Source organism: Chironomus tepperi, unplaced genomic scaffold, assembly GCF_022539635.2.
Source record: "Chironomus tepperi strain 1889 unplaced genomic scaffold, CSIRO-AGI_Ctep_v1 contig_74, whole genome shotgun sequence".
Classification (NCBI taxonomy): Eukaryota; Metazoa; Arthropoda; class Insecta; order Diptera; family Chironomidae; genus Chironomus; species Chironomus tepperi.
In genome coordinates, this window is record NW_027226196.1 from 1,156,463 (window position 1) to 1,258,174 (window position 101,712).

The 101,712-nt window shown below is 31.9% G+C and overlaps 6 protein-coding genes across 10 annotated transcripts; 4 read left to right on the forward strand and 2 right to left on the reverse strand.

Moving 5' to 3' along the window:
• Positions 1–4,819: 4,819 nt before the first annotated feature.
• On the forward strand, positions 4,820–5,968 carry LOC139085572 (leucine-rich repeat-containing protein 15-like). The gene is made up of 2 exons (XM_070633656.1): positions 4,820–4,912; positions 4,967–5,968. Exons 1-2 carry the CDS (start codon positions 4,908–4,910, stop codon positions 5,865–5,867), a joined length of 906 nt encoding a protein of 301 aa, XP_070489757.1. The 5' UTR covers positions 4,820–4,907; the 3' UTR covers positions 5,868–5,968.
• Positions 5,969–9,969: 4,001 nt separating this feature from the next.
• l(2)efl (lethal (2) essential for life) lies at positions 9,970–12,341 on the reverse strand. The gene is made up of 2 exons (XM_070633659.1): positions 11,899–12,341; positions 9,970–10,372 (listed from the first exon to the last, which is right to left on the reverse strand). Exons 1-2 carry the CDS (start codon positions 12,233–12,235, stop codon positions 10,113–10,115), a joined length of 597 nt encoding a protein of 198 aa, XP_070489760.1. The 5' UTR covers positions 12,236–12,341; the 3' UTR covers positions 9,970–10,112.
• A 2,948-nt stretch (positions 12,342–15,289) lies between these two features.
• LOC139101102 (G-protein coupled receptor dmsr-1) lies at positions 15,290–73,742 on the forward strand. 3 transcript variants are annotated; one of them, XM_070653978.1, is made up of 12 exons: positions 15,290–15,605; positions 27,737–28,105; positions 57,193–57,223; positions 61,968–62,026; positions 62,116–62,445; positions 64,635–64,728; positions 64,792–64,866; positions 69,123–69,249; positions 69,389–69,571; positions 71,337–71,507; positions 72,212–72,337; positions 72,403–73,742. In XM_070653978.1, the coding sequence occupies exons 5-12, from the start codon at positions 62,203–62,205 to the stop codon at positions 72,602–72,604; spliced, it is 1,221 nt and encodes a 406-aa protein (XP_070510079.1). In that variant the 5' UTR covers positions 15,290–15,605; positions 27,737–28,105; positions 57,193–57,223; positions 61,968–62,026; positions 62,116–62,202; the 3' UTR covers positions 72,605–73,742. The 3 variants fall into 3 exon arrangements, with proteins under 3 accessions (XP_070510079.1, XP_070510080.1, XP_070510081.1); XM_070653979.1 differs by having other exon boundaries at positions 15,290–15,586; positions 27,590–28,105; XM_070653980.1 differs by having other exon boundaries at positions 15,290–15,586.
• Positions 49,124–56,330, reverse strand: LOC139085628 (transcription factor Adf-1-like). 2 transcript variants are annotated; one of them, XM_070633721.1, is made up of 4 exons: positions 56,115–56,330; positions 55,659–55,802; positions 54,896–55,058; positions 49,124–53,122 (listed from the first exon to the last, which is right to left on the reverse strand). In XM_070633721.1, the coding sequence occupies exons 2-4, from the start codon at positions 55,792–55,794 to the stop codon at positions 52,597–52,599; spliced, it is 825 nt and encodes a 274-aa protein (XP_070489822.1). In that variant the 5' UTR covers positions 55,795–55,802; positions 56,115–56,330; the 3' UTR covers positions 49,124–52,596. The 2 variants fall into 2 exon arrangements, with proteins under 2 accessions (XP_070489822.1, XP_070489821.1); XM_070633720.1 differs by having other exon boundaries at positions 56,111–56,329.
• Positions 57,398–59,995, forward strand: LOC139101096 (uncharacterized). The gene has a single exon (XM_070653972.1). It carries the CDS (start codon positions 57,636–57,638, stop codon positions 59,301–59,303), a length of 1,668 nt encoding a protein of 555 aa, XP_070510073.1. The 5' UTR covers positions 57,398–57,635; the 3' UTR covers positions 59,304–59,995.
• Positions 73,743–82,779: 9,037 nt separating the features above from the next.
• LOC139101089 (protein hobbit-like) lies at positions 82,780–92,336 on the forward strand. Of its 2 annotated transcripts, XM_070653964.1 has the most exons (6): positions 82,780–82,887; positions 82,982–83,108; positions 85,071–85,355; positions 85,485–85,646; positions 85,712–85,840; positions 89,616–92,336. In XM_070653964.1, the coding sequence occupies exons 1-6, from the start codon at positions 82,832–82,834 to the stop codon at positions 91,311–91,313; spliced, it is 2,457 nt and encodes an 818-aa protein (XP_070510065.1). In that variant the 5' UTR covers positions 82,780–82,831; the 3' UTR covers positions 91,314–92,336. The 2 variants fall into 2 exon arrangements, with proteins under 2 accessions (XP_070510065.1, XP_070510066.1); XM_070653965.1 differs by lacking the exons at positions 82,780–82,887; positions 82,982–83,108 and adding an exon at positions 83,296–84,798.
• Positions 92,337–101,712: the final 9,376 nt, after the last annotated feature.

Below are 101,712 nucleotides of genomic sequence, written 5' to 3' on the forward strand. Positions count from 1 at the left end.
GTTTCTATCGCCAGCTATATATGCCATTTATAGCCAATTGATCTGTATCATCAGTGAAATAATTAAGCAGCCCGAGTGTCAAAATGCTGCGAACTCAATTTTCGTCATAAAAGTTCGTTGAAATCCATAGTTTTGTTGTCGTCAGAGCAATTTCGAGACTGAGCGTTAATATGGTGACGTATCGGTACTCAAGCAAATATGGTTGGGCGAAAACTGTTCGGAAATGATTTTCTGAAATTTTGGATCATTTTTTCATTGCATCAAAGTTAAAAAATGATTTTCGTAAAAAACAGATACGTCGGCCCTAAACCAGCTTGATTGTGGCATTAAGTCAGATTCGATAAAATCCAGCATCAGGCTAGATTTTTGGTCACTTCTACGATGTATGCTTTCCGGCTCAATGAGCAAAATTGCTGGATAACTTCATATTAGCTTTAATCCATTTAAAAAGATCATCTTTACGAGCAAAAATCTTTGACCCAATTTTTACAAGACATAAAATTATACCGCTTAAGACAATACGCCCAGAGTTGGCAGAACTCCATAGTGAAGCCGCCTCAACTGGAGTTCAAACTCCCGCGGAGATTCCTTTTTAGACTTTTAGAGTACGGACTTCAAAAGTTCTACGAACTATGAACGCCTTCGTGAGCTTAAACAAGCAAATAGCATCAAAAAGGGACCAATAAAGCCCACACTTAAATTATCATCCGAAAATCCTCTTCTCCTACAAATAAAAAGTATATTCTCACAATTACAGCACAGGATAAGACTAAAGAGCACAGAATTTAAAATAATCACATTGAGGGAGAATGAGGAGCAAAAAAGTTATTTAACGTTGTTATAGAGACCACCATGAGATCTCAACAAAGCGAGTGAGGAAAATTCTTTTATGGAAATTTTTAGTTTTTTTGATGTGGTTTAATTTTGTGTTGCTTACTCAAAAACTACGACAGGATATTGTATTATCCATCCTTTTATATCAGAACTTTGTTATGATATAAGATGTGAAACAAACTTCCTTTTCTAGCAATAATTTTAATGAGAAAGATAGTTGCATTAAACCACATTAAACATTTTTCTCAATTTTCTGTTATGGACATTTTCGTCTTTGTTATTTAATCCCGAGCAGCACACCCAAGAAAAGGCTGAAAATCTGGCCTCAGGTGTTCGTGACACTGGCTAAAGGTTGTATTTAATGAGATTCGGCCTTAATTTACTTACTTTAACCATGCTCCGACTTTGAGCCTAGATTATTATAAAAAGCCTTCCATCTGACACTGTTCCTGGCCACATCACAAAGCTTGTACAATTAGGCCTTTAGCCCAGAGTCAAATTGGACTAGAGCCTAATTTTTGGGTCTTTCTATGGCGTGTGCTGTTCGGGACAAGGCGGTTAATCGATCAAAAATCTGACCCTAATCGACGCGGATCTGACTTGGTCCAGAATTCGGTTTAAAACAGTATTACTTGTGCATGGTTTATATCCGGCTTCATCCCAGAATCACGCCAGCCTAGTGCCTCAATTTAGATCAATTAACAGATTTATGCTGTTTGGGTATCAATTTTTACATCAACAATCTACACCCAAGCTTTAAGGTTACTCATATATTTTCATAATATTGTAGGTAGAATAAGGAATAATATTCAACATAAACATTTTCGTTATGCTGTTTTTTCAGCATAAAACCACATACAAAGTGTTGGTTCAACGACCAACGAAAAACAAAAATCGATTCCGTACATGAACATGTCTAATCAGAAATGCACAACTCTCTATCATTGCTTAGAATGAGTTCTGCTGTAGTCAATCGTTAGCGTGAAATTGGTATTGTATGCTTTTAATATAAGAAATTGTCGGGAATAAACGAGGAAAAAGATTCTAAGAGAGTAATGAGTTTCCATTGGAAGTGAATTTTTTCTCATTCTTTCCAGTATAAAAGTTTGGCTCCTTATGGAATAAATTCATTAGAATTCACGTGAGAATTTCTAAACTCAGGGGATGTTCAGAAGTTACGTAACGTTAAAAAATTGCTGTTTTAGACCCATTTTCCACCACCATAATGCTTTATTATCAGGAACCTAAACTTCTACACCTTACTTCCTTCTCATAAACGTCACGTAACTTCCGCATCGTCCCCCACTGACTGAGAAAATGTTTTATAATAATTTTCACATTAATTCTTATTATTTTTATTCTCTTCTAATAAAATTTAATGTGATTATGTCGAGTATCGTCGGAGATACCTTCGGTTCCTGAACTTTAGTAAGCAAGAACTCATTAGTATGAGCGATACATGGATAGAGTACATGAACCCATAATTTAGAGTTAGTTCGTAATCAAATACGATTCATGTTCATCATGTAGATAATAAATTGATGATTTACATAAGAATGAATGGTGAGGATGAGACACTTAATGTGTAATTCATTTGGGTATATGGGATATTGGATATGGATAAGGGTGTATGGGTATGAAGTGTGTCAAAAGAGATGCTGAGCATTTTGGAAGCTCTGTACACTTTAAGGACATAACACGAGTATTTCATAAGACCTGATGTACCCTGCAATGTAATTAGATGCAATTCATGTACGCAAGATTGAGGCAAGAAAATCATTCAGAGCAGTGTTTTACACTGTTGTCCACAACATGCGGTTTATGGCATTTTAAATGAAATTTGGGAACACACTTGCTTGCCATGGCATACACTGATCTAGATGCTAGAATATCCTTGTGAATGGAGCAAGCAATGCAGACAAATTGTGTGTCAAAGTCTCCAAAACTACATCCCGCACACTTACTGAGCATGTTAACTAAAACACTGAAATTTCTACAATTTACCTCAAATCTGCCAATTCCTTATGAACCAAAACTTATGTTCAACCCCTAAACTATTATCCAAGCTTCTAATCCTTAAACAATTTATGCATTAAATCATTATCTTTTAATGATTGATTTAAAAACATACAATACTCCTTCATCCATAAATACTAATGTAATATCAAGTTTCAATATTTAATTAATGAAGTTCCCGAACCCCAATAACAATTTCTGTAAAGAAATACTGAACTTCCTCAAGCGCTCATTCCTTAAATGAACTTAATATAAAATTGTTTATTTTCATCATTGTTAAATAAAAGAAAAAAAAACTTTATGAGCGTCAAGATTGTTGAATGATTTCAAGTGAATCATTGCTTGCGTCAAGTGGAAACAATGATAAATTTATTATTATATTTTTAAAGTATAATGAAAACTGCTTCTGTTAGTGCTGTCAACTTTAACTTTCAATAATAATAAACATGAGAAAATGATGTACAAATAAAAATTGTAATCGCGACAGTCAGAAAGAAATTGAACTTTATTTTCATCTAGTGACTAAGTTTTATTAAAAAGAGTTCTTTATGCTTCTCATTTACAATGAATAAAATTTGTGTTGATTATTTTTCTTATTTCTATCTTTTTTTTTTGTTAGGGTCATAAATTTAAATAAATTGTCTTTTAGTATCGCGATACATATCTAGATCGATGTGAGAATAAAGGAAAGCAAATGGAAATATCTGAATAATGAGGACATTGTCTGGAAAGTTTTCAATAAGATGAATAAGTTATTGCATTTAAATATGCTATTTCTGTATTTTGCCAATTGAAAAGTCATTTTATTGGAGTTTAATTTGATTAATTTTGATAATCTAGGAACGTATAAATCCAAAGACGGAACAGGTTTGTAGTTGAATCTTCTACAATAAGATCATATGAATCTGCCAATCTATTCTCTCCCTAGCAGACTAAAAAATGTCCGCGAACAAGCTAAACTTGTATATTTATACAGAATAAGCGCTTTAAAGCCTATACACCCATTTGGCACAACGAATGATCCCTAACTAATAAATATACGTTAAATTTGTTTAATGACAATCCAATGTCCAGTTCAAGTCTAGTTCTAGCGTATTATTGTCCCATCGGGTACAATTTAATGAGCTTCTGCTCTCAATTGTTGATCGACCACATACTTCAAATAAAATATTAGCTAATAGAACGACCTAATTGAAGCTTTATAAAATCATATTACTTGTGATTCGGTGGTCCACACCAAGGCGTTGACACACGTTTCATCCGGATGAAAGGATTTTTCATCTCTATACAAAAATTATATCCGTATGGATCGAATGAAAGCAGATGAAAGATTTGTATGGGCCGGATGAAAGCGGATGAAGAGTGTCAATGCCTTGGTCCACATAAACTTGTGGATCATTCAAAAAAAAATGCATGACTGAACAAAGTTTTGCAGCCTCCTTTTAATTTATTAAGGTTTTTGGAAACAAAACTCTTAAACGTGTACGCCCCCCCTTTTATAATTTGCATCTTTTGATAACAGCCCCTAACCCATTCCTCTTCTCTATCTTACCTCTATATTTCCCCCTTGAGAAAATGTCTGACTACGCACCTGACTCAAGAACATCTTCATTTATGACTAGAAAACATTTCATATGTTAGGGGACACAACTACATCAGATATAAACTTTTCTTAAACTTACAGCTTTATTCTGTATCAACTCATACTCTCATTATTTATAAATATTCCTCTATCTTCAAATGAGCTCATTATTCTCAGAACAACAATCATATCAATTTTGTAATAACGACCTTTTTTTCTTACGTAAAATAAACTTCAGTTGCATATCGCACAAATATAAAAAAAAAACGTGAAGAATGTTACCTTAATAATAAATTGTACCCTATAAAGATACAATCAATACAATGTAGATATTGAACTTCCATTAGCGACATCAATTTAATTGTCTATTGTTCAAAAAAAGTGAGTAGCAATATCAGTTATTTTTGAGATTTACAGGCGTTCGTTTGTCGAAAGAAATTGAAAATAATAGTTGAAAAAAAGAGAGAATTGAAGAATGAGGTTTGTTAAATGAAATTAAACGAATTATTGTTGATTAACCTGAATAATTTTTAGATTCAAAATCATCTTCATTATACTCTGTATAATCTTCAAGCATTCACAATCCGACAATGCCTTACAATGCTCACAAGAAGCTTTTAATTTAAACAATTATCCTGAATGTCTGCCAGAAAACTCATGCATTCTTAGAAATTTAAATACCAGCAATGTATATGCCATTGACCGTGCAATTCATGAGTTCAAGTGTCTAATATTTGTCGAATCATTTGTTCCGGAAATTCCAAGTAATATTTTTATGACGTTGAAAAGTAACATAAGCCATTTATATGCAAATAACGTGAGCATCAACGAACTCCGTCGAATATCATTTCCATTTGCACAAAAGTTAAGTTGTGTCGATTTATCATGGAATTTAATACCAAATTTAAATGAAATGATTTTTTATGACGCACCAAATTTAGTGAGTTTAAAATTATCACACAATTCAATCAGCGCCTTTTCATCAAATGTCTTTGATAAGTTAGACAGTTTACAGGTACTCGACATGAGCTATAATCAAATTACAACAATACCATTTGACTTGTTTTTACCATTGAACAATCTTGTTGAATTAAATTTGAGATATAATCGACTTCAACTTAAATTTGGCATTTTTCCCGAGAATTTGCATTCACTTGACTTATCGTACAATAATTTGGAAATTCAACAGAAATTTAAAATTTTTTCATTACTTAAAAATTTGACGATGTTGTTATTGCATGGTAACAGAATTGAAAGCGTACATCAAAGCATTTATAATTCGCATTTACGTTATTTGGGATTGTCTGAAAATCTCTTTTCATGCAATATTCTTGCAGACATCGTTTTAGCAATGCAAGTTCATAATATCGTTCCATTAGTTGAGAATTCTGTTAAGCATACGTCTAACATTTATGGAATTAAATGCATTGAGTAAACATATTTGAGAAAAAAATAAATAAATTGAAATTTAAGCTGAATACTTTTGTATGTCATGAATACCAACTGTGAAATAAAATAAATTGAAAAATCAGAAAATTCATATTTTATTGTAAAAGGTATTAAGTTTTAGTTTATGCTTCTTGCTTATTTTCTCTCTTCGCTTTCATGTAAATTTGGAAATTAAAGTCAGTTTGAGATGAGACTAGTGACATCTGTTGAGGAATATTAGCAAGTATTTAAGATTTGAAATATTCAAAATTTTCAAATACGTTAATGTAATTAGACTCAATCAAATGTTTTGATCCTTGACAATGTTATCATCACTCAAAATTGTATTAGAATATTAAGACGTTAACAATCGCTATGGCTAATAATCATTGAACAAGCCAATCTTTTTCTTGGATGTTCTGAACGTATAACATTGTTATTCCTTAGAAACGTTAATGTAATACTCACATATGGAACATATGGAACTGTACTGCTTTATGGTGGCGAGACCTGGCTCATAACAACAGACATACAACATAAACTACCGGTTTTTCTGAGACGGATTCTCAGAATTTGATGGACTGGTGATCCAGTTGATTAGCCGTCAAACCAAGTATTGCTAAATAGAGCTGGTCAAGAAGACATTAATCGGGAACAATCCTCAAACGAAAGTAATGCTGGATAGGTCGCGCTTCGAAAGCGAAATACTTGAAAAAGTGTCGTAAATGGGATGGAAACACAAACTTGTTGTCCAGCCACTTGATATAAGCAGTCATCGATTGAACCAGTTTTAGACTCCAACTGAGAGAGGCCATAGATCACAGCTGATCTGTACGTCCAGCGAAGTAAGTAAATAAGTCCTATCTTTTAATTCTTAAGTAAATAAGAATCAGTTGGGAATCAAAGACAAAATGCATATATACATAATTTTTTTTTATTTTCGTGAAAGCCCGAGAAAGCCTAGACGAAGTCTGAAAAACTGACGTAGTATTTACTTCTTTTTATTGAAGGGCATCTTAATCAACAGAAATTTCAAGAGTTTTATTTTGACGGATTGAAGAAATGTTGATTAAATGTAGACGGAAATTAAGTATTATATGTTATCATTATTGTTCGGACCTTGATTGATCCTTTAGTTCACCTTTAGTTCATCCTCCACAGTGATATACATTTCTTAGCATGGAATGAAAGTCACTTTTATTTGCCTGCCATTTAGCTTCCGCTTAAAATGAATAAATTTCACGCATGGAATGCTACGAGATGACACATTTTTCCTTTTGACGAGTAAAAAGTTATATAATATACTTTTAAACATTTTATTTATTCAGCATTTTATATATTATTAAAAAATTGTATATCCAGAATAAGGAATTATAGTAAAAATTGATTATTACAGATATTTTCATCGTAATTTCGATGATTTTTTGATACAAAAATGGTAGAAATCGTAATTTTTAACGATTTTAAATTGGAAAAATTAAAATAGAGTCTTATATTTGTTGCATTGATTATTATATAATTTTAACATTTCGATGATCTACAGCTTAAAGTCAATGAGACCTTTAAAATGAATTAAGTTGATTCAAAATTCTAGTCGACTTCAAGCTCTACAATAATTTAAAGTAAAATATTATAAAACTTAATCTTAAGAAATAAATGGGCCAGTGAACTCTAGTAAAATCTAGAAATTTTGATACAAAATTTTAGCTGTGCAGCCGAAAATTTTGTGATTAAATGTTGTGGTTATCAATTGTTTATAAAAAAATATTAAGCGTGTTTACAATAATTATAATAATAGATTTCATTGGTAGAAATAAAGTTGATTTTTCTGAAAAATTTGATGTCTTAATGACCTAGGTGTTCCATAAGAAATCTTATACGCAGTTCTGGAAAGAGAATAGGATTTTATTTTGATTAATAAGTGTTGATCCACTTTATTTGCAGTATATCGATTGAATTCCAGGCGACACAAATGAAGAAGCTTCTCCAAAGTTCTATTTGGAGGTCTTGCGAGGGTCATAAGGAGTCGGCTTCCATTTAATGTCAAAACAAGAACATTGGTTATGCCTCCTTAGTCATTACATTCCAATATAGCCCGCAATCAACTTAGTTAAGACAAAAGTATTGAAAAACACCCACAAACTGCTCTTTTAGCATTCAATAACTTCATAACTACCTTTTTGAATCCATTCGTGAACTTCCCTTTCCGCATGCAATTCATCACCTTTACAACACTTGACAATTTCATATAAAACTCTCATTATGTCATTTCTTTTATCCAAATAAAACTTTTGCACCAAAGTTGTTGTGTTGTTTTGTTGGGTTTTAATTATTTCATTAAATTCATTACACAATTGTGTTTCACTTTTCCTGCTTCTCCTTCGTTTCCTTTGAATTAGTTTTTTTGACCGACGCAATGCTATGGAAAGTTTCAAAGTTAATTGTAGGTTTCTGGTTATATTACACTGTTGACATGGACAGTGTTTAAAAGTGCAAATTTTATGGTTTTTCTTTGAAACAGTTAAGCAATGGTTAGCACAAAATGAACAATTGTAGTTTCGTTGCTTCATTTTAATTTAATTTGCTTTACTTAATTTTTTTTTTGTGACAATTACTGTACGAATGGTAAGATGAGAATGAACAAAGATTTTTATAGTACGTTTGTATTATAATTAGAACTTCTTATCATCGAAAAATTTCTGTTGCGTGAAGAAATAAGCTTCATGCAATTGCTACATCAACACTTTTCTCAGTAATCTGCTCTATCTCTCAAATTTAAGTTACTCAATTTTAATAATTATATACTTGAAATTTTCTATAAATAAGTTTAATAAATGTAAAATTTGATTAGCGTTTTTAGCACACAGATGAAAATTGTAAGTATGTAAATTTAATACTTACTTACTTATTTACTTCGCTTGTTATATAGATCCATGACCTCCTCCAGGAGTCGCCTGAATCTGGCTCTATTGCGCTGACTTCCACTTGCCAATTTCCAATATCAAGCACAATACTATCTAATTTGTAATCCTATCTAAGTATGAAGGATATGAACAATATCCTCAAAAAGTCCCGATCAACGAAAATGAATAAGGCTTCGCCACTGAGCTTTTAATGCTCCGCTATAATCCCTTTATTAACACCATATAGAATGCACATTTGACAGTCAATGTATGCCAAAAAATAGGCGGAGCTTAATACCTTTTTGATTTAAGTCGCTTGACTATTGATTTCTCAAATTTTTTTAATCTTAACGAAATTTCCTTCATGAATCATCCGATTAAATTTAAATCATATTTATATTACATTTTATTATAATCCGTGGAGGCGGAAAACTCAGATGACTAGTGACAAAAGAGTCAAAAATGTGACAAAAATATTTCAAAAGTGACAAAAGTAGTCTTCCTGCATTTTAATGATCATAAACAATTTTTGCACGTACTTCCTGGCAATTATTTTGTTAATAATTTATTCTGACTAAGTGTCTAAAGTACATAATTTAAGAATTCCCAATTCTGAGATTCCGGACGAAATATAAAGTTTTAATTAGCATAAGATGGCATAATGGAAATATCTAATAAACATTACTTTATAAAGAATATTTAATTAGATTGTTACTTGTTGGGCCAAGGGGATGGACAACTCAGGTGAAATAATTTGTCATCAATTTGTCAAATTTTGACTCTTTTGCTCCATTTTGAGTCATTTGTCATCTGAGTTGTTAGAAGCAAAAACCGATAATTTGCTCAAACCTTGTGATCAGGCCAGCAATAGAGGCAGATGGAAAGTCATTTGTAGCAATCTAAGCGCCACATCCAAGCATGATTCCAGGAAGTAATTAACTTAAGTTTTCCATCCCCCTTGTCTCTAGCAAGTTTGTCTAAGCTAATTAAAACTGGCACCACCTGTAAAGAAGAATCAGTCCTTATAAAAGTCTATTAAATGAATGACTTACTAACAAGTGACTGACTTTCTACGATAAATAAACTTCCATGATCACGTGTCGCCTTTTATACAACAAAGTTAAGAAGCAGATTTAATTTTCCTCAAAATAGACTAAACACGATGTTGTTGACGTATTTTGTCATCAAAGTAAAAAAGTCATTAAATTTTATGTGAAAATAAAAAAATTGTATAACGAAATTTTTTACTTTATTAATTTAATTTTGGAAAAAAAAATAATACATTTCACGAAATTGGAGTCAGTTATTTGGTTCAATTGGATGCAAATTCATATCAGTAGATTTCAAATTTAATTGACTTGCTCAATCTTTGGTTGTGAATCTTGTGATCCTGTATTTTCAACACGTGATGGTCCAACGTGAGTAATTGGTACAGATCGTTCTTGATTGACTGGTTGAGCTTCGGGTGTTGCGGCATTGATCGTTAAAATGCCATCTGATGAAAGAGTTGATGACACTGTCTCGGGTTTGTAATTTGGTGGAAGGAGGTATTTTCTCGTAAAATGTCTAGAGACGTAGCCGTGTTCGTCTTGCTTTTCTTCGTGCTTGCCTAGAAATAAAATGAAATAATTAATTTGTTGAAATTTTAAGTATTTTAATTTGAATGGAATTTGGTTTCTGGTTTGTTTTATAATTTTTCAATTAAAATAATTTAGAATTTATAAAAATTGCGAAAAAGCTCACAAATATTTCGAGAATTTAGATGTAGTTAGATTCATAAATATTATATATTATGAGGATTCAATCCCGACTGACATAAATGAAGAAGACTCCGCCATTCAGCTTTAAACAGCATCCAAATGGAAGCTAAACTGAGGCGGTTTCAATTTTGTGTTGATAAAAGAATTTTTGCAGAGCCTTAAAAGCTTTGTGATGGAGCCTTCTTCACTTGTATCGCTAAAGCACACTAGTTTTCATTAAATTACAGCAGTATTTTATTATGAGCATCCGAAGCCATTTAAATGCTTCCAGAAATTACAAAGAATAAGCTCGGAAGAATCAATTTTGAGGAAACAATCCGATTTTCATTTAGATTCCCAAGATTTTTGTTTATTTCATTTGCATTTCTTTCATTCGTCATGGATTCTGACTTAACGTTCATGAATAACTTGTTGAATAATTTTATTATAAAATATTTATTTTTAGACTATTTACATATGTTTGAAATTTACGCTTTAATTTGTATAATCTGAATTGCAACAGGATAAATATACGAAAAGTATTTTTATGAATTCAACTGTGAAATTTATTGGGGTTTTGAATTATTCTTGTAGGAATCGCATAGTAAAGATTTTTTATTGCAAAAAGGAGGGTAATGGGTTGAACATGTAGCATATACAGCAGCTGCTTACGTTTTAGGCGACTTCTAATGCTACAAATAATCCTCTGATCAGACACTATCGTGAAAAATAGTAAGTTTTACAATTTTATGAATTTTTAAATTCGAAGAAGTTGAAAAGCTTGAAAATTTTTAATGAAAAGATTCAATATTTTTAGGATATATTCTGACTATTAACGTTCCATCAGAGCTCGAAGTCGACTCGAATTTGGTATGGAGTCGAGTAGGCTAAAGTCGACCTTTCAAAGCAAAATATGAGTTGACTTGACTTGACTTGAGACTTCAAAGTCTATATAGTTTAAATCAAGTTTAAATTGTATACATTTTAGAATGTTATGTGTTTGACATATGTATTTAATGACCAAACATTTGAAACATCTGCAATATCTGTCATAATATTTCAATAATTGTATAAATCCTATATCAACAAATCTTGAATTTTCTGACTTAATCTGACATTATTTGATTCATAATCCATCTTTTGGAAATTCATAAAATTTCACCATCAAATTATTATTTTTTTGATTACTATGTTATACTTCTCACATCATTCTCACTCTCATAAATCTTGCACCCACTCATTTCACTTGCTTCACATAATAGTTCCATTTAAATTCCATTTTCTAGTAAATTCTCTCATCTCGACTTTTTTTTTTCATCTGAATTGTTCTAACTTTTTGCATGACTAGCATAGTTGAAAAATCATTGAATTCAATAATAATTCAATAAGCACTTACCCTCAACGATGACAAACTTGTCTGATGTTTTAACAGTAATTTCTTCAGGTGTAAATTGTTGAACATCAAGTATAATTTGGAATTTATCCTTTTCAACATTGATTGTCGATCCAGAATCAGCTTTAGTCAATGTAGTACCCCATGGACGATAGTATGGCGTCGTTCTAGAGCCACTTGATATTTGTGTGTTTGCCAACGAACTCAATAAATCATTTTTTCTTAATGCAGTTCCAAAATGTTGATCAATCAAACGTGATGTACGGGGACGACGCATTGAATCGAAATCCCAGTCATATTCATCCCACCAGTCACGGAACATCATTGGAACTCTTGACATTGTTTTAAATTTCAAATCAATTTACTTGAAAATTTAATTAAAAAATATTCTATTTTGCACACTTTAAGATCTTTTGCACTCGACAATTCCCGTTTTACTGAATAATTTTTCCAATTTTTCCCCTTTATTATATTTGTAATACATCCTACGAAGCAGCACAGTGAAAAATTAAGAAAACTTCTTGGCTCCGAGTCAAAATGAAATGTTTATAGAGAAAATTGTATGAAGCATTTTTGTTACAATCACACATATAGCATGAAGATGAAGCATCATCAAATATAAACACTTTTCACACTAAAGAATTCAAAACGTGAGAAGATCGCGTACCTTTTTATAAATGATGATTAATCCACATGTATGTGTATGAATTCTATTAATAGATTTATGTATAATATTTTGATGAGAGGTAAAATTCTAAAATTGAAAGAAAATGAGAAATGGATGTAATGAAATATTAATCATCGTTTAGGAATGGAATGCGATACTCAGTTGGAAAATAAATATTTTTTTTTGTTTAAAATGTTAAGATAACTGATATGTAGACTTCAATATTAATTTAATGGAAAATAAATAGTGTGGAAAATTCTGGAAATTTCTGTTCAATCAACTAGGAAAAGCATCGAATGTCTATGGCATGGATGAATTAAAATTTGCAATTTTTTAACGAATTTTTTGCATTTTTAAATGGAAGATTTTTTTTAACTTTCCCACATCGAAAATTCTTTAAATTAACACAATTCTATGCAACTTGTGTGCAGCAGCACTCGTAGATTCAGGTGTAGACCTAACTTGCAAACAGACTGATTTTCAGTATCGTAGTGCTGTTTATGTACATGCTGTGCTCTTTGCCATAGCCAGCAAGATGAGCCACAAAGATAAAAGGTTGTCCATCACTGGATTAACATAAAGTCGGTTTCCTCAGGGATATCCTTACCACACTAGCAACACTAGATTAATTACAAAGTTAAATTGAAACAGTACTTTTTGTAAATCTCGTCCCAAGCGACACCAATGAAAAGGAATCCTTCACGACTTCGTCATTGCTACGTCAGAGAGTCAGCCGTACGAATAGGGAGTAAAAATGGCTGACTGATGGCATCAGAGTTGATGTTATTTAAATGTTATTTTTATTTGTGTATTTCATGATTTAACAATTTTAATAGACTTAGCCAGAGGCTATTACAACTTAAATTTAGATTGTATTTATACATTATTGATATTGGTATGATAGACATCATGAAGTTTGTTTTTGCTTTACGTTGAATTTTGAAGATGATTGATTCCAAACTCTGCACATTGCATGATCCAGGGTACATCAATGCAATTTAACCAATCATCATTTGGGTATCTCGAGTCACATAAACCGAGATGACTATGCCAGAACAGCGACAAAAGTAAACAAATTCAACTTGACTTTCTGAGGCTGAACCCGAGTCGTTAGCATCGCTTTGACGACACATGAAGGTTAAATCAAAATTTTGTCAAAAGTTATTAGAAGGGGTTTTTATGTCGCTAAATAAAAAGTTCTTAGATCAATAGCCATCATTTATAAATAACCCTAAATAAACATTTGAAAAGTCTCCTAGCAAAATAATTTTATAATTACACCATTTAAGATAAATTGTTAAAAGATTTGCATAAGATGGCTTCAGGCACTCGTTATGCGCGTCAATCTGCCCACGTACCGCTTAATAAAATAAGCATGATGCATAATTTGGCTGTTACATCAAGTTCACCGAAATTTCTGAAATATATATAACAAGTCCTTAATCTTTCAATGTTATTCGAGATTTTTGCTAACTGTTCTCAGATTTTAGAAAAAAAAATAAAATTAAATGCAAAAAGCAGATTAATTATTTTATAAAAATGATAAACATCTGAATTTTAAGCCCTAAAAATTAGTTTGCTGAATAAAATGAGAAGCCTTTGTGTGCCTTTTCTATTATTAATGAATGAAATTTGATTGTTTCAATACTTAACATGTTATTCAAGACTCTGAAGAGTTAATATAATTTGATAAAACTAATGCACTTCTCCATGTTTGAGTACCGTATCAATCTCATATTCAAGGATTGTCCGACAGTGAGGCTAAGGTTAGTAAGGTTTACCACGAACCAAATGCATGTGATATCAACAAGTACAAAGAAATCAACATAAGGTTTCTGTGGCTAGCTCAGTTTCTAAGTAGAGGTAGTTTGTTTTACCATCGTCATTGCCATATCCGAGTGACTTGAATCAAAAAAGTTTCGTCATCAGAGACACGCTTATTAACACGGAATTCCCGAGCAACATAATTAATTGAGAGAATTGAATGCGACGACATGGATTAATTTATTAAAACTTAATGGAAGCTGCCTCCGGGATCGGTCAGAGGCGTAATCAGAAATTTGTGTTATGGGAGCCTAGCTAATCCAACTCTTTGAAAAGAGCCCGGTCCCCAAAGCACCACCTCTCCTCCCCTACCTGACTTTACCCCTAAGTTTGGTATTCGTTAGTCTATTCGTGTATTTTCCGATGCCATTTTCATTTTTCATGCTCCTCGGCATAATCTTATAAAACGTTAATGAAATTAAATTTATCGTTGACATTCCATCAAAACTTAAATAATCTCTTATGAAAAGATTGTCATCATTTTGTACACAAGCATCATTTTATACACGAGCATTTTCGAGTGACGGAAACTCAAAAGTTTGTCAACAATCCCTGAAGGAAATTAAAGTTTTGTCTTTTATAGAAAATCACAAGAAAATCATAAACGTGGCTTAAAAAGCCTATAAAATGTGAAAATAACTTTTTCACAGTCAACAACTTGTTGATTCAAGTAAATGAGAAGAAAAGACCACGAGAGGAATGAAGAGAATTTTATGTCTGTAAACATTGAATTCCACGTGCTTTTGCTGACTCTCAAATTACACCAAAGAGACTCTTTTGACTGACTACGTCATTAATTTTTATTTCTTTTTCGAAAATCTCTTTTTTTATAACATTAAAAAGATGAAAATTTTGCAAACTTATCAGTCGTTTTTCTCGCGCTGTTGAAGATAAATCGAATATTTTACTCTCAAATAGAACTAATTTCATTTTTACGTGAAAAATTAAGCTTTCCATACGAGTCGTGAATCCATTAATAAATTGAGAAAAATTGTTTTAATTTTATTTATTTATGTGACACTAAAGTTTTACTTCGCATCCATCGCAGGACTTAATTAACTTTTTAAAAAAGAAAAAAAAACGAGTTACGAAGTAAAATATGATGGATAATTAAATGCATGGTGCTATGTGGATAACAAAATAAAAATATATGACTAGTATGACATGCAACATTTTATGACAAAAAGGAGAATATGTTGTGTAATGTGCAATAATAGTGGTAAATTCCTTCAGTTTTTTATAGTCATGAGTTTAAATGCGAGAGGAAAATAATTGCTTTTTTTATTTTTCGTTCCCGAGGGAATGGTGGAATTGTAAAGGATGATCCTAATTATCATTCAAGTGCTTTTAATGAGAAGATTTTTAATTATTTCTGTGGAATTTACTGTGAAACGAATCTTCAACTGCCAATTATATCCAATATCAATTAATAATTTATAATCCATAATTTACAATTCAATCTTCAATCTCTGGATCTCGTTTATAAAGTACATCTGGTGGCATGGGATGCTAACAGGCAATGAGCATGTCTTCAAGAGGTACTAGTTAAGAATGTCCCCGAGCGTGCTCTCAGCTCACTGTGCTCATAAAAGTATGTTCTTCGCCTGATGGATGTGTATTCGGAAAATTGTTGATTTTTTGTGATCCCTCTTTATTTACAAGGCTCAGACACTCAACAAAAAATTGTAAAAATTGTAAAAAAAATTACAATTTTGGTTGAGTGTCTGAGTCTTACACATTTACTCCCCAAATTGATTTTTCTTGCGTGGATTCCAAACCTTTGTAAATTGAAGTATTAAATTTTGATATTTATCTTGACCCCCTAAACTCCCCCTTATCCCCTGAAAAAGCTCCTGTCTAACAAAACAGAAACTGCTTTCTGATTTATCCGTAATATGCAAAATATAAAATTCTTTTCCAATACTGCTGATGACACTCGCATAAATTGAATTATTTGAGATTCTCTCTCATTACCGATAAGGGGTCGTGCACTTATTATGTCCCGAAATCTCACTATTCTCAGAAGAGTAAATCTGCTTCAAACAATTAAAATTCCAAGAATCTCATTGAACATTTATGACAAAAAGTTCGTTATTCTGTAATGTAATAAGTAAACGGTCCATAAAATAATTTTTCAATTTTTTCCACGAATTTATTCCATCTGAATTTAATTTTGAAATGCGGTCATTTGATCATTTATTTCAACCTACAGTATTCTTCATTCAACATCCCACTCACGTAAAAAAGTCATTGCTATTAATTTTTTTTTAAAAAAAAAGGAAAATTAAAAGAGTAATGGAGCTAATTGGGCGACTTTAACGCATTTTTTGTGTCGATTGTCAGGAATTGAAATTGAAATTGAAAATTTTCTAACGGTTTTGAAAATTTTGAATTTTTTGAACAAAATTGTGTTTGTGTTTTGTACTGAAATCAACTTTTTATCTATCAAGATGTGCAATCATTAAGGTTCCATCACGGATTCATTTATTAGAACCAATTAGCTTCCATTTGTTGATAATGAATCATTTGGGTCGTTCGGGTCTTGAACATGAATTCGAAATAAATTGAGAAAATGTTTGATTTTTTCAAGGCTACCGCTGATTATAATCTTCATCTTGTTGTACAACTTTAAAGCCATTTCTTATGAAGAATTTTACAGCATGCGGAAGCCTAAGCTTTAACTTAAAACAACCACACAACTAATAAGAATTACAGTTTTTGTTTATTTATTCAAATGAGAAAAGATTGTATTGCTTTAAGTAGAGATAGAAATGTTGATCTTTAAACAGCAACAGAATATAAGCATAATGGATATAAACATTATTGTATTTGATTTTGAGGGTGGAAAAATGCAGCTTTTCTAAAGTTCCACGCTAAAGGATTACTAGGAATAATTTATTTAAATTTATATCTCATTTCAATTGTTTTATAAATGTCAAATAAATGTATTTTAATATGTTTCATTGATTTACTTTGTTGCTGAACATTTATTGCATTATTATTGTAGGGGTTAAGGTTGTCAGTTGAATCATTCGCTAATTAGGAAGGTGAGGTTCGTAATTGCAATATGTAATATGTTTTCGACCAATTCCGTTCAATATATTGTGTAGTACAACTAGTGATAGAGCCTTGCATGGAGTTGACTTGGATGCTCGTCACTTAAGACATCCAAGAAGGAGAGGGAATATAGGGAACGAGGAAAGCTACCCAAATTTAGGAACCCGAGTGACACAAATGAAAAAGGAGCTTTTAAAGATATTTTTGGCAGCCATATGAATGCCAAACCAAGGCGGCTTATTGGAGCATTAAATGCTCGGTGGTTGAGTCTTCTTCATTTGCATCGCTAGGGGAGAATCATCATTAAATGTACAAATTTATGGTCAACCACCAAATTAGTAGCAAAAAATTTACTCTACGAAATAATCAAAAATGCATTCATGGCAAATTCACAAAATGCTAGCCTTAATAAACTGTAAAACAAACTCTAGAATTTAATGAAAATCTTCTTATCAAAAAACAAAAAAATGGCAGCAAAACAATTCCCAAAAGTAATTCAAATACTTCAAACTTAATCAAAAAGCATTTAAAATATGAATTTTTATTTAAATTTCAAAAGTTGATAAAACGAAAAAAAATAATCGCATTACCCCGAGCAGAAGTGGCAAACATCATTCATTTTTCTGAGCCATAAAGCAGAAACATGTGAAAATTTTTAAAGACGCTTGACAGCATGTTCATATTTTGCTTCAAGATAGTAAAAAACATGATATTTGAGACAAAAAAAAAATAATTCTAAGGATTTAAAATGAAAGTGTGTCTTTTATGTCTGCAGGTTATATTAAATTGACATAATGAAATAAAACATAAAATAAGAGCTTTACGTCACAAGACTTCTCATGTGAATGTGATACTTGGAATTAATTTAATTGTTTAAGATACTCTCAGGGGTTATTCAAGTTCAAATAGGGATGGAGTTAGGATGATTGTGAAGGATTTAGTGATAATATACTCGAGTGGTACTAATGAAGTGCTTGTGTGGCTTCCAAATGACAACTCGAGTGACATAAATGGAGAATGCTGAGCCATGGAGATTTTAAGGCTCCGCTATAGGACTAAATGGAAGCTGACTCCGTTTAGCATCCATATAGCTGTCATTTGGCATCCACATCGAGTGCATCTTCCAAATGGCTGCTATTTTAGCTCCACATTGAAGCAGCTTCTAGTTGGAGTTAATTAAAGATTAGTGAAGCCCTAAACGCTCTATGACAGAACCTTCTTCATTTGAAGGTCATAAACTCAAAAAAGTCCATATTCTGATTAAAAATCTGTAAATACGCAATTTCATCATCAAAGTTGACAGGATGGACTCCAAGAAGACCACAACCCACAAGTTCCAAGAACCCACCTCCACAGTGGAGTCTTCCCAACTCCTCTTATCATTTAAACATTCTTCAGAAATTTTCATCTCTCCGGATATTTTTCTTCATTAAATCTGAAATAATAAATAAGCAGAAGTCATGAGCAAATTGACGGTGCTTCGAGTTTCCGCAATGATATCAAATTTTATTCTCTTATAATTCATGTTATTATTATTTCTTAATAATGCAGTCCCTAATGAGCATTTCTCAGTTCCGTATAAACTTTTTCTACAAATTTTAACTTCTTATTGCTTAAAAATTAATGATTGCTGTACATCGGCGATAAATAAATTAGTTTCATTACATATTCCTTTTCATACTCATAACAATCAGCTTTACTGCTGCATGATTTTTCACAAAATCACATTTATAAAGTGTTGAAAATATCGATTAATGACTATGCACTTGGTAAATCCTACATTAAAATATTCATACAGGAATTCATGAAAGTCATGCAAACTCGTTTAATGATTAAGAAACAGTTTATCGTACACACGAGCTCACACATCAGTGGATAAACATACAATGTTATTATTATAAATTCTTTAAACAAACGAAATTTGATGAGCACAGGCATAAATTGCTTTCACGTTTTGTCCGTTGAATATTTTAAGTTTATTTATTTGTTGGTTGCTTTTATCATCTCACTTGCGTACTGTTTTCATTGTATGTGAATGCCATTCGCAGTTTAATGATCGGAAATCTGCTATGACATCAAAGACATTTGTTGAATTTTGAATGTAAAGTATTTATGATCTGGAAATCATTAAGATGTTCATCTGCATGATTTATAGTGAGGTATTTGCAATTAGGAAAATAACATGCAGCATGAAATATTCATCATTTCAAAAATTTACTATGGGACATCCCAATGAGAATAGAATCAAGAATATCAAACATCACATTAGGAAATGGGATACTGAAACAGAAAGTTCATTGAAGTTGAATGGATAGGCGACAGATGAGATATCATTTATTTTTTTTTGGATGTATAAATACTGGGAAAAGGAATTAAAGTTTGGATGTTTGGTGTATTCATAGTTCATAGCAATTGTTTAAATCTTCCTTTATGTATGGAGATTGTGCAGCATGCACGCAGCCAGAAATTGGTTTTTTTTTGGTTAGGAAGGCAGTAAATTTGGACAATAAAGGAGAATGGGAGGTGAAAACGCTTTTAATGTACTTGGTATAAGCGACCCCCTTCCTGAACGTAATAAATGAACGACTCCTAAGTATATACACATCCCCGGAAAGCACATGGCATAGATATGGCCGTAAATCCGGCACCAGACCGACTTGACTCTTGGCTCAGGCCAGATTCGATGAAATCCAGTCTCAGGTCAGAGTCAAGCCAGCCTCAAGTCAGCCTCAAGTCGTTTTTTTGATCATTTCTACTCCATATGCCTTCCAGATTCCATTCTTGTTCATTTATAATCTTCTTAATTTGCCTCTCTCTAAAATAAGCAGCTACAGCTTCAGAAACTCTCATGTCAAATGTTACAAATTGAATTACACAAAGATTAGATTAAAATTGAGACAGGATGTAACATTCTTATTACCTGTAATATCTCATCATACAGAGTACGGAAACCTTATTTCAAAAACATGCCATCAATTAGTGCCATTTTTATTAAATTTTCCAGCAATTTATATCACAACGTTAAATGTTAAAGAATTTTTATCATATCCAAATTTCATCAGCTGGCATTGAATGCAGCACTAATTACTGTATATATTGCTAAAATTTTCCGCATTTTCCCTAAAATAAAATGCGCCATTTTCTTCATTTCATGTGTCATTCATCACTGTGCATATATATTTTTATGAAAACTAAAGCTAGAAACATGAATCAGATATATGTTGGAAAAGCATCAGGGACATATAAACTTTTCGAAATGGAAGGATGAGTAGAAAAGCTGAACACTTTATTCTGGTCGTGATGTGAGCATTGAATTATTGGATTTTTTTTCTTTCATTCTGTTTTCTTCTCAAAAGTTCTTTTCTTTCTCGCAAGTTCCTTGTTAGGTGGATAATCAGGGGGATGGGGTGGAGTTAGGGGTCAAAACCTCTTGTCCCCATTTTGGAAAAGTATTCTTCAATTTGCTAGGATTCTCTGCATTTTTACAATATAAACCAAAATACCAAACAGGGGTGAAGTGCCCTCTGTTTCACAAAATTGGACGCTACACAAGCTGACTACCCCCCTGTTCCCAGTAGAACGAACAATGAACAAAAAGAACAACTTCTTCAAATTGAGTTTACAAATTGGAAATGTATTAGGCACTTTTCTTTTTATCATCTAAATGATTAAGACGTTTTTCATCATCACAAGGTGGGGAATAAATTGATTATTGGGACATTATGGACCGTTATCGATGAAAATCTAATCAATCTTATGACAATAGCTTGATGATATTATTTCGATTACAGCAAATTCTTCTCATTTCTTGCGTGCTGCTTTTCTCCTTGAAAATGAAAAAGTTTTCGTTATTCAGTCATGCAGAAAGTATAAAAATTATTATTATTGACATTGAAAAACGACGACTAAGCACAATTTTGAATGGATTTTGCTTAGAATTGATTTCCACGTGGATGAAAATCATGAATTTATGTTATTTTAAGACCTGTCTGGATTAGTTTGCAAATTTATATTAATTCCCACGATTGCTTCCAATTATAAAATTTCCTATCAATTATAATGCCAGAAATGTTCAGATTTACATTTTTTAAAAATCATACAAAACTTCACATCGTCAATTTTTTTAATACAAAAGTTATTTCAATGAAACTTTTACATGCCTTACTCATCATGACTTCAACAAAATATGTAAACACAAGTTCATTTATCATTTAACCATCCCATCTGTCAGTCAACCGTGTAAAATTACTCCAGCACTTGATTCGCTTTGCGGTGGAAAAATTGTGCGAATGTAAAAAGTAGTTAAGAATAATAGAAAAAGTTTCATGTCGCATTTCATCCATAACTTGCAATGTATAGCTGAACCGAGTGAAATATGTGATGAAGGATCCACTATGGAGTTGTTAAGGCTTTTTTACTACTACTTACTGCCATCATGTTCCTATGTGAAGCTTAGGTTTCAACAAAAGGCTTTCTAGTTGGTTCTGTGGCCTCTTGTGTCCTCTTGTTGGTACAAATTCTCTGTCCGCACGATGAGCTGACATTTTTTCATTACTGTTTTGCATTAAATAACTTTTAGAGCTCCTTAAGGTTCTGTAGAAGCCCCTTTATAAGCCACAAATGAAAGCTACCTCAATTTAAATGCTAAATAGGAGCCTCACTGATGAGACTTATATTTGATGTAAATAAAAGAGGTTTACTGATCCCTTAGATGCTTAAATGGAAACTGGTTCCGTGTGGTATCAAAATGGCTTATAGATGTAACTTTCACATGGACGAGGTTTCTTTCTGGTGTTAATAAAAGAGCATTACCGGAGCTTTAGAAGCTCAGATGGTAGACAGCTCTGTATGACATTCAAATATCTCCAATTTAACATAAAACATGGAGGCAGTCTCCACTTAGTGTTGATAAAATAGCAATAGCGGAGCTTTAGTAACTTTAATAGAAACCGACTCCATGTGACATACTAATGGCTTCAATTTAGCATAGAACATGGAGCCGAATTCCGCTTGGTGTTAATAATAGAGTATTAACGAAGCTCAAATGGAAGTTGTTTCCATGTTACATCCAAATTGCTGCCTTTTGGTCTTCACATTTGGTGATAATAAATGAGTTCCATCACAGAGCCTTCTTCATCTATGTCGCTCGGCAGCTGCTCCCATTTTCATTTTACATTACTTTTATGAAATTTTTCCTTTTAACAAAGTGAATTTTTCCTTAAATCACAAATGATATGAAGCTTTTGTCAGATGTTCAATAGAATAATAAAGAGTATTGGTTTACGTGAGAAAAAAAATATCGATTCGCTATATTTTATTAAATTTCCGTGAGCATGGGAAAAAAGTGACAAAAAAGAATGATCAATTTGATTGAATTATGAATTCATCGAACATGAAGTGTGAATTGATTTACCGAAAAAAATAATATTTTTCTATGCAAAAAGTTTTTGTTGAAAAGATGTGCTTTCAAATAATAATTCATAACCTTTTGAAAGTTTAAAAAGGCAAGCATTTCCGAGAAAATTATTATTTTGTGTTCATCACTCGAGGATATGTTTATAAATATTGAAAATAGGGCAGAAGCATGATTGAATAATTTATTTAAAGAAGACAACAACAAATTACGATAAAGAAAAGGTTATGAGAATTTTTAGGAAATAGAAATTTACCTCGAGGAATTATTTATACATCGGAAATTTAGAAAAAGTTTATTATTGCCTGATTTATCCATAATTGACTTGATTTTTAAATGTTTTCTATTTAAAACATTTGCAATTATTTTAATGTAGAGCTTTAAGTAGACTCTAATTTTATATGCAAGAGCCGACAACTCGACATGATTTTTAGTGAGTATTTAACTAGACTTACGGTCAGACTAATGACATTTTCTTCGACCTTAGGTCTTGTTATTAACTAGATACTATGTCAAGTTGTCCACTAGGGATGTAATCGAGTCGATTTGAGTCGACTTTTCTATTCAAAATCTGGAGTCGACATCGAGAGTTTTGCTCTGTTTTAAAGGAATTTGAATTTTCAAATAAATTGTTCCCCTTCTAGCTTTAGGATTCATTGGTGTAATATCTTAATAATTGTGTTAATTCTAGTGACCAGATCCTTGTTATGTCGACGGCAGTATTTATAGAGCAATCGGTCTCAGGTGGGAATCGAATCCAAAGAAGATTAATACAGTTATCCGTCCTGTTCCCTAACCACTCGACCACATAGGCCTTACCTGCACATTGGCAAAATCCCCTAAATATATATCTCAAAAATCCCAGATTCAATTCGACCCAGAAACCACAAAAGTCATAAACTCACTAAAATCTTACTAAAGACAATCAAAACCACAAAGAATATTAAACCCTTAGATACATTCAAAATATTTTTAAATGATTAAGTTTTAATCTCGTTATTCTAAAAATATTGTGTTTATCTATATGCTTACCATGCCTGTTTAATATTGCTACAATATATTTTCAGAACTAATCCTGTTTTATATATTTTATGCAGTGTTTACTCAAAATAAATGAGTTGACTGTCACATAATTTAGAAGCGTATGTTTAACGCATGAAGCTTTAAAAATTAATTGAAATATCAGTTGCTGTACAGAACAAATATTTTCCCAACTATTTCATTTCCTTCTGTATTTGCTCAATATTATTTTAGCGGCTTTTTGCTGATTTTTTTTTGTGCACGCAAAGTTCTTTTTATTCTGAGTGACACGCATGAATGAAGGTCTAACAGACAAAGAGCATACTCTGAGTATATTCACTTTTGTGAGCATGCTATTCGTATGTTATGGAAGGATCTGGCACAGAGCTTTTTAGGTTCCGTTAAATCATTTTAATTAACGTCAAATGGAAGCCGCCACTAAATGGTATTCATATGAATTTATCAAGGCCTTTATCGTGGTTTTTGATGAAATGTAAAATAATTTTTTAGAATTTTGTTACATTCCCGAGCGACACAAATACAGAGGAGCTCCATTGGGCTTTTAGGACTTCACTTAATCTTATTATTAATACAAATAAGACCCGCCTATTTTTGACAGCTATATTAACGAAAAAGCTTCGTGACGGAGTCTTATTCATTTGTGTCACTCGGGCTAACACATCAATCACGTACCTTTCAGTCATTTTCATCCTTTTTTCTCTCTTAATCCATATATAGTTTTTTATTCATATATTTAGGTATCTAAAATGACTACAAATTATTATATCCATTCTATCCTTAAGAAACAATTAATTCTTCACTCTTATCTCGAAATGAATTTATTATCCATACCTATACGATGATGAGAAAAAGTCGGAAGATATGTCCATGGGTGATTCATGATCATGACCTTTAACTTTTAATAGTTTCATACTGTTTTAAATGTCCAATTGTGATATTTCATTTTTGAATTTTCCTCAATTAAATTTTAGTATTCTAAATGGATATTCTATTTTATATGCTGCATGTGCTTCGTTAGAATGAGATGAAACCATGCAGATGCCATTAACATGACCATTTTTAAATGTTTGAACATTTTACATGTCTTTTGTTATGCTTATCTTACATCTAATATTGAAATATACACTCAATTTCACAAATATTATTGTGAAAAGCTTTTTTGTTTTAGAATGTTTTCTCAACTGCACATCCACGAGACATTTTTTTATCATTTTAATCTCCTTCAGAGGTGGCTTTTGTCATCATTTTCTTCTGTCTTTTTGTTTACAATTCACTTGACATTCTTCTTGACTTTGCATACTTTTTTTTTTTTTTTTTTAATTTTCTATGTCTTTCATAAATAATTGCTTTTTTAGACAATAAAGGATGTCAAGAACTGTGATAAATTATTCTTTTGAGATCATGAGTCTTTTAGTAAGAAGAATTTTGACTTTTTTGCGAATGCAAGGCTTTTTATGAGTTTTTTAAGGAGTAATTTATAACACCTAAGAGATTTTAGCTAAAGGCCGAGTGGCACATATGAAGAAGGCTTTGCCTAGGAGCTTTAGAGGCTCCGATAAATCAATTTCACGTCAAAAGGAAGCCATTTGTATCGCTCGGGAGTCAATGTCAAATTCAATAATTTTCTTGTGAACTTTGCAATGTTCGGCCTTCTAATGCAGTGGTGGGCAACTTTTGTGCCGTCAAAAATGGTAGAAAATGTCATGAATCATAAGTCCCGGATGCTTTTGGTCGATATTTTGGCAAGGTTTGTCTTGCAAAATAAAAGATTCCCCGTTACTGTTTTTGATTGATTTACTAGCCATAGAATTGAAATTCACATCACATGACCCTCGAATCTTCCTCCATCAGCTCCCTGAGTACCCCCTCTGCATCGCTTTTCTTTAAGTTTTTCATTTAAAACTGAAGAAAAACTTCATTTGTCACAAAATTGTAAAATTTCTGAACGCTTTTTTTCATGTTTTACAATTTGTTTGCAAGCAAGTAACAATCGAAAGTTTTCTTGTAAAATCTTCAATTTATCCCAAAGAATGCTTTAAACTAAAGTAATAATTCTTTTGTATCGGAACAACTAGAGCGTATTAAAGACTTTTAAATTGAGAAGTTGCTTGTATAAAAAAAAGAATAAACTTAGTTACAGTCGTATGAATGCTGTTACGATATTTCTCAAAGTTGATAAATTTCTATTCAATGACTATTACTAGGCAATATATATGTATGTAGGAACAGTTGCTTTACAATAGAGAATAAAAAAAAATTCCTACATATTCAATGGAAATCTATAATTTAAAGTACAAAAGAGAATTTATTTCAAAAGATTGAATTTTTAGCTTATTTTTGAACATAAAGTTGTGCTTAATAATACTCTTGAGTAGCTCGTTTTGTCGCTGTCTGGTCTGCAAAAGAGAATTTTTAAAGCAGAAGTTTGAAAAGTAGGATTTGTCGAACTCCCGAGCGACACAAATGAAGAGGGCTTCGGTAAAGCTCTTTTACTTACTCACTTCGCTGATCGTAAAGATCAATTGTGATCCATAATTTCATATAAGTGTCGCCTGAAGCTGGCTTTTTCCATTGCTTCTAATGTCAAATGCAAAATTATCTCTATTAAAAGCTTCTTGGTCGTCTACGTAATCCTTAGCTGAGTTTAAGCTCTTTTATCAACACTAAATGGATGGCGCTTCTATTTGGAATCCACATGACTGTCAAATTTAAAAGGCTTCCATTTTGTGGTAATAAAAGAGCTTTAACTAAGGCGGCCATCTGTTGTATTTTTGCCGGGGCACTTTTTTGCAACTTTCTAACGTAATTTAAATAGTTCTTTGAATATTAAGACTCAAAATAGTCAAAAATAACCCAAGTAGTGCCTAACTTGGAAGTGTCCCAATTTTGCGAAAATTCTCTGCCAGTATAGCTTTATCTGAGCTAGGAATTTTCAATCCCGAAATTAGAATGTACTGAATCACTAAATGTATCCCAAAATTCCATAAAACTCAATCTGAGAAAAATTAAAATCCCTAAGCAGAGCCTTAAAATACCTTGGTATATTCTTCCTCATTTCCACATGTCACTCGGGTCAAGCTATAAGCTTAGCATTCATCAAAATTGTCATAAAAGCTTGACACTTGAAATATCAAGTTTAAAACCAGACAACCAGTCGTCTAAATATGAATTCTTGCTACATATTTAATAATTCACATATTATCCATACTCAAACACTCATACGCTTGAATCAGCTTCAAGTAAAGCTCTTTAAACTCGTCAAAGCTTGCTGCAAACAAAATCTGTCCTGTCTGCTCTTGACTTCAATAGAGATCAATTTCGCGCATCCTGAATAACAAATAAAATATTGTTTTTAAAAAAAAGTACAAATGATAAGTTAAACAAAGGCCAATCCTGTTCAATACTGATGATAAATGTAGATTCTGTATTCCTTTTGTCGGATACAGCAGCATTGTCATTATCGCATTACACAGAAAGAAAAGACAAAAGCTCAATACATTAGCAGTAAAAACAAAAGATGTAAATATTATCATGCAGTCCTCAAAACAATACGAGAGCTTATTCCCTTGACTCTCATTCTCATTTTTGTGCTCTCTTTTTTGGTGACGTCACGTGGAAAAATTTATACTTTTTCGAACTCTCTTTCTCATTTTCGGCAACATAAAAAATAATTTTTTGTATATTTTTTGAAGACATTCAGTAATCAACAAAAGCTGGATGTGTGTGCCGTGGATGAGTCAGTTGTTTATGAAAAGCTCGACTGTTAAGATTGAAGGAACAAAATAATAAAATAAAATAAAAAATTCGAAAATATTTTGAATTTTCTAAAAATAATGTAGGTGGACAGTTAAGAGTTGTGTTAATAAAATTCAAAGTTTTAAGCACCTAATTTACCTCAGAATTGGTTGTATAAACAAATAACAAAAAATAACTTTTTAAAACAGGCAAAAAAAAAAAATACCATGTGCAACTGGATATGTATAAACAAACTTTGTGTATTTGAAAATGAACTGAACTTAAACTTGCTAATGATTAAATTATCAACAGAACATAAATTTTAAGTGAAAATTTGAGTTTGGTGTAAATAAAATTTAATTTGATTTAAAATTAAAATACCTAATTATTAAGATCCAGTTTCAAACGTAATTGGCTGACTAAACCTCAATAATCTAGTTCTCCATATGGATTAAAAAGCAATTTGTAATCAGGTAAATAGCTATAAATTATTTAATTATTTATACATGTCAATTTGGTTTTTATCTAATTTTCGCTGATTCAACATTTCCTTTATTTGCATAACATTTTTATGCCCACAAATGTGCAACATTATTTATTTATTATTTACATACGTCAATTGTGCTTCATATTGCAGATACAAATAATTAGAAAATCATTTTTACACCCAAAAAAAAATAAGTTTAATTAAAAAAGTTTATTTTGTGCGAAAATTTTCATTCATATTTAAATAATCTATCATTCAAAGCCTTGGTGTTTGCAGACATGACATAAATCGAGTACAAAAAAATAAGCCATGCGAGAAATTACATTGAAATTTGAGGGATTTGTGTATATTTGTGGTATTTCTTGACAATTGCTGACCGTGAAAATATGAAAAAATTAGTGAATGATTGAGTGAAAATTAAAGACATTTAAAGGATTGGAGCATAGTTAGCAAGATGTAGTTAGTGGATAAAAATTACTTTATAACTAGTTGATGTCAAGTCGCAGACTAGTTCTAACGTATTTTTGTCCAATTGGGGTAATTGAATAAATGTCTCGAAAAGTACAAACTTGTTAATCGAGCAAAAAACCGGTCGCATGCCGATGTGACTCTGACTTGGTATTGGATTATGTTTAAATCTGGGAAAATTACGCGAAACTGGTGCTGGAATTTGGATTGATTGAACGATTTGTGTTTTCACTTAATGATGAAATTTAAGGTTTTTATCAGAGCTCAAAGTCGACTCGAATTTTACATGGAATTTCGATTTAAGTCGATTCGACTTTGTTTTCTATGGACTCGACTAAAGTTTTCTTTGTGGCTGTCAAAATCAGAATTTTCTTCACTATTTACAGCAGAGCTCGAAGTCGACTTCGAGTCGACTCGGATAAAAAAACACTCGGCTCGAATCAACTTGAAGTCGAGTACATTTGAGTCGAGTCGAGTCGACTTCAACCATATCGACTTCGAGCTCAGATTTACAGAATCTACACTTCCTTAGTTTGTCAACAGTTCATGACTTTTTGGAATCGCTTCTTATTCCTCCCTAGTTTCAAATTTTCCATCCAAATATTTTCCTATTATAAAGCTGCTCATGGCATTCACTTCCATCCACTCACCCCCAAAAAGCGAACGCAATAAGTGAATGACCCCTTAGTGATTTTATGACATTTTTTCAATTGCCACCCGAAATTCTGTTTCTGTCATCAATTTAACATCATCATCATCTGAGTCTTATCAGCTTCTTTGTCATTTCAAGATTCAAATTCTAACCCTCAAAGTTATTTTGAGACTTTGAAAAAAGAACATTTGATGGTTGATTAAGGTTAATTATTAAAATCTTCAGAACATTCGAGACAGAATTCACAAAAAAGTAAATTATTTGTTGTAAATTTTCCATGGAACTTGGTATAAAAAAGTAGAAGAAACTTCACGAATGTTAGGCATTTGTCAAAAAAAGGAACGAAGAAAATAAAAATTCATCAGAAGCCTTACAACCATAAAACGAAATTAGACTTTTATTAAAACAAAATGTGTATGAATTTTTTGACGTATGTATATTGTTGTATCCTAAAATGGAGAATTGTCAACATCATAAATAGAAAAGTTTACGAGCAACACAAATCGCGCTACGGAGCAAGGCACAGACAGTTATCTGAAAAATTTAGCAATTTTTGCTCAAGCATTCAGATAAGTATCTGAGCCTGACTACAGAGCTTCTTAGTCTCCATCACATGGAAGCCAAACGACCGACAAATTGCAAAAACTTCTTAATTTACGTCACTCGGGGTTTCACTTAGTTCCTTACGTAAGTCAAGATATTGTGGAAATCTTTTTTTAAATCTTACATCAATTCTCAAAATTTAATCGAGCGGAACTGTAATGATGTAAAAGGTAGATCATAATCAAATCTACAGCAGATATTTATAGAATGTAAATTTCATTTCGTAGGCTTTTTTTTATTAATTCTTGAATGAATTCAGCAGATTAAATTTATTGAAAATATTCCATAAAGCTGCAGGATTTCACAAATAATTTTAAAGTCGATGAGATAAATTTACATAAAAAGCCTGCAAAATTGCAATTTTCATTTCCAATTTCTGCTTGACAAACAATATCCAACATCCAGAGGAACACAATGTGTTCGCTTGACTCAACTATGCCGTACTAACGGAAGGGTGGCCAGAGGATTTTCGCAAGAAATCGGGACATTTTTGGAGAAAAAAAATCGGAACATTTCTTATTATTCAAAGAACTTGTGAAATTACGATAGAAACTTGCAAAGAAATGCAGAAAATAATTGAAATTCCGAAAAAAATATTTTCAGTTCTGAAATTAAATTCGGACCTTAAGAAGGAAAATGTTAAAAATTGGTCAAAAATTCCAATATTTGTAAGCAGTTTTCGACTTATTGAAAAATCGGGACATTTTGAGGCGTTGTCGGGACTTAGAAGCGTCCCGGAAAAAATACAGCAGATGGCCGCCCTTACTAACGAAAAGACGCAAAACTGCCTTAACGACTACGTGATGACTGATTTCGACCAATTTGTCGCAATGTTCCGCTCAGGAAGGAACCAAAACTTCCGTCACTTTTCTTTCATTGCATCAATCAAAAAATATCAAATGCTATTCATTAACAATGTCAAATAAGTATGAGAGAAGTTTCATAGATGAATATTGAATTTGCCGTAAGGGATCAGCTTTAAATTTAATTCTTAAGGCTTTAAATATCCCGAAATTAATAAAAGAAGAGTTCTTTGATAACAAATAGTTCAAAGAACAAAGCAGAAACTGAATTTTGTTGAAAATTAATAAAATCTTCCCGATCGACACAAGTTGTTCATGGCAGTCAGTTGGTTGCCAAGTATATGGAGTCTAGGCTATTTTTATGAGAGTTAACATGCCAAATTTCATGTCAATTGTCTAACAAATTGTCACATGGATGGCACTTAGATGGCCGTCATTTGGCTTCCATGAAAAACTTGTGCTGATCGGGTTTATACAGACAATTCCACCAGAATTTTATCCCCGCTTCCCCTTCCAGTTATTTTTTATTCATCCTTCATAACACATTAAATATTGATGCTTTATGCCTGAATCCCATTGATTTACAATGAGGTTTATCAATATGTCGGCAGACAATTGAGTAACTTATACAGCATCAATGAACCTTTCAGATGCTCAACAAAACTTTGTATAAACAATTCAACAAGTAAACATGTCAAACAGTGATCCAATCATTTCTAACCGAAACCAAAGTGCACACTTCATCAAACAATGTTCATACATGTAAGCATACATACAGCAATAATGGAAATAACATCATATTCCTTGTATAATTCTAGTCATGCACTTTATAGGTCGCCGATCGAGGATGTATTAAAATTGATGCAATTTTTTTTTTTATTATTGGCATTTCCGATTGTACCTGTAAATAAATAATATCCTATGGAATAAATATCAATTTTATTTATGTGTAAAGTATGACGTGAGCACATAAAAGTGACAAATGTTTACATAAAGAAGATGAAAATGCATTGAAAAGTTCTTTTATGCAATCATTGTTGAAATGTTTATTGAAAATTGATATAAAATATTGAAGTACATCGATCAGAGTTGATTACAGTTAGCCTTCACTACAATGAATGCCTTAAAATAACAAAAAAATTTAAATTTCCTGGTAACTAAAATTACATAATTGCAAATTAAAATTATCATAACTTAATATTCATGAAAATTTCCCAGCCTTTTTAATCATGAAATTAATTCTTAATCATAAAATATTAAACAAAATAAGAACTTGGAATCCTTATCAGCAGGAATAAATTTTCTCTTATAAAATTTGTAATAAAATGTTTCTTGGAAGGAGTTAAAATGTGCTGTAAAGTCTTTGATCTTTACATCAAAAATGAAGGAATATTAATAACAAATGTAATTTAACAGCTCAGTAACCAAATATGCTTTCAAAGGCAAGCTGATTGTCCATTTTTTTAATTTTGATGAAAATGGCCAAAAATGCATCCCCACGCTAAGTTGAAGCTGGATTACAATGAATCTTACCTTGAACCAATTGACAAGCGGAAGCCAGCGATAGAACCAGCTTTAGGCGAGATCTGAAGGAGGCCATGGATCACAGTTGATCTGTACGGCCAGTGAAGTTGCCTTGAACCAGATTCACGCTGCCCTGAAGACGGACTTTATGACATTTTTAAGCTATACCTTCCTTCAGTTGCAATCCATGTTCTCCGTTTGCTGCCTCTATTGATGGCAACCCTTTGTCAATTTCCAATCTCAAATGCAATTGTGTCTACATCAATGGATACGTCTGTTTAATAAAGATATGTATACTTAGTTGCAGTGCTTGATGTTGACTAGAATGGTGGATGAAGTTGAGACGATTTTTCCATACAAACTTCATGTCGATTTCGAGCTTTGCATGGATGTATGCAACAAAATATGATATGCGCTCCTTATTCCACGCGGAAGTTAATAATTTTATTTTCGAAACTTAACCCTCAATTTTGTGAGCTCAATTTTGTGAGTATCATTGTCTGTTAGGGTAAATACCGAAGGTAAAAGGTAGGATTCCCTGAAATCTCGGTTTTGGTCACTTCTCAAGATTCCGAGGGCTTGACTTGGGAACCGGGACCGAGTGTTAAACCTGGACCAAAACCAAGGCAATTTCTCAAAATCCTAGTCTAAAAAAGCAATAAACAATCTATTGACTGCGGACAAATTTCGTTGGAAATGCCATGAACCGTTTGCGATTTCAGTCGAGGATTGTTACCAAGGTCTGCCGGGAAATATTAAAGACTACCCACCACTGATTTAAACGAAATCTTGATTCCGATACCGAAAATTCTTTATGTCGATATCGAGAATCCTTAATCAAAAGCCTACATACTTTGGATATTGTCAATTTCAGTCTGTTACTGTCTTTCCAGATGTTTTTAACAGATTTAACTTTCTACAGTTACATTCAATAAAGTGTTCGTAGAATTAAATATGATAATGTCATAACAATAAGCAAACTTCATATCCAAGGAATTCCTACCGCTTATTTCAATAAGCAACCCTTGAAAATTGATACATTTTTTTTGTCAATCATATGCTATTGAATTCAATTATTCATTGATGTGCATGCGTTGCTTCATTGTGGCATCAATTTCAATTTCTCTTTATAGATAAAAAAAAAAATCATATTCAAAACTGACATAAACTGTGGAAAAAATAGGAACCTGTAAAACATATAAATTGAATGCGCAATGAAATGTTTGCTCTATGAAAAAAATTTCAACAAGCTTGTTTATTTACATAACTTTTTTTTTTGTTCGTTTTCATATCAATCGACTGGAGATCTTGAATGAAAAATAAATAGATCACAATGGGAGGGAGGAACGAAATTTTATCAGCAAAACAAAATTTTTCAGATTGCTCATCGTTAGGAGTTGAATGGAAATGCAAATACAAAATTTTTTATTCATCACTTTGCAAAGATGAGATCATGCTTGCAAAAGGTCATCTTGGTAATGTTTGGTTCTTGAAAATATTCATGCAACAGAAATTTTTGTTAAAAGAAGAGAAATTTGAATTTTTATCAAAATAATCAATAAAATTAAAGTTTTTAACTTGAGGACATTCAATAATGATGTAGATGAACACTATATGGAAAGGCGTTTGTAAAACCATCAGTTAACCTCCAATTAATCTCTTGAGCTGAATATAGTCTATAGAATCGTTATTTACTTGCTTGACTGGCAATACAGATCAACTGTGATCCATGGTCTCTCTGAATTGCGTATGAAGCTGAATCTATCGCTAGGTTCATTCTGCCAATTTCCAATACTTACCTACTTACTTACTTACTTACTTACTTTGCTGGTGGTACAGATCAGTTGTGATCCAAGACCTCCCACAAGAATCGTCTGAAGCTAGCTCAACCGCTGACTTCCACTTGCCAATTTTCGATACCAAGCTCAATACTAACTCTATCGACAGCCAATTTTCAATACCAAGTTAAAATCTCTGTCTCTATAAACTGTTTCCTTCAAAGGAGGGTTCTTTGATCACTTTCGTCATCTGTGCAGACCTAAAAAGTAGAATTTAAAGAGTTTATTTGACTTAACCTCTGCAAGTCTTCTAATTACATCTCCAGACAATTAAAGCTTCTTAACTTCTCCGAGCGGTACAAATGAATAAGGATCCGCAACAGAGCTTTTAAAGCTACGCGAAGATATCTTTTATTAACATCAAAATGCGTCCAAATGGCTTCATTTGAGTCACTCAGGTTTCTAACCTCGTCTTTTGATGCAACTCGAGATGGTTATGATAATATGCTTAATATCTTGTACCAGACCAGCATGAGTCTGCTCTTTTCCATACCATGTAACTTCTAGCATTGTCGTTCAATTTAAGTGAAAGGATGAATAAAATAATGGTAGCCATAACCCTATCTGTCCCATTTAATTTTATTACCAGTTAAAAGAAGCAATTAAAATAGAAGAAAACAAGTTTTTAAAACTTTATCGAGTTCAATGAACTTCTCGTTATTATAATTTCAATACCGCAATAAAATGAAAATCCTATTAAAACTGGAAAATGAAAGTTTCAATTAAAGGGAACAGCTTGAAGCACAAAAACAAATTTTATATATTATTCAATAATGCAACCCACTTAATTTTAAAGTTTTATGAAAAACTTTTATTTTTTATGTAAATAAGTTCTTATCTTTTTATTAATGAAACTTATTGAAAGTTGTGTTAATTTAAGCAGAGAAATATAATGAGCAAGGCAAAACTGAAGGAAAGTAGTTGCAAATTATGATTTTAATTGCTTTTAATTATTTAACTTTAATTATAAAATTCGTTGAAATTGATTCGAGTTGAATGAAATTTGAGAGAGAGTCACGTAAACCTGGGGGTGGACTTTTGAATTGATTGACCTAGTGATGGTCAGCCTGTGTACTTAATTCCTTACTTCTCTGGCTGTACATATCAGCTGTGATCCATGGCCTCTCTTAGATGACGCTTAATGTTGGCACTAGCGTTGATTTCCGTCTGACAATTACCAATACCAAGTGCAATACTGTCTCTATCGACAGCTTCCTTCCCGGAGTTCTTTGGGCAGTCTTTAGGTAGTCTGTGTGCTCTGGCAAATTAAAGTGCCGTCATAAGTACTTAGAATTGCCATAAAGCTTACCACCAAGGTGTGCCGGATGAATAAAAGATTGTACAGCGCTGGATTAACCGATTTGTGGTATTCAGCATATTCTGCTAGTAGCTTAAATTGTTAAAAATTTACCCCTGATTGAATAAGCGTCGCAAATTTACCTCAGATGTGACCAGCTTACTAACAAAATCGAGTTGTCTGTACTTTCCTTTTCTGTCTCAATCAAATTCAAAATTCTGTCTCAATGACTCACGATTGAATCGCGAGTTTATTTGTCATAAATTATGCCGGTACAGAGTATGTCTCGATTCATTCTGAGTCTGATTACATTAATATCGCAGATATCATTCAATTTTGAAAATCTAAATAAATTTGAACTTGAAATCAGAACGTGACTTTTGGCATTTTTGACAAAACCAAATGTTACATAAGGAATTAAACATGCACTGCTTATGAATCATGTTTTCTTCAGGAAATACAATGAGTAAATTTCATCAACAAGCATTTAAAAATAGATTTCTGTTTACGAATGCAACCGCTTGATATGCTTGAAAAAATATGAATATTTTTATTCATTTTAAAACCCAAAATGTCCTTGGAAATATTTTTATTTATTATTCTCTGTGTCCTACTTTTCATTCCAACAATAATTGTATAAACGTACTTTTGATAGCTTCCTTGGTCACATATTTATTATTTACTCATCTCTTCTGTCTGCATGATTTTTATGATTGAACTTTTATGATGAAAGCAGAAATAAAATTTAAAGATGTTTCGAGCAGAGATTAAGTGACTCTTTAGAAGGCTAGACATTTCGAAGGAATAGTGTTAATAGTTTCTGGGAAGGATGTTTTGCTTGTACAACCCAATATTTAAGAATGAAGAAGATTTGAAGCTGTTCAATAGTTCTTAGTAGTGTTGTCTAGTGAAATTCATGAAAGAAAAGTTTGAAGCAGTGCTTATTGAACTATGATTGTGACATACTGGTTGAGTTTCCTGAATTCTGGATCTTGGCAATGTCCTAGAATATCCTAGAAGTAGCCTGAAGTCTCAGTCTCGACAAATTCTCGGAATCAGGAACCCTTACACACTAACATGCCTCCAAAAACATCACAAAACGCAACAAAATTTGAATTTTTTGCTGGAAAATGTTTAACAATCACTGGTTTTACTTCCTTGGCAAGGTGCAGATGGACCTGTTGCTGTGTAAAGAGCCTAAGCGATATAAATAAAGAATACTTCGATAAGCAGCTTTTATAGATCAGTCAAAGCTTCTATTAACACTAGAATTAATAGCAAAGCCTTATAAGCTCCGTTGCTGATCCTTCTTTTGTGTCGTATAAAAAGAATGATTAAATGCGCTTATTTTATTCGAAATCTATTTTCAATTCATTCTTTCAACATAGAAAATCCTATTAAATGCACTTGATACATAAACAAACCCAAACAACATCCAATAAATTTATTTTAATGTTTATTTATTAAAAAAAATCTTGTTTGTTTAAATCACACAATTTTCAAAAAGCTATCATAACAAAATTCGAAGGTTTTATGATTTTATGAGATTTTTCGTCTTAGCATAACACATTAAAATAACATAAATTGGAAAAGATGAATGTTACGCCACAGATCAAAACAACTTCATTTCCGAATCCACAATTTTAGTGTTTTTACTAAACTCTAATAGCTTCTTAAAATAATTCAACAAGATTTTGTACTTTAAAATCGATTTAATCTTGAAGGAAATTGAACTTTTCTTTTAATTTTCATTTAATGGCTTTCTTATACCAACATTTTGGTGCACCATTTGGAGATTTAAATGATCTTTATTTTCTCAAGTTTGTTATGCTGAAAATGTACAAAAAACTGAAATTCAGCAAGATTATTTCACCAGAAGTAATGACAAATGTAATCATCATCATCATCATTGTTTTCATGTCCTTTTGTTCCATGTCCAAATGTTTTTTATTGAATGGATTTTTTCGTCAAAATAATGAAAATGTCAAATGAAAGAATCAATCGAATTGTAGCTGAGAATTAAAGAGACATGATTTGTATTCTGAACGGACTTTAAAAGCATGTAGGATGAAAAGGTCGTACAGAAGAATTTTATTTAATTCCGGTATAATAAGGTTGAAGATCTTTGTTAATCTTATTTAATCAAAATATTTCTAAAGAACTGCCAAATAGCATTTTTCTCTTTTACAAAGGATGGTCTTGCCATTATTCTCAAATTTTATAAATTTATTTTACGTCTTTCAACAATACCTAATAAAATAATCAACAATTCTAATACCTTGATACCAATATTTTCATTATTTGGCTTCGTGATGAATACTTAATGAGGATGGTGAAATTCTGAATTCTCAATAAAATTGTAATAGCCTTGAATAAATATAATAATCAATAGATTTCAATTACTTTTCGTATTTTCATTTACTTTGGAAGCTTTAATTATAGCTTTAGACTCGGATGTTGCCAATTTGAAAAATTTTAACCAAAAACGAGGAGGTTTAGACCTCAAACATCATCCTTCGCCAATTACAAATTCATATCTGAGCTGCAGACCTACAGTCTTATTTACTTGGAGCCATGCTCCCATGTAGAGCCTAGATTTCTTCAAAACTCCTTCAATCTGACTCTATTGCTGGCTCTATCTCAAAGTTTGTACAAATTATCCGTATTTGCATCTAACTGACATTCTTGTAAAACCGTCACATGCCTTTTTGCTCTTTTTAGCAAACCTACAGTCTTAGACAAACCATATTATGCAACAATCGTTGATATGCGATAACAAGAAGCCATTTAAATGTTGTCAAAGTACTTACATATTATCACTAACTTGAATATTGTAAGAACTCACATTTGCATTGTTAGCATTTTCTTACATCAGAATCCATATTAAATCAAGAAAACAAAGCAATATCTTCCAAATCATAAGAAAATCAGAATTATTCAGCCTTTCTATAAAGCTTTATTTTTCTCGAAAAGTAAAATATTTTAGTGATTTCACTCAAAAAAGTTTTCTGGTTAATTTGCTAATTATTTGCTCCCTAATGAAACGAGGAAAACACAAAAACTTTTACGTCATTTAATAAAAGCTTCTCCCGAGCGACACAAACGATGAATTCGACAGCTTCCTTCCAAGAGCTCTTGGGTCATCCATGAGCACCTTTACCATTCATCCATTCATCCATTCTGCTACCAAATATTGGCAAAAATAATCGAGCTTTGGCCAATCATTAAAAGCTCAGTAGCGGATCTGTGTCGCTCAGGCTTCAAACCACAATATTGTTGTTCTCATAGAGACACACAGTGTGTGGGTGTCAAGAAAATAAAAAGTTTAGATTCTCGGAACACTTCATAATATTTAAAGCACTCAATATTTTTGTGAGACTTGTTGTTGTGTTAAGTAAATTTTAATTCCTTCGAAAAGCAATTATGTCACAATAATCAATTTAAAAAAAGTTTAATGAGTATTAATTTTGAATTTGTAATAAACAAAGACGACGGGTGGTTGATGATGCAATGTAATAGCCTCCTTAAGCTTCGTCTGATCAATGAGTAGTGTTTTTTCCTTGAAAATAAGAGATTTTGGGGGTCGTTCAATTATTTCGTAACGCTCTTAAGAGGGGTAGAGGGGAAGAGGGGAAGAGGGTGTAAAAGGGGTTGAAGGGGTAGAAGGGGTAGAAGGAGTAAAAGGGGTAGAAGGGGTAGAAGGGGTAGAAGGGGTAGAAGGGGTAGAAGGGTTTGAAGGGTTTTAAGGAGTAGAAGGGGTAGAAGGGGTAGAAGAGGTAGAAGGAGTAAAAGGGGTAGAATGGGTAGAAGGAGTAGAAGGGGTAGAAGTAGGGTTTCTGAAAGCGGTTTTCAAAAAACCGCAAAACCGCACTTTTTGACCTATAAATGCGGTTTTTAAAAAACCGCGGTTTTGAATGAAAAAACCGCAGTTCTAGAAAAAATTCATTTAAATCCACAAAATGTAAATTTTTGAAGATAAATTCGAAAATTAATAAAAAATTTCTATTCACTTGAAAAGCTGGACTAAAATCTTGCAAAAATTTTAAGAAAAACTTTAATTTTAAAAGTTTTTACAACAAATAATTTTTTTGACTATTTTACCAACCAATTTGAAACTGAATCTAAATAAAATGGAGGAAAATAGAAAGATTCAATACTTTTATGCATAAAACTCCAAATTTCAATTTTTTCAAAAAATTTCATACATTTGTATGAAAATTGAAAACCGCTAAAAACCGCAAAACCGCGGTTTTTGAAATTGTGAAAAACCGCAAAACCGCGGTTTTGGAAAAACGCGGTTTTTCAGAAACCCTAGGTAGAAGGAGTAGATGGGGTAGAAGGGATAGAGGGGATAGAGGAGTTAGAGGGGATAGAGGGGGTAGAGGAGATGAGGGGTTAGAAGAGGTAGAAGGTCTAGAAGGAGTAGAAGAGGTTGAGAGGGTATGGGGGAGTGGAGAGGGTAGAGAGAGAGAGGGCTAGTGAAGTAGATGGGTAGAAGGGTATGTGATAGAGGTGGATTCCTGATTTGGTTACGAAAGGGGGAGGGAGGAGGTATCAAAAAGTCACTATATCTCTAACGTAATAACTGAACCTCCCCTTAACAAATTTTGTCAATTAATCACGACAATAATCTCTTAAATATTCATGCAACGTCGTCAACAAAAATCTATAAATAAATTTAAATTTGATGATATAATTTTGTCACTCCAATTACATAATCTGCAATCATTATAAGGAGTCATACATTAGCTATAGCAAACAATTTTCAATAGACTTGCCATAAATTTATACGTCTATAATATGTATATGCTCTATTTGGTAAACAAATATGTATATCAAGCAAAATTGAGCTTTCTTGTAAGTACTCCGAAAATTTTATTGCTTTTTTTTGTGTGTATGTTTACATCGAATGATTGACAAGCAAACTCAGCCTTGCAACGTACGGTTACTTTTTTTCTCAATGCCATTTTTGGTGCGTCATAATGTATTCATGACTGTTTTTTGGGAAACAAAAGTGTGGCACATCAAAGCTTGTTTTGCACAAAAATAGAGACTTTATCACTTTATGTGGACCAAACAAAAATTAATTTGCAAAACTGCTTACATTCAATAATTCACGTACAGGCTACTCGCCAATAATTTGTGGAAAACATATAAAGACCAAAAAAATTTACTATATGATGGGATTGTAAATGTCAGAATTAATTTAAAATTTCATATTTTCAAACATGACCAAACATCAAAGGAAACTTGAAGCGGCGAAGGATTCACAAAAATAATATTTGCATGTGGTTCAGTTTGTCATGGTGAATGATTTACAAATTTACAAATCGCGGTGAATGATTAAAATGTCACTTAAATATTTAAAATATAATCATTTCCTATCGAGTTAAACAGCATCGTCTCTTAAACTGCTCAGTTAGATACTTCTCTCCAATGTGTTATTGAATTTATGGTGTGGTCCAAAACGATGATAACAGCTGTAAATTGAGCAACGTATAGAGAAGAAGGTTTAAGTGCGTTTTGTGCCACGTTTTGTTACAACCTCGGGTAGCTCAGTACGTAAGATCTCTTGATATGCAATTAGGAGGGTTCGGTTTGAGTCCCACTCGGATTATGATGTATCTTTATCTCTAGAATCCTAGGATAGAGAGCGTTTGATGAGTTAACTCACCTACCTTGTGTATGATTCCTTTCCCCACTATGCCTCATTTGAAGCTACACTGAACCCAATTTATAAATCATTGCATCTCAAATTCTTAAAATTTTTGACTCTAAAATCATTGATAGAATAACTGTGAAAGGTTGTTCCAACCCTGCCCTAGACCTAGATTATAATATAACCTCGAACCTGCAATACAATGAAATAATCATAATTGATTTAAAAGCTCTGTCATTAGCATGAAAATAATTGACACAGTTGCTACATTTTTGCACAAAAGAATTCAATGTAGGTGTTAACAATTGCATCTCAATCAATCACGCTGAACTGTCATCAAGAAATCGCAAATATTTCTCGGAATAACAGAGTAAATTACTATGCTATGCTGTGTAAACGCCTTGAGCTACAACAAACACATTCAGATCTCAATCATCGATTTCTTGAGAAAGATTGTCATTGTCATTTAGTTTTATTTGATCTGGGTCGGATAGAAACAGCTCGACTCGTCTGAAATGCGCTTTTGTGATTCCATTGCAAATACTTTTATGCTCGTTTCAGACTATCCGTTTACAAGATGTAAGAATTTCTTAATGTCTATCAAATGTTGTGGTTGTAAAGTTTGATTTATTACATTCCAAAATCTTTTATGGATCAAATATTTCTGCTTACATGAAAAATTTCCATTTCCTTTACTTGGATTTCCATAATCGTAAAGAAGGCTATAAGTCATAAAGAATGTGATTCAGAAACCGCTTAAAGTTTGAGAAGTGAAAAAGCGTTGAATTTTTGATATAAGTTGGCTGGCCATTTAGTCTTTATTCTGAAATGGTATCAGTAGCATAAGTAGTAGAACGTTGAACTTACGTGCTAAAGATACTGGGTTTAGTTCCAAGTCATTTTTAATTTTCGAAAATCTCTTTCTATTTAGCTGTTCTAACTATGAAGCTTAGTTCATGTTGGGTTCAATTTTTGAGGTCTTTGGCATTATTTAACTGCATTACTGGGAAGGATTTTATGACCGTAATTTTACAATGTATAGAGATTGTAAAAAGCTGTCAAGTGATTCTTGAAGGGGATCTCATTATATGGATATACTCCTTGAAGTTACCATGATTTTAGAACGTCAAACAAAGAAATTCAAATGAAGATATCATAACAAAGAGACGAGGCTAATCAATCAATTTTGATCAGCTCTCCACATCCTTTGTTTGAGACCGCTTTATACAAGAATACCTCAATCCTGATAATCACATAAATAGAGAGACACAAAAGCTTTTTAAAGATAATTTTTCAAGTGCTTTTCAAGAATATTAACTGCAGAAATGATATGCTAGTTACTAGTCATCAACAAAAGGATGTCATTTACCTGTAGTTTCTTAATTAACCACAGTCATTGACTGAAAAACTTGACGATGATGTCCTTAAGGACACGTTGAGTGCTGTTACCCTAAAGCAAGTCATGTAACATCCGCTGATTGCTACAAAGGACAAGATTCTTTTTGAATTTGGAAAATACCCAGCCAGCCTAGTAACAGGATTAAAAAACCCAAGAAAACAACATTATCGATTAAGTAGGAACAAAAAACGAAAAATGCTTTGATTTCGTGTTAATTTATGTAAATTATGCGAGTGCTTAAATATTCAGATCTCTGGAATTTACCCTTTTTTGAGAGGATGATTTTAATCTCAAGTCTTACCTTTTTGGTAAAAATGCTTTATTTCATTAAAAAAAATACCTTTTATTAGATTTTTTATTCCATTAAGCGACTGATAATCTTGAAATAATGGCGTCATTTATCCATCCAACCCACCAATTCATAAAAAAATGGAAGATTGATTGTGAGGTGAAATCCAAGATTGATTGTTAAGTCACGAAGTTAATAAAGCTTTCAAGAAGAAATTTTTTATTTCAATTTTTTTCCTTATTGCGTGCTTTTTATCCATTTTAATATTACTGCCTAATTCACGATAAATAGGCTGGTTCCGTGTTGCCACAAAGAATAAACTTTTCGGAATCTAAATTGCTCTAAATTGTTTACTTATTTGATTCCATTTTCATCCATTAATAAGAAGAAAATTTGTTTGTTACTATCGAATCATCATGTACGTATAAATCTAACCTTATGTTTTCTTTTCATCTACATGTTGAATGAATAGTCTAATTGCTCAATAGGAGAAGCAAATTGGCGAAAACTTATATAAAAACTTTGAAGAAAATTGATCATCCTGATATATAAAAATAATCTATTGAAATACAAATTGAAGCCAACAAAGATTCTTCATAATTGTTTACGTGTCTAGTGCCCGAGTGACATATGTGAAGATGAGTACGCCATGGAGCTTACTTCACAATAAATCATCTTTCTGGCTGAGCTATCAACATCAAATGAAAGTCAAATGGAATCAACATCCACATAGTATAGTTTCCATATAGTCTGCCAAATAGAGACATCTTCCATTTAGTGTCAATGAAAGAGTTTTACCGAAGCCTAACAAGCTCCTTTCCGCAATCTTCTTCATTTGTGTCGCTCGGAACTGATTGCGTCAAACAATATAACTGCGTATATATTTAAAGTGATGGTACATTTTGGACCAAAATATTGTTTTTCAATAGATTCCCATTCATTGTTCAATTTAGAAGACTTAAATGTGATTGTTTACATAATCACAATTTTATTTCTGAGAATTGAGGAAGTTGATTTAAATTATGATTTTCAATAAATAACTTTATTGCTTGCAAAGCAATATTGGTGTCGAAATAAGCTTTAAGCATGAGACATTTAGTTTTAAGAATGCTTAAATTTGATTTTAATGCATAAAAGAATTCAGATTTAATGTTAAGCAGAGATTGTTAACTTTCCAATTAATTGTCCTCATGCGGAAATTGAATATGATGCTTCCGGATTCGGATCCTAGTGTGAACTGTAGATCTAAAGGGTGAAGTGTAATAGATTCTATAGTCAGAGTATCTATACCTACTAAAACCAAGTATCCGAGTAACACAAAGGAAAAATCCTCCATGAAGCTTTTAAGGCTGAAATTTTAATGCAACAATTAGAAGCCAAATGCATCTTCTTCATTTGTATCACTCAGAAGTGTATAGAGCGGTGTGTATTTGAAAATATGCAATCAATCCAGAAACTAAACAGTTCCTTCCAGAATTTCAATATTGAGTTATAAAAGTAAATAAAAAAGTTGGTCAAAAGCTAATGAATAGTTCCATTTTAAATAATCGACATAGTTTTCTCATAAACATATTACAAAATACTTACGTGCTTTATCAAATAACCAAAAACAAGTATTTCCGTACTAAGTTTCATATTTCTTTTAGTAAAAGTAAGTGTGTATTGATATTCAAAAAGGAAATTGCAAATACGAACGAGAATGAAGCAATATCAATTGAATTGAATATCAATAATATATTGGAATGTGTACCTGATACAGCAAGCATTTTCTAATAAGAATCATACAAAGTTACTGTTGAGCAAATAATTTCTCTGATCCCGTTCCAAGTTTGTTCCAAGAATGTGAATAACTTGATGTAAAATCAATAAAAAGTCCTTACTTTATGTAGAGATATCTTCAGATCCTTTGATATATTTTTATGTCAATCATTTTTGTGTCGACGCGTGTCACTTTTGAGTAAATAATTTATAAAGAATTTGAGGCTTATCATCATGACAACAAACTGTTTAAGTGATCAATTGAGCACTTGTGGATTTTTTTACGATTTTTAAGAGTTTTTTTTTCAATTTAAAAGTCGTAAAAATTGAGATTTTTACAAATTTTCCGAGAAATTCTGAGAAATTCCGATATTTTAAGAGTAAAAATATTGTGAAAATCTTGGACTTGTCCGAAATTGAAAGCATGGATCATTGGACGAATGTAAGGTGCAGCCGAAAACTGCAGACCTGGAACCATGGACGAACTATAAGATACAATCGACAAATTATATTTCTGTGCATCGAAAACTCAGAAAGGGGAGTCATTCAATTCATGACCGAATAAATCACAATTGTTACGATTTTTACGATAATTTCTGACCCTGACACTTGTGTAAGGCTTAAGTAGGGTGTCTTTCTGCTGTATTTTTGAGGGACTTTGCCAAACTGTTCTCCATTGCTGCTGTGTCCCGACAAAGTGTTTCGATATTTTGCAAAAATCATCTAGTCACCCTAGGCCTAAAACTTTAAAGAAATCTTTGAAGGACGAATTTAATGACAAGAAATTTGATAGATTCTTGAAGATCATCAATTCCATCGTTAATAATTTTGATTAAAATTGCTATTTAATAGATATTTATTGTATGCCAGTCTTTAACACACAATTTACAGCATAAATTTACTGCGATGCGAGTTTTTTCTTTCGCAGAAAATGACAGAAAATGTGGCAAAGTCATAAAAAAAAGCTTGTCATAAAAACTTTTAATGACATCATGAATTACATAAATAATAGAATTGAAATTAAATAAGACTTTTGGGTATCTGCAAATGTGTTGAACCGTTTACGACATTTATTGAATTGAAATGAGCTTATGATGCGTAAGAGATGGCTCTCATAACATGAAATATTGCTTACGTTTGACGCAATTTCCCATCTGAGTCATTTATTTTTCCATATATCAGCAAAAGCTCCTTACCTAAGATTATTGCATAAAGAGGGTTTATATTTATTGTCAGATACAACTTACAAAATTATTTCCAATCATTTTTTTTATATCACAACCACATCAAAGAATGTAACATAAGCATTGGTAAGCACACGACCAATTCAATGATTATTCATATATTATTATAATTGAAATGACATTATATTCACTCAACAGAAGTGACCTGTAAACCGCATGAATATGTATTGCAGCATTGTTGATTATAATAATAAAAATTGGGACAAAAAATATGAAATAAATTTAATATTGAATGAAAATGGCGTTCCTATCTAGGGGTCATTGACTTATTGTGTAACAGGAGAAATTGGCATTCTGGCCTCACTTCCTCCTATCTCTTGAAAAATAGCAAAATCTCAAACACTCATCCTAAATTCCTAAAAGCGTTGGGTAATAAGCAGAGCTCGAGTAGACTCGGATTTTGTATGGAGTCAAGTTAACTCATGTCGACTTGACTCCATGCAAAATCTGAGTCGACTTGGAGCTCTAGCAATTAGTGATAATCGGCCCCAAGAAGAGGTTTGTCCAACAAGATGGGGGTTGACTCCAAACTCTTGAACCCCTACTGGATACATCCATTCATCCTGCCTACCCATAAGCTGTAAACATCCAAACCACATAGCATCTGACCTAGACATATTGTCAAAACAGATCCGACGATGAAATTTATAATGAATATACATGAAATTTTTCAATTCATTGATCAATGGCCTCCCAAATCCCAATATTATCTTTAATAAATCATTTTTGATTCCAAGTAAATTTCATTTTTTATGATTTTTATTTTTCACTTGAAGTTCATCCATTTTTAAAAAATATTTTCAATTCCAATAAATGTCCTTTATGAGAAATTATTCATAGCGACTGATTCGATTCTATAATCGGATCATCTACAGATAAAACATAAACGATTTTCTATTAAATCATTTTTATGGAGAAAAAAAAAAGGCTCAGACAGAAAAACTCACAGCCATTAAAAATTAATGGTCTGTGCTGCACTCACTCAGCATAAAATAAAATTAATTAACTATGATGGAAAATATATAAATGATTAATAATTTGAAAAATAGAGAGATGATCCAGAACTGCAGGTTTGAACCCTAACTGGCAAAGAGACCTTTAGGTACCGTAGTGGCTTTTAGGTACCGGAGTTGTATTTCTGTACTATTTAAGCGTACTTTTTGCCTGATAGGAGTAGTTATCCAGAGTCGGCAAAAATACGTTAGAGCTAGTCATGAGTTAGGCATTAGCAGTTAGCTTAGCTTGTCATGAACTAGACATTAACTTGCTATAAACTAGCCATTAACTTGCCATGCATTGGACATTAATTAGTCATGAACTGGACATTAGCTTGCCATCAGCTAGTCATATCGAATTTTAGTCCACTCAGGCAAGCGCCTAATGGATGAATTTTAAGGTACAGCCGAAAACTGCAGAGTCACTCACCTAAAATGCAAGTCTACGGCTCTTAATCATACTCTTCTTTAAAACAGATGAATAAGCAGCTTGAAATTCAGTCTTAAATTTCGATCCATCCATAAACTTCAATATTAAAAATCTGCAAATTTATGGACATTCTTGTTTATAATTCATTGATTACAGCAGCTCACTGAGCTTTTTTTATATCTACCTCCACAGGAAACCTTAAGAAATTCTTTCATTATTTACCCAAGCATTCAAATAAATCCCTAAATGTGTTTTTCTTTATTTTTTTCAATTTCAAAGTAAATTGAGCAATTCTCTCAATGAAAAAAAAAGACATCAAATTAAATCTAGCATGTGCCATGGTGAAATGGATATTTTCAATGTAAATCGATAGCATTTTGACATAAATTTTTATTTTTTTTTAAGAAATCACTCAAACTAACACTTTGTGACAGAAAATATCATGTTTTTTTTCCACGAAGCTTCTATAAAGATTTCATGTGTCCAAAAGTATCACTCAATTTTAGTTCTTAACTTAGGCGGATGAATTTAATTGAAAAAGTTTGTTTGGGTCCATGGGAAGTATAAACATTTTGCATTATCTTTGTACAATTTTGTCAGAAGTTTTGCCTGAAACTTTGGAAAGTTTCTTAATAATTTAATGAAGTTGGTAGGCTTCCGTACTTATCTGAAACTTAAATTTAGTTTTGAGATTTATTGAGTAAGGAGCGCAGCTCATGGATAACTCTGCTCAAGTAGACTCAACTCCATGCATAATTCGAGTCGACTTCGAGCTTTGGTAAAGAAGCATGAATGTAACGTTCAACCTATGTTCAGATTAGTTCTATTGATGTTTCAGACAATAAGTAATCATCCCTAAAAGGCAAGGAGCATACTCACCTTAAATATACTGGATAAACATGCTCGTAATGTACATTTTAGCTTACTCTGCTCTTGATCTTTGCCTGCTAGGGCAACATAGTAGCATATTTAAAATTACAGGAGACGGCAAACTATTTATCACACCAAATTTGAGCCACGTGCCTTAGAAATTTGACTAGTAAGGTAATTGTTCATGTTGATCATGTTGTTTAATGACCAATGAATCCCTGAGGATCCTTACTGTGTTTGGAGGATGATTTCAGGACTTTACATACTTTCTTGACATCTCTTAGTTGACAACTGAAGCAGGCTTTATCACTAAGTGTCTTCTGACAATTAATTATCAATTCATAATGAATTTCCGGACCAACATACTTACACACTTAAATAAACTTTCCAGACAATTCTGATTATTTTCAAACGAAGTTTAAAAATAGCCAGGAGAGGTTTTTTAATATTTTCATATTGAATGAAAGTATTTGACTTTCTCTGAAACCCGTTCAACTGAAGCGTAACCATAGCTTCATTGAGGGTTTTGAAATATTTTTCTTGAAACTCAATAATTTATTTTCCATTAATAAATTGCGCTACATAGCCTCAATGTCACTACATTATAAAACTTCAACCCAAAAAAAAAGGTTTTTCATTCAGATTTCAACTCTTTTTCTGTTTGCAAATGTGAAAGGCTGTTGAGAAATTCCTCTGATTTAGGGAATAAGGCAGAAAAGGTTATTGTGAAAAATCGAAAATGAACACCTTAAGGAATGTTTTCTTCTTAAATTGTCCTTTTTTTGTCGATATTTCATTTCAAAATAAAGAAAGATTTGTTGGTTATTGTATTAAATTGAGTCTCTCGAGACATGTCAATGTGTATCATAAGTAAACAAAAAATTCAATTAAATGACTTTTCCTGGAAATACAAAAAAATAATTGCTACAAATGAAAGACGTCAGTCATTAGGTTTCACGTAATTCGTATAAAAAATATATATATATCATATGCTTTTTTATTTCTAATCGATTTTTTAAGCCTTTATCAATACCACAAAAAAATACGCAGATATTTGATCTGATAATTAATCAAAAAAAAAAAGCTTATATTTTTCATATATTGGTCTTATTATTAATTATTTAATTCTTATCATGTAATAAATAATATTAAAATTAAAATCGTATAACGCTCTATTGGCAAGAATGAAAAAATCATTAAATTAATACTAAACAAAAGCATAAAACTTGAAAATCTTCACAAATTTATGTTAAAATCATTTGATGTTGATACTTTTGAGATCTTAAAATAAATCTAGACGAATACAATGAGATTAAGCTGTTGTTTAAAGTTCAATAAATATTTTTGTTTTATATCCAATTAACTTTGTTAACTTCTGTTTTACGTTGTGTAGAAACTGTGTTAGCGATATCAATCGAAATGTTTATGCAACGATATCTTGAGCTAATCAAGATGTTGCTTTAGGAGTTAATGTATTCAATTGTTTTGCATGCTTATCTAAACAGCACAATGTGTTTGCTAGAGTCAAGGGCACATTCATAAGAAAGGTAATGGTTGTCAAACATTCATAAATATTAGCGATAAATAAAAAATAATTAAAACTGTCAAAAAATTCTGACTAGGGTACTTCTAGGCCGTCTCAACACCGAGAACAGATTTGGAAAATTCTTTGCCCCATCCTGAGTCCCACAAATACAGCGAGATCGTAAATTCGAGTAGGCTTAGGCACCATTAAATTGCCATATAATTTGTAAGTCAGGAATTTGTCAAATGCACCACTAACAGCATCCTGATTGCAAATTTCTACCAATTTTTAAGGCAAAAAATGTTCCACGCCATATTATGCCACTCGGGTTTGAATTATTCAGTATTGGCTTCAAAAAATTTAATTTAAAGCTCTCTTAATTGAGCATTTATCAATCTCAAACCCAAATCTTTATGATTTCTGAATACAACCTCCCAAAAAACTATTAAATCCCTCATAATCTTCTAAATACATCAACACTATTAATATTAAATCCAAAATGTTTCCAGAAAAGTCTTAAACATTCTCTTTGACTTCTTAAAATGTCGTTTTCGCTTAATCTAGAATATACCACATGTAACCTTAGCGACCATTAAGAAAATAAATACGGGTTTATCTGTATCTTAGCAAACCCAAATAATTTGATATCTTAATTTGTGGGAATGTAATGAACTCAAATAATCCGGAATGGAAAATCCATCGTATATAAAATTTCATGAATGTGTAGGATTTCTTCTTAATAAATTCGTCAAATTGCGTCAAACTTGGAATTTGTCATCATTTGTTGGATATTTGACGTAAACAAAACTTAATTTCAGACAAGCGTTAGACATTCCGAAGTTATTATCGTTTCCTGTAGTATAATTGTACTCGACATGCTTAAAAATATTCGAATCAACAATGTTGAACTCAAAATGAGTAATACCTACTACCTACAGCATCTACAACAGAAATATTTCTTAAGAATCATGATAGATGGGATTTATAAGATAACTCAGGGTATTAAGTAGTAGAAGAACCTTCTTGAGATTTATGAATGCAATGTCTTAAAGCATCTTTACTTACTCAAAAAAGCTTCAAGTTCATTATCTCCATGAAGGTATATTGAAGTGAATAAAGGACGATATTAAGTAGATAAGTTCACCTGACAACATTTGATGATTACTCAAAGGGTCGTTTACAAATAAATTTTATCAAGATAATAAAAAAATTGGATTATTAGAGCTGTTTCATCATCTTATGTCAAGAAATTCATAGACTATAAAAATGTGTAGATGGAGGGAATTAGATCTTGTTTAAGACTAGCTCTTAGTGTGCCCTTGATGGAGCTTATAGACTTGATGTTCATATGAAATGCCATGCAATGGATAGGGTAAGATTGTGCAAAGTCCCAGAAATCATTTGGCTCATAAATAACAAATAATCAAGAGTCAAGGCAGCGAAGCTCTAGTCTAAAACCAGATTCGGTTGAAGTTGGTCTCAAGTAAGAGTTAGACTGACTTAAGACCAGATTTTTTGCCTTTTCAATTCAATTCAATTCCCAGCCCCCATCTGACTGACATGGCAAACTTGTGCCTATTGGCACTCCAAGAATCACAAAATGCCATACTTAGAATTCAATAAGTCCTTAATTTCATTTAAATTTTCAACTTAACTCTAAGATTTTCAATCCTTAAAACATAAAATCATTTCTTAGATTAGAAAATAACAAACAATTCAATCTCGGAACTGTAAACCCTACTCAAATTTATATATCTCTTGTGTCAACATATATGGCATATAAAACGGATGCCATCATGAATAATTCCTTCTATATAATTCTTCAGGAGCCCACTCTTAGCCCACTCTAATAAAGAATAAATTGAATAACATTTTGTAAGCAGCATAAATGTTCATTCTACCTTCATTCATAATCTCATTGAGATATCTTATAGAATCAAATAATATTTTGTGAAGAATTCAAGTCTTATAAGGGTATACAAATTATTTTTCACAAAGGTCAGACACTATTGTAAGGATTGTGACTTTTTAGTCGATTTTTACAATTTATTTCAAATTAAAAATCGGAATTAAATCAGGATTTTTACAACTTTTAATCAAAATATAAGTTTCGGCCTAGATTTGTGGACCTGAATTTCCTGAATTTTAGATGCGCAGGTCTGCAGCCTTGGACCAACTATAAGCAATAATGTACTTAAGGTATCTGAAACTTTGAGTTTCCAAAGGCTGCAATGCATTCTTGGCGAACCATAAGAAACAGCTATAAGGTACCTGGAGCTATGGGCTGTACCTATTTGTTCGTCTAAGACTGACTTTCAATCTTTGACAACCTGAATAAATGGCTTTGGGCCATCAAATACCGCAAGGCAGTCTTAGACGAACTAAAAGATTCAGCCCAAAGCTTCATGTTCCTTATAGTGCATTACAGCTGTACCTTATTATTCGACCAAGACTGCAGGTCTGGATTTTTTGTCAGCAAGCCCGCAATTTTTCACAATTCTTTAAAATAGTGCCTGATCCCGAACTTTTCATTAAGTAGAAAGAAACAAAAAGAAATTCGCAAAAAAAGTATAATCATTAACACAAAAATTGAACTGGAATGTCTTTCTCACATATAAATATGTATTTAAAAAAAATACCTTAAAACTCTATTAACTTAAAATCTATAAATAAATCTCACCCGGAATGTGTTTTTTGTTTCATAGCGGCTAGTATCGAAAATTATTTATATTATCAATATTATGTATGTTTACAATATAAAAAAGGAACCTGTTGAACGAGTATGATGTTTTTTTTCACGATGGGGAATAAAAGCAATATTTATAATAATTATTAAAACGAGCATGGATATGTAGCTTGTGTCAAATGTCAGAAATAATTAATATAAAGAGTAAAACAATGCAAGGAAAATAAAAATGGCATAAAGTGTTGGAAACAGACACGAGTCGGAAAATAAAATAATATAAAATATGTTACATTTATCGATCAATCAAGTCAGAGAATATCGACTGATGTAATGGCACGATGTACTTATTTTTGTTTTGAACTTATATATTATGGCATATTTACTATGTTTTTTTTTTTTTGGAGATTCATGCAGTAAATCATTGGATTCATTTCACCTTATTGCTTCTCATGTGACATCAATAGCTTTTCACTAAATGCTAATACTTCACGAATTAGAATATTTTTCAATATGAATGCGTCACGTAGCGGCAATTTATTCAGTTCAGCTGCTATGTAGTCACCAACATAATTGAAATTACCATTTTCACAGCTTTTTGGCTCAACACAATCGTTCCTTTCATCATTTGAATCATCATCTGCAACTTCCATTTTAATTATTGGATCAAAATGTAAATTATCATTGGTTTCTGTTGTGATATTAGCTGTGGTTGTACTGGGACTTGGTGTTGATTGTGATGAACGTGATAAATTTGCATCAGACATTACTTGACGCATAACAGGTCGGATAATTAAATTACCAATTTGTTGTAAATGCTTTTGTTGATCATTATTAGGTGTTGATGTGTGTAGACCTGATTTATTATTGGGTAATGGCATAATTGATACTTCATTTGTCGATGTTATGTTTTCACTTGATAACATTTCGCCTTTAGTCAATATCATACCAAGACTTTCATTTCCACTGTTTTTTGAGGGATGTAATGAGAAAAGTGATGCAATTAATAATTTGATATTTACTGGGGTTTTTGAGGAATTTTTTATTTTCAAGTCTTCGAGGAACAGTTGTGTAGGAGTTGACATTTAAACTTGATTGGCAAATTGAGTTTGTCGATTAATTCTTAATAATTTCCTTAGTAACAATATGTTTGGGGATCGTTTACTTATTAGATTACTTCAAAATCTTCTTTTTGGCCCCTTCAACCCTCCGAAACAAAATGTCATATTGTAAAAAAATCAGCCATCGAACCTCCTCCCATTCTCCTCTTCTTAAAATCAGAGCTCGAAGCTGACTCAGATTTTGAATGGAAAAGACTCTACACGACACCATATACGAAGACTGTTAAATAGTACGTAATAAGTGAACGGCCCCTTAATTATTTCAGACATTTAAGGAAAGACCAATGAAAAAAAAAGTTTGTTTTTAAAAAAAAATTAATTGATAGAAACCATTACACAACATCAATAAAAGTTAGGTGTTTTAGGATAATTGACAAAATTATTTGATAAATTGACAAAAATTGTCTAAATATAAATTTTTGTTGTTTCAATCTTTCTACCTCATTTTTTAAGTTTGTCCTTTTTAAAAATAACTTTTGATGGTTCCGTCAATTTTATTTTAATTAAAACATTTCTTAGAAATCAAAATGTTCAATCGAAATTTGAACACCAAATGATGAATATTTATGAATTTAATTGGAATTAATTATAAGTTTCTTGATTTATAAAATTGTTTGATCAAAAGTTTAAGAAACATAATTTATTGATACAACTTGGATACAACTTTATCGATGAAATCTATAGCTTCAATGTATTTGCCACAGTCTTCAAAAATAAAAATTATTTCAATTTTTCAACAACAGAACTTGACGTGGAATCAAGATTTATATGAAAAAGTAGACTTGATTCAGCTCGACTCCATATAAAATTAAAGTCAGCTTCTAATACTTTACCTCAAAATGCATTAGCAATAAGGTCTCAGTGATTTAAAAGAATTAAAAGCAGTCTTGTATCCAATTATGAGTAAAGAAAATTAAGCGTGCAATTAATTATGAAGACAAACTCATTTTTTGACGAAATATTTCCTTCAGTTTATTATGGTTTTTATGGTAAAAAACCAGAAAATTCTTCATTTTCAAACTTTGTTAACGCAAAGTATCTTATTAAAAATGTTATTAATTCGTTCTTGAATCGAACAAATTAGATTAAAAATGCGAGATGACACCACAACGCAACTGGAAGGCACTGATCATAAAAAAATGACGAAAAATCTGACTCAGGTCAGCGTAAGTCTGTTGCAAGGCTGAATGTTACCAAGTCTGACCTCAAGACTGATTCTCGCCAGCCTATCACCGGATTTTTTCAGTTTCTATACCCTTCCGAACATTCCATTTCCGCTTGAACAGTTACTAATCCGAAATTTAAGCCATAATATAAATTCAAATACTTCAAAATCAAAATTGTCATCAAAAAGTTTCTCAAATCAAAAATTCCAATTATCAAAATAACCCAGAACAACTCAACAAAACCCGTCCTGTTATTTACTTCATTATTTTTCATTCTCGAATAATTTGGCAATAGACAAACTCTCAAACATTCATTGACAAAATACCACAAAGTATTACCCAAAAAACAAAAATTCCAATATCAAATGTTAAGTCCTTACTCAACAACTCTCATCGACAAGAAGGCAGAAAAAAAAAGAATCATAAAACATAATAAAAATGACAATACTAACTTTCTTGGAATCATGTAATCATCTAGAAAATTGAGTTTGTTGTACAAGTCCCATCGTTTAAGCTTAGAATGTTCCACATTATTGGATACGTCTCGTTCCAATAAAATTTTACGTCGACGATATTTCTCTCGGATAGATTTAAATCGCCTCTCAGCTTCCGTTGCTACATAAATTTGTTTAAATAAAAAGAAAAAATTAACAAAATAATTTTTTATTATATTACATTCAGGCAGGGAGAGACGTAAATTGTCATCAGAAATTCATCAGCACGAATACAATTGTAATCAATCCTCGTCCACATGTGAAAAATTCTTTGCATTATAAATCAGAGGGAATATTCCTTTTTATGAATTAACGAATTATTTATGTATGTGTATATGTGTAGACAAAGCAGTCGGGGCAGGCATTTAATTTATTCACGCATAGCAAATTTACGTCCTCTCTTACTCTCCCTGATTCACAATATAGCACATATTATAAAGAACCCTTCCACTTCTACCACTCAAGAGAGAGCACTTTTAATGCACAATGGGTGAATGATGAAACTGTATTCCCATCCATACTGCTGATTTTGAATTAGTGTTAGTATGAAATTTTTTAAGGTAATTGGATTAACATGAAATCATCATGATTAGATTTGGGAGATGTTAAAGTCTATGTTGTGTGTGCAAATATACACAAAGGAGAGATGAATAAATTGATGTACTTTTTTTTTACTTCTCTATTTGTGACTGTGTATGCATATACATAGAAAGTGACTCACATGTAATTCCTAATTGATACGAAACTCGTCCCCAAGCTTGTTCCTTTAACGTTATATTCTTGAATTGAGGATGATTTCGCTTCCATATAATTGCTTCATGCTCGACAAGCTTCACTAAAACCTCGTCGCGATCCATCTTGTCGTCTGAATTAATTGAAGAAATTATGAAAATTAATTAATTTTTTTTATGATGGATATGCTGCATATTATGCTTGATTTATGTCTTGAATTGTTTTAATTTATTGATTTTCTATTTCGACACTAATTAATTGACTAATTAAGTATCAAATTAATTTATACAAATATTTCAATGTTTATAAGTCGATATTAATCCATAATTGTTAGGAGAAACTATAAGTTTTCCTTAGAATGACGCCATAAAATAATTTACGCATAATTATCTAATTAACTACGACATTAAAACGCTTCTAAAGACTTTATTATATCCTTACGTGCCATTCGTCAAATATTAATTGTTATCCTTTTATTAATTTTATCACTATTCACTTGAATTAATAATTAACTTTATATCCTGCTTGTACTGAGATCACTTGATTAATAATACATTTAATTTTTTATATTAATTTACATCTAATACTTTTATGTCATTGTTTATGCTTAATATTCTATGTTTGCCTGTAAAATACAAAACAGCGCTATTTTGCAAATTTAAGGAGCTTCTTCCTTGTACATTAAGACTTCTACACTCATATTTGATACTTTGGATGTGAGTTTGTATGTGAATCCAGGGTCGATGATGCTCGGGATTTGAAAGGCTTTCCTTGAAATGAGAGAAAATTAAGAAGTGATTTGCACGAGTGAGAAACTTGAGGCTACGATTAGGATTAATGATTCGCAAAGCGTGGATAATTTACATCAAATGCTAATTAAAAAGGTTGAATTTGTTGAATTATTTTTATTATGCATCGCGTGGATAATTTGAATTCCAAACAGCTTAAAGGTCAGTTCGGATGAAATCTGTCTACAAGTGGATTTATAATAAGTATTAGATGGAATACACTGGGTTGTTGAAATTTGAGGTCAAAAAATTGATTATTCAATTTAAAGATTTCAAATTTAAAATAAATTTGAATTTTTAAATTAAAGTTTTTAAATTTGAAATTTGAAATTATAAAACTTTAAATTTTAAAAATTTAAAATTTTTAAAACAGAAATTTAAAGTTCCATTTATCAAAATCTTTAAAGTCATGACAAGCACTAAAAGACAATCAAGACTTAAAAAAGTCACGTCTCGTTGAAGTTTCACTGAAAATTTCATTCAAAAACTTTAAAAAATATGCGAACAAATAAAACAAACTTTTTTATTATTAAGAAATTATGAGAAAATCATGTTTAAAATTTTATGAATTCTTTAGTTCTTCCTCATTTTTCAGCAGCAAAATTTCTTTTTTTATCACATTATTTAATTCAATCAAAAAATTACAAAACTTTTAATTATCTTCATTCATGTTTTATAATTAAAATTTCAGAATGCATTTTTAATAAAATTACAATTTTAATTGTGTATTTTCAGATTGGCAACTCAGTGAAATCTCTCGATTAATGTAAGTTAATTTAACTTTCCATTACTAGCTGTTAATTTACTCACTTTTATGCTGTAATAATAAAATTAAATCACAAAAGTTATTACAGTATGAAGAAAATAGCATGAACATTCTCATAACGAACTTTTTTCAAATTACGCACAGCCGTAGCTCAGCGTATTTTGCTTCCGTGTGAAGACGCCCCAAAAAAGAATTTTTTTTTTCATTAGAAGCAAAACAAAAAGCTTTTTAAATTTACAATAATTTCTGAATTGTAAAACAGCATTAAAATCCGATAAATTTATGTTTTTTAAAGTTTTCTATCGACTTGACATAAAATACAGCATCAAAAATTAAAAAATCCCAGTGTTTTGAGAGAAACAAAAATTTTGTGTTCTTTTTAGTGTTTACCAATAAGAATCATCAACATAAAATGGAAAACTTTAATAATATGATAAATAATGAGTACAATGCAATGGTCTATGGTGCTAGCATACAGCAGCAACATCCAATGACAACAATTCCGCGGGAAATGCAATTGAATCAAAATACAAGCTTACAACAGGTTCCAATTGCAAATCAACAATCGGACATTATCAATCTATCATACAATCAACGAGACATTCAGTTGCCACATCCAGATCTGCCACTACAAATGGGCCTTTATCCAACCGTCTCTGTTCCGCCACAAATTCAACAACATAACCATATTTTACAACAACAACAACAAAATTCACAACAACAACAACAACATACAACTTCCATAGAATCAACAGAACAGGAAATTCCTCAAAATGTCAACATGTCATTCGAAATGGATAATGTCAATGTCGACGTTAATTTAGATGTTCAAAATGTACAAACAAATAATGACAATTTTGACAGTAATGTAGAGAAAGAAGCAATTGATAATAGTCTAGGTGAATCATCTCAACTTATGTCTCAAGACGATCCAAATGTCGAGCAACAAAATGAAGAGCCAGCAACCGAAACAGCTGAAAATGAATCAAAAGACGAACAATCACTTGAAAATAAGACAAATGAGGAGGAAGAGGCGAAAAAAACGGAACCGGATGTTGATCCGAATCAATGTAGAGTTTGCAAAGCAACTGAAACATTGATTGATATATTCGCGATAGAAGAAGATATGAGAATTTGCGATATAATAATGAAAATGTGCAATAACATAAGAATACATGAGCGTGATTCACTTCCACATATGATATGCATTGGATGCTTGGGACGATTAAGAATAGCATTTCAATTTTATAAGGATGTTGATGCAACGGACAAAGAACTAAGAAGTAAATTAAAACGAAGCACAAAAGCACGAAAAAATAATGAAAAATCATTTGTCATAATTGATTGTAATGAGTTTAGTGAGAGTGATGATGATGAGCCGAATGACGATGAAGATTATCAAGCGTCAAATATTGAGGAAGAAGAAGATACGAGTTCTGGTGCTGATACGGATGCACGCGAGAAAAAGAGAGCAAGACAGCCACGAAAGCGTGGTCCTCGAAGAACAAAAGGCAAACAAAAGAAACAAGAGCTTCAAGCCACAACAAAAAGATTAAAACGAGACATCGTGTACATTGAAGCAAATGACAGTTCCGACGAGAGAAATAAGAAACGAGAGAAATGTAAAGATTGTAACAAGACATTTGGATCAAAGACTAATTTAAAATTGCACCGAAAAAATGCTCATCAACCGAAGGAAGAAGAAGCACCGTTCAAATGTCATGTGTGTGGACGTTGCTTTAAATACAGCATCAATTTGACATCGCACATGCAAATACACAAAGACTCTTATACATGTGATGAATGCGGAAGAGTTTTTGCAACAAAAACTGACGTTAAGAAGCATGCATTAAATCTACACAAATGCTCATTGTCATACGAATGCAATAAATGTCGACGACTATACTGCAGCGTGAAACGATACCAAAAACATCGTGAATCATGTTCTGAGCATCATGCATCGAATGCAAAGAAGAAAATGATGAGAGCAAGAGAGGAAGTGTCGTCAACTGGAAGGGACTTGTTTAAGACAGTCGCACCCGTAACAACAACATATTGGAGTGATTCGTTCAGTGATTAAAAGATTGTATTTCCTTACACATGATCAGAAGAACTTTTTTTAATATCATTACATTTTTCCTTTTCAATTCTGTTTGTGCTATATTAATTTTTACTCGACGTGCATATACATGCATCCTGGGGTGTAAGGGGGAAGTGGCAAGAGGGGATGGCAAATGATGTTTAGCACGGAATGCAAAATTGCTCGGAAAATGCTAGAAAAATGATTTTTTTGGTCCAAAAATGGAAGAGGATTGAACCCAAACTTGACCGACCTCCCCCCTACCGACCTTAATACCAGAGTTGCAACACAGGCACAAATGACAAGCAAATTCTTGATAATTTCTGTGGTTTTGTAAGACAAGTAGAACCATACAAATTATCAATAGTTTGCACATGTTTTGCCTGTCACAGATGCCTGTTTAGCAACTCTGCTTAATACTACACCCTGAACACATCACAAAGAATTTATATTAATTTAAATTCTTAAGGTTTGGCAATCATACTTTTTTGAAAAGAACAACAAAAAACACAATTTTTTTTCATCATTTATAAATATACAGCATAACTACATGATAAAGATATCGTTAGGATAAGAGATGAACTATTTCTTTTATTAAGACAAAGATTTTTTGCAATTTTTTTTAAAAATAATTTAATGAAAAAGTCAACAAGAAAGTTTCTCATAAAACTTTTTTAAGTAGATTAAATTTTAAGGTAAATTCGAATGATCTTTATTAAAAAATTTGTAAAAAAACAAAAAAAGTCGAATCAAAATATAAAATATTTTGTTTTCTAAATCTATAATGTAAAAAAAGTCGGAAATGAAATTTAATAAAAATTAATTTTAAATTGATTTGATTTTTTTTTCTTTTTCTTTTGTCGACATGTCGGAAGCAAAACTTTTTATTTTCCACCCGTGACACTTGAAGCTGAATTTTTTCAGAATTGTAATTTAATTTATTAAATATTCCCTTGAATATAAAAATTTCGGTTTTCATTTCAGTTCAGCGAAAAATTGTACTTAATTGATTTGAGTCTCAAATATGATTAAAATAATTTTTTTTTTGACATCACAAATTGAATGAAAATTCCGGAAATTTCACGCCTACTTAGCATTCCACCACGAATATGAAAAAAGCTCATTTAATATGAGATGCTTTAATAATCGTAATAAATAAAGTAATTACGAAGTAAATTAAAACTTAATACAATTTCGGATTCCTCGGAATTCATTCAGATAGGAAATGATATCAAGGTTTATATTGTAGTCAAGTTGAGTATGATCAGAACAGTTTCAAGTATTTTGGTGATAGTTCACAGAATAGTTGATTAGGATGATTTCTGAGCTTTCACACGTTTGTGTATCGATTTAGAAATAATTGGTGTACAGTGATTTGAAGCACATTGATATGTAGATGATCCGTTCGGTCCCGTCCCGAGTCCCAAAAATTATCCGCGACCGAGATTTCAGAAAATCATAGTTGATATGAGCCTAGCTGAGCCATCCTTGCTTCTTTTAAAACTAATTTTTCACTATCGTCAAAAATCAAGCAGCTCAGATTCTTCATTAAATAACTAAAAATAATGTTGCTGTCAGATTAATAGTCATGATTAATACTTTAAAATAAATTAGCTTTAATATGATAGATAGAACACTATAAATTAATTTAAAGTCTTTAATTTCCACGAATATTGGCATTCCTTTATGTACACAGGCACCACATAATTTAATAAAGCATCGCATTCCTCTTCGTTCCCGAAATTTATGATATTTATATTGATAAAAAAGTTGTGGTAAAAAGAGATTGATTAGCTGTCAAAAACAGCTGCTAAAAGCAATAAATCTCATTAAGGATCATCTTTGAAGTTGTTTTCTTATTAAAAGTTTGACAACTTTTTTTGTCGGCGTGCTTGATAATGGCTTTTTTTATAGATTCACCTTAGTATTTGCTTGAAGTCAACGATAAAATTATTATTAAGCATCAAAAAATTTGGAATTCATTCACAAAATTCATAAGAGAGGGTAGAAGACGTGCGTAAATTATTTAATAAAGTCTCACCTTTTTAGACTTACTATTAAAATTTGATCAACATTCGATTAATGATTTGCGAGGGTGTCACAAATTTATATTCTAATTTTTGAGGTGTAGCTTCAGCACTTGACTCTAATTTGAAGCAAATTGGATTTCATACTTGGAAAAATTTAACTCATATTTCGGTATTGGCTGTGATTTTTACGTTTTAATGATTCTAATAGCATAAATCAGTTAATCGATCAAAAGTCTGACTCCAGATCGGAAAGAATCTAACTTGGAGCAGGATTCGGTTCAAATCTAACATTTCACCAGAGTCACACCGATCTGATTCAAATCTTGCGCTTTCTTAGATTCATGCTGACTTGGTGCCCGATTTCGGACCGATTAAACAAACTGTGTTGTTCGGGCCAGTCAACAATTCATCTTAACTATTTCAACTAAAACCATAAAAAATTCATTCAACAAAAGCATGCTAATTTATAATTTTCATAATAATACAAAGAGAACTTCCTTACAATGAAATATATTCCATCCTGTCTTCTAAAGCATCATTAAAGTCATAACATAGCTGATGATGCATTCAAAAACTTTTACAACACATCTGCGTTCATTTGACTATATTAACATTTTTTCTTCTATAATTCTAGCTCGTACTGAATGGATATGACAGTAAAGGATCATTGTATTTTGCTCAATAAATATCTATGTAAGCATAGTGTAATAAAAAATAATGTATCACCATAATCATGCTGTAATTACGAAATATTTTATTTTTTTGTCTTTTTTTGCCTACAGGAAACATCTTAGTTTATCTATGTTGGAACAACACATTTAATCCAATTCCTTGATACAAGTCCATCATATAAAAAATAAACCGTCAGGATGATGTCGACCTCAATATCACCATTAAAAGCCATAGAAGGTCTGACATTTCCACCAAACATATCAAATGAGACAATGCATGAGTTTCTGACGATATGGATGAATATGGAACTAACGAAAAATGGCACAAAGAATATTAAAACACCAAACGAGACGACAGATAATTGCTCGCATTATTGTGAACATCATATTAGAGATTTCATAACACAATATCAGCTTTATCATGGCTACATAACACTTGTCGTAAGTATCAAATTTCGAGATTTTGTGACGGCAACAATTTTTTTTATTTTTTTGTGAATAATTTTACACTTCTGAGTAGTTTATTTATGGCGTCAATCATTAAATTTAGTAAATAGCTTTTCATATATGATAATGTCTTCAAAATAGACTAACAAGTGATCCATGTGCGTCATAAGTGAACGACCTCTTTTTCTATATTTGACATTTATCAATTGAAATTGCTAATTCTTCGAGAATATGGACAGATGCGGATATTTTCAATGAAAATTTCACATTTGGCATGTTTAGGGTGGCTATCTGCTGTACTTTGATTTGGTGCTGATGTCTCCTGACAGAGTCTACATACTTACTTGCTTTCTTCCTAGATTGGTACACATGTAGGCTTATTGCAAAAAAGAGACAACGTCTAAAGCAGGCTCTTTCCTTCGAGAACTTCTGCCAGTTAGGAATGTTAAGGACAGAGTCTACGATGATCTGAAATAGAGAAACAAGTGCAATTAACCCTATTTCGGAAAGATCTCATTAAAAAAATATTCCAGATTGTCGCATTTGATATGTAGGAACTAAACCAAATTTTGACAATTTCAGACTTTTTTGTCAATCAAGAGCTGCACGCCAGTTCTCTACCTAATCTAACAAATGAGATTAACCGAAATACCTGTGCTGACTAGGTTTCCCCGAGACCGAGAGTATCCGGAAATTCTCAATGTCGGTCTAGGCTTCAGGAACACTTATGAGTCAGCACTTTTCCAAAATGTGGTCGATTCTAGCCCAGTGTGGACCCACAAAATTGTCCCAATACTTTACCAAAAATCATATGGTCACCCCCCATTCATATTATATCCCAACTTCCCATTTAACTGGAAGATTATTTCGACCTATTAAATTCTTCACTTGAAAATAAGGATGAATGAATAACTACGCAATTTTTCCGGAAGATTAGACATGATTTGACGTCAATAGGCTTTATTTAAATTATGAATATTAGGAATTAATTTATGCTGTCAATTATGTACTTCATGCTTATACTTAAAATAAGGTCGATTTATACAGAATTTAAATTTTTTTGGAAAAATATGTTGCAAAAGGCGCCAATTAAAGTTATCTAATTTTCATAATATCCTTCAATGCATTACTAATATTAAGAAAACATGAAAAAATTTTTTTTGACAACGGTTCGGTCAAGGTTGTCAAGCATCTATGTTCATAATCTTGGAATGAAAATATGTAACAAGAAAATTGTGTAACAACTTAACAAGAAAAGTCTTCCACTTCCATGTTTGTCAATAAATCAACCCACTCAGCATCAATATCTTATACAAATAAGATGTCATTTGGATTGTTCAATATTTGAGTTGGAAAGCCAATTTGAAAATACATTAATATATCAATTTTTTGGTATATCGTCAATTATTCATGTAAACAATGTCAAATTTCATGGACTGAGATATTGTGGATAGATGAAGGATTAAAGCAGTGGTGGACAATCGGTGTGACGCGACACAATAATGTGGCGCCAAATTGTTTTTTGAAATGCTATGAACTATAGGCCTTGTGGGGTCCTGGACGAAGCTTATGTATACCAAGGTGTGCTGTGAGAAACTAAAGGATGTTCAACATTGGATTACAGTGACTATTTCTGAGATAATCTTAGGATTGGATAAACCACCTAAATCCGTAATTCTGAGTTAATTCGGATAAGATCAGGAGCTTCAGGGCAGGATTTTGAAGATCAATGCCCTAAAAATTAGGTCAGATCAATAATACAACCTAGGCATCCTGTGTGTCGCAGCACCATGAAGTTCTTACTCACTTCCACGGCTGAGGCACATGTGGGTCCATTGCCGGGCAAAAAGAACGTCTAATGCCGGCTATATTCTTTGAAAATTTCTGATTGTTCGGAATGTTTTGGACTTTAGCGTTCTTTTCTGTACATCCAATCCAGGAATTCTTTGGACTTCCTCGAAGTGTACCGTTAGATAAAAAAGATTGTCCACCACTGCTTCAAATAGTCCAAAAATTGCTCTTGTTTGACATTATCTCAGTGAATCATCATGAATATGTTATGGAAATATTATTGACGTTGCGCATAAAAAAACTCAATTTTGTTCTTAATAAATATGATAAAATTGTCTTCTTTGAAATCAATTTAATTAGCATATTATTGTCTTTTTTGTCTCGCTGCGTAGATTTGCATTTTTGGTACAATTGCTAATATCCTGAACATAATAATATTAACAAGAAAAGAAATGTCAAAAACACCAATAAATTCAATATTAAAATGTAAGTACAGCATGAATCAGATTAGTCGTTCCTCTAACTCACATTCCTTTTATTCCTTTACAGGGTTGGCTGTATGTGATATGTTTGTAATGATTGAATATATACCTTACACGAGCCATCAATATATTTCGTTAAAAGGTAAGACATGAGTCGAGTATTAAGTTATTTTACAAAATATATCCAATCATAAACACGTGAAGCGTTATTGCACAGCTTAATATTTTATTAAATTAAGTTGTTACTGCATATCACCTTACATTGAACAATATAATACGAAGGGATTATGTGCAAAAAAAAAAAAAAAATCAGTTTTGATAAAGGTGAAAGGCGTGTAGATAGCTGTCAAAAACATTCATTTATACCTACTCACAATATGATAAGTATGAAAAACAATAACAAGCTCACTTCCGACTGTGCATGATGCAGTTGATTTTCATGAAAATTGAGATGAATGAACAACACAGTTGTGCATTAATCTATTATCTTGATAAGATGAAAAAACAAGGAAAAGCATATAATAATTGTTTATACTATGCTTTATGCTTGTAAAGCATGGAAATTTTGGAATTAAATTATGAAAATTGGTTTTTCTTACGTAATCATTTATTTAAATTTAAATTGAAAAAGTTTTTTTTTTGACAATATCTCCAAAAGTTTATGTCAAACAACAATTAACAAGGTTTCTTTTCATCCTTAACACAATCTCGACACAATTAATTCTTAGATTAATTTCTGAAATATAAAGTTTTCAATTAAGTTAAAAGAATTTCATTAATTAAAGTTCCTATAATGAAAAAATTCCTTTTCTAAGGTCAAATACTTGAATTGTCATTAATGAATCATTCCTAATGTGCGACAGACGGATAGTCATCTTTAATTGTATTTTATGCGTCAGAGTTATCCGGATTGAAGGACAATAAAAAAGCATTTTAAATGTGAATATTTCAAAAGAAATCAATTGTAGATTTGTGCATGTCTTTCACATTTGTGATGGAAATTTTAAATTAAATATTAGATTATATTCAGCTCATTTCATTCAGCTGATTTAATGACGTCTGATCATTGAATTGTGAAGATGCATTTGGCACACTTTAAATTAAATTGTTTGATGTAGAATTCGCTTTGTGATTTGTTAAAGAGCTTTAATCAGGGGTGTACAACATGCCAGGGTGAGAGCATTAGGGATCAGTAATTGAGAACTTTCTCACTCCTTCCGAGTGTTGAAAATGCTAGTTTTATTAAGCAAATCCCTAAAAAGAAAAGATCATGCTTTCAAGATCTTGCTCTACTTTATCTGCCTCACTCTTTCTTTGTCTGCTAGGGCAAGCTAAGCTGAATTGTCTCAAACAGAACAAAATTCCAGATTGATTTCAAAAACCAGATCCTTTATACTAATTCAAATTTAATCAATATGAAATTAAAAGCGTTATTATATTCAACACATTTATCCATCAATTTCCATAATCCAAAAAAATGCATAATTATCATTAAAAACCTATTTGGAGCTATTGATAATCTTTCCAGTTAATACTTTTGTACCTTTTTATAAATCCAAATATTAAATCAGTGGTGGTCAACCTTTTATTTTCGTCTTCAAACCCTGGTAGTAAGACTCGACCGAAACCCTACACAGCATACGGTTCGTGGCATTTCCAATAAAAATTGGATGTACAATAATATGCCGTGGCATACATGTTGCCCACCACTGTATATTTATAAATATTAAATGAATTTTAATAATTGTTGCATTGAACCACAAAATATGACCGTTAAATTTCAACACTTAAAGCTATCAATTAAAATTCAATTTAAATTTATTTTATCATTATTAAATTGTTTTTGGTCCATTTGGAAAGTGAAATATTTTAATAATGTGTTTCAATCATGTTGCAATCAAAAAATTATAGTCTCATATTATTAAATTAATGAAATGAGCAGAATGAACATAACCTTTAAAAATAATTTAATTTCCGATAAATTTTTAAAATGTTTGAAAACTTCATGAAAGGTAGGGTAAAAAATGTAATTTTTGGTCATTTTTCATTTTTGGACACTTTAAATGCTTATTTCTCTTCGATGTTTTATATAAAATTGTTTGAAAGTGGTTTAAATTATCATTTAAACCTTTCATTTATTGTGAATACATTTGCCATAAAAAAAATTAGAGTTTTTGGACTTGTCATATCCGAGATATACCAACTTCAAAGTCAAATGTAATTTTTGGTCAAAAAAATGTAATTTTTGGTCAAAAAAATGTAATTTTTGGTCACTTTTTTTTCGCAGGATGCATTGAAAAATTTGTATGGAAGGAATTTTTGGAAAAGTTTAATGAATGATTTAATGCCTTTCCACTTCAGCTACATCCATAAAATTTGAATCACACTTTAATTAGACCTAAATCTTTAAGTTTGCATCAAAAATGTTAAAATTAAAGAGAAAAAAATTTCACAAATTTTCTCCGCTTACTTTTGTAAAAAATGACCAAAAATTACATTTTTTTTCCTTCCATACAAATTTTTCAATGCATCCTGCGAAAAAAAAGTAACCAAAAATTACATTTTTTTTGACCAAAAATTACATTTGAAAATGGGTCATTTTGTATGAAGCATTCTAAGGAAGTGCTTCATTCTTTTGAAAAGATAGATATGAGGAATGATAGAGAGAAATAAGAGGCAACTTTTCGAGTACTTATTGGTTTATGAAAAACAAGTCCTTTAGCGCAAGCGGCTGTAACAAAAAATGGCCAAATTTTGGTCATTTTTCCATTTTTTTCTTTTGGAAATTTTAAGTTACAGAAAGTCCAAAAGTCAAAATTTTTAATGCAGAAGTTCTTATTTTTTGATCTTTTACAACTCTTCTATACAAACTATGGTCTGAAAATGCTTAAAAATGCCTTTTTCAAAAATGACCAAAAAAAAAGTGACCAAAAATTACATTTTTTACCCTAAATGAAGTCTTTTCACAAAATTTAACTTAAAAATTCAATAATAATATAAATTAACATTTATTGTTAGACTGATTCAAGATAATTTTATACTTAATTCTTCTTTGTTGATTATTAAAATAATTAAAAACTTCCGCGAATATCTTTTAAATTATCTGCTTTAATTCTTAGAACATATTGATCCAATAAATAAAAATTGATTAAAATTCAATTTTATTTGAGAAAAAAATTAATTAAAATTCATCCAAATTCATAAAATATGTTTAGGTTGTGCTTCTTTCAAACAAAAATTTAATAAATATACAAAAGCCTTTATATTGTTCAAAATTATCTTCCATGCTCCTTTGAATATTTCTTAAATTATTCTAACACGAGCGTTATCAATTGTTTAAAGAGTTGTAGGATCTTCTGCTGAGCACAAGTTCAACATTGTCTCATGACACGGAAATGCAAATATAAGAATTTTTTTTTTTCATTTATTTCTTGTTTAAAGGCTTAAAGCATATGAGAGTAAACAATTAATTTTGCATAATTTTAAACTGTTTGTAGACGTTGAGACTTTTTAGGGGTTTCAGGGTTGATTGGGTGGTTGATTTTAAAGGTTTTTTGATGCACATTATTTAAATTGGCGACATCCCAAATTCAGATGAGGGGAGAAAGTATTTTTAGGTGTTCAAAGTTGCTTATTGGATAATTTGGTTTTGCCTGTAAAGTCACTTTACCGAATAGCAAAAAGTGTTCGTCAGGGCACTACTGTGATTCGTTAGAGACTTGGTAGTAGATTGGCTAAGTCCTTCAATAACTTATGTAGACGTCTTGGAATTTTTGTTGCAAAAAGCCCTAGCAAACAGAAGAACTTCATCCAAAAATGAAGGATTAGTCATTCGATTCCAAACCCCATTTCCTGGCAAGAGACCTTCCCATGTGACATAAATCGGTTTATCGATCCAAAATTCCGACACAAGTTCGGCATGATTCCAGCATAGTATTGGATTAAAAACGATTCTGGCACCAAATTGAAGCCACTCCAGCCAATCAGCACTTTAAATTTAAATTTCCAATCCTGAAAAATCCGTACTTTATCGAAAAAACTGCTACTTCACAATCCTACTCAACATCACATACTCATATGAAATTTTATATTAAATTTAAATATTATGTATGCGCATTTTGATTAATACAATGTGTTGGAATGATAAAGAAAAGCACTCTCAAAATAAGGCAGTGGAAAATTTTTTCCCATAAAATTTTCATCATAAAAAGCTTCAAGTTCTTTTCCTTTAGATGTAGATAGATGAAATGAATTTTTATTCAAAAATTATGAATTTTTTTTTAAACTTTTCAAGTCGAGGAGAACAAAAAGGATTTTTTATGTAAAATAACCAAGGCTATAAATAAGAAGAAAGCTTCAAAGACTTAACAACAACTTTTTTAATTTCTTTACTTTTAGGTGAAGCAGACAACTCTTACCTGTGGACATTATACCTCTTATTTCACAGTCATTTTTCGCAAATACTTCATACGATATCAATTTTGTTAACTGTAACGCTGGCTGTATGGCGATATATTGCTATTAAGTAAGTTTAAAATAGATTTTGCTGCTTTTTATTGCCAAAAAATTTCAATTCCAAATTCTTGAAAATTATAGCATTGCATGCTTGTTGCTTTAAAAGTTGTTATCATGTGCATTTTTAATTATTGGTCTTTTTTGCTCAGGCATCCTCATGGAATCCTTGGCCATTGTGCCCAAAATCATTATGGTCGTGCAATATTCTTCTGTTTTTTATTAGCACCAGTGCTATGTCTACCAACGTTCTTTGTGTTCGGAATACAGGATATATCGGAACATAACAAGACAATGTATCAATTAGATGCTAGTGAAGATTCAAAATTATACAGGTTTGTTGATATTCATTAATTATATATTTTATGCCATTTTTATGCAATATTCATGAGTATGATACTGTATTATTTAGGGGAGGAAATTTATTCTAATGTCTTGTATGAATTTTTCATGGAAACAAGGGTTTAAACTTAGATATCTTGATACTACCTCTTGAAATTTAAGAGTCTAGAGCTCAAAGCCGACTCAGTGTTAGTATGGAAAAGTCCATATTAAGCTTGAGTTGACATTAAAGTCTGCATAACTCTATGGCAAACTGGATAACAATTCTATGTCATTCCCAAGCTGAACCCATTTGCCAGTCAATGGCTGGTTAATGGCCAGTTAATGGTTAGTTTAAGGCTAGTTGATGACTAGTTCTTACGTATTTTTACATACTCGGGAACTTTGAGGAGAACCAAATTTTTCACCTTAAAATGTGTAGAAATCAGTCGACATGAAGTCATCAGGACTAATTGACATAGACTTTGTGTCTTGCCATTAATACCGACGAAGTATCGATAACCTAGCCAATAAGAAAAGCTGCTCTGGATTTATTTCCAAATTTCATCATCCGAACAGCACAATACAGTATCAAAGGTGTCGATATGCCTCTGAGTTAACGGTATGACTTAAAGTGCCCTAATGGCTAGTTAAACTTCTGGTTCGCATACTCAACTGTCCCTTAATATTCAAACAAATCCTCTCGTTTAATAAATTTCAGCATCTTTCCTTTTTTGAAGCAATGTGAGAATGTGAAAATTTTCATCTGAACCTATTTAGTCCTGATTTTCCAATCATTATCCTAAAATGTTCCTATCTACATAAACAATATAAACATTCTGGTATAAGACCCTTCAATTCCTGAAAGGATAAATTCGATAATATTGGGCATAAAATAAATATCAATTTGTAGAGAATCCTTTAAAGAATTTATGAAGTCCGATGATGAACAGCTACATCCATATGTATGATCTCTGCAAAAATTGCCCAATAAACTGCTTCATTTTTCAAACCAGAAACACGAGAATCAGAAAAAAATCACAAAACTAAGTGGCATGTACAATTTTAAAATAAACATATCATGTATCACCACAGATGCTGCCAATAAATAACGGAGGTTCAAATATACATCCTTTATTAATACAATCTAAACATCAGATTATGTTATAAATTTTCATTTATTGAGATACAAAAAATCGTAGCAAGCAAGTGGCATCAGTAAAAACATAAAAGATTGTGTTTGATGGTAGGGATAAGAGTATGGCAACAGTGTAGAGCAAGATAATGAAGAGAAACACTAATTTAAACTTTCTTTTCAACAAAATAATGTTTCCGCTCTCATTAGAAGTTATTCCTCTTTCAATCCACTTTAGATTTAAAAGATCCATAGCTTTATGTTGTATGTGTTTCAAGGTTAATGTGACTAGGGTTTTCAGTATCGGGACTGAATTGTATGCTGTCTTTGGATCAGTTTTGGGTATAGTACAACCTAATTTCAGGAATTAGTGCACCTTAATGTTTGGGATCCAGGGTTCGCCAAGTCTACCCACTCAAACCTAGACCTACAGCCTAAAGTAGGATTCGAACCGCTTTCCTGACGACATTACTGTCTGTAATCCACGTTTCCAGTTCATTCTTCACATCCCAAGTTTCAAACCCATTGACCCCCTGACTAACGCCCAACATCCCATTCCCCTTTGACACATTGACATTATTAATGATCGACTCTAATTCTTCTATCAATTTAATTAATTCAAGTCTATTAATTTTCATTTACAGAATTAACTTCTGGATTCATTCAGTCATAATAAAATTGTTACCGTGCTTTATATTGACGATAATTAGTTTCGTTTTAATTGATGTGTTATGTCGTGCAAATAAGCGCAAACTTAAGCTGAAAGGATATAGTGCACCGGCAGCAGCAACAGCAACTGTGAACAATGGACAAAGGTATGAGAAGTTGTATTCAAATATTTTCATGTTTTATTGAATCTGAATTTGTAAAAGTTTGTCAAGACACATCCAATTATTGTTCAGGGTGTCACATTTAATAAACTTTGCTGTTATAAATAGACACTGAGATGCTTACAGACGTAAGAAAGCCGTAACTGAGTAGATGTGGAATTTATTCAAAACACATTAATAGGAGAAATACGTTTGATAAGCTTTAATGCCTTATGATAGTCATGTGATGCTGTATAGCAGTGCTGTTCAATCTTGGTCTGGAATTGTGCCACGGCACACCTTTGTAGCAAGTTGGATCATAGCTTGAAGTCGACTCAAATGTCATATGGAGTCGAGTCGACTTTTTCATACAAAATCCGAGTCGACATTGAGCTTTTGATGCGACCCTAGCCATGCACAGCACGTGATGCTTGTCATTTTCATAAATTATTGTGCCACAGCTCACAGTTTGACCAACCCTGCCATATCCGATAGCAAATTGAACAATTTTTATCAAGGTCATGTGATTTATAATCGTTTGTGGCCATGACAATGACTATCATGGCAACTATCACTTGATGACGGTAGAAATATAATTTTCAGCACTTTTTTTCAACATTTTAAAATGTCAATTTAAGGACCAACTTCAGATTCAATACCTATAAATTAATTTCAATAGCTAATCGTGCACAAATATCGAAATATTTCAGACCATCGAAAATAGATCGAAGGACGGACCGTACCACAATGCTGCTGGTTGCTGTCCTTTTACTATTTCTTGTTACCGAGTTTCCTCAAGGCATTTTGGGTTTATTGAGCGGAATATTAGGAAAATGGTAAGAAAAATTAATGATGCTTTATGCTTCAATTACATCCTTTACTTCTTTTCATTCAATAATAGCTTTTTAAAACGATGTTATCTCCTATTTGGAGAAATGATGGACCTCCTCGCACTTATAAATGCAGCCATTGGATTTGTATTATATGGCAGCATGTCAAAGCAATTCCGTGTCACGTTTAAATCCTTATTCATGAGAAAACGTCCACAAAAGATCGAATTAACGAGAGTTACAAACGTCAATCATACAACGACAAATGTCTGACATGTAGTTGATCTAGTATGTCGATTTTTTGGTCTCGAATGGAGATCATCTGCACAATAAATAAGATTTAATTAAAATTTAGAGTTAAATATAGAGTTAATTTATTTATGATGTGAGGGATTTAAAAAAAAAATATAGAAAAAAGTTGAGAATTTAATTAAAAAATTGACTAAAAAATAATATTTTTCATAAACAAAAGGAAGTGAAATTCATAACCGTTCTTAACTTTTAAATGCTGCACGTATATTTATTTTTATGTAAACTAATTGGGATCAAGTGAGGTTAAGGAACCTTCAAGGAATTTATAGAATCAGAATTTTATTTATTTTATCTCATCCCTGCAGCATAAAAATTACTTGGGATTAATAAGTGAAGGGTATTGAAAATTCTCAAATAACATAGACATGACTAGCGCATTTTTTTACAGCACAAAGCTTTTTAGAAGGGATTTTAAATCGTTTTATTTAGATAAATATTGGGATTGATAGGTCAACCCGAACAATACATGTCGGTTAATTGATACAAAATTTGGCACCTGACCGGCGTGAATCTCGCATGTTGACGGACTTAAGCCAAATCCCGCAACAAGTCAGAATCATGCCGAACAGGTCGATTTGAGCTATTTGGGTCAGTCAGGGATAACTGGAATAAAATTCATAATAATCATTATTGTGGTCAATTGATCATGTCATTTGAAACCATAGCTCGAGCTGTCTTTAATTTTGTATGGAGTCGAGTCAATTCAAATCGACTTCTCCATACAAAATCCAAGTCGACTTCAAAGTCTGTTTAAACTGGACTATTTTTAAACTTCCTTTTTATTTATGAAAGCATTGAAAGTTGACTATTCATTGTTAGATCCTAACCCCGGCAACCAATGCATATCTTGAGCCAACTCCCATTTGCAACCGTTGTCCTCGACAGCTGTTGCTCAGCAGCGACCGTTGAACTCGATGTCTGTTGGCCACTGGTGGTCATTATCCCCGCTGATAATAAAATAATTCACCAAAATTGACGGTAGTTGACACCGGCATGCAACCATTTATTTATGAATTGAACATTTTTTCAGTCAATTTCAGAATCCGATTATTTATTAAGATACGTATTTAGGGGGATGGGAAAGATTTTTTTACGAAGAGGGGGGATGAAAAGAAAAAATGGGAAATGGGGTAAGGGGGTAAGATGATAAGGGGGTAAGGGGCAAGGTTGAGTCTAAAACTCGATTTCAAAAAAATGCGCTAGTGAAATGACAAGAATTTCTCAATTTCAAATCCAAATTTAATTTTTGTGCTGGATGGGTAGCAAAAACCTTGTTGAAAATTCATTAACCTTTCAAAACAAATCTCTGTTACTCTTAAGAATTCAATATTATGATTAAAATGTTTCAAAAAAACTGTAGATATTAATTAAGCTTTTTTAATTTTGCACAAAAGACCGCAAAATTTCCATTAATTCGCCTTTTAGTGAGTCATGAAATTAATTAACAAACATTTATGGTAAATTATTAAATTTAATGTGAGTTGAAATTTTTTACTTTTTTTGTTGAGTCATTTTTAATAAAATTAAAAAATTAAAGCTTCTATAGAAATTTTTTTAAAAAGTGAACATCAAATTTACATGTGGTTATTTATGACAAAAAATATTACGAATTTATATGATCAAAAATCCAATATATATTTTTTTACAAAAAAAAAATGTACGAGCCCACAAAATAAATATATATTGTGATTTTTACTCACCACAAAGGCTTTTTTAAGCACAAAAAGGTAAAGTTTTACAAATAGAAAAAAAAAATGAAATTTGACCATGTTGTATGACTCTTTTTTTGGGATTTAAAAATAATGTAGGGAGATTTGAAAACAAAAAAAATTCAAATAAAATCTTATTTTCTTTAACAAAAAAATTTTGGAATTTTTAAATTTTATTTATTAAAGATCAATTGCTTTTCAGGGTCAAAATTGTAACTAAAAACCAATTTTCGTTTTTTTTTCAGAATCAACGATGAATAAATTTTGAGACAAATATCCATAAGGAACCTTCCCGCTCCCCAATTTCGGGGTTTTTTCAAATTTTCGATTTGACATAAAAAAAGCTTTCAAAATTCACTCCTTGCCACTCAGATCTATTAGGGTTCTCAATACTCAATACCAAGACCTAGACATCCCGGTTTATGTCTCGAAGATTTGTCAAAACTAAGCTAACTCCACACTAATATTAATTAATCCCTAATAGACCGAACTACACACCAGAGATCCATATCAACTAGTATTTCATATACAATCGAATTGACTTAAGCTCTTACACGAGTTTTTGGATCCAAAATATGAATAATATCTGCATATAAGTAGCCATCAGCAGCATACAAAACGAAAAATCAGCTATAGAAAATATTCATTGGAAAATTTCCATTTTTATCTACCATATTCTACTTTTATATTCATAAACAGATAAGTACACAGCAATTGTGATGTTATTAGCTTACCAAAGAGCTTACCCCGTATAAACATATTCCAAGAATTTATAAATATATTTATATTATGACAAAAGCTTAGACCTACCACGGGTGATCTTTTCTTTAATATTTTTTCGCGGAATTGCTCACTTCTGAATGCTTCAAAGATTTCACGACCAGATATTACTTTTTTTATCCGAGAGACATAAATGAAAATGACTTTGTCACGAAGCTTTTAAGGCTTCGCTAACGCTTTTTTGTTGACACCAAATGAAAGCCGCTTCTTTGTGGATGTCATAAAGGATATGGATATGTGACAGCCATCTAAATGGCAAATGGAAGCTGTCTCCATAGGTAATCTAGATAGACTTCATGGAGCATCTAGATAGTCACCATGGAACACCTAGATAGTCTCCATGAGACAACTAGATAGTCAATATGGGGCATCTAGATGATATAGAGACAGCTTCCATTTGGTATCTAGATGGCTGCAAAATGGCATTCGCAAGGAGATGGCTTTCTATTGAGGTCAATAAAATATGTTAAGCAAAGCCTTAAATGCTCCGTGGAAGAGCTAAACTCATCTACGTGGCTCAAGTTAGCACCTAATTGATGTCAACTTCATGCAGATGCCACATGATAGCCATTCGATGATTCGTGAAGCCGGCTTCAATTTGGTGTTAACTAATAAGGTTTAACTGAGTCTTACAATCTTAATAGAAGAACCGCCCCAATCTATGTCTCTCAGGAAAACATCAAATGGAAGCCGCGCTTTAGAGGAGCCTTAAAATCTTCATGACGGAACCTTCTTCATTTATGTCGCTCGGGCAATGATTTTTTAAAAATAATTTTTAACTTGCGATCCTTCAACATTGTTCTTTTGAAACTGTCGCAGCCATTTACTGCAGTATTCCTATCTACCCAGCAGCACAAAATATCAACGACAGTGACTTTAAGAAAAAAAAGCCAAAAATAAATAAATAAAATGAAAAAAAAATCCATTAAATATAAAATGAATTTGCTTGCTCATCTTCCGGCGCCAAAGATGTTGAAAAAGAATATTATTTTGTCATTGTTTTTGGATTTTCGGTTATAAAAATTTACTTTCAGGACACACAAGATTCACATCTTAAGTACATATCCGTGCAATTCCCAAAAGCTCTTTAATTCTTCATTTTGATTGATTTGACTGAATATCATGTCAAGTGTAATTTGACTGGATTTTTTCCTCTTCTTATTACTTCATTCACATTGTATTTTCATTACATGCGTACTTGATATCAATAACATAAGTCTATAAAATTTTGACTGACGTAAAATAATGTATTGAAATGGAACAAGAAAAGACATGGCAAGTGGAATTATGTAAGGTAACTGCCGAAAGTAATATTCATAGAAATAACACTAAGAAGACTTAAGCTTCCATGTACGACAATGTTAAAGTTCTAAATGGAGTGAGCGCCTGACAGTCATTCATTCCCCCTTTTAAGCATCATGCTGTGTGGGTGATAATAACACAACAATTAATCATTTCATAAATTTACATCATTTATAGTTTGACTTCTTATTAAATCAACATTGTGGAAAAGCTTTGATTCCACTAAGATACACCTACTCTCGTCAAGGTTGTCTCTACTTTCAAATCATTAAGTTAGCAAATTAATGAGTGTAGCAACGTTGCTACTAGAAATATGTACATTATGAGTCTAATAATACTCATAATTATGTATATGAAAGCATTCCATATGAATAATAGGAGCAGTCATATTACTAGATGATGAATTTAATGGAACGGAGATCCTAGAGTGACACACATGAGAATGGCGTCTACATGGAGTTTTTAATGGTCAGTCGAGGTTCCTGTATCAACATCAAATAAAGGTCGCCTCCATAAAGTAGACATCCATATGGCTTCTAAATGGTAGCTTCTTTTGAACATTCATACGAAACCTACATGGCTTCCATTGAGTGCTAATAAAGAAGCTTTGACAGAGCATCAAAAGTACTGTATCCTAAAAGCACAAGACAAATGGGCGAAAATCAGATCCAATAACGGTCTTACTTTGGCCTTAGTAACGCTGTCCTTTGAGTCAGGTTTTCGACAATTTCTCGCCATTTTATTATCAAACTTAATGTTGAAATTTAATTCGCTTTCTACTAGAGTTGACAGAACTTCAATCTGGAATCGCCTCTTTTGAAGTTTGGACTCGCCTTGTACTTTTGGAGTCTGAAATTCCGAAATACGTCCAGTTCTGCTTTAAACTCCCTTGTCTTATACCTAATCTGGTATAAAATGCCAATTTAACGAATTTAAAGATCTTACCTACTTACTTCACTGGCCGTACAGATCTACTGTGATCCATGGCCTCGTTCAGATGTCGCCTAAAACTGGTTCTATCGCCGGATTCCGTCGAGAATTAAAGGAGAATTAACGGAAAATTAAAGAATAATGTATGGAAATGACAAAGAAAAACTTTAATATGACATTGAAATTTCTGATTCAACAAGCAGACTACATATGTCGTCCAAGTGAACAGTACTTATGGATTCATGAATATCACTGTCCTCACATTTGTTCCAATTACCATAATGAATGCCTCAAACATTAAATAAAGCAAATTATCAGGACAACAAAGAAGGATTAACTCATTTGATGCTGAAAAGAAGCCACAGTTATTCACATATTTATTGAAGAAGCCACAGTTATTCAGGCAAAAAAAAGCATGGAAATCTATTTATAAAAATCTTTACAAGGCTTATCATGGATTAAGGGTTAAAAAAAGGCAATACGTGTGCCTCCGAAAATGTCATATCATTTTTACTCTTCAAGGAGAGCTTAAAGTATCACATCAAAGATATGTTATCGAAAATTCCATTCCATTCTGTAACTGCTTTAATCGAAAGAAAGAAAGCAAAGAAAAAAGGACTAAAAACGAAGAAGTCATTGCTCATGAGATGGAAAAATACGTACGATGCATCCACCGTTAACATAATCATGATAAGAATTATGAGTATAATTTATTATATCACAACATAACTATGCTTTTTTACCATAATCTCTACTCTTTTTTTGTACATACATGATTTTCTGTAACTTTTTGCTATATCCTATCATGCGAGCTTTAGTAATGTGCTTTTTAATGTTATTACATATATCAATAGAATTTTCATTATTTATAATGTTTTTCCAATTCAACCATGGCAGCTAATGCTGCAGATTTTCTGGTAAAATGTGAATATTCTGAATTTTAATCCACAATATGATGAAATGCTGAAATCTAGTTTTAGAAAATGAATAAATTATAAATTAATGTGACGAAATTGCATACCAAATGTAAAGTTATTGATGAAACTTAAATGAAACATTAATTTGATTTAGATTTGGAATTGACAATATTGCTAAAGGGAATCAATTCTATCCATATGAGTACGTTAGCTTTGGGAATATTTCATTTATGTTATGTCATTTATTCTCGAATATAGCTTTTGATTTTGATAAAATTATAAGATTAGAATACACAATATCTCCAATTAGCGTTCGCTTACATAATTTTCAGTGCTTATTAAAGAAAATTGTTGGAAGGATGGAGCCCTGAAACTGTATTCTAGTGAACTAAATTCAGATCTAAAGTTACAGAGCGGAAATTAATGTTTTAAATATAGAATTAATCATTATTTCTAATTAAATACCTCAAACAGAAAGTCCCAAATACCTAGAATACTCATATTTCGGGATGGAGAAGATTGCTATAGGAAAAATAGGAAAAATTGGTCGACGCACACACACAAATCAGTCTGGTTTGAAATTACTGTCAAATTTTAAACCCTTTTTCTATTTTTCATGTTTTAATTTTGAATATCAAAGAGCTTTGCATGGTATCTGGACCTGGATCTGTTCAGGAAACTCTAATATCAAGTTGCTATCCCTCCTTCCCCATTTTTTCTGCTAAATCTGACAAAAAATCATTTTCCGTCCTAAACAATTCTTGACTTCATGAATAATTAGAAGTATTTTGTTACATCGACTCCTACCCCACAATAAAATTCAAGGAACAGGAAGGAAAAAAAATATCAAGTCAACATTATAAAGAGACCCTTACTCTTAATATACTTCCTTAATTCATTATGTATCATTAATATAACGAATGATGATGAACAGAAATGAAATAAAGCTTCTTAAAAACGCCCTCTGTTTTTAAGATAAAATTTATGTTCGCAAATTGCTACATCAGATGTGGAAATATAATCAGCATTTTCATATCTTAAGTGTAATTTGATTAAGCCTCACTTCCAAAACAAAAAATTCTATTTATTTAGCAGTGAACTTGTATAATATAAACATAAAGACAACGATGTTCAAGCATATTTTCATTTGGAGCTTTAATACCATTTAGCTTATTACAAAATTTATGGATGATATGCGAGTTTAAAGGTCAGAGGTGGATCCAGGGAGGTCAAACGCTTCCTCTTTGGACAAAATTCTTTAAGTTCTAAGGTTTTTTGAGAAGAAATCTAAGAAACTCTCAAAATTTGAAGGTTTTTCCGGAAAGTTACTTACTTACTTACTTCGCTGGTCAGATATATCAATTGTGATCCATGGCTTCTCTCAGATGTCGCCTAAAGCTAGCTTTATTGCTGAATTCCGTTTGCCTGGAAAGGACATAATGTAAAATGATCAAAAATTCGGTCCGAATTCGGCTTAAATCTGGTCTGAGTCCGGATTTCAACGAATGTATCTTAGAATCAGAGTGAAACATGCCTGTGGTCAGACTTCCGTCTGCCCGAAAAGCACATGACGTAAAATGACTGAAAATCCAGTCCTAGTCCATCTTGCCTCTGGTTTGAACCCGAATTTGATCTAATAAGGACGTAAACCAGAGTCAAGCTAGCCTGTTGTTGGATTTTCAGACATTTAGAAGCTACGCCTCTGGTATTAGCTCATCAGACTAAAATTTAATTGAAGGATTTGTTTGATTGATTATCCAGACACAATTTTCATACCTTTGTTGGATGTTCATCAAACTAATGCATACAAATTTTTCGATATTTTATTGTTTCGGCAGCGCTTAATTGTAATTCATTTAACATGTCAGCGAGTAACACATTATTTTTGGTTGCCAACATTTTAGGCGTATTTTTGGATGCCTCAACTTTTTTGCTATTTATAAAAGTAGACTTTTCCATTAAGAGATTCTCATTACATTTCCGGAAATCTTTTTAATAACATAAATGGAAATACACATTACGTGTTGATGGAAATGAAATGGTTCTATACATAAGCATTGGGCAGATTACAAACAATCTCTAGATACAACTTCCAAAATATTGATTTTATGAATAAAGTAAGAAAGAAATTTCTCTTTAATAATTGTGAATTCTATTGCATATCCAGGAGAGATATTAAATTGTACGGTCGTGAGATCTCGACCATAATTTCCTGATTTATAGAATTTAACATTATGAAAGGATGTACATCATGAGTCTATACACCATGACGTCTAAACTGGCAAATAGATGTCCGAGCGATGCAATTGAAGGAAGTTCTGGCAATGAACATTTAAGACACTGCTAAAGCTCTTTTATAAGATCAAGTTGAAGCCGTCAGCATGTGACATCCAATCGTCATCTTAATGTTTATTTGCGGAGCCATCAATATTTATGTCACTCGGGATGCCTGGATGCTGTAGAAATTTAATAAACACAAATCCTGTAAGAGCTTTTGATTAGATAAAAGATCCGTTTTCTGGGATTTTTCCTGTTCCAGTTATGACTATTTGTTTGAAACACATTTCATATCCAATACTAATTCAATACATGTGTAGAATCAAGAACTTATCCTCGAGTTTTATTTAAATCTAGGAATTAGATTCAATGTTGATTTGTTTCATTCATTTAGATCAATTGTGATACAAGTTGGATACAAGGCTCCCTGGAGATGTCGGATGAAATTGGCTCTATCAATGTCTTTGTCAATAGCTTTATTCCTTGAGTTCTTGGAATGCTTCAATTGGTTGCAGGGTCAATGATGGAATGCATACAGTATATACTCAATTAGGAGTCGTTCTCGTATTACGTATTACATACAAGGAGGCCCATTGCCGCATTTAGAATTCGTCGGAAGCTGGATCTGTCTTTAGATAACTTCTGCCAGTTTTGAATTCCAAGCACTTTTCTGATTTTTGATCTGAGCGAAGATTTTTAAATTTTGATAAATCAGTTATTGTAAAAAAAGGAATTGAAGACGATTCTTGACGTCATGTAATAAGTGAATGACCTCTTGGTAGGATGGCTGTTCTTGAATCTCTGTTATTTTCTCATTTTGTTGCTTCTTCTATTTCATTCTATGATATTTTAACTCTTGACCTCCTACTTGACTCGCACTTCTTCCTACATACATAGCCAGTAAATTCTAAGAACATGTTTTTGGGAGAACGGCAATTCCCCCAAACAGAAATCATTGATCAAGAAGCTTAAATAGCTTTTTTACAGATAATCCAACAAAAAAATTGAATAATATTTGAATAAACCTCAAAGCAAAAAATTCATAGAATTCACAAAATCCTTAAGGAAATGTTCAAGAATGTGAAGTCACGTAGCTACATTCTGAAATTTAAAAGTTTTTTCTAAGAAAATTCGATTTAAATTTTTTTATGAAAGAAATTGAGTCTGATTGTTCCACAAAAAGAGCTTTCAACAAACTTCCATTCTGGTAAGCCAGTGTTGAACAGGCTTTTTTGTGGTATGGTACATCTTGGCGGTAAGCCACAGTCTCTGGCCTATGAAAATTCCAAAAAATCAGCTTCTCACTTGTATGCCGTGGCTCAAAGTTTGAACAACACTGCAACAAGCATTTCAATGTAAAAAGTAAGACTATAGCTATAAAATTACTTCATTTATTCTCGTCAAATTGTCACTTTGATACCCCATTGTGCATTTAAAATCAGTTCATATTTACACTATCGCTTCCACATTATGAATAAAGAACGGGATTCAATTTGCATGTTAATTAGCTGCTATTTTATATAATAATTATTCGTAGAAAAAAGTGACCTCAGTCAAGAGCACGGTACACATAATTAAAAATTGTACAGAGTCCATCAACAAGTAACAATTCAGAAATTATAATTATTATTGTTATTATCATACAACAACAACACAGACATACAGTAAATTGTTTGTGTTGCTGCTTCAAAGTGCTGTGTGGTTACATAAACACCTGATGTTTTTTTTTCAATTTTTAAGTTTTATTTTCAATACAACTTTATATAAAAAATTCATGATTATTTCACTTTGCGCTGAATGAACAGAAGAAGCAGTTATGGTCTGTGACGTCAGAAGTGGCTTAAAAAATCAACAAAACAGCATTAAAAGTGGTAATTTTGTTAATTGTGACAAGCATTTTTTGGATGTTAAACTTTTCACTTTACAGCGGTTTCAATTGTGCTGCATGCCTTAAATTATGCATTATTTACAAATTGGATTGCAGTTTTTATTATCAAGCATCTCGTCTTCATCTTCCTTCATGTTTGCATCACGTCTCATCACGTGAATGTGATATTGAACTTGATACTTATTCAAATGCTCACATTCACACACAGACATGGAAAGAAAATGAAGAAGAAATGCTTAATAAATAAAAAACTTTAAACCAAAACATTCAACAATTTAAAGCTGTAGGAAAAAGATGAAAACAAGTTTCACTTTAGTAATGTTTTAGCTTCGGTATCGTTAAGTTATCTCAGTTAGTGACGGAGAATACAAGCCTCAATTTAACAATGTATCAATTAGATTATTCTGATGCTATTTTGCTTTATTATTTGTTTGTTGCAAAGTATGATGAAAATCTTTTATTATCAAAACACAGCACGTAGCATGAAGGACTGTCATGATTAATTTTTTTCCATTTCTCTTCTATGTTATTGTAGAATTCTCCCAGCACTCGTCACATATTTTGCTGACAAGTTATTTAATATTAAAATCAAATTCAAGACACTGTCGGTGCTGAATGCCTGCATACAAAATATTAATATAAAATGGGCAGGTTATGAAATTGTAAGTCTCAAAAAAAAAAAATTCATGCGAAGACATAAAGGTGAAAAGTATGTGTGTTAAGCTGATGTTTTGTGATTCTCGCTGTTTTCTTTCCGTTTTACTTGTGTGTTGTTGCTTACTACTCAAGTTTTTAAGTCTGTGTTGTTTAAACTATGGACTTTAGTGTTGACTCAGTTGCATATTAATGAACAACTTTATTTTTTATTTACTATAAACAAAATATGTGAAATTCCACAACAATTTACATGAAAATGAAGAAAGTACTAAAAGGCTGAACATAACTTGATGGGAAATTATTTTTCATACATTTTCTATTTTTGTTATGGATATAAAGTTCTGTTTGGCGGGCGTGAAACATAACAATATTTTAGACAGAAGATTTTTCGGAGCTTTCTTATTCTTTACATGTACTGAACGGCCTTAAAGATTTGCTTTTTGGGGAAATACGCAGTAAAATTTTATTATTTTATCCATATGAGCTTGATATAAATATTTATTATGGGAAATAACGCGATATTCTAGTAATGTGATTTGGGAAATTGAGGAAGTTCTAGCAAAAAAAAATTCTTAAAGGGCAGAGGTGCTAAGTGATGATCTTGGTTTGTTGCAAATGCTAAACAACACTAATGAAATATTGCAACAATGACGCCGAAACAACAATATGCTTAAAGAGCAAAGTGTCACTCTAAATTGCGAAAACAATCAATAACAAAATGGCAGCAAATTTACGAATTTAGTCTAATTCGACTAACTTGATCACCACAAGTTGGTTATTAGATCTTCAATCGATTTTGGCACAAAGTTATAGTTACAAAAGCCTTTCGATCGATTAACCGATTTGTGCTATATAGTTTAAGATACATCTCGGCCCAACAATCCTATACTGCTAGTCTCACTTGGATTAAGCTCTAAATCTTTAAAAATCATTCACAGACAGAAAGCATCTAAACAAGAGTGTGTAGCATACGCTTACATAATAGCTGAAAACTACACAAAATGCTGTTTCTCTTCCGCATCTTGTGTAGCCGCATAGCATGTTCGGCACGTGTATTTCGGTACTTTGTTTGCTTACGTCTTAGCCGACTCCCTATGCTACATGTGCTAATGAATATTCTATGCAATTTTGTGATCATACTCTTGTCTATGTCTATAATTCGACTGTGTCTTGAGTACTATCTTACAACTCGAAAAGCTAAAAACCCTGCCAAAACCTTTGAACAAGTCTGGTAGCAGAAGAGCACTCTGATAGCCTTGAACGAAGAGTTCCATATAAAAAACTACTCTAACAGGCAAAGAGTATGCTTTCATGGAACCTTAAAGCGGTCTCTTTACCTCTTAGGGTTAGAATCAGCTGAGAGCTCTGCATCAAGTTCACAAATGATCCCCAATAAATATAGAATTTCAAGCCACATCTTACATTCTGATACAAAATTGTACAATCATAAAATCGAAGGAATGTTACACTCTAGACACTATCCTAAATATTTGGATAGAAACAATAAATTTTTCATAAATACTGAACTGTACTTGACTATCACAATAAAATGTTTATGCTCATACCTGCTATAACCACTGTAAACATATACACAATGTAAATAACCACTGCAATTCCTTGAAAGTGATAAAAATGTTTGACATAAATTGAAAAACTTTTTTGCATTTTATATGAAAATGTAAAATGCCACAAAATGTAAGTAAACTGTCAGCATAAAACCCCCGACAAAACAAAAAAAAAGTTCTTTTTATGTCATTAGACATCCTCATACACAATTGTTTATTTTATGCAATGAAACTGACTCAAATGTAATCAGCAACATGCATAGCAGAAGTAAAAGTAGAAAGCACTCGATTTCATGTCATGTAGACACAAGTAGACACACTACTGACCTTGCTTAATCGTGATAATTTTATAAATAATTCACAAAAACTTTTTTCATTTTGCCTGATGTCCTCAAACATTAGGTTATAGGTGAAATTGGACTAAAAAGTAAATTCATCAACAGTGAGTATAAAAAGCCACTGTGCGTAGACGTAGACGATGTCAAAATAAACCGCATACATGACGAGAATGCTAATCTTGAGGAACACGAGGTACAAGAGCATTTGAAGGTTGAAAATTGCGCAACAAGCAATGATAATAAAAATCGTAATGACATAGAAAATGTAAAATGGACAAGAGTCTATCAAGATGGTATTTTACGACTATTTGGACAGTATTTTCCACCGGTCATAATGATGACACTCAAGGTATGAATAGAAGCAAAAAAATCCCTTTCTTATTTATTCAAACAACCGGAAATGTCCCAAAAATCAACTTCTTGTACAATGGTAATAATTTATTCAATCCTTACTCAATCTTGCCTCTTTTTTTTTTAGTTCCTTGAAGTTCGCATCAAAAATTTATCAACAACCTTATTAAATCGAGACAAGGGTCCAATGATAAGCATCACAATACCCAACATCGAGCTACTTTTTGACGGATTTGTTGCGAGATACAAAAGAACTCTGTTAATATCACTTGCTCTTCAGCACATCAAAGTAAGTCCATTTTATATGACATGTATAGGAAAACGTACAATTTTTCATAATGATGCTTCATCTAGTCGAAATTTATTCCATATAATAAACAAAATCCTTCTCGTAAACCACGTGCGGCATGCTTGGCTGAGATAATATTCGACATAAACCTTAAATCGGAAATACTATGGCAGGATAAGCACCTTCTGTTCGAGGTATGTTAAACAACAAAAATATCTACATTGCTGTGAAAATGAATGATGGAATGAATGAACAGTAAAATTCCATTGAAAAAAAGCAGCAGCATTTTGCTGTCTTTTGATTTGAATGAAAATATTTTTTTTTGTGTGCTGGGGGGTCTGTCGGATGTAAATATCTGTTTGGAATGAAGGAAGCGGCTTTTGCTGTTTATCAGACACATTTTTGTTAGGTTTACATACGCAATTTGTTGTTTAGGGGAAGTAAAAGATCGAAAATACAAAAATTTTTTGAGATAGAATCAAGTTCAGGAAGTTGAATTTAGGGCGGATTGATTTTTGAGACTTGAACCTGTGAGGCATAATTTGTGCAGATGATGATTAATCCGGAACACTGTCGGTATGTTAAGTACTCGAGCGACGCAAGTGAAGAAGGCTCCGTCAGTGAATTTTTGAGGCTCCGGTTGATTAACTGGTATCCGTCTTGACATGGCAGTCATATGGATATGTCGCTCAGACAACTAACTTGATGCTCAGTTTGAACTCAATTGCCACAATATGGCTTTCTGTCATATGCAAAACATGGATTTTTCAAGTTCAACCTCTTGTTCTTGGATGAGAAAAAGCCTTGCTATGCTTCATTTAGCAGTCATTTATGAGACATACAATTCTTGAAGTATAGGTCGAAATGCCTCAAATTTTGTATTTCAAAGTCGGTTAAAGTCGACTAAATTCCATGTAAAATTCAAGTCAACTTGAATTTTAAGTTTCAAGCTCTTTTCAACTTCAAGTTCTATTTCAAAGTAAGGCTTCACGGTGCCAATACCAACAATTCCCGATCTCGATCTCAATATTTATCTGCTCTAGTTTAGAGTCAATTAGAATGACGTTTGAACTCGATACGGATTCCTTCATTTACTTTATGTCGCTATGCTACCTGCCAACAACTCATCAAGGACATATCTTGATGTAGAATTTAAAATCTAAGAAAAAAATCCACAATATTGTCAGAATCAGTTAAAAGTACTTCTGAATTTCATTCACTTGACAAACATTATTCGCAATTTTGATTAAAAATAAAAAAAAAGTAATCACAAAAGCTCAGATAAGATGATTTTTGAGACTGAACGAGTTGTTAGAAGGATTGTTTAGCCATAAAATAAATTCTCGTTTATCGTTCATAAAATAATTTTTCGTACAATTTTTTACATCCCTCAAGGCATATAAATTCCTTACGATATGCTATTGTGATAGCATTGCTCTGCTTCATTTGTGCTGCTTTTATTTTCATGCGAATCTCAAGTGTTATTCCTCATTAAATTTTAATTTAATTTTTTTGAGATTTTTAACTTTTGTAAGGAAATGTTTGGGTTTGTAAAATATTTGCTTATTAGCATATCCTTTCCAACGCAGTATTTTCGGGAAATCTACTGAACTGAATGGATTTTGAATGATTTATTCATGAATCATGACTGTCTTAATCATGAAAATGTCTTAAGTGCATTTTTGATTCAATGTCTTTTAAAGATTTCGGTTAAAGCTCTTTTATTAATATCAAATTTGAAGCTGCCTCCGTGAGGTTGGCATATAGAGTTGGCTTTTATTTCGTGCTAACTCGAGTGATACAAATGAAGGAGGCTCTGTAACCCCGAGTTGACAAAAACTCATTATAACTAGATGATTGAAAGTTAGTGTCAGGTTGAAGTCCAATTTGAACGTATTTTTGTACACTACCGCACCCTATTTCGCACATTCGGATGCCATATATAGGAAGCGACATTCAAATGATGTTAACAATCGACGGACTTACTTCACTGACCGTACAGATCAATTGTAATCCATGACCTTCCATAGATTTCGTCTAAAACTAGCTCTATCGTTGGTTACTGCTTGTCAATTCCCGATTTCAATTAAAAAACTGTCACTAAATAATAAAAAAGCTTTGACTAAGCCTCAATAGCTTCATTGCCTTTTCCCCAATTTCTTCATTTGTGTCGCTCGGGGTAAATTCCTTTCTCATCAAGAAGAGTCAAAAGAGCGGAAATTAACAAAATGATTAAAGACAAACAGCAAGAAAAAGTCGTGAATTTTAAGGAAATCCGAATAAAATATAGCTTAAAGCAAACATGGGGTAGCTGTGCTTTGATGTTTCGATGGAAAAAAATATCTTTAACCCATTTTCTTAATGAAACTTAAACAATTGAATTTCAAGTTGACTGAACTCAATTTAAAGATATTGAGCATTATTAACAGAAGCTTCTTAAACGTTAAATTATGCGCCTTTATTTTTTTCACATCGATGAGCGCATTGATAGCAATTTAAATTGACATTTCGAATAATAAGAATATATTGTCAAAAAAACAAACGAGTTATTAGGTTTTTACATTAAATATAAAGAATTTCTTGCTTATTTCGTGAATAAAATCTCAAAAAAAAGTTCCCATGGCAAAATGTTATTTAAATTCAGAACGAAATGTCAATCATTTCATAATTTATCAACATAGAATTGAACAATAAGAAATGAATTTGACAAGAAAAGGAAGTTAAAAATGTAAATTTACAATATTGATTCCATTGTGGTTCAATTATTCAAATAAGAATCCTATTAAATCTATAATTTATCTTTTTTAACCTAATTTATCCATAATCTTAACGTAAGTCAAAGTGGCTCGGTGGCTAAAGGGTTTAGCACTTTGACACATAATTATTGCTGATCCAGCAGTCATGGGTTCGTGACTAGGCAGGAGAGTATTTTTCAAATGTCCTTTTTCGAATCATATGAAGTGGAAATGCGGTTTACAGCCTAACTTGGAAACCTAATTGACTCGAATCCCATCCCAAACTGAGGGCAGAGGTCCGAAGTACCTTCACTTGTGAAACAATTCTTAGCCGCGAACCAACCAGCCATCATGAATACGAAATAGAGTTCCTTGAATTCACGGATCACCGAGAGTTCACAAATCTGCGGATTCACGGTTTCCATTTGATCCAATAAACAAGCTTTAGTGGATCCATCAAAGCTCCATATCAGAGCCTTCTCTACATGTGTCTCTCTCAGGCTTGATTGCTTATCTTAATCATGTATGCTCAATAAATTTTTCAAAAGATTTTTTTATCATGCAATGTGCTTGTTTGCAAGGAAATTTTTTAAGCATCACTGTTTCATTTTTCATTCATTAAAAAGCACACGAGTGAAAATATCTTCCGATGGGATTAGTCACGATTTCTTGTTTCATGTGCTTAAATCAACATAAAGTGCACATTTTTATCATACAGAGATTAAAGAAAAATCATCATCTAAAAGGATGAGAAGTTGTTATCGAGGTACACAAAACTGAGTGGCACAATGGGGTGAATAGTCGTTAAAATTGGCAGTCGTGGTACCATCAGGGCCATAGCTCGAAGTCGATTCGGATTTTGTATGGAGTCGATTTTTCCATACAAAATCTGAACCAACTGCGAGGCCAGACTCAGGGCAACTTCACATTTTACCTTTTATACGGCGTCGATGCGGTGCCTTAGTAAACATATTGTGCTGTTCAGGAAGAACACTATCTTATTGTAGATTACGACTGTGCTTTTTAATTGATTACATTTTCTTCTAAAACCATATGTTTGCTGATGTGTGTATAAATCGCACAAACAGATCCTCCAGCAACATATGCTTTAAACTATGTATGTGTGTTGAAATGATACCCTTAACCTTATTGTATATAAAAGTAGAAGAAGATTTAATATATTTCAATTTATTTCTTTTTTTTCTCATGTAACAACAAAATATGTATGCTGTAGAGTCAGTCGGTATCCTTATGCAACACTCAAATCACGTTTTACGGGGGACTATTTGATATTATTGAGCACGAAATGCTACATACCAAAGGAGGATTGTCAACGATAGAAAATTCAAAATCAAACAACAAATTAGAGTTAGTGCCAATGGCAGTCACATCTAAAGGAAATGAACATTCATCCATGGAGAAATTAATTGATGCAATAACGCCACACACCGTTGCACTTCATGTGGAACAAGTTGAGGTGAAGTCACTCGATAAACATTCATCATTCCATTATCATTTATTACTACAAAACATTGATGTAACAGTACATCCTAAACATGGACATGAAGCTATAACCAAACTATCAAACTTAAGGATTTACACGCCAAACCAAGAAGTTTTATTTTTAAAGGAACTAACACTTGAAACACGACAAGATGGAAAGGAAATTAAAACAATTATGATAGTTGAAACTTTAGACATCATATATAATCATGAAGACATTTATGGATGGTTTTTGAAAATATTTACAGCTGGCATGAAGTCTAGTCGAAGAGAATTGATTATAAAAGCAATTGAAATGGGAAATCAAAGAATGATTGAGTTTTATCATTCAGAATTTGTACAGAATATATTCAAAGAAATAATTCTTCAACAGAACATTGAGATGCGACATATATCTATATTATTGGAACTAGATGATCAAATTTCATCAATAATTGCAAAAAAAATTCGATTTAGACTGACTCAATTGAATGATAAATTTCGAAATTTTCCATATGCTGATTACACAATGGATTTATTATTTAAGAATAGACATTGGAAGGTTGATATGGATTCGGATACAATGTGTTGGTTTATGGGATCTAAAAATCCATACAGCAATAAAACTGAAACTAAACAAGCTCATGAACGTGGGTGTGCACTGTATCTTGGTAATACATTTACTAGGATATCAAGCGATAGATTTAAAGACGCCATTAAATTCAATTTTCGTGCGAATACATTTCGTGTTGAATATAGTTATAAATTTACAAAATTTGTTGAAGAAACTGCAAGGTCATGTAAATCATTCACTAAATTATTCAGTCAATTGAAAAAGAAGGATATTGTTAATGACAATAAGATTAATTCAAGTGAAAATTTAACTCTCAAATTAGAGGAATTTTTAGATAAAATTTCCATTAATTTTAAAATTGTTGATTTTTCATCCTTTTTCATCAATCGACATGACGTTTGCATATTTGTAAATATCTCAACACTTTCATCGACTGAGAATCTCAGTTATCTCTTTGACATGTTAAAGGTCTCGACGATAGATTATAGGAAATATGATGGATTATGTGATCTATCGGATATAACAAATACTTATATCAGCACGAGTCTACTTAAAGTTAATTTAGAAAAATCACAACAATATCAACTTTGTGTGGATTTTGCTGAAAAATTCGAATGTTCATGGAATGCACACTTTATAAGACACTCGCTGTCAATTGTTCGTGATTTTCGTAGATTTAAGGCAAACATTGAGGAAGCATTAGAGATAAAAACAGTCAATACACAAATTACAATACCTAGCTCATTACCACTTGGGTTTGACATTAAGAAACTCAGAAATATAAGTGTTAAGCATACAGATGTAAACATAGATAAATTAATGTACCTAATTAATGAATTGTCAGGGGAAAAGTTATGTTTTTACAACTACTTCTAACTTATTCTTATTGTTATAAAATTTTAATGCTAACATTTTCTGTTCACAAATTTAAAATGTTTTGTGGATTCGAAAATTGAGGTAGGTTGGGGTGTTATGTAGTTTTTAAGAAGTTTAACGTTATATCGAGCAGAACATTGCATTAATAAGATCTGAAAGTATTTTTCGAGAGATTTTAAGAGCGTTTCATTGATTGAGCTACTCAATAAAAAGGTTTAATGGAGTCTCGGTTTCAATAACCCTAGCATGCAAGGAACGTGTTCTCATGAGCAGAATAAACTGAAATCAGGTTCTCTAGTACAATCAACTAGTACTTTTAAGTAGAGTACGCTTTTGAGAGCAGTTTCATTGCCTAGTATGGTGAATTCTAGTGACCGAGACTAAAATGAAATTTCCTGAAGGTTTTGAAAAATCCCAAGATTGGAATCTGAAATCTCGGTCTCGACATCGAGTACCCCTACTTGATCCTTGACCCGAATTGACTCGACTCCAATGTGAAGGCGCCTCCACTAAAGTCCGGACTTCAAAAATCCTGCCAACTCTAAATCGAACCCTAAAATCCGAGAAAAACCTCAGTTTCTCCCCTGTTTTAGGGTGTAGCTTATTTTAAACAAGAGCTTTGAGTAGACTGAGACAATCAACTCGAACCAATCACTTGAACTAATTTAAAATTAATAGAAATCTTCCAATTTTCAATTATAATTACCTCATATAAAATACTAGAGTACAATCTCATCCAGCATAACGGGTAGAATGCAAAATTTTCATGATTTTACATAAAATAGTCAGTATAGTATCATCTCGATGAAGCTCGTCTTAAATTCGAGTTCAACAAAATTCTACAAAAATTCTATCTCGATAAATATTTACAAGCTTATAATTGTCATCTCATAACATTTTTGCATAGATTTTTTACATAGAAAAAAAATAATTCCTTGACAGCAATATGCAGCTCGATATAAAGCTTAACTTGTACACACTTCGTACGATGCAAGACACGAGAAGTGTTTGTGATAAAATATATAAGGAAAAATTGTTACCATCATAAATATTTGACTTTTTAATATTATGTGTAAATTTGTGTAGGATAATTTAATACGTGGAATAATAAAAATTTAGAAGCTTAATAATAAAAGCGAATCTGTGAGGGAAACAAAATATATTTTTTTTCTTATTTTTAAGGAGCTTTTTATAAAGAGAATATCAATAATCTCTCTAGACAACAATAAGAAGAAGACATAAATATTTAATAATAAAGAAAATATTGTGAATGAATCGATAAAAAAATCATTCAATTTCTTAAACTGTTTATTGCTTTATTCTGAGACAGTGGTGGACAACCTGTGTGTCACGACATGCAGTGTTGAGCAACATTTTATATTTTGCGGCATACCTTGGTGGACGCTTCAAATCTCACGAGCCATTCGGTTAAAGGCTTTTTAACGACACACTAGTGTATCGCGGCACACAGGTTGTCCACCACTGCATTTTTGCATTTTTTGGAAATGTCATGAACCGAATGCCCTGTTCTGTTTCTGTCAAGCCTCACCACCAAGGCGTGTCGCAAAAAACTCAAGGTTGCCCACCCCTACCCTATAATGTCTTTCTTTTCCAGAAGATTAAATGATATCGTATCATCCAATGTCCATAATCGAATGCTGTAAAAATTTTTTCACCATAAATTATCTCATCAGATAAAGCATCGGTTTTTTACTTCGTCACGTAATGGAGAAAGCTCTGCATCATCATAATTCAATTACATATCTTATATCAGGCATTGAATAAAAATTCTATATCAAGCTACTTTCATCTTCAAAAAGACCCTTACAACTTCCTCTTGTTCTTTTTGCCTTTTGTATGTAGGCTTTTTTAATACCAAAATTCTCATTTTGATGTCAGCCTCTTAAGCACATTTTAGGAATTTTATTGTATAAATTGCGCAAACCACTTGAGTTTTGTCTGTGAATTTGATTACTTATTATTTAAAATCTTTTATCTAGTTTTTGCACTCAATTGTGGTTTGAGATGTCTCGAAAAGTTATTGTTCCTTACCAATATTTCTCAACAAGTGGTTCAATGGCTTATTTGAATTTTATTGGCTTTCTATAAATACAAGTTCATCAATTTGTTGCAGTGTTGTTTATACTGTGTGACGCGGCACGCCTTGGTGCATGGAAACGACCGAAACCACACACTACGTGCAGCTCATGGCATTTTAAAGCATTTTTGGTAACACTCTAGTGCAGTGTTATTCAAACTGTGTGTCGTGTCACACTAGTGTCATGAATAACGTGTCACATACGGTTTTGGCTGTTGCATGTCACCAAAGTGTGCCGCAACACAACGCTGCTCTACTGAACCACTTAACACATGTTGTCCACCACTGATTTATTGGATTATGTGTGAAAAATTGCAATTTTCCTCAACCTACGCGCAAAATATTGATGAATCGCGTAACCAGAATATCCTCACTCGTCAACTTTTTCATATGAACATTAAGTCTTTTCCTCATAAAAAGTCTCAAAAATTAAAGAAAAATTGTCATGCAGTGAAATCTACTTCTCTGGTTACGATGCTGAGCTGAAAGAGCTTAATATAAAGGCTGTTTGAAGGATTATATGATTATGAGTTATCAACAGAAAATATCTTTGGATTTGAATGCAAGAACTTCTATTTTGTAAGGATTACGTGTTGTATATTTAAATCTCATCAATTTAATTGGCTTATTTAATGGCTTAATGTCATGCTTCTTATTAAGGAAATTTATATTGAGATATCCGGGAGACGCAAATGAAGAAGGCACTGTCATGGAGCGTCAAAGCTATTTTATTAATTAAGCCTTAGCTGCCAAATTTAAGTTACTTCAATTTGGTGTTAAAATAGAGCTTTAATATAGCTTCAAAAGATCCTTGGCGGAACCTTCTTCATTTCTGTCGCTCGGGATACGATATATGATGCTTTGTCATTGTGATACAAATAGAATTGCTATGGTTGCCTATAAAAATTTGTTTTCAGAACACTTGAAAGAGCTTTTTTTCAATCTTGTTCCTACGTGAAATTTCTTACTGGTTTTTCAGTTGTTTTGTCTTCTTTTGTTCCTTTTTCCTTAAAGTTTTTGTATTTTATTGATCTTTTGAATGTCGGAAATGTCATGTGTAATGATTGAGAGAGATCGACCTCTGGTGAGAATTGAACTTGAGTTTGCACAAAAGAAGATTACCGGTATCCGGGCTGTTGCTAAACCACTTGGTCGCTGAGGTCTTAGTCTCGCTCTGGCAGATCAACTTTCTTGATATCCCAAGATATCAAAAGTGTGTCTTTGGAGAATTTGCCAAAGCACTTGGATAAATGTTTGTACAAAGGTCAAATTTGAATTAAATCATTTCAAAATTTATGAATTTTCTTAAGTTGACTCTTTGGCTGATCAATTTATGAAATTGACTTAATATGCTACTTGACTAATATATTAGTGCATTATTAAGTTAATTAATTTGTACTGTAATTTGGATGACAATATGAGATTTATCAAAGTGAAACACTTGATTCCATTCACTTCCCATTTTAAGAGTTAGTCCTATCAAATGTCAATTAATTAAAATTATTGATATCTTCTCAAGTATTAAGTTGTTTAATAATAAATCAATTTCTTTGAAGATTTGATTTTATTGGAAACGACTTAAATATCTAAAATGGTGAAATAAATACTTCGTATTATAAAATACTTTTAAATTTGCTGTAAAACGAAAATTAAATCAAATCACTGCATCTTTTTCATCACATATAATATGAAAATGTATCCTGGGAATTTCAAAACCTACACGTGAGTGACAAAATTGGATAAAAGCAGGAATTCTATCAAAAAAATTTAAAAGAATGCTTAAAATTGCTGTTTTATTAACAAGGATTAAGTTAGGTTAAGAGAGCTTATCCATGGCGATTAAGTGAGTTCGTTCATTCAATAATTACACTTTGTATTCAAACTAGCAAAAAGTATCAGAAAATCAATAAATTTTTCCAAGAATCAATTCAAGAAGTTCCAATAAAAAATCAATTTTACCTTAAAAATTCTGTTTTCATCACTTTTTTGTCAATAAAATACTTTTTCTATTGTACACTGAAGGACTGTCCAGAAATGAATTAAGAAGAAATAAAGCAATTTTGTGATAAAAAATAACAATTTCAAATATTGATCATTTTCTCATGTTTTCCACTTCAGTTAATTCCTTATAAAGTAAGAAATATCAGTGGAAACAATGTTATTGATAAGAGATGAAAACAAGATTGAATTGGATATAAAAAGAATTTAATTTACCAATTATAAAGTTTGAGATTTGTTCCAAATTTGTTCAACAAAAAACGGCAGTTTTTTGACAATATTTTTTTTTTTTTTATTGACGTCTGTTTTGTGCTGTTTGATATTCGACATGATTTTACATTTTACCTGAATTTTCAGAACTTTTCATCAGTTTTCCCAATAAAGCTCGGTTCTCGGTTCTCGGTCGCAATTTCATGTTCGTCCTCAGTGTCTTGAACTTGTCGAAACTGAAAGATTTCAAGAGAAATAAAAAGCAACTCCAAATTCCTTCTAAACTCCTTCACAAATTAAATTGTCTCAAATTTTAAAAATAAAGTGCCTTTTGACTTTGTAATAGATAATTATCTAAAAACACGCGAAAAATTATATTAATTAACATTTCCATAGAAACATCAACACCAACGCAAATAAATTAGGATCACATAAGCACAACAATAAAAGCAAGTTTTGTTAAATTTGATTTTCACGTGCTTGCAATTTATTTATGTCTTATTTTTAGTTAAATAAACAGAATTTTGTTTGTTTTTGAAAATTAAATGAAGGCAGATTTTTTTAATTGTTTCAAAAACCTTGTTATTTCACCCTTAATCAAATCACGTAATTTGATATTGTAGAATCAACTCTTGGAGCACAAAAAGTTATTTTTATTGGCAATTTGATAACAAAACTTTTTCGAAAATCTCTCAAAATGATAAAGATGAGAATGAGAGTCAGCATAAATCCTCTCTTGAAGCTTTTCAAGTAGAAAATGAGAGTTGTCTTCCACTTACTTTCATCTTACAACCGCGAATTGAAATTTCTTTAAATAATATGGAAAATTATTCTTAAAATTTCTAAAATAAATTTGTGACCTTTATTTCCTTGTGGGTTAGTAAGGGTTCTATTTTATGCAATGCTAATTAGGCAGTTCAGATATGGCCTTCATGAATCATTCTCTATGCATTCATTATATGATGACTAGAATAAAACCTCACCAAGCATGGTGGGAAAATTTAAAAACGGACAGAATGACAGAACGACAAAAAAGAACGATGCAATGACACAAAGACACAGAGACACATTGCATGAAAGATTCTGCAGAGTGACTTAATGAAAAAATAACAGTGACGCAAAATGAAAAAATGACACAATGACACAATGACTCATTGACACAAAAACTCTGAGATACAATGTCAGAATGACACAATGACATAATGACCGAATGAAAAAATTAAAGAATGATGCAATGACACACAGGCAAAGAGACAGAACGACAAAATGGAAGAACAACTGAATGACACAATGACACAAAGATAGAGTGTCAGAATGACAAAATGGCAAAACGACAAAATGAAAAAATGACACAATGAAACAGTGACACAACGACACAATTTTAAAATGACAAAATGACAGAATGACAAATGGTGTAAATTATATTACTCTAGCTAGATTCTAGGCTCGAGACTCAGTTAAATATGCAAAGACTGCTATCAGTTCTAACATCTGATTCATAAAATAATAATACCTTATCCTCCTATCCACAATGTTTTAATAATAATAATATAACCAGAATATTGTCAAAATGTCTATGACATTCGATACCTGTTGGACGTCATAACCAAATGACTCATAATTGTCGTACTACAAAATGTCTTCTTAATTTCTCTGAAAACTTTTTATCTTGTTTCCCCTAAAGCAAAGTTCCTTTTGAACTTTTTCATTAACAACAAATTAAAATTAAGGAATGACACGCAAAAAAAGAAGATCAAAACTTGGAAAAAACAGATTTTTCATGTGTATTTGGATCAGATTAATTGTTAGGATGTCTGACGATCTTAAAAACAAATTTAATTGTCCTTTTTTGACGTTTTTCTAATTACAAAGTTAAAACGAGTCTGAATTCTAGCTTGCTCGGGGATATTTTTCCATTAAGCAGCTACACATCTTCTGTTTTTAATATAAATTTTATAATTAATTATATTCATGTCAATGGATAGTAATTTAAATTCATAAAAGCTGCAAAATGCATTAAAAGAATATGAAAAACTTATATTATTGTTGAATTCCTTAAGAGCATCACTGCCACCAGCATGAAATATGATTTGATGTGGGTATAGTCTCCGCATCATCCAAAACATTTGAGGATTTGTCAGAATTATTTTCTTGTTTTATTTTAAGCCAGATATAGAGTTAAAAACATATCCAAAGGGTTCAGTGTTGAAATTCCAATTTTGAGGGGTTTTTGTTGTAAGCAACTTTATTTTTTTGCAAAGTCAGCATACCACATTTCATCCTACATCCTTTTTATTTTCCTTACATAGAACAAAACAAAAATTGAATGATGTTCAAGATTTTTCAAGGTATCCATGGTACAGGTAGTAACCTACGTAGTTAAACACCCAACATTTGTCGCAATAATTACATTATGGTTTCTCGGCAGAAGCTTATAAATCTATTTTTGAACAGATTTATATAACATTCAATTAGCAAAGTGTGTGGAAAAATCAAGTCTAGTTCCTTGAACTTGTCACGCATATAAATCATCTGTCCAAAAATCAGAGCGGTGTTCAGGAGGGAGTTCATTAACCTCTCTTCCTCCTAACAATTTAAAAAAAAAATCCTCGATTTGCTAGGAATTTTCATGAAAAAATCTAAAACCCATGTCTTAAACGTTTAGAGCTGGGCCCTAAGTTAGACAAAGAACTTACCAAATACCTAAAATAGAAGTGAAAAAAAAAATTTTTGAATGTGGAAAAAACGTTACAAAAGCCTCCCTACTACGCCCCTGGATCTATACTAGTGGTTATGATTTCTCGCTATCGGGATAGGGATCGAGATTTCCCAGGATATCACGATCCCGAAAAATTTCGAGATCCAGAAAATTTCAATCCCGATCCCGAAATTTGTCGGAACCGGGATTTCGAGAAAGCATACTAGGGTTGGGTAATCATTTATATTTTGTTACATACCATGATAGTAAGGCTGGATTGAAACTTTACAACCGTAAAACTGAACCATTGAGCATCACACAAATATTCCGCGACACACAGACTGCTCTTCACTGATCTAAACCACCAGTAATCTCATTTACATAACCTATAATCCTCTTCGATCCGTTCTTTCGCTTCTCTCAAGGTGAATCAGTAAAAGAGTAGAATTTATAAGATTTACTAAGCTAATGAAAATTGTAGGAGCTTGCCAAGCATTCATTCAATATTGACTCAAATAATTCAGTCATATTTATAAAGGGGCTGTTCACTAATTCCGTAACACTATTAATTTGGTGGGATCTTGAGTTTTTGTCGCGCTTCAAATAACACTTTTCTATGGTTATGAGAGAAGGTACAGAGAGAACATGGGTGAAGATAGGAGATGAGGGGAGGAAGTGAAGCAAGGGGGATAAGGTCAATAAGTAGGTTATTCCAAATAAAAGCTAAAAAAAGATAGCAATCTATCTGGACAGACCAAAACCCCTGATCAGTCAAAGATGACCTTCCATTTAATTAAAATCCTATTTCTTCTTTCAAATTAGCACTCTTTATATATTCATTAGTTTAAGCTTTATAAATCTCCTCAATGTTCAAGAGAAAAAAGCTTGAATGAAGCAAAATACACGAGAGATGTACAGCAGACTTCCTTCGCAAAACACCCACGAATGCCTTTTTTTTCCTTAAACAATATACCATATAAAAGTTGAATAAATTAACAAAATGGTTCCAAAAATAAATCTACAAAAAAGCGTTAGATATAAAGTTACAAATGTTTTGTTTTTTTCAGTCTTTTAGTTCGTGTCTGGCATGTAAATGTTGTTTATATCGATAAAAAAGGAAGAAGAAGTAGAAGAAGAAGTTAAAAATAAAGCAAATAAGGATAATTTTATAAATGGACATGCTGGAACTTTAATGTACGGAAACCATCTAAGTAAATTTAACTAGACAATAGATTTTATGGCTTTTATGGCTGAGCGAATCTCTGAAAACAGAATTAAAATATTTGAATGAACTTATTTTGAATGAAAGACATTCAAGTGGGTGGAATCTTAAATCATTTACGATGTCTCTTTAAGAAATATATGCTGAAGACGCAAAAATTATTATTCAGCATAAATCAGTTTCGCGCGTCTTCTTGTTCATTACACACACGTTCACCCCTCCAATTTTCATTCATGAATATAATTAAGCTCATAAAATTAGATATTAGGTTCGAATAATTTTCCAATTTTATGTGTCGAAAATTTATGTCTTGAATGTGCAAATCAAAATCGATTTTGATGTCAAATGATGTTACTTACTTTAATTTTCACATGAATGAATCCATATAAAATTTTACATACATTCATTTCAATCACAATTTTTGTAAAGTACACAAGTGTTTGGTATCGTTTCTATTTGCCTTAAGGGCTGAAATCTAAGGTTCTGTATAAGCATAGCTAGATTATGGTTGAACAACTTTTTCGGTATACCAAAACATATCATCTGATGCGATCCTTATAGATCATTAGATATCCAAGTGTTAGTATCAACAAGGGTGTTTTTGGGATGATGATGATGGTTTTTGGGACGCTTTTCACACATTTTTTGGAGTATCTAAATCAAAATCATAAATTCTTATCAATGGGGATATAGAATGTAGTGGAAAGAGAATCCTAATAATATTTTGGGGATGTTCAGATCAAGGAATGAAATTTAGGGGATGAAAAGATGAATATTGGGGAGAGATGTGATGTTTTTGAATGACTGTCGCTTTCTCTCCGTCACTCAAATAAGAAATATTTCTAGGAAATTCTTTGATTCCATTAAAATAAACGTCAATATCGTGCACATCAATACTGCCTCAAGGTATCTTTTGATTTTTTAAATTCAACAATTTCAATCTTCATATGAATCTTACTTCTTTGCTTAGTTCGTTGGCTGTACAGATCAATTGTGATCCATGGCCTCCTACAGATGTCGCCTGAAAATAGACTCCATCGCTGATTGCTGCTTGTCAATTTTCAAATGTAAAACTGTCACTTTAAATAGCTTCCTTCTTTAAGTTTTTGAAAGTCCTCGTGAATCAGTATCAGGAGGAAGTAAACAGAATTGATGGGAAGACAAATGGTACCAAAGGTAATACTTTGAATAAAGCAAAGAAGGAGCAAAATAGTACCTTAAAATTAAGCATACTCAGCTATATCAATTGAGTAGACTCACCAAGACTCACAAGCTCGCTCATTTAGGTGAGCTTGCTCATTGTCTTTTAGAAAACAGCAATATTACCGACTTTGTCTAGGTTAACGGTTAGTAAGGCTTTACAACGATTTAATGCAGCACCTGTGTCAGATGGTTCGTAGTTGCTCTTTCCCGCAGACTCATTTGCAGAAAGGATAGCTAAAAATATCACAGCCTAGACTCTCTAACCTCTTCCATCGTTACAAAACACTCTCCAAATCCCACCAAGTAAACATCACTTAAAATTACATCTGAAGATGCAAAACACTCTACAAAAAAATACTCCAGCTGTCCTTACTTAAAGTTTAAAATTGCAATGAATAAAATTTCAACTTTACAATTTTAAACTATAAGCTGAAAAGTTTTTAAAATGGAAAGTTTTAAATTCAATGCCGAGAGCATTGAAAAACTTATTCAGCATGACAGTAATAGCTGTATTAGGAACAGTAGAATAAAAATAGGATTAAAATTCTCTATTGTAAAATTTGAGAAAATTTTGTTGCAATTGAAATACCAAAAAGAATTAAGTAGTATTAAAGTTCCTGGACAGTATTTAGTGACGATGCAAAAGCCTTAAGGCGATTCTGTCAAAGACTAGGTTTTTAATGGAAGCTGTGAATTCTTAAAACTTTTTTATTTGTTAAAAAAAATTTTAATTGCTTTTTTGAATAAACAGCCAAGAGGTTCATCCCCTAAGTCTCCACTTCTGTTAAACGAATCCTTAATTTTAAGAAAGAAGAAAACTTTTAAGACAATTTTAAAAATTCATGAACATAAAAATGTCAACATTGACATATATACCATAGATGTACCCGTGCAAGCAACGATTGTCAAGGTTATGAATTTTTCAGAAAAGAATGCCTTCAACAACCTTTTGCATACACTTCATTTAAAA

What these genes read in the sequence shown, in the direction of transcription:
- LOC139085628 (XM_070633720.1), bottom strand. An exon ending in GTATCAATTAGGAATTACAT is followed by an intron (nt 55,059 to 55,658) that starts GTGAGTCACTTT and finishes AAATTTATGTAG; the next exon opens with CAACGGAAGCTGAGAGGCGA. An exon ending in GATTACATGATTCCAAGAAA is followed by an intron (nt 53,123 to 54,895) that starts GTTAGTATTGTC and finishes CTCAAAAAACAG; the next exon opens with TGGAAATGAAAGTCTTGGTA.
- LOC139101096 (XM_070653972.1), top strand. Translation starts at nt 57,636, where the DNA reads ATGGAAAACTTTAATAATATGATAAATAATGAGTACAATGCAATGGTC.
- LOC139101102 (XM_070653978.1), top strand. Translation starts at nt 62,203, where the DNA reads ATGATGTCGACCTCAATATCACCATTAAAAGCCATAGAAGGTCTGACA. An exon ending in AATAAATTCAATATTAAAAT is followed by an intron (nt 64,729 to 64,791) that starts GTAAGTACAGCA and finishes ATTCCTTTACAG; the next exon opens with GGTTGGCTGTATGTGATATG. An exon ending in TCAATATATTTCGTTAAAAG is followed by an intron (nt 64,867 to 69,122) that starts GTAAGACATGAG and finishes CTTTACTTTTAG; the next exon opens with GTGAAGCAGACAACTCTTAC.
- LOC139101089 (XM_070653964.1), top strand. Translation starts at nt 82,832, where the DNA reads ATGTATCAATTAGATTATTCTGATGCTATTTTGCTTTATTATTTGTTT. An exon ending in TATTATTTGTTTGTTGCAAA is followed by an intron (nt 82,888 to 82,981) that starts GTATGATGAAAA and finishes ATGTTATTGTAG; the next exon opens with AATTCTCCCAGCACTCGTCA. An exon ending in AATGGGCAGGTTATGAAATT is followed by an intron (nt 83,109 to 85,070) that starts GTAAGTCTCAAA and finishes CTCAAACATTAG; the next exon opens with GTTATAGGTGAAATTGGACT.